At 44.2% G+C, this 144,179-nt stretch overlaps 1 protein-coding gene across 1 annotated transcript; it reads left to right on the top strand.

Moving 5' to 3' along the window:
- Positions 1 to 24,246: 24,246 nt before the first annotated feature.
- On the top strand, positions 24,247 to 119,066 carry RAMP3 (receptor activity modifying protein 3). Its single transcript, XM_084857732.1, has 4 exons — positions 24,247 to 24,480; positions 66,597 to 66,626; positions 69,111 to 69,240; positions 115,778 to 119,066. The coding sequence occupies exons 1-4, from the start codon at positions 24,255 to 24,257 to the stop codon at positions 116,031 to 116,033; spliced, it is 642 nt and encodes a 213-aa protein (XP_084713858.1). The 5' UTR covers positions 24,247 to 24,254; the 3' UTR covers positions 116,034 to 119,066.
- Positions 119,067 to 144,179: the final 25,113 nt, after the last annotated feature.

Raw genomic sequence — 144,179 nt, 5'->3', positions numbered from 1 at the left:
TCTTTGCAAATCTTTGCACAAGAAGTGCTCCTGGGCTGGAGAAGACTGTCTGTAAAGAGACTTGTGCTGCTGCTAGTGCACAGGGTGTTTTTCAAGTAAAAAATGAAAAAAGAAAAAAGATCCTTCAGCCGCCTTCCAAACTTAAAAAGGTATGTAGAAACCCAGTCCCCTTCCCGAAGGTGAAAATTATTCAAAATTCTCCCCCTCCCGGCGAAAGAGCCAGAAAAAACAATGCCTCATTGTTTCCCAGGGAGAGAAAAAAATCTCAAAAATAGGGGGCAGGGTTCAGCATAGCACTAAATTTACCTCACTTTCCACCTGCCTTTACCTCCCCTTTTCAGCATTTCTGTGTTATCTGCTTGGATTGATCTCCACCTACACTGCCTGAGCCTTCTCAGTCAAGCCTGTCAAGAATGGACTTCAAGCTATAAGCCTCTCTGAGTACAGGCAATAATCACTTTCAAGCTGATGCCTCTCTCTGAAGTGCTGCCTCCATCTGCCCAGTCCAACCCCAGTGTTATGGTAATAGCCTCCAATGGTATGTGCCCAGACCATCTGATCTCTGACTCTGGTGCTAGTATAAAACTTCCTTGAATAAAGTTCTGGACCATCAAGTGCATTTCTTTGCTCCATCTGTTTTGGTTGTTTCATTAGTCTCACCCATGGTTTGTTGATCATCTAGCCAATTGACTCCCCAGTCTTGATTTTGGTGTCTAGACCATCCAGCCCAGGTTATCAAATGACCAATTCTCTCTGATGATACCAATTAAAGCTGGGACCATGGGGGCCCAAGGAGTCATGAGGCTGATACCAACAACTGCTGTATTTCGAAAGCTGCATGAGTTCATACACTGTTATTGCAGCAACCTCAGACAGTCTGTACTTTCAGTACCCAACTCCAGCCTTGGTACCTGGGGTTCCTTGATACCAACAATCCTGGTCAAGCCTCAGTACTTAGAGTTCTTCAGTTTAGGTAATCACAATACCCAGCTAAAACCTTAGTATCTGGAGTTCCTTGGTAGCAAAGGTTCTTTTGTATAGGCAGTCTTGGTATCCGGCTCAAGCTTTGGTACAAACACTCTCAGTACATAGAGTTCCTCAGTACCGGCAGTCTCACTATCCAGCTGCAGCCTTGGTCCCTAGAACATTTTGTGGAACTGACAGTCTTGATGCCCAGCTCAAGACTCAGTACCTACAGTTTCTCTGTACTAACAATCTTGGTTCCTGGTTCCAGTATCTAGTATTTCACAGTACTAACAATTTCTCAGCCCAGCTCAGGCGTCAGTATCTAGCATTTTCCTGTATTGGCAGTCTCCATACCTAACTCCACCCTCGGTACCTAGCATTTCTCAATGCTGATAGTTTCCACATTGAGCTCAACCCTTGATAGCTTGTATTCCTTAGTACTGACAGTTTTGATGCCTAGTCCCAGCCTTGGTACTTAGCATCATCTGTACTTTATGGCCTCATACCTAGTACTTTCCTTTGCTAATGGCAGCCTTGGTGCCTATGCCTTGCGATTGAGATTGCAAACTATTGACTGAATGTATGTCAATATGCTGGAACTGCTCCCTGTCTCTCATGCATTAGCAACTTTCCAGCTGGAGCCGAGGAACCATTCCATATGGAATTGTAGAAAATTACAACACTCCCATGTATTGCCTAAGTGGAAACTAGGCATTGGTTATCAGGAACGTATTGCATTTACATACCAACTGCCTGATTGTCTTATTGGTGTATGCCTTGTATATTGTTTGGATAGATGTACTTGCCTATCTGTCTTATCAGTGCCTGTGCATATCATGTGTCTTGCAGAGCAACTCACTGGAATGCAACCAGAAACAGGGCATTCAACTGCAGGCTCAGTTACCTTGGCTTCCAGTATCTTTCCTTGTTACTGATTTTCAACAGGGGATTACTTGCCTCTTGCTCGCATCACCTGTCACAGTTTTTGCTGAAAGATAATTCAAGAATTGCATCTGGTGGAGCATCCATTCTTTCATCGTGGTACAGTGTTAGCATCCTTCCTGCACAGGTTTAGAACAGACCTTACACTTTTAAGCTGTGACAGCACAGGCCACTCTAGTTCTCAGCCATATCAATGCCGTCATGGGGCAATTATCTGCTTCTTCTGCTTTGATCCTTCACCATTGCAATCTGAACCATTTTTGTTCATAAATTTTGTGATCTCCTCCTGAGTCTTAGCCATGGCTCTCTAAATAGATTTCTGTCATTTCCTTTCCTTTTAGCACTTCTCAAGATGTAATTGTTGCAATCCAAGTCTGAAGTTCTCTATTCTACCGCCCAGGCCCCATCTTACTGATCCACACTGGGGCAAGAGTAGTGTTTGCTTCTCCCTTGTCCAGGTTGGCTGTGGCAGCCATAAAAACTCCACCAACTGAATGTGTGATGTTCTTCATTGAACATCTATTTGCTCCATCACCTGCTACTGTTGAACTACCAGCTGTTGCAAGAGTTATTACTATTCCTGGGCCCACTGCTGATTACCTAACTATGTATTTTCTTATTTAATGCATTTCTTAGCTGTCTTTCAAGACAGCAGTCTTCCAAAGGTGGCTTACAATATAAGACATACAATTCTACATCAGTAACAAGTTAATAAAATCATAACTTAGTCTTAAAACCATTTAAAAATGAACCAGTAACAATTCCATTCTGGGTTCAGGCCCAGTTTTGGGACAGAATCAGCCTTAGTTCCTCTGATGGATGACCTTCTTTGGGAGAAGGACATTGTTAGTGCAGCCCTGTCACTTCTTCTTGATCTCTCAGTGTCTTTGGATACCATTGAACATGGTGTCCTCCTGGACCACCTCTGTGAGTTTGGAGTTGGATGCACTGTTCTGCAGTGGTTCAGCTATTACTTGCAGGGTTGGTTCCAGAGAATAGCACTGGGTGACTATGCCTCAGCACCTTGGCAGTAGAACTGCGGGATGTCACAGGGCACTATCTTGTCCCCAATGTTATTTAATATCTATATGAAGCCATTGGGAGTGGTCGTTAGGAAATTTGGGGCAAGGTGTCACTAGTATGCTGATGACACCCAGCTCTATTTCTCTGTAACATCTGTATCAGGAGAGGCTGTGCTTATTCTGAACCAGTGCCTGGATACAGTTATGGCTTGGATGCAGGCTAATAAACTGAAGCTGAATCCTGATAAGACAGAAACCCTATGGGTGGGTGATTCCCAGGTCCAGGAATTGGGCAGTTTGCCTGTTCTAGATGGGGTTGCACTCCTTCTGAAGGAGCAGGTCTGTAGTTTGGGGGTGCTCCTGGATCCATCTTTGTCACTGGAGGCCCAGGTGACCTCAGTGGCCTGGAGAACCCATCACCAGCTTTGGTTGGTGCACCAACTATGCCCATTGGATCGGGACAGCCTAGCCATGGTGATCCATGCACTGATAACCTCACAATTCTAACTGTAATGTGCCTTATGTGGGGCTGCCCTTGTACCTGGTTTGGAAGCTACAGCTGGTGCAGAATGCAGCGACTAGAATGTTCAGTGGGGCACCCAGCTATGTTCCCATAACACCTGTGTTAAAAGAACTGCACTGACTGCCTATTAGCTACCGAGGCATGTTCAAGGTTATGTTGTTGACATACAAAGCTCTAAACAACTTGGGACCAGGATACTTAGCAGACCACCTTCCCCTATATATACCCAGCCAACCTTTAAGATCTTCAGAGGAGGCCTTGCTAGTCATTCTGCGACCAACAGAATGTCACCATAGAGTATCTCAAAGGTGGGCCTTCTCACTAGCTTTGTCTTGCTCTACAACCATCTTCGGACTGGCAGCTAACTAGCATGGCTTTCCTGCTGGCAGAAAGTAGGTTGTGGATCGCTGACTCAGCATTGTTCACCCAGGCCTGCTCTACTACTTCTCCCAGATGACGTAATTTTGCTCAGCTGAGTTTCATTTGTGGGAGTAATATGCGCAAGGCAGGAGCAGCCCACCTGGCTAATGAGGCTGCAGTAGCACTGCCCCAATGGCCATGTTGGAGGCATGAGTCTCTACGATGAAGGGAGTTTGAGGATTGGGGTGACAGAGGATTAGCTCTGACATGAACAGCTTCTTGAGGTGCTGGAATGCCTGCTGAGCTTCAGGGCCCCTCTGAAACCGTAATTAGATTTTAGCAAGTCAGTGAGGGGTGTTACGGTGCGGATGAAATTTGGGATGAAACATCGGCAATAATTTGTGAAGCCCAGGAATTGCTGTACATCCTTCATGGTGTGGGGAGGCTGCCAAGACATCAGGTTTCGATTTTGGCCGGGTCCATCTTGGTGTTACTTGGAGAAATATGATGATCCAGAAGTTCATGGCCTCCAGATCAAAGGCGCACTTCTCCAATTTAGCATACAGGTGATGTTCCCACAATCATTGCAATACAGCCCTCTCATGGCTAGTATGGGACTGTTGGGTGGACAAATAAATCAATATGTCATCCAGATACACAATTATGGAATGGTCTAGGTAATCCTGGAAGATGTTCCTGAACTGCTGAAAGACAGCTGAGCACTGAACAAACCAAATGGTATGACTGTACACTCATAGTGTCCATACCTAGTCTAGAAGGCTGTCTTCCACTTGTCCCCTGCTCATATGTGCACCAGGTTGTATGCCCTGTGTAAGTCCAACTTTCTGTATATGACAGCACTACAGAGTCACTCCACAATTCCAGAATGAGGGGCAGTAGGTATCTATTGTGGATGATGATCTTATACAGCCTCAGTAGTCATTGCAAGGTGCAGTTCACCACATTTCTTGTTGATGAATAACACAGGGGCGGCCGCTGGAAAAGTGGAGGGAAGAAACTTCGCTTTAATTTTGTTTTGAAGAAGGCACTAAGTCAATTGGGCAATTGTAGGGTGTGTGTGGTGGTAGGTGATTGCCTACTTTTTTCTTTTTTAAAAAAATCAAACACGTCCTGGAAATCCCAGTATTTGTCTGGGAGCACCACCTCCAGGGTTGGTGGGGGTAGCTCAACTGTTCCATTAACCCATGTGGGCCAGCAGTGGAGGCAGCAGTACTCTGAAGAGAAGACCACCTCCCCTCTGGTCCAGGTGATGCAGGGATCATGGAGAGAGAGCCAGTCCATACCCAAGACTAGTGAGAATGCAGGATGGAGGTTACATAGAACTGGAGTTGCTGCAGATGCCCCTGGCTGTCCAGGGTTATCGGTGCCCTGGGTCACTGGTTTGGAAAACAAGGGCTGACCATCAGTGGTTTCCATGGTTACAGTGGGTTCCACAGACCCCCACTGGATCTGATTTTGCTGTGCTAACTCCTTGTCCATGAAATTGCTGGAGGCCCCAGCGTCAATCATGGCCTTAGTCGTTATTGTAGTATGATTGGGCTGGTTTAGGGTCACTTCTGGTGTCAGTAGCTGGTGAGGAGGTCGAGCCAGAGTTTGAAATTTGTCACGGCTTTCCCAGCCTAGGCCTAGGACCTTCCTCCAATGTATTATTTCTTGCCCTTTTCTCTTTTTCCTGCTTTACTCACCACCTTCTTACTTCTAGTCTTCACCACTCTCCATCTGGCTTATTAAGACAAGATACATACAATCGAACCAGGCCAGTATTTAGAAAACTGAAGGTCAAATCACTTGAAAGAACATTACAACCAGATATTCCATCTTTCCACATAAGTCTGATGCTGATACTTAGAAAGACTATCTCATCAGTTTAAATTATCTCAACAGATTAACTTAATTGGCTCAACTGTATGAACTATGCTTGTGTGGTTAATTACTGTTTGCTCTCCTTCACTGCCTTGGTAAGAGATCCTAAATTGAAGAGGGCACCTGGAAAAGCTCTACTGGATGCCACCACTGACACGATGTGATTTTATTTTTCCTGTTTTTTCCTGTTATCTTCCCTAGATCTCCTCACATCCAAATATATTTCCCTTAAATACTTAAGTTTATGTCTTACTTTTAGTATCTTATCACTTTATTAATTTGCCTCATTTCTTAAATCTACCTTTTTTTCTTAATAAAGACTGATACTTTCTATAACTTCTCTTTCTGCTCCCAGTAGACAGCCTTGTAGACTTCAGGCGCCACAACGTACTCTTGTTTTCTTTGCAATGTAACAAATGTGGTGTGAAAAGAAATAGAATGCAAAGTTTGACACTGAATACAAGCCTGAACTGTAAACATCCTGAAATGTATTTTGTAACCCAAAACATTTAAGTGTCCATTGAGAACATAATGAAATGTGAAAAGATTAACTTTTAATTGCTCCATGTCATGTGCGTATGAAGTATTCTAGCCCAAGTCAGGAAGGGGAGGTGTGAATGGAGAATGAATGACTTAACTGCAGGAAGGCCAAATGGGGGTGCTCTGGTATGTGCTGAAGATTGCCAAAGTATCAGTTACAGAAGATGGAAATGGGCCAACAAAAGAGGAGGACGGCATGTTACGGCCACAGAAGCAACCTTGAGAAATGTTGGGAAGTCAGAAGATGTCAGTCTATCTTCAACAAATGTCAATCCTGGAAATTGGGAACATGATGTATTATCAACAAAGAACATAATGAACCCCTCTTTGATCTTGTGATGGCCCCAGGCCTGTCACCCAATCACTTGTAGTTTTAGAGGGGCCCAGAGATCCATAATGCTTGGCTTAGGTTCATTGTATGTGCAATTTCCTTGCTAGTGGGCCTCTGAGCATGTGAGATGAGTCAAAGGTCGATAGCATGGCCTCAGTACATTCCATGATAACGAAGGCTAGTATCTTATCAGAGCCTAGGATGTGCTTGAGAAGTGAGGCTATGTTTATGCCGAGTTACAGGTGGCTGTGCTGGGAAAGTTCTGATTGTTTTCCCTCTGAACAAGTACTGTTAGCCTATGCTGGGAAAGTTGCAGATGAACACTAATTAACGCTTCCTGCTGTCATGCTGCCTCACTGCTGACATGTATGGTATAAAACCCATTGTACCCCTTGGCTCTGGGTTCAGAGAAGCTGTCTGATCCAACCATTGGGTACGCCTGTGCGCTGTAAGTACTCAATAAAGCCTCCTTGTAAGTAAACCTGGATCTGGTTTATCATTATCTTGGCACCTCCAAACCTTAGCAGCCCACGGCCGGGGCATACAGACCTCGAGCCCCAATGAAGGAAAAGGGGTATCAAACCCCTGAATCTGTCATTGTTCAGGAGGGGCGTGGTTGCATCTGGATCGTTTGTATGTGTACATACCAACAGTACCCTTGGGGATACGTGGCTCAACCACACTACAAGCGAGAAGGATCTTGGAATTGTTGTCAATCACAAGCTGAATATGAGCCAACAATGTGATGTGGCTGCAAAAAAGGCAAATGCTATTTTGGGCTGCATTAATAGAAGCATAGCTTCCAAATCCCGGGAAGTACTAGTTCCCCTCTACTCAGCACTGGTTAGGCCTCATCTAGAGTACTGTGTCCAGTTCTGGGCACCACACTTTAAGAAGGATGCAGACAAACTGGAGAGGGTTCAGAGGAGGGCAACAAAGATGATCAGAGGACTGTAAACAAAGCCCTATGAAGAGAGACTGAAAGAACTGGGCATGTTTAGCCTTGAGAAGAGAAGACTGAGGGGAGATATGATAGCACTCTTCAAGTACTTGAAAGGTTGTCACAGAGAAGAAGGCCAGGATCTCTTCTTGATCATCCCAGAGTGCAGGACACGGAACAATGGGCTCAAGTTACAGGAAGCCAGATTCCAGCTGAACATCAGGAAAAACTTCCTGACTGTTAGGGCAATACGACAATGGAACCAATTACCTGGGGAGGTGGTGGGCTCTCCCACACTGGAGGCCTTCAAGACGAGGCTGGACAGCCATTTGTCAGGGATGCTCTGACTTGGATTCCTGCATTGAGCAGGGGGTTGGACTCGATGGCCTTGTAGGCCCCTTCCAACCCTACTATTCTATGATTCTACGATTCTGTGATCCACGGGACACGTATTAAGTGCTCTGGTCAAGTACTTGATAGCATGTGGTGAGTATGTGTTGGGTAAAATTCAGGGAAAGGATTTTACTGTCCGGGGCTTAGATAAGGCATAGTTATCTTTGTTCTGACATACTTAACTGTTTGGGTTTGGGATATAAGACAGCAGGCTTAGGCTTGGGCCTGGCTGACAGTGTATCACTGTTGCCTCAGTGAGCCATTTTGTGGCATGGACCGATCTGGAGCTGAGCAACAAACAGGGACTAACTGTATTTAGTCACTTAATGCACCACATTTGGGTAACTAAGTTCCTACCTAAGAGGCACGCAACCTCTTAAGCCTCAGAGAAAGGTGCAACCTCTGGAGGATTGTTAGTTTTGGGCTCTTACCTAAGAGGTGTGCAACCTCTTGAGCTTCAGAGAGCCTGAAACTCTTTGAGATTTTTTTGTAATTAAGTTTGTCCCTGAGAGGCGTGTAATCTCTTCAGCCTCAGAGAGCGTGCAACTCTCTGGGGAGGTTCTACTTATTGCTTATTTCTTTTATTTCAATCCATATTTCATAAGCAATCCATATCTCACACCACAAAGATGCAGTGGGGCTGGAAAAGAAATGCTTCTTTGTCACCGTCAAAGCCAGAGAACCTGTGTTCAGTCAAATTGGTACCAAACGCGCAGTACAGATTGCAAAGCCTGAAAATGTCTTGACACCATTTGGAAAGACAAATGCCCTATCATAAACAGACACTGAAACTGCTATAACTTATCTGTTGAGAGGGTGGACTAGCCTTTCCCAACCTGATGCCCTCCAGATATTTTGGACCACCAGTCTCATCCTCCCTCACCATTGGCCATACTGATGGGAGTTGAAGTCCAAAACATCTGGAGGGCACCATGTTGGGGAAGGGTGGTGTGGACAGTGAACACTTTTAACAAGGTGAGGGTTGATGTATGCAGAAAGTTGAACCCATTTCTTGCTGATCTACCACCAACCTCCAGCTCCATCACAACACACATCCAAACAGTATTCATTGCTATCAAAGAGTCACTCACCCTCTTGGATCATGATGACTACACAACTGCACTACATTTGGGAGGACGTGGGTGGTGTTTTGAAACCACCTACTGTAAGTGCCTTATACCTTTATCAGAAGAATGAATGAGCATGTTGGGTGCAAAACATGCCGCACAAGATGTGCAAATGCAAGAGGTTCTCAGTGATTTGTGGTACCGTATGCAAGTGTAAAAAGCTGTGTCACAATGCATCTTAAATAACAAACCCAACTTCAACAATTTACTTGCATTTATCAATCAACAATGGATGGTATTGTTTGAATTTAGTCTCTGATTCAGTGTTATTAAATAAATATTCACTTACCTCATTTTTATTCCATCCTTTCTCCAAGGAACTTATGGTGGCATATATGTTGCTCCCACTCTTCTTATCCTCACGACAATCCCGTTGGGGTAGGTTAGTCTAAGAGATGGTAACTCGCTGAAGTGCACCCAGTGAGCTTCTAAACAAAGCAAGGATTTGAACTCGGGTCTTCCTGCACCTAGTCCAGCACTCTATCTACTAGACCACACAGGTAGCAACAGTGACTAGTAATAGTTCTTCTACCAATCCTGACTAAAACCCCCTAAATTTTGCCACCAAAATTAGCTTTCTACATGTATTCGTTCAAGAGTTTTGACATATTCCCAAGATGTCAGTCATCTTGGAAAATGGCAGCTACAGAATTTATGCACCAGAACAGGCAAATCTATCCAAGTTAAATGTATTCCTACACAGGCAAGAAACATACAAATTTCAAGTTTCTCTGCGCATATATATATATATATATAGATATATATTTATGGGGGTCTTTGGCAGGTCAAGGATTATGGAGGGCACCAGGCTGGGGAAGGCTGTTGTAGTGTTTGAAAATCTAGATGGAGGACAATGACTAAGAGTGCAGAAAGGACCAGCAATAGGTATACACAGATAGATACTAAAAATCTGTGAACATCTAGTTTATGCCAGACTTTCTCTCAAGCGTGTCTAGATTCCAGACAAAAGGTAGGCAGGACTAACTTCTGCTCCCTGAGAAAATTGGTATTATCCTTAGGGGAAAGTAATGTCTTAAATCTAAGGACCATTCCATGTATGTGGAAAATGTACAGAGATTTTTCAGCAATAAAATACACAAAATCAATTGACTCCAGCAATGAATTAATCATTATCATGGACACTCCACTAGGTGGCACTCTTGGCTTTAAATTCATTGCTAGTTTTGTCTTGTAGTAAATTGTATTGTATTGTATTGTATTGTATTGTATTGTATTGTATTGTATTGTATTGTTTTATTTATTTAGAGAATCTACACTGGAGCCCTTTTCATCTGTAAGGCACTGCTCTGCCAGTATTCTTTTCAAATGCAATTGCATTAATAAATACAGCATAGTATCTGCTGTGTTCATAACAAAATCAAGTGCCACACCAATGCATAGAGTTGTAATTGTGGGGAAAAATAGGAGGTGTTTGAAAGGTCATGTGTGTTCTATCATTTTTGAGCACATGCTGCAAGTCACAGTTTGTGCTGCAATTGCAGGAGAAGTTGGAGGTCATGCTGCTGTTTCAGGTTGCTTTTTAAAAATACATTCAGTAACTGGATGCACACCACAGCTGTGAAGGAATGCAGTTCAAAAATAAATCATGTAGTTATTCACAGCTGTGCAGCTGTGTAGGTGCGCAGTGAAAAATAGCCTCCAAAAATATAGTTTTCCTGCCTGCAAAGCCTATCAAAACCCATGTGAGGAAAGAGCAGGGTAGGGAAGGAAGAGGAGAAAGACTTGGGAAGGACCGGAAAAGGCAGGGGAAAATGATGCAAAACAGGTCCTACAACACTACAGCCAATCCCACTGGTAAGAGTTATAATACCACTAGACTGGAACACACATGACTTGGTAGTGCACAGAAATGGCAATCAGAGAAAAAACTGTCATAAAAGTAGTTTGGGAGGAATGGAATACTGAGAAATAGTGTCAGGGCAATGGGTTGTGGAGTGTATTGTGTGCCATGCAAGCAAGCCAGACGTTACAGTAAAGGGATCAAATGCTAATGGCTTTAGATGAATGCTAATTTAACACCATTTGTGTATTAAAATACAGTGCATCCAGACTAAGTTAGTTGAGCTTAGATCTCACTGAAATTAATGGGACAAGTTAGTCCCTGCCATCATTGAGAGTGAGTGTCTCAGGGAAGGAGTGTATCACCGTGAGGAAGAGGGAAATTATCCATTAGAATGGGCCCATTCCTTGATGAATGAATGTATACCCCTTGCTCTGAGGATATGCCTCTAGGGGCACCTGGTAGTGGGTGTTTCAATTATTACTGATATATGCAGCTGGGTTTGTGACGGGCTTGTAGACCACATGGTGACTTGACTGTCTGGTGGAAAGGTTGTAGATGTCATGCATAATCTGGTATATAGTGTTGAAGTGAAGTCAGCAGCAGTGGTGCACATCAATGCCAATGACGTGGGGAAATATAGTAATGAGGTCCTGGAAGCCAAATTTAGCTTGCATCATAGGAGAAGTTACCATCCCTACTTCATCCAAACAGGTATCTGTGATACATGCCAGGTCCTAGATGATGACCAATGTTTTCCTGTTAACTGACCTGGTGTTCAGCAGCAAGACTTTCAACCCCTGGGGGCTGTTATACTGCTGCTTGGGAGATATGAGTGATCAAGGCAGAATAACCAATGTATGGTCACATTGTCTTCCCCTATGATGGTTGACCATCTCCCACTGCTATATCTCTCTCTGCCCCTATTCTGCTGCTGGCCATGACAGGCTTCCTGAAAAACACACTGCTCTCCGCCCTTCAGCACCATCCCACTCTGACATAGCCTTCCCCGCTGGTCCAGACTTCCACTGCACTTCAATCACCTGGCCACTCCTTGCCCTCAAATGTTCTGCCCCTGCTCCCATCAAGGCCTTCTGGCTTGGGGTTAACAAGAGACTGATGCCCTCACACGACTGTGTCCCTTTGGGAGCTATGGCTGGTGCCTGGGTGATACCCCTTACCACCAGAAATAGCTACTGTTGGTGGCAACTGACATATTTGGTGGTAGGGACTTTCCACCCAGTGGCTGGTCTCTCACATGCTGGCTGCCACATGCTCCTTCCAGTGGCACTTTGACAGATGAGAAGATGGTTCAAAGGTCTCTCCCAGGTCAGCTGGAATAACGAAGCGATAGCTGCAGGCGCTGACTTCCCTTTATTGCTTTGAGTCTCTCAAGTCATGTATAAGATGACTTTGTCAGAGCTATAGTATAATTAAGAAATGGTAAACACCTTTCCAAAAAGTAGTCAGCAAACCTATGTTTTTGTTTTATTAAGTTTATATACTGCCCAACTGGCAGATGCCCTCGGGGCAGTTTACAATCATAATACCCCCACAATAAAATAATAACCTAAACAAAAAAATACAACAATGAACATATCAAAGTATCAAAAATATTAAAGAGCCAGGAATAAAATTAATCATCAGAGCAATAGATTAAAGATTAAATGCCTGCAGGACATGGAAGATCTTCAGTAAGGTTCTGCCACAGAATAAGATCAAAGTTAGATTCTTAACTGTGTTTGCTCATATTCGTAACAAGTCTTCTGTCATTTGCACTCTAATCATCAACCTGTCATTTCACCAGTTCTCCATTTTTGTGTCTGCCCCTTCCTCCATAAGAAAGAAATTCCAATATTTCCAAAGAACACTTTATTAATTATCTCCAGCTCCATTCCCAGTCATAACTGCAGCACCTTCTTCTTCCAACATGCTTCCCTTCTCCTCCATCTATATTGGGTCCCACCCAGGACAAACTTCTCAAAACTCAAACTAATAGTTAACAGAGTACAACATCCAGTATACCAGAGAATTGATATTGCTCTCCAACAGGGCTGAGGATATTTGGGAGCTATCATATCAAGAGCCCAGATTGTCCCACATTCCAAGTGAAGGCCAGGGTCTCAGCAGGATTGCCAACTAAATCAGCAGGAAAATCCCCAAGATTTCTGGCCAGGTTGGCCACAGCATGGAGGGGGGAAAGCGCTGGTAAGGCATGACTTCACACAGCAACCAAAGCAAAGAGTTAATTATAGCTCTTTGTTGTAGCAGTTTTGAGCCCTTTATGCTTGTGACATTGTTGGCTGAGACTACATTATGCGATGGGTACAGTGTCCAAATCAAAACCCATAACTGCACTTTCTCTGAGATAGAATGCAGCCTAAGTTACTTCGGCCTTCTACATTTATCCTTAGCACCACCTAAACATGCACAAGTGTGCTTGCAATGCTTCTAAAATGTCCTATGTATGTGATTAATAATCTGATGAGTAGCTAGTGAGTGGTGTAGCCAAAATACCAACCCCAAAGTGCCAGCAAATATATGGGAGAGGACAGCCATTGCCTATGGCAGCATATGTGGAGAACGACAAAGGGCAGCATGGGGGCACTAAAGACAGACCATCTTTGTGATGAGGATAAGCATCTTAAACATAAGATAAGCATCTTCGTGATGGGGATAAGCACTGCTATTTGTGTTGCTGCTGTTTATTTTTAGGAGACCTACAAGAATAACCACAAATTGCACTTTACGGAGCTCAGATGCAAGTTGGCCACTGTAGGACTGAATTGTCTTGTAGATAATTGTTATTTTGAGACCTCTCCTTTGAAGAGGTGGCTTTCTTTTCTCACTGTTAGAGAAACATTCTCACATTATTCCTCCATTAACTGCAGTGTGTAAATTTCAGAGCTTCCCAAGGAGAAAGGTTTTGATAAAGCTACAGATTACTGTGAAAACCCACTAGTAGGTGTCAGAAAATTGTGTAAGAACTGTACCTAAGAAGTACAGTTACATCACATTTGAAGATTTTGGTCATAATAAACACTTTTCAATTCACTTTTTTTTGCAAGAAACTTTATGTCAGTGATTCCAGATCTATCATGTTAACACATACAATGGGATTGTGCTTCCTTTATATCCTTTGCTTAAGACAAAGAAGGGGTAACGGATCAAACAAATGTTATTTCTTTAGTCCTAGAAAGTATGAGGGACCAAGGCAGGGGTGGTGGGTCTTTAAGGACTGGAGGGGCAAAGACCACCCAGGACTCATGGGGGGGGGGGAAGCAAAGGAAAGGAAGACTCTAGAACTGAAGCACCTCCCTTTATTATTATTTTTTAAAACCTTTGCCGAGTCCCTTCCCTGAGCCACTTCCCTTTGTAGAGGCTGGCTCTTTGTTGTTGTCCTCATTGGCTGCTGCTCCTGCCATGCTGAGACTGAGAGTGTCCTTTCCCAGTGCAGCAACTTCCTTTTTAAAAATGTGCGTGCACATGCACAGAGCCTTGAAAGGCTTAGGAGGGTGCCTGGCTGCTATGGGTGAGCCCATCACCTCAATATTTCAATATTATGACGTTTGCTATCCAACCGGAGAAGACCCCTTCTCTCTGCAAGGGAGGGGGTCTTTTGTGGGATGGGGTTGTTACCCATGAGGGCATTGCTGGCTGGGTCATTGGCTGAGCCAAGCCAGCCAATCATTAACCTAGAAAAGAGGTCGAAAAAGCAGAGAGATGAGAGGGTGAGTGTCCGTGTGCGTGCATGGCCGTGCTTGTGCTGGCTTGCTCTCTATTTCTCTTTATTTTGAGGAGGCAGCCCAGCACAGTCCCAGTATGTAAACTTTTTAAAATAGGGTGAGGGGAGGCAGAGGGGTATATAATAATAACAACAACAACAACAACAACAATAATAATTTATCAATCCCCCACCCCACAACTCGTTGCTTTAATTCTGGACTCTGCCACAAATTGCTTTCTCTGTGGTGCTATATATTCTGAAGAAATCAGTGTGCGTTTGTGTGTAAGGGGAGCAGGGGATAATGGGATATTTAGAGCAATCTTATATGGGTCTACTAAGAAGTAAGTTTCACTGAATCCAATGGGATTTATTCCCATGTAAGTCTGCATAGGACGGAAGCCCTAAGAAAGGGAAGAGATGCAGCTCTCTGCGTAAATGCCCTGTTGTATGAGTGTGTGTGCGTGTGCGCGCGTGTGTAAGGGCATGGGGCTTGTGTGTCTGCTTTTGTGTGGACTGTATTGTCTGGTTCTCCCCCCCAAGCACACTTGGCACTCATTATTTTAAAAACAATTTATTCAGTTTCCTTCTCTGTGTAAAGTGAGTTGTTGGAATGAAAAAATGTGGCTTCAAATAAGTGCTTTTGTGTGGATTATTGTTACTATTGTTGTTACAACATGCAAAATGATGGATTTTTAATGTTCTGAGAACTTGCTGCTGTGTCTGACTACGGGTTATATCAGCAACTGCAAGTAGTCTACAGTTGTTATATATGGGGCAGAGAGTAGTTTATGACATCACTGCAGCGTAGTCGAGAGTTGTGATCTAGACAGCTAGTAGTTTGGATTGTCTATTTGTTTTTAGGGAAATGCAGTGTGCGTGCGTGCGTGCGTGCATGTGTGTGTAGGGGGGGAATTGGACTGTGAAATATTCCATGGAAAGAAAGATAATTGCTTTCATTTTCTTCATTAGATGTCCTTCCGACCTCACTGTTTATCCCCCCCACAAGTACCATATAAAAACCTGAAAATCCCCATAGTTCTCCAAGCCTCTGATGAAATGTGCTGTAGTCCATGAAAGCTTATGGCAGAATAAATGTGTTACTCTTAAAGGTTCCACAAGACTCTTCATTGTTTTTGCTATTAATAAAGTTTCTTTGAGTTGATGTCCCTGCAGAAGATAGAGGCATATGGGTGGCATATGAGAAACAAGAGAGTTTACAGATTTTGAATGTTTAAGTTATAAAAGTTGGTGTCAGTCTTCTGGCTCCCTCCCCAGGGTCTGTATAAGATAAATTTCCAAGTGGGGTACTTGATGCATCTTATCTCTACTGTACAAACATGTCAATGAGTGCACTCAGTAATGCAATGCACAGATGGCCATTTTACATGCTAGGGAGGCATGTAAAATGTAAGACAATTATGTTTTCTAGTATACAATTATTTACTTCATTTTATTATATTAATGTTCTGCCTTCCCTCCCCATTTTTACCCTTACAACAATCCTGTGAGGTAGGTTAGGCTGAGAGGTAGTGACTGGCCCAGATCATCCTTCAGAAATGGGAGATATTTGCTGGTCCTCCTCAGGCGTCAGAATGTCCTGGGCCGGCAGTGGCTATGGATGGATGTGGGTGTCCTCTTTGGCTGTTGCATCTGAAAGGGGCAGTGAGTCAGTGTATGTCTATTTCTTGAGACTGTGTGTGTGTGTGTGTGTGTGTGTGCATCAATGTGTGTTTATGTTTTCTGTGCCTGTATGCTATATGTTGTAAAAGGAGAAGCTTGTGTTCGTATTGAGTTTTCTACCATGGAAAAGATATAAGTCTTTTGCTTCCAGGAAAGCATGGAAGATGGTTTCCACTAAAATATGTAGTGAAAAATTTTTTTGCATTAATATTGTATATTGTTGACTCTGTGTGTGTGCATGTGTGTGCATGTATGTTGTGTGTGAGTTCAGTATTGGGGGCAGAGTAGGCGGCTTACTACAGACAGCCACCCTGGGGCCCATCATGACCTTGAGCTGGCCCTGACTGTGTGGCTCTGAGGATATCATCATTAGCACTGGCAACATCATGATTCTGTGTGGGTGTGTGACACCTCCCCCCCACTGTTCACTCATGATTCTCTGTGGAATGGAAGTTGTTTCTGGAACAAGAAAATGCAGGTCCAGAGGAGTGCTTCTGTGTGGTTGTGATTTCCTCCTTTGCATGTACAGTCTTAAAGTTCATGTGCCTCAGTTCTTCCTTTCTGTGGTATGGCTTGCTGACTGTTGGGGATTCAAAGACTGTTGCACCTCCAGGACCCCTTGGCTCTGCCTCTCATGACCCCTTGGCTCCGCCTCTGCTGACCTGTCCTGTGTCCCCCCACCCAGTCCGATTAACCACCAGTCTCCACTGGGCCAAGGTTAAGAACAGAAAAAACAATACGTTGGTAATGCACAATCTTACTTGTAAAAATGATAACACATAAGAAAAGGATGGAGAGAAAAGACGCTCTTAAAATGCAAGTCTTAACTAATTGAAAATAGCAACTGTGTGGTGGTCATGTGTGTATCTGACCTTGAGGAGTAGCAGATTGATGAACAAACGCAACAATTGATGAACGGACCTACCGAAGCGTCATGTGGGTAGCTATAGGGTATGGGCAGGGCTGTATATAAAGAGTGAGAATTCCTATATGAAAGCTATATTTGGTCAGGGAGGGTCCATTTCTGGCTGCTGTGGTTTAAGAGGTTCAGTCAGGCTAGGACTGCAGCTCCCATTCCCATAGGCTATTTGCAATCTGGTTGCCTAGGAAAGAGATGGGGTTTATAAGTCTGGAGATACTTAGGGGAAGCTTCAGACTCTGGAAGATGAAGCCCCTAGTGTAACGGCAGACAGCTTGTGGACCTCCAGATGTTGGTGGCCTGCAACTCCCATCAGCCCTAGCCAGCATCCCCATGGTGGGGGATGTTGGGAATTGCAGTTCATCAGCATATGGAAGGCCAGACATTCCCCATTCCTGCTGTAGCGCAATGAAGATCTGGAACCTGAGATGTAGTTATCCAAAGCCCATTCAGTGACTGATTTGGTGCTGTAGCCCTGCTGGTGTGCACGTTCTAGGGTTATGAGGCAGGACTGGAGTGGATCTTCATGCTCCTCCCGGAAGTACAAAGGGGTTAATCCTTATGACGTGGCATAGCCATCCTGCCATTGTGTCCACCAGCCCTAGTGTGCAGTCATAGCTCTCAAGTACCACCCTTACCTTTAACACACACAATGTGAGGGAACCGCACATGCTTCTCAGTACACCCTGTACATACCATTTTTGATTGCAAAATGACTGTTCTGTATTAGAAGGTGTAATGTTCAGACACACCTGCTTCATAAACTTCACTACGTTGGGGAGCCTGGCGACCTTGTAAAATATCCCTTCTGGGGTGCTGAGTTTGCTCATCTGCCAATGGGAAAAAATATAAGCCCTCAGCATATGTTACCAGGGCCAGTAGAAAATGTTGGAACAAAAGATATTGAAACTCCCCAGTACCAGTAATTTGAGAGATCGCAACCTCACATCCATCTCCGTCAGCTCAGCCAGAAAGTCTGGTAGGCCGTGCGGTGACTGGTACTAGAAGAATCCCTGTTTGGTTCCCAAGAGAGCCCAATGTAAAGTGCACACGGTTTATACGAATCAAAATTCATATTTTATATGACAAAAAGAGACACTTGGTGAGAGTGACTTGTGACTGTTATGGATCAGGGATGGGGGTGGTTGAGACTTTCTTTACTGGTAAGTCCCTTTTTGTATATTGTTTCTCCAGAAAAAGGATTATGACAGGCTGTCGCCGCAGGCTGATCCTAGCCTGAACACTCTTGGCTATACCACTGCTTGGGGACTTTCTAGATGCTATTGCCAACAGATCCTCCCTTAAGTCCCGCTCTTAGAAATATTAAACAGGAAGGAGCTTTGTATTTACTTTCCCAATGCCCAGAGGACATAAAACTTAACAAAACTGTGTGAAATATCCCAAGAAGACAGGGGTAGCTTAACACCCACACAGACTTAGCAAGCATGGCCATGTCTCCTATTTTACAGAGGGCAGCCCCCTAATTGAAGAGCTGTCAGAGAACAGTCTTCTATTTGAATGCATACGCTGCTTAAAGGGCTTCCAATCCAAGTCTAATTTATGGGACAACACTTAGATGTATATAATTTTTATTGTGCATCACGTTGAGCACTCACTGAGTGGATGGGTGATCAAAAAGTATTCTAAATAAATAAATAAATAAATAAACCCATAAGGAGTGAGGTTGCCCATCAACAGTTAGCCCCACGGACTAAGCAGGCACAGAGGTCACCTGATCACTGGCTTCCTCACTATGGTAGGTGTATTGTATTTCTATGTAAATTGTAGCAATTATGCCTACATTTGAATTTATAAATGAGCATATGCAAATCTGATGCACTTCCTCTTTTGGGGGGGGTGTGATGTGTAAGTGACCACTCTAGTGTGATCACATGGGGAAGATTTTATTAGTGAGAAATTCCAGAGAAATATCCTTCTAAAATAATTCAGCCTAATGTCAATGTTTAGAAAGAGGTTTATTTGAGGAAAGGGGGGAAAGGAAGGGAAAGGAAGGCACAAAATTGCAATACAAACTTGAAATGAACTCTAAAATCCAGTCTAACTTAGCTACTTACATTTTGCATGCTTGGGTTTCAGAGCCTGTTCCTTTCAGAAAAATTTATTTGAAAGACTTTGGACTCCTGATTTAGATCTTTCCCAGGACACACAATACTGAGGTGATGCTTCAGTTATTTATGGGAATCTGAAAGCAGTAAAAGCTGGTCTTTTAATGGGGACAGAGTACTGATTTATCCAATGGTGACAGCGGCTACAGTTCTGATGTAAATGGGCCAGATAGCCAATCAGAAATGTATTTACAGGCTGCTTCTGCCTCATTTACAATTCTGGAATTACATTACAAAGGAGTTAGCTAGTTCCAGCTTGCTGAGGTATTGTTAAAAAAGGATTAACCTCAGGATGTGTATTTGGAAATAAAATAAATGATATTTCCCTATTGATGAGCTCCACAGAGTTTGTCCAGACAGAGATACTGTAGGGGGCACTGTTAGTCTGTTCAGAATATAGGATTTTATTTGTCACTGTGATAAAAACCAGATAGACTTCCTATGATCACCATCTCATTGGCTTGTAACCTGATGCTTATTAACAACATCTACATAGACAATTTGTATGGGTGGTGGGCAATTGATGTTGCATTCAGCAGCCTCTTGGCTGGCTCAGAAAGGAGAATAACTTACCAGTGTCTTGCCCCTTTTCCTCCTGGTATAACCATTCTGTAACAATGCAGTTATTCCTTTGCCTGGATCATCCCTATAGTGACACACTCTCCCCCTCTTTTGGCCCACTGGCCATTGCCTCTGCTAAAAACATTTCAGGGAACCCAGGTCAAAAACAACTAGAACAAACTACATCCACTATGTTGACTATGGATGACCACTAACACTCAATAACGGACTATCCTGCTGACAGGTGCTCCCTTCTCAATGAAGTACAGCAATTCTGCCTCTTACCCAGGATCCACAGGAGAGAGCCCAGAAGTAAATAATTATCCTTAGCTGGTCCTTCTGCCAAGAGCAGTACAATGAGAATTTAGAGTAAAAATAGTATAAAGCATTAAAATCACATTATGAGGTCCCGCATACACAAAACCTCTCATCTTTGTTTTTCCTGAGTGTCCACCCCAAAATAGATGCTATGAAGGGTGAATATAGAGGGCCAACTTACCACACGATTAATGTAGATAATTTTGCCTGCTTCTTAACTGTGTGGGATGGTACAGGAATACAAACTACTGTGGCTTTGCAGTATTCTGTTGTTGCTGTTGTTTCACCTCTAGATACTGACTAGTTCTGTTGCTGTGGAGTGAAGACCTTCATGCACTGCTGTTGTCTTCTATCACTACTTCCTTGTTCTTTCTTTAGGAAAGTAAATGGTTGATCTATTTTCACATTCTTGAGAAGTTTATTCACATTGATAATGGCATTGCTTCAAAGAAGTCAATGACCCCCCCCCCTCTTCCTGGCCCCACCAGTAGTTCCCTTTCTCTTAGGGAAAAATCCTGGCTCTTTAAAAAGAAGATTGTATTGCTTTTAAGCCTGTGAACTCATCTATTGTGTGTAATTTCACACCTAAAATCAAGATTAATTATATACACTCTACCCAGCCCTCTGATCACCCAATGCACACAGATTTGTAAATTCAGAGACACGACTACAGCTTCTCAACAACAACAACTCAAACACACTGTAGTCATCTGTGGTTAAATTCAGAACCTCTTATTATGGTTGACCAACATTCCACCCTTAATTTATTCAGCCAGGACTCGGAGGTCAGTACCTTTAGGATCTGTCTGCTGATTCCATCACTGAAGCCTTGCCCTGGGTTGACCAGAGAAAATTTAGGTCCCATTTCTACCTGAAGATAGGAGGACTGAACATCCCTGTTGCTGAAGGTGTACATTAGGTTGCCAAGAGTCATTGGCATTTGGTAATTATCTGCTGTTGTGGGCTAAGTTGTGGTTGATTATAGCCTTGTGGGCAAAGTGATGTACTAAGAAGCACTTGTGATTACAGGGCACTATAGAATAAAAATGACTGGTATCATTTCCCTTTTGTATCTGGATTTCTGTTCCAGGTTACATGGGCTGGTTAATCTTGACACTGCCCTGGGTCAGCACTTAAGTTATTTTGAAACAGGAGAATTTCAAAAGCAGTTTTGATAGGGAAAAAGGGGAAGATATATCCAACTGAATGCAGAGTTCCAGAGAATAGCAAGGAGAGACAAGAAGGCCTTCTTAAATGAACAATGCAAAGAAATCGAGGAAGACAATAGAATGGGAAAGACTAGAGATCTTTTCAAGAAAATCGGAGATCTCAAGGGAACATTTTGTGCAAAGACGGGCATGATAAAGGGCAAAGAAGGCGGGGACCTAACAGAAGCAGATGAGATTAAGAAGAGGTGGAAAGGATACACAGAAGAACTATACAGGAAAGATCTGAATGTCCCTGATAGCCATGATAGTGCGGTCACTGAAGTTGAGCCGGACATCCTCGAGAGTGAAGTCAAGTGGGCCTTGGGAAGCATTACTAACAACAAAGCTAGCGGAGATGACAGTATTCCAGCTGAGCTATTTAAAATCCTAAAAGATGATGCTGTTGAAGTGCTGCACTCAATATGCCAGCAAATTTGGAACACTCAACAGTGGCCACAAGACTGGAAAAGGTCAATTTACATTCCAGTTCCAAAGAAGGGCAATGCCAAAGAGTGTTCAAACTACCGTACAATTGCACTCATTTCACATGCCAGCAAGGTGATGCTCAAAATCCTACAAGCTAGGCTTCAGCAGCATGTGAACCAAGAACTACCAGAAGTACAAGCGGGGTTTCGAAGAGGCAGAGGAACTAGAGATCAAATCGCCAACATTCGCTGGATCATGGAGAAAGCAAGAGAATTCCAGAAAAACGTCTATTTCTGATTCATTGACTACGCTAAAGCCTTTGATTGTGTGGATAACAACAAACTGTGGCAAATTCTTAAAGAGATGGGAGTACCAGACCACCTTACCTGTCTCCCGAGAAACCTGTACGAGGGTCAAGAAGCAACAGTAAGAACCAGACATGGAACAACCGATTGGTTCAAAATTGGGAAAGAAGTATGACAAGGCTGCATATTGTCGCCCTGCTTATTTAAGTTATATGCAGAGTACATCATGAGAAATGCCGGGTTGGGTGAATCACAGGTCGGAATTAAGATTGCCGGGAGAATTATCAGCAACCTCAGATACGCAGACGATACCACCCTAATGGCAGAAAGTGAAGAGGATCTCAAGAGCCTCTTGTTGAGGGTGAAAGAGGAGAGTGCAAAAGCTGGTTTGAAACTCAACATTAAAAAAACTAATATCATGGCATCTGGCCCCATCACTTCCTGGCATATAGAAGGGGAAGAAATGGAAGCAGTGACAGATTTCATTTTCTTGGGCTCCAAGATCACCGCAGACGGTGAGTGTAGCCATGAAATTAAAAGACGCTTGGTCCTTGGGAGGAAAGCTATGGCAAAGCTAGACTGCATAGTAAGAAGCAATGACATCACCTTGCCGACAAAGATTCGTATAATCAAAGCTATGGTTTTCCCAGTAGCAACGTATGGCTGTGAGAGCTGGACTATAAGGAAGGCTGAGCACCGAATAATTGATGCCTTTGAACTGTGGTGCTGGAGAAGACTCTTACGAGTCCCCTGGACTGCAAGGAGGTCAAATCAGTCCATCCTAAAGGAAATCAACCCTGACTGCTCATTGGAAGGACAGATACTGAAACTGAAGCTCAAATATTTTGGCCACCTAATGCGAAGAGAAAACTCCCTGGAAAAGACCCTGATGCTGGGAAAGATTGAAGGCAAAAGGAGAAGGGGACGGCAGAGGATGAGATGGCTAGATAGCATCACCGATGCAATGAATATGAATTTGAGCACACTCCGGGAAAGAGCGGAAGATAGGAAGGCCTGGCGTGCTATGGTCCATGGGGTCACGAAGAGTCGGACACGACTTAACGACTGAACAACAAATGTATGTGTTCATTTATTCAGTTTAGGAAATGTCCAACAGCCAAAGCTCTCAGGGCAACATACATCATAAACGCCAATACAATAAACCAATGATAAAACCAATGACACAAGACAATTAAGAGAATTCAACAACAACACAGCGTAGCCTTTTAAATGCTCCTTTGTTACTTTGTTTTGATTAAAGATAATGCTGTCGGTATACATTTGAACTGTTTTTTGTTATAAATGGTACATCTTGGTTCCATGCTGCCAACTCATTTACATAAGTGGAGGCTCAAAGGCCCCCATTTTTGGGATCAATCTTGCTGTTGTCGGAAGACTCCTCCCCCCCCCCCCCGCTCAGCCAAGCCCTCTTGGCAAAAGTTGATGTCACACCTGAGCTGACAAAAGTTATCAGAGACCTGCCTTTGGAGGAGGCAAGCTACTGCTCTCTCTCCGATCTCTCACATGCACACACACCCGCAGACAGGCACATAGACCTACATACACATCTTTGAAGACTCTTTGAGGAAAGGCTCGATTCTAATTGCCAATGAGCTCTGCAGAGGGGATGACCTAAGAATCGGATGCACGGAAGGAATCGAACAGTAGGACAACTTGGGCAGACAAAACGCCCACGTCTGGCCAGGCGTGCTCGCAGACTCCGAAGCCTTGAAGGAGAAGAGCTGCAGAACGGTTCCGTCTCCTCCTGCCGCGATCCTTTTGCAGCTCTCTCTCGAGAGCCGCATTCTGCGAGCGGGATCCCCCCCCCCCCAGCCCCAATGCCGCCCCGGTCTCATGGTTGCGTCTGGTCGGCAGCTTCCAGCTGCACTTCTTCCCTTCCCCTGGAGGTTCCTGGAATAGCCGCAACATCCTCATCCTCCTTCTCCAGGCGAAGCGAGCTGGCGGGGCGGGGGTGGGGGAAGGAGAGGCACAAGAGAGGAAATGGCATTCCGGGTTGACTGCTGGCGCTGGCTGTGGGCGCTGCTGCTTACATCCCCGTGCAGGGAGGAGCAGCCAGCCAGCAGCAGCAGAAGGGTGGGATCTTGTGCAAGCGAGCGCGCCCCCCCGCCGACGCCAAGTTCCTGCTCAGGACTTGATGCTGTGGAATGGAGCGCAGGTCCCCTGCTGGAGAGTAGGGCGGTCGAAGCCAGACCTGGGGACGGTTTGGGGCTGCTTCCCAACCAAGTGCCTCTTTCCTCCCCCCCCATGTGCGCTGCTGCTCCCCAAAAAACTCCCGGCTGAGCCGCTTCCTGCTCCCGAAAGATTCAGGATGGAGACGCACGCTTTCTGGCTGGTGCAACTTTTCCTCTTCGTGCTTTGGGGTAAGTGCAAGATGTTGTGCTTCTGGGGTTATTTCGCCCGCCGCATTCTCGGTGATGAAAGGACTGGGAGAGGGATCTTTTGTAACGTTTTAGTACACGGGTGTATTTTACGCTGAAGATACGTTTGTGTTGTTTGTTTGTTTGTTTTACAGTTCGAATGGCATGGTTTAGCAATGCATGGGTTCCTCTAGTGAAGAAAAACCAGAGTTTGCCAAAGAACTCCTATCGCTGCTTTGACATTCCTCTCTAGTCATGTTGATCTTGTTCGGAGAAGCGAGGCAGTTCCATAGAGGTTATTAGGTAAAGGGTTTATTACATGCCTGGAGAATAATAATAACAAGAACAATTATTATAATAAGGTTTTCAGTTAAACCACCCACACTCCGCTCTAGCATCTTGCTTGAATTAATGTATTGGCAATATTTAGAAAAATGCACGCCTGCATTCCCAAAGGACACAATGCTTGTGGGTGTGCAAAAGCAGAGAACGGGATTTTGTAGATGGCTTCTAGGGGGGCTTTCAGATGGAGGGTTCTTCGCACTATCATTGTGCAGCTATTCTGTCATAGCTGTTCTTCCAAAAAGATGGAAGAAGTGGTGGGAAAATACTGGAGGGTTACGAGTTGAGGACATCGTCGTCTGGATCCCCTGTAAAATTGTATGAGCAATAGTACCATAAAAGCCTCATCTGGAAGTGTCCTACAATATGTATAGCTTTTGGATGTAGTTCCTGGCATGACACTATTCCTGGTGTACATTTTAAACTGCCAAGTGTGGTTTACAATACTTATCTCATTTAACCTTACATCAGTCCTGGGAATTAGTGAAGAGGAATTAATAGCAGAAGCTGTGCTTGCGACTTTCCCAAGGCCGCCCAGTAAGGGCCATTTCAAACATTGCGAAGGGACAAGCTTAGGTTTGCCACTGTGTGTGTACACACAACAGAGAACTGAGAGCTGAAGCTCATTACAGCTCCCCTGCAAATGTACCTGTATGATACACGTTTGTTGCATTCACATGTTATTTTTAAGGAGTGCATTTTAATATGTCTTGCTTTGAATGGCTCTGATGGATGGAGCTTGAACCCAGGTTCTGTCTGTTTGGCTCCAGTACTACATCTGTGCTAGTTAGAACATCATGTATCTTATTTTTTTAAGCAAGTTTTTAATAAGAAACTTGTGCAATTGTTTTCATAATTATTTTTGTATTGTTTTTTGTAGGCAAGCTGAATATTACTATGGTTACTTTTCCTTGGTCATTTTGGGTTGGCAGCTTAGATGATGAAGACATCTCATTCTGTAGTAAAGGGGCCCTAATGAAAGCGAGTAAAAATGATTTGCTTTTTTTAAAAAATGTGGGTCATCTGTCTGAGGGCAGGAATTTTCTTACAGCTCTTCCCCCTTCCCCCTTTTCTTGTGAGAGTAAACATCTGTTCCAAGAGCTAGATAAGCATTTCTTGGGAAATGAGACTTTGCACAGTCCTTAGGTTCCTGCCCTCACTCCTTATCTTTTCCCTCCCTCATTACCAATTAGTTGCAGTGTGAGATATTTCTTTCACCTAAAGTCTTGGCAGTAATGTAACAAGCATAGAACAGGCTGCTTTGCCGCACAGCAGTTGGCTATAAATGCAAGTCTGAAACAAAATAAAAAAGAAAGCCAAATTTACCTTACAAATATTGAGAACACGTTCATGGTCGGTCTAGACATGTACATAAGAACTTTAATATTTCCTTCCCTCTTTTAAAAAAATCAGTATATGACATATACATTATTGGTAGCTATGTTTGTCCATAGAGACCCCCCCCCCCGCCAAGCCACAGTAAGCTGCCCAGAATACCATTATTAGGACCAACTAAAATGTCACAGAGCAGTAGAGCTCGGGTAATGAAGCTCTGTTCATTGCTCTGAGGCATAATGAATAACTAGTTTTTTTATCTTTCTCATTTTGGGCCATTTCACACACTAAAACTCTCGGTGGTAAACCTAGAAAATATAACATGTAAATGAGACCAATGTATTTGGAAGTATGTGGATCATATAGGTACACTGGCAAATCCAAGTTTGCCAAGTAATGTGTGGAGAGACATTCTAGCAAAATGACTCCTTAGTTACACCACATAACTCTGTGGGATTCTACATTTTTGTTATCAAGTTCCTGTCCCAAAGTAGGATCTCTGGTATCTCACACAAACCTCCAGCTTGATTAGTTTACAACACTGGTCAGCAACTAGTTTGAGGCGAGAGCTGCTTTGGGCGTGTGCGTGTGGTTGCCCCCCCCCCTTTTGCTCTCCTCGAAATGGACAGCCAACAAGTTCCAGTACTACAGCCACCATTCTCTACGTGCACCTCTTTTGTCTCAGGGTTGGCAAGGGGGGGGGGCGCTGGTACTTCTCAGGAGCTGGATTTGGCCCTGTGGTTTTTACTTGCCGATCCTGACCTATAGAGTCCAGATAGTACATAACCAAAATGGCCATCACTAAAATGAACAGCACCAAATCACCTGCAGAGCAGAGTGAGCTTCAGCGAGTGAGGCATGTAAGAACAACAAACACATAAAATGGACAGGAAACGAAGCGCCTTCCCCAGAAGGTCACTGGCCAATCTGAACTGGACAAGGGTAATTAACACCTGCTTGTTCCCAAGAGTGGTGTTCAGCTAAACCCTGCACAAGAAGCACATGCTATATGGAATCATAGAAGTTCATTGTAGGACACAGTTTTCCTTACCTGTGATGAACTGGGTCACTTCTCTGTAGTGTCCATACTTGAACTGTGAGTTTAATGTTTTGAATCATGGTTTGTTTTGTTAATTTAGAACCAGGGCTTACGTTGTGCTATGGCTCACCAGGATTGGCCTAGACAACGGTTTTCAATGTAAGAATACATGGAAGTGCCCCTTAGCAGATGCAGAGTGCCTTTTCCTCACCACTTGAGCAGCGACGTAGGACCTACGCATCAGGCTTTTAGGCTAAAGGGCTTCCAGATCAGAGGGTGGCGTTTCCGCAGAGGCCTGAGACCCAGGAGTTCTTCCTCCTCCCTGGACATTAAGTACTAGAATATGTAGTTCTTTCACATTTCAGGGGCACATTGTGACTTTGTTTGGTTTTGTAGTTCATAACTGGCTAAATCTTTATGCCTGCAAACAGCTTTCACAAACTAATGTCAGATTAAGCCATTTTAGAAGTTGTGTGTGTGTGTGTGTGTGTGTGTGTGTGTATATATATATATATATATATATGATAAATGCAAAAACATATATATGGTTATTTATTTATTTATAATATTTCTGGGCCGCCTTTCAGGGCAGAAGCCCTCCCAAGGCAGCTTACAACAATAAAATACATAAAAACAGTTAAAATATTAAAAGTGATGAAAACACTAAAAACAACAATAAAAACAACAATTAAAACCAACAATAAAACCAACAATGATGTTAACAGCAGCAACAGCAGCAGTCATATCAAGAGAAGGCCAAGGTAAAATACTATGTTTTCAAGGCCTTCTTAAAAGTCTGCAATGATGGAATATAGCGGACCTCTGATGGCAGCTTGTTCCAAAGATGTGGGGCCACTGCAGAGAAGGCTCTCTCATGTGTGTTCACCCATCTGTCTGCTCTCACCGTGAGGAAAGCCTCTCTTTCTGATCTTAAAGTGCGGGCAGGCCGATATGGGTGAAGGCGGTCCTTCAAGTAATTTGGTCCCAAACCGTTTAAGGCTTTAAAGGTCAAAACCAGCACTTTGAATTGGGCTCAGAAACACACCTGTAACCAGTGCAGCTGGTGCAGTATAGGCGCTATATGATCGAATCGCCTTTCCCCCACCAATACTTGGGCGGCTGCATTCTGCATAAGCTGGAGTTGCTGAACGGTCTTCAAAGGTAGCCCCACGTATAGTGCATTACAGTAGTGCAGCCTGGACATGACTAGTGCGTGGATAACTGAGGCAAGGTCCGTCTTCTCCATTTAGGGCTGCAGTTGGCGTACCAGCCTAAGCTTGTAAAAAGCACTCCTGGACACTGCAGCCGCCTGGGTTCCCCAGTTAGCTCAGAGTCCAGGAGGACTCCCAAACTGTGCACTTGGTCTTTCAGGGGGAGTGCAACCCCATCTAAGACCAGTTGTAAACCTCCATCCAAAGTAGTTGGTTTCCCAACCCACAGTACCTCCGTCTTGTCTGGATTAAGTTTCAGCTTGTTCACCCTCATCCATCCCAAAACAGCCTCCAGACACTGGTTCAAGAATTCCACAACCTCCCTGGGATGTGCAGATGGAAACGAGAGGTAGAGCTGAGTATCATCCGCATACTGATGACATTTCAGCCCAAACCTCCTGGTGACTTCCCCCAGCGGTTTCATGTAGATGTTAAAAAGCATGGGGGACAAGATAGAACTTTGCGGCACCCCACAGGCTAATGGCCATGGGGTGGAACTGAAGTCCCCCAGCAGCACCTTCTGAGACTGCTCCTCAAGAAAGGACCAGAACCACTTTAAAACTGTGCCTCCCAAGCCCAATCCAGATAAACGATCCAGAAGGATACTATGGTCGATGGTATCAAAAGCTGCTGAGAGGTCCAGAAGAACCAACAGGGTAGTACTCCCCCCATCCATTTCCTGGCATAAGTCATCAACCAGGGTGACCAAGGCTGTTTCCGTCCCAAAACCAGGCCTGAAACCTGATTGGAATAGATCTAAATAATCAGTTTAATCCAAAATGGCTTGGAGTTGTGAGGCCACCACATGCTCTAGCACCTTGCCCCAAAATGGCAAATTTGACAAAGGGCGGTAATTATATGGAACCATAGGATCTATATTTGGTTTCTTCAGCAAGGGCCTCACCACAGCTTTTTTCAAAGCTGTGGCGACCTTGCTGTCCCTCAAGGAGGCATTTACCACCTCAGAGGGCCATATATCCAGCCCAGCTCTGGCAGATTTCACAAGCCAGGATGGGCAAGGATCTAAAGGGCAAGTAGTAGGCCTCAGTCCTCCAAGCAGTTTGTCCACATTCCCAGATTGCACAAGCTAAAAGGTATCCATAACATGACTAGATGGTGTGCCAGCCCTGTCCATATCAGACTCTGTCAAAACAATATCTTCCAAGTCAGAGTGAATATGAGCAATTTTATCTGGAAAGTGTCTGGCAAATTGTTCATAGCGGGCCTTTGAGGGTTCGAGTTTTTATGTTACAAGGCCTACACCCAAGAGGCCTTTAACCACACAAAAGAGCTCCGCTGGATGACACTGAGCAGATGCAATGGTGGCGGAGAAGTAGGACTATATTTGATAAACTCAAATATAATGATAAACATTTATTTATTTATTTACATTTATTGATTGATTTATTTCTATACTGCCCAACAGCCGAAGTTCTCTGGGAGGTTCACAGAAATTAAAACCACAAGTTACTGCATAAAGCAATATAAAATATGGAAGCTTAAAACCGCTTGATAACAGTACAACCAGAATAAAACCTAGCAGCAATGTAGAGATTTAAAATACAGATTTAAAACAGCAGAGTTAAAAGACTAGGAAGTTAAAATGCTAAAATCCTTGGAAAATAAAAAGGTCTTCACCTGGTGCCGAAAGGAATACAATGCATGTGCCAGTTGAACCTCTCTAGGGAGCTCATTCCACACCTGGGGTGCCACAGCAGAAAAGGCCCTCTTGTTGAAGAGTCTGCTATGTTGAAGAGTCTGCTATCATTTTAGTTAGGAAATTTTTGGCTTAATTTGCTTTCTGTAAAGAGCGGTTAAATAAGAAGCATACAGAGGCTAACAAGGGCGTCTACAGGAAAACTGTAAATGAATGGAATGGTTTGCCTACATTTCCAGGAAATTGTCAGAAACAGTGAACACATTTTGGCTTTCTTCACATGGAGCTTTTATGCTGCAATTGAGATTGCTCCTTCATGGAGGTTTGTGAGCTCTTGTGAGCTCTTTACATGACGTTGTGACCCTCAGGGCATCTCCTGTACTAAATGCCCTTTGTTCTATTTTTAAATAGATCACAGGTAATGAAAAGCGGCAAGAAGAGGAGTGAGTTCAATGAAAGATAATGAAAGACTCAGATACAGCGGGGGGGGGGGGGAGCAGGTTGCAATCCTGCATTTAAAATGGAAGCAGAAAGCCCTGTTTTAAATGCAGGATTTTAGGCTGGTGTAGAGATGCCCTTAATCTATAATAATAAAAGAGGATTCTGTCTGATGGTCAGTGCCATAGCATGAAGTCCATGAAACCTAGACACTTGAAACTTGCCATGCATACTAAGGGGACCCTAGGGGTGTGCACCGCAGGGTTATTTGGTTTTTAAAAAACATATTACTTAATTTGAATTAATTTAAATGTGTCTCTGTGTTTGAAGCCTGCAGTACCATCTTTAATCACCAGGTGGCAGAACTCTCTGCCCAGCACATAGCTTTGCAGTTGACCCTGTTTGAAGCCAGGGGGGTCCAAGGGATAGAATTCTACAGCTGTGAGGCAGCCCCCCTCACGGGAATGGAGCTCACAACCCTCTCCCTCAGGAGCTATAGGGGTGTACCATGGCAGAGGCTGTGCCTAGGGGTGCCAGCAGGCTTCATTGTATCTAATTAAGGCTATTCCAATCTGTACGAATTTGCTCACAAGTTATTAAAAAAAGAAGTCCTACAAAAACTGCCTCAAAACTCTCTGGTTGGTTGAGTCTGTGGTGGAACATTGAGGAACTGCTTCTAAACCTTGGATTTCTGGGTGATTAATTCAAGTAGAACTCATTCATTAAGGACGGATTATAAACTATGGGGCTTCTTTTGTTACAAAACTGAGTAACAATAAAACCTACTGAGTTCTAAGCATTCCTCAACAAAGTTACTACTTGGCAACAACCCAGAGTTCTTCCCTGGTTGTACGCACTAAGATGTATCAGATGTGTACATTTGTCAAGAGATCCTTGCCAAGTGTCCATTTGGTGAGTAAATGTCACTTTGAATTCTCTGGAGGGGCAGAGTGTAAATGTAATAAACTTAAATTTTAAAAAACTGGGCTTTCTGTTACATACTGGATGGAAAAGTCCTCTGTTAGTAATCAAAGAGCGTCTACGTGGCTAAGTATATTTCCAGACGTACCTGTGAACAGAAATGGATGTGGAATGTGCTCTGCTTAGGGTGGCCACTTACCCATTGCCAATAAATAGGAAAGGCATCACCCCCCCTCAAAAAGGAAAAAGAGGACACAGATTTGCATAAACTTTATGCTAACGTATAGTTGAAAATTTAGAAATAAGTGCCATCATTTGAAGCAGAAATACAATACATTTCACCATAGTGGGAAAGACTGGAACTGGGTGACCTGTGTGCTTGCTCAGTCTGTGGTTCAGTTGCTCACTGTTGGTGGGCAGCTTTAAGGCCCCTGTTCTCCCTTCTTATGGCTGTTTGACTTTAAACTGGACTCGGAATGGACAGCCCTTCAAATAGAGGAAGGCTTCAAATGGAGGGCTGCCCTCTGTAGAGACACTCCTCTTCCCACCGCCCTGCGCTTCAGGCTGCTTCCTTCTTCTTCATGTGCTTGGCATGTTTATTTGATCAAACATTTCTTTGGTGCTTTTAATAACCCCCACCCCACCCTAGGGTTGTTTTTTTTTTTTTTGCACTTTATTGAAGCACTTTAAAAACTGTTCAGGGAGAGGAGGAAGTTGGCTTTGTGATCTACACAAGGGCCAGCCATTCAATGCTGTGCAAATCTGACTTGAGAGGGCTTTATGTGTGCCTCAACAGCAGCAGGCACGCTTCTACAGTGAGCCTAAAAGACTGAAATAATCATTCTTAACCTGAGCAGGGCCAAATGACATTAAGTCCTGCAGAATTACAAGGGCTAGAGGCCCTGGTGTTCTGTTCTTCCAACCCTTGTATAACCCTGAGGGATTTTTCTTTTAGCTTCTATTAAACTTTCCTGATCCTTTCCCCCTGCTATTTCATTATTTGACTTTTTGCAGTGTGCCCTAGGTGCTACTGAGCTCTCACCTCTGTTTGTTCTTTTACCTAGTCTTTAGCTTTGGAAATAATAACATTTCACACAACAAAAGTACATGTAGTTGCTCTTGTTTGGCCATGGGCCAGTTTATACCATTGGAAGAATCAAGTAGTAAAGCTTTTTCCCTTTGCCGCTTGGTTCTGCTGATGTTACACAAGCTGGCCCTGAAGTGGAGCAGAATGAAATGAAAATTGGGGAGAGGGAAGAGAAGGAGCTCAAATCTCTATGTATTAAATCAAGGTGCCACTCAGAGACAAGAAGAGACTGTGTTTTGTTATACAGCTCCTTTAAAACACACACACACACACACGATCGGTCTTCCAAAAATGAGAGGGCCTCATTTTGAAAAGGAACAGATGGATGTAGCCATAAACTAGTCTCTCTGAACAAAGCGCTGGTTTTAGAGGCCTGTGTGTTCTCAGAGCAATTAACTGGCAGTCACCTCCGCCTTTTATCATCATACTGCTCTTGTGAAGCAAAGCAGACAAAGACCAGGGTTCTGTGTTTCCAAGTTATACCCAGTTTGGACGACTGTTCATCCATCCATCTTTTTTTGTCCCCAGTATAATACGTTTTTCAACCATCCACACAGGAGGACTCTTGGCAAAAGAGTTCATCTGAAAATAATGCTGAAATCTGTTGCAATGTACACAGGTGTGCAGATGAGGGCAGCAGAGAGTATTGGATATTGTTAAGATAAAGCACAAGAGAATAGAGAAGGAGCATTCCAGTTGTTTATTAGCAGTGGGAGGGAGGGAGAGACAACAACAGGCAAAGCTAACTAGGGATGAATTTATACACACTTGCAGATGAAAAATAAGGTGCTGATGAAAATTAAAAGGTTACACTAAAAGCTTGACTGTAACATCTCTGAGGCCCCATTACCCCCTCTCACTCCTTAGTGCAGGGGTACAGAACCTTTGGACCAGGGATCAAACATAGACGACTTGAGTTCCCAATATAGCCCTGGATGATCGCGCCCCCTTTCCCTGGCCCCATCCACTTTCCCTTGCCTATTGATTGTTTGCTGGTTTCCTGGTTTTTGTGGGACCGTGTAAAAGCCAGAACGGAGTGGAACAGGCCAGAAGGGCCCCTTCATTTAAAAAAAAAGGTTGACTGTGAAGTCTCTGAGGACTCATCACCCCACCCTCACTCCTTATTGCAGGGGTGTAGAACCTCAGGTTCAGGGGCCAAATCCAGCCCTCCAAGGTTCCCCAGATGGCCACACCCCTTCCATTGACCCCACCCCTTTCCCCCAACCACCAGTCATTTGGTGGTTTCCTGGCTTTTCTGCAATTCCCGCCCCCCTTTCTAAGTGTAGAAATGCCTCTCCTAAGGCTTAGTTACTTTCAATAAGAGCTGGAGGGAGCAATCCTATGGCTGCTAGACAGCGGCTAGATGGCCATAGGATATCTTGTTTTCCGGGAACTGACCTCGGAGCCTGCACTCCAAGGTTGGTTCCCAGAGAACCAACCTCCCCCCATTTCTGCGCTGCTTCCAAGGCAGTGCAGAACAGCCCCATTCTCTGTGCTTGCAAGAGGAGCACAGAGCGGCTGAAAAGGGGCATGTCTGGGGGTGTTCCCGGGTGGGGAGGGCAGAAATGCCTGTACGACACATCCAATGTGTTGTACAGCAGCCTCCTCCCCTGCTCCGTCCTCCCGCAGCTAGACAGCTGCAGTCGGCTGTCTAGATGAAAATGCAGGGGAGGAGAAGGACGGAGGGAACGATCCCCTTTGTGCTTCTCCTGCCCTGCATTGGATAGGTGGTCGCCTCTGTGTTCAGAGGCGGCTGCCTATCTGGATAGGATTGCACCCTTAAGGTCCAATCCTATGCATGTTTAGACAGAAAAAAGTCTTACAATTCTGTATAGAAGTTTCATGGGGCTGATGGGGCTGCATGGGAAGGAGGGGGTGGAGAAGTTCACTTCCAACAGTGCAGCTGATCCAGTGTATATCTGGATCCAACCCCCAGTTTTCCCCGAACTCTCATATCCACAGTGTTCTGAGGAGCTATGATCTAGAAAAAACAGATAAGGATCTTCTAAAATAAGGATCATTTAGTAACCTGTTGTATCTGTTATTCTTAAATGTTATAACACCCTTTCAGCAAGATTAATATTCCATTACTACTTGTAAAATGGGGATAAAATCTATAACTCAATTATGCTAAATATTATACTCAAATGGCATTTTGACACTTACCAGACTGGCAACTTTTATATACTCATATTGTGGGTGATACGTTAGATCTCTGTTGTGGCTCTATAGTAGAGACAGTCTCCTCCAATCATTCAAAGCCATCCTTTAGACTACTAGTCCCTGACTTCCACACTTCCCCCCATCTGTCATACAATTCAATAAGACTTTAATCCTATGGTGCCTGGAGAGTATCCAGGGACCATAGGGTTCTTTGGAGTCCCCACTCCAAGGCTGTAGACATTACTGTGGCCTCAGAACAGGGACTCTGGAATCTGATCCTTCCTCCTGCCCCCTCTGTCAGGAGTGCCCTGGCGGCCTCTTTCAGTATACTCCAATAGCCAACTCAAGGCACAGATGAAAGGATTCTTTTCAGAGCTTTAATCCTTTTTACAACTTAATGACTCTTTCAGATGCTAATCACCAGCGACTATAGCAAGGAGCAGCAGAGTGGCCTAAGCTTCGAATAGGCAGTTGATCCCCGTTTGAAAGAGAGTCACTTGAAGACCAGAACTTATGGGCTAGGGAGAGATCCTCCCTCTCTCCCTTGGGTCCATGGGAGGCGGCCATTGCTTGTGCGCCAAACGGGTGCTACGCCTCCTTTCCATGCCCTCCATTGCTCGTCACTCTCTGCGTCTGTGTCGAGCATCTAGCAAGCCTCATTCCCGCACTTTCTCACTGCTAGGATCACTATCTATCTCAGGAATGCTGGCAGGAGGAATCTCTGCCAGCCGCTGTGCCTGTGAGGGATGAGCGTCCTCCTCTCCCACGGATTGCTGTTCCTCCTCAGACTCAGAACTGCTCTGGGACTCTATGGGCTCAGTTTCTACCCTGGCACCCTCCTCCTTGCAGCTGCAGCGGAAAGAACCATGGGACCTGCATTACAAGGTCACAAAAGTGGCCTTGGAGGATCTCATAAAGGTATGAAAGGGGGCATTCCAGCGGGAGGGGAGGGGAGAGGCTAGGATACAAGAAATCCTATGGTCTCCCTAGCCCTGCCCCTGCCAGCACACCTCCACTAGATGGGCTCAGAGGCCTGTCTAGAGGGAAAAAAACAAAGGAGGATGGAAAGGCAAAAATCGCCTCCGTTGCTCCTCCTATCTTGACGCCAACAGTCCAGCAGGGCATTGGATACTTGGAAGCCTCCAAGATCAGAGACTTCCATCCAATGAGGACACAACCCATAGGACTGCATCTGAAATTGATCGTCACTTGGTTGGGTCAGAAATGTTGTGATCACTCATCCTTCCTCCTATTATTGTTTCAATTGAATTTAAACTAATAAAGGTTATTGAGTTTCTTTCATCTAAAAAATTCTCTTAACTTTAACATCACCGGGGAAGAGGCGTGCTTGCCGCCGCTGGGCCTGCTGCTGCCGCCGCTGGGCCTGCTGCCGCCGCCGCTGCCACCACCACCAGGCCTTCCTTGTGGACTTCTGCCTGGCAGACCGCCAGTCCCTGCAGGACCAGGCCCCCAGGTACCGAGCCAGCTGTGCTGCTCCACCTGCCCCTCCCTGGAGGGGCTACATAAGCTGGCTGGCTGAGGTGGCCTGGGAGAGCCAGGGCCTGCAGGAGAAGCCACCACCACCACCACCACCGGGGAAGAGGCGTGCTTGCCGCCGCTGGGCCTGCTGCCGCCGCCGCTGGGCCTGCTGCCGCCGCCGCTGCCACCACCACCAGGCCTTCCTTGTGGACTTCTGCCTGGCAGACCGCCAGTCCCTGCAGGACCAGGCCCCCAGGTACCGAGCCAGCTGTGCTGCTCCACCTGCCCCTCCCTGGAGGGGCTACATAAGCTGGCTGGCTGAGGTGGCCTGGGAGAGCCAGGGCCTGCAGGAGAAGCCACCACCACCACCACCGGGGAAGAGGCGTGCTTGCAGCCGCTGGGCCTGCTGCCGCCGTCGCCGCTACCACCGCCACCAGGCCTTCCCTGTGGACTCCTGCCTGGCATTTTTAAGGGGATTTTAATTGTTTTGTTTGTTTGTTTTATTTTGTTGGGGGGGATTTTGTTGTGTTTTTAGGGGTGGGTAGCCTGCCTGATAGGCGGGAGTGAGGGGGCATGTGTCCACCTGATGGAGGCAGTGGGGGGAGTGTTGGGGGCCAGAACATACCGAGGCTGGGCGGCAGGCGCTGGCGGAGCGCTAGGGGCAGGCCATGCCAGCTAAGGGGAACAAGGGAGAGATGTGTAGTATCTGTCCCCTGCTCCGGGCCTGTCCAGAGCCAAAGGATGGCTGGGGGAGGCGTGACCCCATCTTCTGGCCTTTGTTTGCTGCTCTGCAATGCCAGGTCTGTTACCCAGAAAACCTCCCTCATCCATGACATGATCCTGGATGAGGGTGCAGACCTGGCATGTATTACGGAGACCTGGCTGGCCGAGGCTGCTGCTCCAACCCTTGCAGCCATGTGTCCAGCTGGATTTTCGTATGCACAGCAGCCGAGGGCTGGGGATCGGGGAGGAGGAGTGGCTGTTATCTACCGAGAGTCCTTGGTCTTCACCAGACCCCCTCTCCAGGAGACCAAGGTTGTTGAGTGCATGTACTGGAGGTTGGGCCCGAAGGGCAGTCTGGGGATTCTGCTCGTGTACCGTCCACCCCGCTGCACGACTGACTCCCTGGCCGAGGTGCTTGAGGTGGTCTCTGATGTGCGTGTACAGTCCCCTAACTTACTGGTGTTGGGGGACTTCAACGTACATTCGGAGGCCATCCTCACAGGAGCACCTCGGGACTTCATGGAGACCATGGCCTCCTGGGAGCTGCACCATATTCTAACTGGGCCCACCCATGTAGCCGGTCATGCACTAGACCTTGTGTTTGTTTCTGGAGAAGCGGGGAGTGATCTGGAAGTCGGGGGTATATCCACCACCCCCTTGTCATGGTCAGATCACTATCTGGTGATGTTGGACTTCTCGGTTCCACAACCCCTCCGCAGGGGTGGAGGACCCATTAAAATGGTCCGCCCCAGGCGTCTTATGGATCCAAATGGATTCCTGAACGCGCTTGGGGATTCTCTGGGGCATGCCAACGGCCACTCGGTCGAGACCCTGGTGGGTGGCTGGAATGCCGCAATCACTGGGGCATTAGATCGGGTGGCTCCGAAACGCCCTCTCCCCCTGAACAGAGCTCGGACTGCACCATGGTTCAATCCGCGGTTACGAGCTCTGAAACAGGAGGTGAGACGGCTAGAGCGCCGGTAGCAGAAGTCTCGCTCCAAAGACGATCAGACACGGGCTAGAGCTATATCTTCAGCCTATCACGTGGTGGTGAAGGCAGCAAAAAAGGAATATTATGCTGCCTCCATCGCGTCTGCAGAGTGCTGCCCCAGGAGGCTGTTCCAAGTGGTCCGGAGCCTGGTCGGTCCTGTGGCTCCGGAACCACTGGAGCATTCTAAGGCCTCCTGTGAGGCTTTGGCAAGGCACTTTGCAGATAAAATTGATCAGATTAGGTGTGTTACTCTGCACACTGTGGATACAGTTAGTGAGCAAGAGGCGGCCTGTGGCAAACCGGTTTTGTGGGATCGGTTCCAGCTTCTTCCTCCTGATGAAGTGGACAAGGTGCTTTCATCTGTAAGGCCAACCACCTGCTTACTTGATCCTTGCCCATCTTGGCTCATTATGAGCTGCAGAGAGAGACTGGGTGAGGGGATCAAGGCGGTGGTGAACGCCTCCCTTGAGGAGGGAGTGATGCCATCAGCCCTCAAGGAGGCAGTGATAAGACCGCTCTTAAAGAAGCCCTCCTTGGATCCTCAAGTTCTGAACAACTTTCGCCCAGTCTCAAATCTGCCATTTTTGGGCAAGGTGATTGAGCGGGTGGTGGCGGTGCAGTTGAAGGCACACTTGGAAGAAACTGATTATCTAGACCCATTTCAGTCGGGCTTCAGGCCTGGGCATGGGACAGAAACGGCCTTGGTCGCCTTGGTGGATGATATGAGGAGGGCTCTGGATAGGGGTGAATGCTCCTTCCTTGTTCTCCTCGACCTCTCAGCGGCTTTTGATACCGTTGACCACGGTATCCTCCTGGACCGCCTGGAGGGGTTGGGCATTGGAAACACTGTATTGCGGTGGTTCCAGTCCTTCCTCTCTGGCAGGTACCAGAGGGTAGCACTGGGAGAGGAGGTTTCGGACCCGTGGCCACTTACTTGTGGGGTGCCACAGGGTTCCATCCTCTCCCCGATGCTATTTAACATCTATGTGAAGCCACTGGGGGCTATCATCAGGAGGTTTGGGGTGCAGTGTCATCAATATGCGGATGACAGTCAGCTCTACCTCTCATTCAAATCTTCACCAAGGTTGGCTGTAGAATCCCTGTCCAAATGTCTGGAGACGGTGAGTGGCTGGATGGGGAGGAATAAGCTGAAGCTCAACCCTGACAAGACCGAGGTACTTTTGGTGGGAGACAAGAGGAGGCTGGGGGATGTTGACCTGGTGTTGAATGGGGTACAGCTACCCTTGAAAGACCAGGTCCGCAGCCTGGGGGTCATTTTGGACTCCTAGCTGTCCATGGAGGCTCAGGTGTCAGCTGTGAGCCGGACAGCGCTGTATCAACTCCATCTGATACGGCGGCTGCACCCCTACCTTCCCGACCATCTGCTCCCATCGGTAGTACATGCCCTGGTCTCCTCTCGTTTAGACTACTGTAATGTGCTCTACGTGGGGTTACCCTTGAAGACGGTTCGGAAACTGCAGCTGGTACAGAACGCGGCGGCTCGCCTGATTAAAGGCAGCCGCCGGCGAGATCACATCACTCCAGTGCTGAAGGAGTTGCACTGGTTACCAGTTGTTTTCCGGGCCAAATTCAAGGTGTTGGTTTTGACCTTTAAAACCCTATATGGTTCCGGCCCAGCCTATCTTAAGGAGCGCCTCCAGCAACACCAGACAGGCCGCTTAACAAGATCAGCCTCGGATGGCCTTCTCTCTGTCCCATCAGCCAGGACAGCTAGACTGGTGGGGACGAGGGAGAGGGCCTTCTCTGTGGTGGCCCCCACTCTGTGGAACTCCCTCCCTAGGGAACTCCGTCATGCCCCCTCTTTAATGAGCTTCCGTCGTGCATTAAAAACGTGGTTGTTCAGGCAGGCATTTGGGGTGGGTTAGGGTATTTTTTTTTTTTTAATTTTATGGTAAAATTTTATTGTTTTAAATTGTTTATGGTGGGTTGTACATCGCCCAGAGTGGCTGGGTGACCAGTCAGATGGGCGATTAATAAATTTAATAAATAAATAAATAAAAATCACATCTAGAATCACCTCAGTGGTCACATATAATATTCAGTATTTATTCTGTTTAATGACATACATGTCCAATTCCTAGAAAGGAGATGCGTTGCACAATCCCAGGTAGTTCTTTGGTTTTGCCGAGACACGAATCCTATCTATATGTTTTATTGTTATCACCAATATTATTATTACTATTAGAGGTGTGCTTCAGATTTGGCTGAATCCTGTACTGAATTGGTCTGCAGAAGGAAAGTGGTGGCATTGCTCTCCAGGCTGGTCGGCTTGACGTCTTGCTCTGATGGGCAACCCCACATAGAGTGAAACGTTGGGCAGGCGGACACTCTGGAGAGCTTCACTGGCCACAGCTGATGCAACCCTCCAGAGCAGCTGCCTGCCTCATGTCTTGGATCCCCAGAGTGAGGTTTCTGGCAGCTGGGTGGGCTTTGCTGGTTCAGACCAAGCAGTTCTGTTTCCAACAGCCAATCAAATGCCACTGGGAAGCTTGCAAACTGGGTATAAAGATGATGGCCATCCACTGCTTGTTTCTACTCAAATGATATTTCTTCTGTATACCTGGAGGTTCCACTGAGATTAATTGCCATTAATTGCTGTCAAGTACCATTAATAGACTGCTCCTCCACACATTTGTCTAATCCCTTTTTAAAACAAGCTTAGAGTTGGCATTTCCAGGTATGGCTGGGAAAGACTCCAGAGTAGACAGTGCTGAGCTAGATGGACCGATGCTCTGACTAGGTTTTATGTATTTCCATGAGCAGTGGCCCTCATTGCACCTTGTGTTAATGAATTCCATAAGTTAATTATGCAAGTTGTATCTTCTAAATTAATAGAATATATACTGTATATATTCCAGTGCGGGAGGTCTTTGGAATCCTCTATACCAGGGTGGGCAGAAAGTAGGACTCTGTGCAAGTACTGGACCAGTGCCTGCACTCAGTAACGGGCTGGATGCGGGCCAATAAACTGAAACTGAATCCTGGCAAGATGGAAGCCTCGTTGGTGAGTGGTTCCTGAGTCCAAGAGGTAGGCTCATTGCCTGTTCGGGATGGGGTTGAACTCCCTCTGAAAGATCAGGTCCGTAGTTTGGGGGTACTCCTAGATCCATCAGTGTTGCTTGAAGCCAAAGTGGCCATGGTGGCTTGGAGTGCCTTTTACCAGCTTCAGCTGGTTCACCAACAATGGCCTCTCCTGGACAGGGATAGTTTGGCCACAGTGGTACAGGCGCTAGTATCCTCAAGACTGGATTACTGCAATGCGCTCTATGTGGGGCCGCCCTTCAGGCTGCTCTGGAAGCTGGAAGTAGCACAGAACGCAGCAGCTCGGCTGTTGTTGGGAGCTGCCCCTTTCCTGCATGTAACTCCTCTGCTGAGGGAACTGCACTGGCTGCCTATTCGCTACCGGGCCAGGTGTAAGGTTTTAGTACTAGTGTACAAAGCCCTAAACAACTTGGGACTAGGATACCTGAGAGAGTGCCTTCTCCCTTACCAACCTGCCCAGTCACTAAAGTCATTGCAGGGCATGCTCCTAGTGGTCCCACATGGACTTGTGGCCTGACTGGAGTCCACCAGGAGAAGAGCCTTCAGTCTGGTGGCCTCCTTTCTTTAGAATTCCCTGCCCCTGGTGGTCAGGCAGGCACCAACACTGTGCTGTTTCTGGTGCCTCCTGAAAACGGCACTGTTCCAGGAGGCATTCCTTAATTGACCAGTCGTGGTGTCTATTGGCGTTGTGTTTTTAAGATAGTATAATTTTAATCTGTTGTTTAATCTTTTTATCCTTTTACTGTTTTATCTCTTGTGTTCACCACTATGAAATCTGTTCTAGATATGGAGCGGTATACAAATATTGTAACTAAATAAACAAATAAACTAAACTCCAGATGTTTTGAATGTCATCTCCCAGCATTCTTGGCCATTGGCCATGCTGGCAGGGGCTTCTGGGAGTTGAAGTCCAAAACATCTGGAAATCCACCTTCTGCTCATCCCTGGTTTATACCCACTCTTTGTTTTTTGTGTGTGTCTTCCCCCACCCCTGCTGTGATTTCTAGCATGCGCTTAAATATTTTCCTTTCTTTTCCACCATTCCTACTGTGAATGGAGCTTAATGCAGTTCTCTTATATCAGGGCCGAGGCTTTTTAGTTCATAGATTCCTTTTATGCCCTTCCTCAAATTTTATTTCTCTATCCGATTTCCATTGCCTTTATAAAAGTCAGAGAACACTGATAAAAAGTTGAGATGAAAATAAAACTGACTGTAGCTCAGTGAGCCACAATCAAAAGATGAAACACAGAGCACATCTTCCTATAATAGCTCCTTGAGTATTAAAAGATTTTCTGTGGAGCACCTAACTAAATTATCCTGTTTTTATTTTATTTTTTCAGAACATATAATAAGGTCTGAATTGAATTTTTGGTGCATGGACATAAAAGCTGATACAGAACAGAAAGGGTAATGCCTTGTTCAATCACCCACAGTCCTTTATCTTTCTAGGATCCTTTTCATTGTATCTTTTCTAATGAACTGAAATTAATATAGCACATGGCACTTATGGAATAATTTGGTTCAACCACAGATGACTCTTGTTCCGGATGGTGTTGTGCAGTGATCTTCGGTTGATGGGCCAGGAGAACCCACAAGTGTGGGTTTTTATTTTTACTTATTTGGTTTGTACCCCACCTTTCCACCAAAGAATGGCACTCAAGATGGCTTTTAAGTGGCAGAAAAGGACTATTTGGATTCTCCCTGGCATTTCAACAGAGGTGTTGATCCTTTTCATCATGCCACACCCAAAGGTCAACCTGGAAAAGCTGACACTCAGATGACATCTCCACTTTGGAAAAATAGGACCATATATTGGGGTGCTCCAGGAAAACCAGTCTGGGCAAGCATAGACTCTTTTGTTCCACCCAGGTGGAGCCCTTTTACTGAATGCGATCAACAACAGGGGGGTACATGCTAGGCTGTAGGTCAGCCTCTCCCAATCTGGTGTCCTTCAGATGTTTTGGACTACAACTCCCAACTCTCTTGACCACTGGCCATAAGCAACACTAGACTAGATGGGCAAGTCTGACCTGGTATAAGGCAGCTTTCTGTGTTCCAGGGAAATCTTCAGAATATGTCAGGAAAGATAGCCATAAGGCACAAAGCTCGTGTTTAGTTCTTTTTCATTAAGAGCATGATCCTATGCGTGTTTAGACAGAAAAAACCCCCCTACAAATCTCCCCAGCTGGGACTTGTAGGAGTTTTTTCTGTCTAAACATCTATAGGATTGCACCCTAAGACAATGTCCAGGATGTTGGGAAAGTACTGTGCAAAGGAGGGGTTGCACTTCCATATAGTAACTGTGCTGGTGGCCACTAGGAAATTTGTCCACTTTGTTTGGACAACATTGATTGTCTGGATGAATTTGATTTTTAACAACAGTGCTCTCTAATTCTAGAGGAGCACCAGTAAAGTGTCTGATGGTCTTGAGGGTTTCAGCCCAAGCATTCTGGACCAGGAAGCCAACCATCTAGCCACATAAAGGGGCTTGGAATCTTGTGATGAACTTATGGTATTAGCTGGAATTGACTTGATTAACAAACAAGAAGATTGGAGACATCCACCAATGACTCATGGAAAGCTGGGAAAAATACACTCAAATGAACTTCAAATGCTAAATGCTCCTGATGAAATATTGTAACTGAATCTATTAACTCTATAACATCTAATCCACCGTGAATATTGTTGTTGTTTGTGGCGTGGGGGTTAGTTTATGATATTGTTACTCTTTTGTTTTGTGGAATAGTTTTACTCATAAAATTAATAAACATCACTGGGGAAAGTCTGGTAAGGACCACAAATACTTGCTTCAATGCATCTTGAGATGGTTACCTGGCTATATAATCGACACCATCCAGGAATGCCTGGCATTGAGGAGCCAACACGCTCTTGAGCATCTTCCTTAAAAAGGGGATTTTAGTAACTGGCTGAAAGTTAGCAAAGCCTTTCTTTAATCCTGGCCTTGCAGCCGCCTCCTTCAATGCAGCCAGAACCATCCTCTCTCTCAAGGGGGAAGTAACTACTACGGGACCCAACCAGTCATACTCCTTTTGTCTAGATGTTAAAAGCCAAGACAGACAAGAATCGAGTGCACAGGTAGTAGACTGTGTCAAACCCTATGTCAGCATCCTCGGGCTTTAATAACTGAAACCAATTCAGTCACCTGTGACAAATCATGACAAAGTAACATCCTGTCTTTGCGTTGCTTCCAGCCTGAAGTTCAGGTTGGAATGGACAAGAGCAATTCTGTCCACAAAATGCTAAGCAAACAAGTCTCTACTGGCTCCTGAAGGTTCTGGAAGAGTTTTCTTTATCCCATATAGTGCTCATTTCTTGAATCTGATAATAAATGAAACAGCTATATTATCTAAGAATGCAGTGTGGCTTCTCTCTATGACCCCCACCCCCATCCAAACGTACATTTGTATCATATTTGAGGGGTCACCCCATGAAGCTGATTGGTGGGAGATTCAGGACAGATAAGAGGAAGTACTTCTTCCCACAGCAGGTAGTTAAACGATGGAATTTGCTACCACAGGATGTAGTGATGGCCACCAATTTGGATGGCTTTAGAAGTGGGTTAAACACATTCCTGGAGGAAAAGGCTAGCTGTGGCTACTAGTCTTGATGGCATCATGCTCCCTCCAGTACCAGGGGCAGTGAGCCTATGTACACTAGTTGTTGGGGAACATGGGTGGGAGGGTGCTGTTGCGCTCGTGTCCTGCTTGTGGGTTCCTGGTCAACAGCTGGTTGGCCACTGTGTGAACAGAATGCTGGACTAGATGGACCCTTGGTCTGATCCAGGAAGGCTCTTCTTAAGTTCTTATGGGGGGTGTGTGTCTGGATCAAGAGATGTTTTGAAGCACATCTGACTGTGGTACATTGATCTGAAACCAGATGGTAAATGGCCATGGTATCTCAGAATGATGGGAATTGCCATACAACACATCTAGGGGGGCACCAGGTTGGGGATGGCTGGTCAAGAAAGACTAATGCTGTTTATCCATTGAGGTATCAGATTGGGGAAATGTATGATGCTCTCACGTGTTGTTGTGATGCTGGCTATGATCATATGACAAAACATGACACCGAAGCCTTGGCAAAAGAGCTGAAGAGCTTTACATTCTTTTGCGCCAGTGTAATTTGGTTCAACACAGAGAGAATTAATGTTGTCAACAAACCATTTCGGTTTGTCAAGCTGTAACTGCTAGATGCCATTAATGTTCTAGGAAGCCCCCAAAGGCTTTTGGAAGAATGTTGCTCTGTTGTGGGTTCCATTTTGGAAAGCTGTGGCTGAAACAAGAGAGCTGGCATCATTAATGGAAATGGATCCAGAGTTCCTCTGTACAACTCCAGTGTGTGTTAGGAAATAAAGGAGACTGTTCAGCTGCAGTGAAGATGAAGAACCTGTTAGAGACTTAGAAAACAACTCCAGATGGATTTCTTTAATGTTCTATTGAATGTAGCAACTCAGCCCGTCCCTCCTAGGTTAATGCAGATCTAATATCACAGTACAGATTATTTCCATGGCACAACTTCACATCTTTAAGTGTGGTTCTTATATATGATAACAGAGACTACACAGCTGAAAGTAAAATGACTTGGCTTTTCGACTGCTGGTATTATTTAATTGCTGCTTTCTTTTTGTAATATTTTTATGCAATTGTGTGCTTTTTTATCTGTGGTCTGAGGTTTCTGCATGATTGCTTAGGTGTTTTTATATCTTGTTAAACTACCTTAAATGTAATTTATGGCAGAAATACAGCATACATCTTTAAAAAATAAATAGGTATCAATCAGACATTTTTTCCTGCACCCCTGACTGTTTGCGTTTCATGTTTCAGCTGTTGTCATAATCGTGACTTCTCATATCAAGAGGCATGTCCACCTTCGTTAGTTCTCCAAAAATTGGTTTTGTTAGCTCTGTACCAGTGAAATTATGAATTGGGATAAATCCTAGAAACCTTTCTTCAACAGTAGCTTTCTTCATGCTTAATTCTTCATATAAGCTGAATGATGATCGAAATTGGTCCTTTGTGACTGGTATCAGGGGCACAGTCAAATATGACAGAGTATTATTTTGCATTCTGCTGCCACTCCAAAATACATATAATAATTTTCTGTGACAGCAGACTTATGAGTTAATCTTGAATCACCTTCCCAAGTAATCGCCATGCAGTTTGGTGCGTTTTTATTTTTTGCACATCCTTTGCCATGACTTGATCAATTTTTGCTAGCATTCATTCATCAGAGTCTCTAAATGCTCAAGCCCTGCTGACTAAGTTATCGAACTGAAGCTACAAGTTGTTCAAGAATGTCTTGCCACTCTTTGTCTTTTTGCGGACAACAGATTCTGATGGGCCACATCTATTATTGTCTGGTGTTTTTTCTGCTTCCAAATGGTGCTTAGTCCCCTCCCCCCATTCAGTTAAATGTTTCTCCAGTCACTGTGGGCCTATTCAGATGTCATGCTAAGCCGTGGTGGTTAGAGAATTATAGCCCTGTCTAGTGGAGGAAAATGGATTCTTTGGTTGGTTCACCCTTGGACTCAGACAAAACAGTGACTTTATAGAGGCTCATATTCTTCGATTATATTTAAAACCTTAACTAAAAGCAAATATATTTAAGACAATGATAGAAATAGGATGGTACCATGATACTTGTTACCAAAGTTTAAAACAGGAAGAGAAAACAAGACAAAACATGGTGCATATTACCTATACAGCTTTGTGCTAGCACAGGTAGCTCCCTGCTTGGAGTGTCCACAGCCAGTATCTTCTCTTTTCTTTGATAGTTTTGCTCTTGAACATGATGTGATGTGACTGGTTATCGCACTCCGGTTACTGTATAGTTTTCTGCCACCTCTTTACATCTATGCATACTCCCCTTCACTTGCTACCCCTTTCTCTTAGTGACCTTTGTCTCCTGAAAAACACCAAGAAAATTGCACTCTGTTCATGTACCCTACAGGATGACACATCTTGGTACTGTTTGCATCCTGCCAAATGTCAGTGGCCTGGCGGCAGCAGGCACAATGATTCTGGGTATGCAGAAAAGGACAGGGGGGCACATATGTTGCACACCCCTGCACTATGTTATACTACCTAGGATGATTAATGGCAGTACGGTTTCTGTTGCTTTATTGAGCACAAGGAAACCTGTTCAGTTTTGTAAGGCAGTGTAGCATAGTCTTATGAATATTTTATCTTGGTACTAGGTTGTTTGCACTGGATTTTACTGAACGTACAATGTGTATTTGTTTTAGAGAACGAGAAGCCACCGTTGGTTTTTGGAACTAGAAAAAAAATCCTTTGGGAACCAGAGCTCAGGAAATCATGATGGAATATCATGGGCTACACTAGAAGGGAACCAAGGTACATTGACAAAGCTGTGCACGGGGAAGCCTATAGCTATAACAAAATGGCAGAGTTCAAACTTCAAGTTCACTAGCTGAAAATAGAAGAGCTCTAGGCATCCAGCAGCCCCCATGTGGACCATAAAATTATGGAACATTCCCCCCTCTCTCCCTCAAACTATTGACAGCAAGTGGTTCGTAAAAGGATATTGGAAAAATAAACTCTGAAGACTTTGAAAATCTATGTGGACTGCCTTTCTTCTTGGAGTGCACATTCACTGTCACTTTCCATGCATGATGCGAAAGAAATGACAGGGTCCAGCAGGGGCCAAACTTGTAATTCTTAGGTCTGTGGGATTTCTGGAGAAGTAGATATGTCTACAGCGCTTCCATCATGACAACATATAATATGCCACATCTATAGGACCATTTCTCCCCATATAAACCTGCCTGGACCCTAAGATCCACTTCAATGGTCCTTCTCCAGGAGCCCCCACCAAATGAAGTGAGGTGGCTGGCTACCAAGAAGAGGGCCTTTTCTGTTGTGGCACCCTGGTTGTGGAATGAGCAATCCAGAGAGGCTGGCCTGGTGCCTACATTGCAGTCTTTTCAGCACCAGGTGAAGACCCTCTTATTTTTCCAGGCATTTTAGTCTTTAAGGGTGCAGTCTTATTCAGATAGGTGGCCGTCTCTGAACTCGGAGGCAACCACCTATCCAATGCAGGGTAGGAGAAGCATAGAGGGGATCGATCCCTCCACACTTCTGCCCTGCATTTTCGGTTAGACAGTAGCCATGGGAGGGCAGAGCTTGGGAGGATGCTGCTGTATGACACATCGGTTGTGTCGTATAGGCATTTCCTCCTTCCCTGCTTTGGAACACCCCCGCGGGAATGCCCCTTTTCTGCCGCTCTGCGCTCCTCTTGTGAGCACGGAGCATGGAGCTGTTCTGCGCCGCCTCAGAGGCAGCGTGGAAATGTGGGGAGCTCAGTTCCTGGAAAACCAGACATCATATGGCTGTCTAGTGGCTGTAGGATTGCTCCCTTAGTTTCTGTTGCTTTAAATCTGTTATTGTATTTTAAATCTTTGCACTGCTGCTAGGAGTTATTTTGTTTTTTATTGTTATTTTATACTGTAGTTTTAAACTTCTGTATTATATTTTATCATGTTGAATTGTTGCGAACTGCCCAGAGAGCCTCAGCTGTTGGGCAGCAATGAAATGTAACAAATAAATAAAGTATTACACCTATTGTAATGCAACAGCTACTGTTCTTCTACTGTTCCAAATGAAGTACGTTGTGGGTGTTCGGTGCATTCCACTCGCTCAGGGTACCAACCCCATATTGATCACTTTTAGACACGACCAGATTAGCAGGATCAGCATGGTCAGTAAAACAACCATTGGTCTAAGACAGCCTTCCCCTACACATCTGGAAGCAACTACGTGTGCAGAGGCTGCACTAAAGCATTGACAACAGTTCTGAAGCAGGCGACTTATTTTTTGGACTGTAACTCCCATTATCCTTTACCATTGGCTATGCTGGGTAGGGGTGATGGGCCATATGTTGCCCACCTCTGTTCTAACACCTTGCAATAGACGCATCTCTTTTTTGGAGAGAACTCGTGAGTCCCAGTCAAAGCAGTTAAAAATTACTCCATAGAAATTAAGGCAGATCTATGCAATGGCAAACCACCCCGCTACAGTCTGCCATGAAAACGCCAGCATAAGCAGCGTCCCTCTAGGGGTCAGAAATGACCCGGTGCTTGCACAGGAGGAACCTTTCCTTTTTTATAAAGTGGAGGAAAGTGACAATACAAAGCTGACAATACAATTATGAAACAGCAGGTTTAAAAAAAAGGTGTCTGGTAATTTGCTGTCACGTATTGCACTTAAAAACAATAAATGGAATGAAGAATATGAGAGGTATGCTATTGACATATGGTCTTCATATAATTCTATTATGGCATGCAGTCAAATTGAAGATAGGCACTTAAACTTCCTTGGTTTCAGTGAAGACAATTTAAGAACATGTTTAACTCTTTTAATGAAATCACCTAAAATGCTTAACTTGGCTGGAGTGTGCCTGGAGTTATTTAAGGGATGTCCTGCTTCTGAGATTCCTATGTCCCATTGGGCTGAAGCTGGCAGGGTGGGAGGAGCGGTGGAGGCGGTATTTGCCTCCCTGTCCTCTGTTCTTTGCGTTTTCAGTGGACTGGCTTTTTAGCCCATCTAGCGAGGGTGCTTCAGACAGGGAGGGAAGGAGGCTGGAGGAGGCTCAGGATAAATCGTATCCTGGCCTTTCCAGTCTTCTCTGCTCCCCACCCACTGGAATGCCCCCTTTTCCCCCTCTCCAAGGTTGAGTTTCCAACCTTTGAGAGGCAAGCATGGTTCTCTCTGTGCCAGCTACAAGGTGCTGGAGGTGGGGGATTGGATCTCTGACTCCCGCTTCTAAGGTGGGAGCACTGTCTCTGATCCTGGAGGGGGGAAATCTGAACTATCCTATGGTCTCTGGGATGGTTGCCATCCCAGAGACCATAGAAACTGTCAGATTAGATCAGTAGAAGGTTTAAAGAGACGGGAGAAAGAGTTGTAACTTGTTAAACATGAAATTACTATAATGTAGATATAATTGTATAAAACAGTGAATGTCTGTCTCTTTGTAACATATACATATACATATATGGAGAGAGAGAGTGAGTTTGGTGTAAAGTGGCACCACAGCAAAGCAACAAGGAGGCTCTGGATCCACTGTGTATGCCATCAGTCTTAAGATAAAATGTATAAGAAGATAGAAAGACTAACAACAGAGTATTCAAAAAATATATTTTAAGCTAAACGTTTCAGCTTCCGCCCTGATCAGTAGCTGTGTTGTTAAATGGGTATCAGGAGTGGCAGTTTGGAATGCCTGGAGATGAAAGTTCTTTAGGAGAAAACACACACACAGAGGTATGAGTGGTATAATGCCTACGAATTGTCCTCCAGATTAAGGCCATTGGGACTAAGAGTTCTCAGTGTATAGATCCAGATGTCTGTCTGTCTGTCTGTCTGTCTGTCTGTCTATCTATCTAATTTCCAGTTTGTATATATGATGACATCTTTTTAATTTTGGCATTTGTTCTGGGGAGGGAGGGTTATGGCATCACACATTGGGTTAGTTTGTAATTAGGATAATGTGATGTTGACCTTTTTCATTCTTCTGTGTAGCCCTATGTCCTACAGCTAATTTGCATACTGCTTTTCACAGAATTTTGTCTAATGAGCAACTAGCTTTGTTGCATTAAAAGTCTAAAAATGCACTCCCTGTGGCAATAATAGTACATTATATGAAGCCTAATTGCCTTGTACTGTCCTAGATTCGTATGATCGGTTCTCTTTGCAAGCAGCAGAGATGGATAGATGGCTTTTGGACAAGTACCTTGGCAAAAACGCTCCTCACTTTTAGATGCACTTTTATTCTAACATTCAAGTAGTGTGTGTGCGCATGTGTTAGTCTTTGAAAGTGTCAAGCCTTGGGGCCCAATTAGAGGCAATGTGAGTGGGAAATTTCCTGCTTTTTCTTTTTCACTTCAAAGCCGCTAAATGGGTACCTGTCATCTCTCCTCACTCCCGCTAGGCTAATATCAGCTCATGGGGTGATTTATTCAGGGCAATGGCAGGAGAGAAAGATTTATCTTGCTTCCCCAATCAAATTTGCAGCGATATATGGCTATTAAACCCACCTCCTCATCACAAGCAACCATGTGAAAGATCCAGTCACAGATCTCACACATCATGCCTGGTCTGGCTGTTCGTATCTGTTTTTTTCTGAAGGTCTCATTGAACAGGAAGACATGCTTAATTTCTTCTATCTTTGTCAGGTTAAAGATGACTTGCTGAATGGCTATCATTCACAGGATCGCCACAGCCACCAAAATACAACTTTTGTTCTTATAAATGTTTATTAAACTTTTACAGAGGATTGCACTACAATTACATGAAGAGCCGGCACAGAACAGAAACATTAGAAGAGACCCATACTTCCCAACCACACAGTTACCCAACCTTATCGTATCCTCTATAAAAACAAAACAAAACACTGGGAGCCATCTTGGTTCATTACAAAAAAATCAAACTCCACCATTGGGCAGCACCACGTGAAACACCAGAAAACAGTGAGCAAGCTTTTGAGTTCTCCAGAACTCTTCATCGGATTGGATGTAAATTTAAATGGAGTGGGAGTGGAGGATGGTGGGGTAGAAAAATAACTGGCTCTATGTAAATGCTAGTAGAGCTGAATCCAATTTAGTCTGCAATTTCCTCCTACGTTCCATTTTGAGACTATGACTAGATGTAGACTGTGATTTCAACAACAAGCCGCCACCTAGATCTCCAAGCTCAAATATGGGTCCAGGACCACCTCCAGTCTTCAAGAAGAGTACAGCCTTATCCAGGACAGGTTGAACCCCTGTACCCTAACCTGCTGTTCTACTGACCTGGAACTCCTCTGTTTTGTTTGGGTTAAAAAGCCAGCATGTGCCAGCAATGTTCTGTCATTTATGTTGGCAAAACTGACTGTCCCCATGCAAGAGTTTCAATGGATACAAACCAGATGTTACAAATGGTAACATATGGCGGGGGCAGTGTTAGACGACCTGCTCCCACATTGAAAAAATGGGGGTGGGCACAGATGCTAGCTCTGCTGCCAGTGTACCTGGCAGCTGTATCATCCATACATTTGGAGCACATTAGAACGGGCTCTATTCATGCCTCAGTGTATATGCATGGAGCTCCTCCACATCGGGGGACCATGACTGGGGCATATAATTGGTACATCTGTAGCATCCTTCCTGACATACTCCAAATGCACAGATGGTGCGGCTGCCAAGCATATCAGCATCAGGGATGTATGAGCCATCCAAACCCCCCTCTGGAGACCATTTCAGGAGCATTTCAGTCTCCCTGGATATTCAGTACCAGACTTGAAAGTTGCCATATGCCAGCAAAACAGTTTCAAAGGGAGACTCCAATGTGACGCAGCAGAGTTGGAATTTTTATGTAGATTTCATACTATCAGACTTGCACTGAAAAGAGACTGGGAATGGTTAGCTCATTACTAAAAGTAATTGTCCCTCGTTAGGCGTTCATGTTCTCTAATCATCTTGCTTTGCCAATTCATCACCACCTGGGAGCGGAGTCACCCCAACGTTGATTGGATCTGTTACTGTTTTCACTGGACCATGTTTGCATTTGACTTTCCATAAGGACATCTAAGTCTTGCAGGGGTCCCCAACATTTTTGGGCCCATGGGTAGGCTGACCATATTTCCTTGAGACAAAAATGGGATATTGGGATGACAAAAACAGGATGGGGTTATGTAATATTCCGTATTCATGAAAAAGTAAGACATGAACATATTGAGCTAACAATTATTCTTCAGTGACAGAACTCATACAAAAATTTAGGTAGACGTACAGGGGGACTGTATTTCACCATGATCATACCATGAATATTTCTCTGATGAAGTAATCTTACGCAGCAAATTTCGGTCTTTCAACACCTTATCATAAAACTTCTCACACTCCATGACACGGTTTTGTTTTACAACTAACATAGCCCTCATTGTTTCAACACCTATCGGCGGAATGATGGTAGAAATAGCAGTAAGACTCACCCTCCTGGCTCCCACACGCTGAATGGGGCTTAGCGACCACCTCTTGAATTCCCCGCCGCTGCAGACAAGCAAGGGGGCGGCGTCTGATCGTTGCTAGCTCAAGAAGCCTGGCCCTGGCTGGATGAAGTAAATGGGACTTCCTCTTTTGTCACACTCGTAGTTTGTCACACTCGTAGTTTTACTGCACACATTGATCAGCATAGAGCCTTATGATAAACGCGTTCAGTTTTTTACAAAAAATTTAAAATGGGACAAAATTGGCATTTATATTAAAACGACGGGACAGTCGGGAAATATGAAAAAAATGGTACTGTCCTGTTTAAAACGGTATGTATGGTCAGCCTACCCATGGGCATATTTGGAAATCTGAGAAACCGTTGTGGCACCACAAAATGGCTGCCATGGAGGACCCACCTAGTTACAAAATGGCTGCCGTGGTGGCCTACACATATACAACCACATGCAAAACATCCCCTCCCCCAAAACACCACAAAACACACACCCATCACACATAAACTAGGAAAAAAACCCTCTGGTCACTTCCCGCTACCTCCCCAGCCCACCCTGGTCTCTTCCTGCTGCTTCCCCAGTCTCTCTAGGCAGCAGTGGGCACCCTTTTTCTTGTATTTTTTCCTTCAAATACAGTTTTAATTGGCTGGCTGGGTGCACTGGGTGTGTTGGAAATCAAAATTCTGGCCTCCAGCTACCCTGCCCTTTTCCTTTCTTTTCCTAAGAATGCCTCAGGAGGGGCCCAGATACAGTCTGGGAAAGAAAATGAAGAGGGAGGGGCAGCTGGAAGCTGGTGCTTTGCTTTCTGGCACTGCAAAGCCAAGAAGAAGAAGAAGAAGAAGTTAAAACCGAACAGGAGAGGCAGGGAGGCTCAGCAAGTGCCAATTGAGGAGTCTGGGACACAGTGGCAGCCGTGACTGCCGTGTTGGGGACTCCAGATACAGATCTCTTGTATTGGCAGGTCTCCGGGCCTCATTTCGTAATAACACCCCCTTGTCTTACATCTGACAACTAAGAATAACAAGAAGAGGGCTGTGGCCTATAAAACTACATGTCACAATAAGTGCATTAGTTAGCTGCCTTAGCACTTTGTCATTTTCCCAACCACAAGGACTAGAAACTTGGTTTAAAAAAACAAAAGCTAAGTTTCCTGAAATGGGTAAATTTGTAGCTAGTGTACCACCTTCCTGCCCACCCATGGAATTGCAGTACACACATAATCCTACTTGTATGTGTCTCCAGTGGTTTACTTCACCATATTTGCTTTTTCCCTCACAGTTGCATTTATTTTCTCTCATTTCCCCCCCTTGAATGACTGTTTCCTCCCGTTAGCTATTCTGATTTGTGCCGGTCATATTTTTCATTGCAGTATATTTATGAAGGCTTCCGTTTATACCCTGCATCCTTGCTTTGTACCATGTTCATTATCCAGTCTGTGAATTTCACTTGCCTCATTTCCTTTGGCCTTTTCATACCACGTTATGATTGTTCTCCCTCTTTTCCCACCACAGGTTTCTTGGCTCATGAAAGTCAAATAACATAATGGGCAATTAGTAACAGAACACAAGAGAATCGTCCAAACAAGACACAACTATGTGGTTTGCTTAAAGAAATGGGCAGTCTCTTTTATGTTAAAATATTTATTTCAGTTTGTGTGCCTCTAAAAGAGGAAGGGGTTTGGTATCTGTTTTCTTTTTCATCTTGCCTGAAAGAGAGTAGGCTGTTTCCAACACACAAAAGGAACATATTTTCTGAGGTGTGTAGTAATAGGGAATTTCTTCTTTTCAAAAATGAGGAATGTGTGGTTATGCAGGTCAACTTTGGCACTCTTTTTTGTTTCATGTGCAAAAGACTGATATATGGTGAATGCAGTTCAGTTCAGTGCTTCAATTCCTTCATCGTGTTCCTCTGACACCAAGGAGAGCTAATGCAGTGGCTAGCAGCAGGGCTGGCCCTATCATTAGGCAGAGTGCGGCAGTTGCCTCAGATCCTGGGAGGCAGCAGCAAGGTGGTGGAGGAGAGAATGTGGGCCACACAGCTTGCTCTGTGCCTGGTAAGCTAGCCTGTTGCTTTCAGGTGTGGTGGAGGATGCCGCCCCATTGCCAGTGTCAAAGAACAATTCAACTTCCGGTCCAGTCAGCTTTTGTACATGGAATGGGAGGCACAATCTTGCCCTTTGCCTCAGGCAGCAAAATGTCTTGGGCTAGTCCTGGCTAGGAGTGTGAGCAGGGAAGATGCCCCAGCCAAACGTTCACTCGGCGGTTGTAGGTAGGCCACTGTTCACCTCACCCACCACACACACTCTATGAGAATAATATTGACCACCTAACTTATAGGGTTCTTATAAGGATTATTTAGATGATGGATAAAGTGCTTTGAATGCTCAAAGTGCTATAAAAAAATTAAGTGCTATGCTGAAATGACATGTTACCTGGACACCTCACATACTGAAATACCATTCAGCATTTTTGCTCTGAAATCCCACACCTCTGTCCGATGATGCCTTGCAGAGGAGAAGCTGTGCTTTGGTTTCAGTATGCAAAGTGGCTGGGTAACAAGTTGTTCTGGCCTTATTTCCCATCTAGCCTCTAGCTCAGGGGTAGGGAACATTTTCTGGTCCATCGGCACATTCCCTTGTGGCTAACCTTCCAGGGGCTGCATGCCGGCAGAGGGCTGGGCCTCTGCAAAAAGTGGGTGGGGTTGAAGCAAAAAGTGGGTGGGGCCATATTTTTTCTCTTTCTCTTGTATACATCCACATGCATTTATACACATCCCCACGTCACTCACTCACACACACACACACATACACACACACACACACACACACACACACAGAGGCATTCATTTACTTTCTGTCTCTGTGTCTGTCTCTCTCTCTCACACACACAGAGTTGAGGAGCGCCTGAAAGTGGCACATTTTTTTTTAAAGTTAAAAGGAAGGCCTTTAGTCTTGAAAGTAAACATGGTGCTGGTTTCAGGTGCTCCCCAAGCAGCCTCCCTGGAAAGGTGAGTGGCGAGAGAAGCCCCCGGAAACCGCTGCTTTAAGGCACTCCAGGGACTTGAAGTGGCAGCTCCTGAAGGAGCCACCATCTCTTTTTCCTTGCCTTTCCTGAGGGGCAGGTCAGATGGGGAGCTGGATGGCAGGCCACATCCGGCCCACAGACTGGAGGTTCCCCACAGCTACTCTAGCTCAAGTAGTGTGTGTGTGTGTGTGTGTGTGTGTGAGCTGATACTAAATTCCTATTCCTGTTTCTGTGCATAGAATCATAGGGATGGAAGGGGTCTTGGAGGTCACCTAGTCGAACCCTCTGCTCAGTACAGGATCTGCAATGCAGGATGCAGCTATAGCATCCATGTGAGAGGGACAAACAGTCTCTGCTTAAATAGCTCCAGTGAAGGAGAGCCTGTCACCTCCTGAGGCAGTCTGTTCCACTGTCAAAAAGCTCATTCCGTTTGAAGGCCTTGCCTAGAGTTTAGCTGAAATCTGCTTCCCTGCAATCTCCACCCATTGGTGCTAGTTCTGCACTGTGGAACAACAGAGAAGACATCTTCTTCATCTCCTGCCCATCATCTCCAGGCCTTAGAATCATAGAATCATAGGGTTGGAAGGGGCCTACAAGACCATCGAGTCCAACCCCCTGCTCAATGCAGGAAGCCTGATTCTCCCATCCAACTACTACCCGGGGTTGACCCTGCTTAGCTTCCGAGATCAGATGAGATCAGGCACATCCAGCCCTTTGCTCAGGCGTTCAAAGAACACCTTCCACATGTGTAACCAATGTGTGGAGCTGGTAGCTGGATCACGCCTGCCACCTCTGCCTCCAGTATCATGCACTCCACCTCCAACATCACTCTCCTTGATCTTTGAGCTGGTTTGTACATTAATGTGTGGTGGTGTAGTGATCCCCACTTGAGAATCCTTCCTCATTATTTCCAGCCTCATCTTGCTTCTCCTCATTTCGACCTCCCTCTCCCGGGCCATGCTCCGTTCTCTGTCTGCCTGTTAAATTTCTCTTCTTGGGATTTCCTTGCAATGGGTCTTTGTTTTACTTTGCTTTTTAAAATCAAGCCAAATACTATTTTAGGTTAAAAAGAGATCACAGTAGTTGATAAGGAAGCAATGCTTTGCCTACTAAAAGGGTGACCTATTAAAAAAAAAAGGGTAGGGAATCTGTCCCTTTAAATCAGGGGTGTAGAACTTCATGCTCATGGGCCTAACCTAGTTTGTGGGGCACTGCAGTGTGGGCCGTCGAACCTCATTGGGTTCTTCCAAATGGTGGGGTTAGGCACCAAGCCCAGCCCCCTGGAGGGATCCCCTTGGAGGGCATCTTCCACTGTTCTCTCCAATCTCTGCTGCATATGACAGCAGCAGAACCTCCACTGCTATCTCTGACCTAAGATTAAAGATATCGGTGGGGATGTAAGGCAGTGGCAGCTGCTCTTCCCAACACAGGCCAGTCTTGCAGCAGCCCCCCCCCCCCAATTCCCGCTGCTGTCTCTGACCTGAGATGAGAGATAACAGTGGGGATGTGGGGCAGCCTGAAAAAAAGGTGAGGTGACATCAGGGCGTGGAGACATGCCCCCTGACATCATCCGGCCTGCAGTGGCCCTGGTGGGGGGCAATCTGGACTCCCAACCGAAAACAGTTCTGCACCCCTGCTTTAAATGCTCTGTATGTACATCCCCCCCCCAATTGTTGCCACAACCACAGGGAGAAGCGGTATCTGTGGCACTTCTGCCTTTTTCTTAAGGGCAGCCATCAATGTCATCCCTCCTGTAATTTGGTTGCTCTCCAAAATGCAGCATGAACCAAATAAAAACCATATTTCCACGTGGGAGTTCTGGTGATAGAATCAGTCATGAGAATGAGTCAAAGTAGTTGATGCAGCAGAGGCTGGAGATGTAATTATTTCATGCTCAGAATTACAGGGCAGAAATCCTAAATTTATGTTCTGGCAAATTCTGATTTTGGTGAGAATTAAACTCTCACTGACATCAGTAAATAATTTTGTTTATGTGCAATCAAGATGGCAATGTTGTTTGCCGTAGAAAGACAGTGGTAGTGATTTATTGAGTGACAGCATTTTTGTCCTAAGTGTGTATGAATTTTAAATGATAAGACAGTTGCAGCTCTGTAGACAGTATCATTTTGTACTGTATCTTATTCTTTTAGCAACCTGTATTGTACTATATTCGTTTAACTATTTGTATTGTATTTATTTTCTTTAAACTGTGTGTAATCCACCCAAAGAATACTTGTTATGCACAATGTGCAATGCAAGCCACATGTCTCTCACCCTTAGTCCTTGATCATCTGTGAAATGAACGTTGCAGCAGAAAATATGGGGGCAACGGAGTCGTTTGGCATTTGTGGGCTTGGATCCCACATATCAATTTGTCGTCTCCATTTTATCTAGCACTCTGCCTCCAACAGCAGCCGGCCAAATACCTCTGGGAAGTGGAGGAATACTGGCAATGATATTCCATTCTTGTTATGTAATAATTTAAAAGCATGTCTTCTCTTGTCTTTGCTTGCTTCATCCTGCCTTTCCTCCACTCTGCTAAGTATCCCTACCTGCTGGTTGTTGCTGTTTTTCTTCTCACCTGTACTGTTGCTGCTGTGGACTTCCCTTCCTTGTTTCCAATGGTTCTGCCCCTTTGGCTTCAGCTTTCCAGAATGCTTGCTAATGTCTACCGTACGTTTCTCCGTTTATCTATGGAGAAGGATATGCTAAATCCTCCTATGGAGCACTGTTGATAAAATTAAGCAGACAGCTGGCATGTTAATTCAAATGCTATTTAAAAAAAAAAAAGAATTAGCACTTTTAATTAAGAAACTTGAGCTTCTGCATTTATGATCATTCAGCAAGTAGATTGCTACTGAAGCCTTCAGCCCCATAACCTCTAACTATACTTAATTTAGTTGAATTTAATAAAATCAATCCATTACTGGGTTTTCGTATTGGAATATTAGAATGAACTGCCTGGTCCATCATATTCAAGGCTGAGTGAAGAGCTTTGCTTTCCCTTTTAGCCTTCTGGTTAAATCTTCATTGCAAATTGAATTTATGATGGTGTCACAAGCTCCAAATAGAACAGATTGGAAGGTCTTGGGACCAACCATTACCTCTTTTTAAAAATTGAGAACAGGTCCAGAATGGTTTCCATTGAGACACTTTGAGTTCTACATCGAGGCTGTCCAGCCAGAAATTCTTTGCCGGGGGCTTGAACTTGTGCCAGATCAATTTGCAAGACCTGCCTCCATGTGGCTTTCCATCACAACATTACAGAAAAATGTCTCTGGCTGGTGAAAGTGCCTTTCCATTATGAGAAGGGTCACAGCTCAGTGGTAGAGCACAGGATTTGCATGCAGATGGTCCCAGGTTCAATCCCTGGCACCTGATGTTCCCAGGTCCAATCCCTGGCACCTTTAGTTAGAGGTAGGAAAGACTCATGCCTGAGGACCTGAACAGCCACTGCCAGTCAGTGTAGATGACGGTCTAACTCAGTATCAGGCAGCTTCTGCAATGATACACTGATAATACACAAAGTTTATATTAATCATATTGTATCTGTAAGGCAGGGGCTAGGACGTAACCCTAAGTTCCAGGCCTGATATTGCAGGGGTGCAGAACCTCAGGCCTGGGGGGCCATTTCTATCCTACCTGGGATCCTACTGTGGTGCTCCTAGGTACCCTGGATGGCCATGCCCCCTTCCCCTGGCCCCACCCACATTCCTCCAACCTCAGCGATTTGGTGGTTTCCTGGCTCCCTGCCCCATTCTTAAAGGTTGAAATTACTCTCCTGAGGCTTAATTAGTGGCAGTAGGAGCGTAAAGCTAAAATATGCTGGTATTTTTTGATATTTTGGCCTTCCCCCTTTGCCATTGGCTCTGCCACTTTTGCAGAGTGCCCCACCCACCACTGGAATACAGCCCTTCTCCTTGAGAGCCTCTCTGAAATGGAATTCAGCCCTTGGGCTGAAAGAGGTTCAACGCTTCTGCCATGTTGTATTCAAAATCTTTTCCTGTGTTTATATTTCAGGAATTACACCACTGAGGCCCTCTTGACTTGAGTGATTTACCTTAATAAAACATTGTGCTATTAATGCTTTCTTAGAAGATGACTCGTATTTACACATTTAAGAAAACTACAAAAACTGCAGTAGCATAACTACTCAAAAAGTAATGACAAAGGAAAGAAAGTCAATTTATTCTGTCTACAAATGATACAAACATGAAAACCCATCAGGATAAATAACTAGTGCTGTGCCAAAAATTCCTCCCACATTTTTTTTGACCATTCTCATTCAATTTGATAGAAAAAAATTGCTTTTGAAAAGAAATTCAATGGTGAAGAAATTTTGGAGAAATTCTCATGGGTTGGGTTTGAGGTTCTAGTGCCTACCTTACTTAGGGAGTGGCCCAGGAGTGAGCATAAGAGTCCTGTTTTTCATTTTATGATCATCTGTCTGGTGGCCTGTAGCCTTCTCAGCTTCCTACACTTCAATTAAAACCCAGGGGAAGGAATCATGAAGTAATTCCTCACATAGGGTCTTTTTGCTCTGGAAGTGCAGGCAGCCTGGGAGGCTAACAATGATTAGGTAAGCCCCAAAACACCACAAAAATCAATTATAAAACATCCTGAGAGCGAGGCAGAACAATAGAAGCCTCTTTCATGGGGGAAGAAAACTTTAAGGAGCTAGACACAACACTGCTCCCCTCATATCTGCATTGTGGAGTATACAAAATGGGGACTGGCCTACCAACACAGTTGATGTCCTTTGAGCACCATGTGCACTGAAAAACCATACTCTCTTTCATCCTCAATATACCTGTTGGAGAGGCTTACTTCTGATGCTTTATTTATTTGATTTGTACCCCACCCTTCTGTCACGAATAATGGCACTCAGTTTACAATCATAAATAAAACTTAATTAAAACAGTAATAAAACAAATGCATTAAAACACAGTTAAAAATAGGGCTGTGCACCACTTCGGTCCAAATCCCGAATAATGAGTTGAAGCAGGCTGCTTAGGAGCTGCCTCCATGTGATATGAGGAGGAGCAGAATAGCAACGAGGCACCCCGAAGTGAAGTGGCTTGTATACGAAGCGCCTTGTCCGACTTGGTGATTTGTACTGAGCAACCCAGACAGCCTGGCGCCAAAGTATCAACTTGAGAAAGTTCTGTGAGCCGTTGTGGAAGAGGGAGGGGGGAAGGGAGGAGGAGGAGGGAGGGAGCTTTGGTGAATGGAAACTCTAGTTGCCAAATCAGAGCTGAATGTAACCCAGCAATCTCCAACCAGTGATAGTGGCAGAGGAGGGGGGAAGACTGAATAACTGGAGAAAAACAGCTGTGTTTCAGAGACAGAGATCATTCTCGTGGAGTTACTTAGGGATGTGAGAACTCACCCCGTCCGTGTTCTCTGGAAGCTCCCCCCAGCCCCTGCTCCACTCGCTGGTCCCTCTGCCACGATTGCCATGTTTTTGAAATATGTGCACATAGACTTATATGCAAAGAGCGCCATGAATCTTGAGTATATGGGCAATTCACAGCACTTTTTGTGTGTGAGTCTACGTGTGCAGATAGACTTATACGCAAAAAGCACTGTGAATTGCCCAGGCAGGAGGAGGAGGAGGAGGCGCAGTGCACACCCCTGCCACTCACTAGCTGTCTCCTCTTCGCGAGCAGGAGATGGCTAGCAGTCCTTGACAGCTGAGCAGGCAGGTGGAGGTGGCAGCATGGGGCTGAGAGGTATAGCTCTTTGCTTTGAGAGTTTTTGTGGCAAAAAATAAAATTTCAGTTGCACCTAGCACAAAAAGTACTGGGCCAAACTATCTGATATTTGGCAGGTGGGATCCCCATCATGTTGGCAGAGAGGCCCCCATTTTTCATGTATGTATCATGGAAACCGAAAATGTTATGGCCATTTGTGTTTTCCCACGCAAGTCAATGGGAAAATGCCCAAACCCAGTGATCTGGATATCCAAATCTCACTTCGGATCTGGAACCGAGTCAAATCCACGGGGGTGTGAATCGGTCTAAGCAGGGCTGATTTGGAGGGTCCGAAGAGGCATCTGAAGTGAAGGGGAGGTCCGTTCACAGCCCTAGTTAAAACCCCAACAATAAGAGAATAAAAACAGCATCCAACCCAACAGACCTGCTTACACTCCAAAGCTCTGCTTTCATTCTCTGCTGTTGACTGGAGAGACAGTGCCTATGGGTGAAGAAGGCAGGGCTTGGGGTTGAGGGAGACAGTGGTTATCAACTAGGCAGACAAAGTCCAAGACATGTTCAAAATCCCCAGAAGGAAGGGTGATGGATGGTTCAGGTCATACACAGGCAGCCAGAAGATAGCCAGGGTCAAGATGATCCTGGGAAACAGAGCTAGTTGATATAGGTCTTCCAGGTCACTGGAAGACGACTAGTTTTTCCAAAAGAGCCAATTGAGCCTTATATGCCTTCTCTGCCTCTGACTTCTCTGAGGCATCACTGCCTTGCTGACAAGTGAAGAAGAGCCATTGTTAAAAGGGCACACCTCAGGCCTGGGATCAAGAACTCAATTGCCTCTTCATCAATTCCTGCCTAGTGCGTTGCTTGTGCCAGCGAGTCGGCAATGAAGAGCGTGAGGCTCCTGGTGTGGAAGGCATCAGTCCTCAGGGGAATTTGTCTCAGGAGACACTATTGAGTCAGGGCCAGCCCTACCATTAGGCAGAATGAGGCAGTCACCTCAGGCAGCAGATGCTGGGTGGTGTGGAGGGGGAAGTGGTGGCAGCCCCCTAGCCATAGCTCTCTGCTGGAGGACAGGGTTGTGTGTGCCATGTGGCCTGCCCTCAGGTGCAATGGAAGATGCGGTCTCATCACCAGTGTTGTCGTAAGATTCAACTGCAAGTCTGCTGAGCTTCTGTAGGTGGAATGGGGGGAGGTGACACCTTGCTCGGCAAAAATGTTTTGGGCTGCCCCTGAGGGTTCCAGTGTGAGGCTCTCAGGCTCGAAGGGCTCTTGACTGTCAGGCTAAAGCTTGTCATTGGGACCAGGTCCATTCCCTCCACAGCTGACACTGGCCCTCCTGGCCTGGCTGGCTTCTCCACTTCCATAGCCGGATTTTGGCTACTGCTCAAAGCCAGGGTCGTGGCATCTGCCTGGTTTTCAAAGGGGGTTACTAGGTCCACCATGACAGTCTTCCTTTATGCAAGGAATAACCAGAAAAACCCAGTGAGCAGAATGCAAGATCCAACCAAAAGCTGAAAAATGTTGGCCCCACACCAGACCCTTGTGACCCTGGCTGATCTCTGCGATCACCGGAGGGAGCACTTCTGAGGGTGCCAAATGCTCCTGGGGTTTGTCTCAGGAGCAGTTGCAGCAGAGCATTTAGGGTCAGAGCACCCGCCCTCTGGAACCCTTTATCAACTGCCATTAGACAGGCCCCCACAGTTCTGATGTTTAGATGTCTTCTCAAGACCCATCTCTTCACAGGCTTTCCCTGCAGTGTGACCCAGCCAACTGTGGTCCGTATCTCACAGTAGTTGTGTAGTTTTACCACTGAATAGCATTTTTATTATTTTATTGTTTTACTTTATTGTTGTTTTGATGATATATTTTATGATCACTGCTTTGATACTTCTGTCGAATGCGGTATATACATTTGAGTAATAAAATACATACATACATACACAGTTAACAAATACCACATTTTATTTCAATAAAATCAGTTCATCAGCTGATCGCTGCCTATTCTCTCAGTGCAATTCATGAAAATTACAACGCAACAGTTCATTCAATACTATTCCAAATCCAATTACATATAAGATTGCTAAACATGTTTCAACTGACATCTTTTTCAGCAGCTGCTGTTAAAAGGTCACAAAGTGGAAAATTACATATTTTGGCAATATTCTGAGCAAAACACATCTATGAGATATTATACATCAGTATGTATCTGTAAAAAAGACCCCCCCCACACACACATACCTTAACTGAAAAGAGTCCTTCATATTTTTCTTTAGCTTGAATGAGAAAATTGGTTTATGTCTATATACTGGAACCAAGATTTCAAGCTGACCGGTGCCCTTTTCACATGGTTGGTATTCAGGGATGATAGGATTTCATTTGTATAGAATTGCACTGCTAGTATTCTGTAATTGTGAGAAGGTAATAGAAAGAAGTAGAAATCCATCACCATGAAAATCCATGCAAGTTTCAACATTGACTTGATGGATTGTTCCCATCTTCAGTGTTTACCCTGACTTCAATATTTATTGACATCTGACAGTGCATTACATAAGCTTCCTGTCTTGTAATAGTTTTGGGGGATTTATATTTTTATATCTCTGCATAAGCTATAGTAAACTAGATAATTTTATAAGTTTTTGTTAGAAAATAATGTTTCTATTATATTCTGACAATTGGCTTTTCACAAGGTCTCCAACAGGGCTTACAACAGAAATGAGAATATGAAATGCAAAATTGCATAATTATGCTATAAAATTAGGAAAATAACATCAATAAAACATTTAGGGCACAATCCTATGCATGTTTAGACAGAAAAAAAGTCTTACATGGCTGGCTGGGGCATGCTGGGTGTTGTAGGACTTTTTTTCTGGCTAAACATGTATAGGATTGCACCTTTACACACCAATCCATCTAAACTGATGTTGGTGTTGATTTGCTCTTGTCCCGCCACTTCTTCCTTATCCATTAAAGGGATTTACCCCACTTATGGACGTAGAATGCTGCCCCTTATTGGATCACACCATTGGTCCATCTATTCCAGTATTGCAGGGGTGCAGAACCTGGCGGCCAAATTCAGCCCTCTTGCGGTCCCAATCCATCCCTCCAGGGTTCCTCAGATGGCCACTCCTCTTGCCCTGGCTCCACCTCCTTTCTCTGGCTCCTTTCTTGTTTCCTGGCTTTTGTGCAGTTCCTCCTTGGCCCCATTCTCAAAGGTTGAAATGCCCCCCTGTATTGGCCCCAGGACCATAGCCAAGTCATTTGTAGTGTCAGAGGGGCCTAGAGATCCATAATGCTTGCTTAAGTTCATTATTGGTGCAATTCCCATGCTAGTAAGCCTCTGAGCATGTGCAGATGAGTCAAAAGGCTGATAACAGCCTTCTCAGAACATTTCTTGCTAATGAGGAGAATGTCTTATCACTGATGTGCCTGAGAAGCAGAGTTTGTTTGCCTTAAAGCTACAGGTGGCTGGGCTGAGAACCTAGTTCTGTTAGTCCTTGCTGGGAATGCACGCTAGGGGGCGCTTGTTGCTGTTATGCTGCTTTTTGCTATCATGTATTGTATAAAACCCATTGTACCCCATGGCTCTTGGTTCAGAGAAGCTGTCTGATCCAACCATTAGGTACGCCTGTGTGCTGTAAGTTACCCAATAAAGTCTCGTTGTAAGTAAACCTTTGAATTGATTTATCACTATCTTGGCACCTCTAACCTAAGAGTTCAACGCCCATGGCCGCCCCCCCCCCCCACAAAGGCTTAGGTACTGGCAGAGTGCTATGCTAAAATGTGCTGGTATTTTTGTGCTGCCCCTTTTGCCTTTGGTCTCATCCACCACTGGAATGCGGCCCTCAAGAGCTTCTGTGAAATGGAAGTCAACCAAGAGGTTCAACACCCCTGCAGTATTGCCTTCTCTGAGTGGCAGCAGCTCTTGGAGTTCTCTTCTCAACCTTGCAGCTTGAGATTCTTTTAAACTGGAGGTGCCGGGGATTGAAACTGGGCCTTTGTGCATGTCTATCCTCCTGAACAGGACTTGTTTGAAATTTGAACCTTGGAGCTCTCAAACTTTTAACAGGAATAATTATCACCTTGTAGTTCCATAACTCTAATGCACATGGGTGAACATCAACTGCTTTGCTGCTTAAATGTTATTTTACAGACCAACTAATCAAACATCCTTCTTTACATGCTGAAGCAACTGGCATTAAAAGCTGTACTCTTTAGAGTCATAGGAAGATTATTATTCCTTAGCAAATATGAACCTTCACCCTTTGAATAATATTAAACAGAATAAATATCGGACAGGATTCAAGTTAGAGGGGAACATGGGGTGGTTTGCCAAGTTGCTATAGCCCTCTGAAATTGTTTGGTGCCCATGAGTACAAAATGTGTGAAGGGGCTTCTTAGAATGGGCCAGCTAGCCCTTCTACTTAGATGCTGACAGATGTGTCAGCTGTGCCCCCAGCTGAGCTGACGTGTGATTGGTGTCAGTCTGAAGGTCCCCCTATTCCCATATGGATGCACACAATGATGGTCCTTCCATGGAGATGGGAACCCTGATTGACCAGAGTTCTTATCTCCATGAGTGGAGGCCTGCAGGTACATCCGTACATGCATGGGTCCCCCTTCAGGATGACACTAATTGTCCATTGGCTGGGGCATGTTGACAACCTGTGTGTAGGTATCTTAGGGCAGGGCTCGCTAACACATTCTTGGAAGCCCCTTCACATGTTTGGTATGAAGGCCTGAAGAGGACTTATGGGGAGGATCCAAAATTATTGCACTCAGGTCCCATTGAAATCAATTGGACATACGTGCAACATAACCGTACTTGATTAACTTAGCTTATGCATTACATTTATCATTAGTGCAGTATACTTTTAATTGTTTTGGAATAATGGCTCTCTAACGGCTACCTTCTTTTCTTTGTAGTTAATGGCCTAATGACAATTGGATTAGTAGGTAAGAAGCTTAATATTTTCTGTTTCCATTGTTTTTGTTCATGAGGCCTCTTTAAAAATGGCAGCTTTTAAAAAATGGGTTTGTTTGTGTTTAATGATCTGCTAGTGTAGCAAGGGTGGGGAACATGGTCCTCCAGATGTTGTTGGATCTCAGTTCCCATCGCCCCAGCCAGCACAGCTTCTTTCTTTCCAGTCTCTCCACATTATGGATAATTCTATACATTTCTATCATGTCCCTCCTTACTCACCATTTTTCTAAGCCAGAAAGCCGCAAACGTTGTAACCTTTCTTCTTAGGTGACTTGCTCCAGCCCCCTCATTGTTTTGACTGCCCTTTTCTGCACCTTTTCCAGCTCTGCAGTAACCTTTCTGAGGTGCGGTGATCAAAACTGTACATAGTATTTCAAGTGTGGTCACATTATAGATTGATAAAGGCATTACAATATTGGCAGTTTTATTTCCGACCACTTTCCTAATGATCCCTAATGGGGAATTTGCCTTTTTTAAGAGTTGCCACACCCTGGCCTGTTCACGTGTAATGACAACCCATTGGTTTAAAAACTGATGGCTTGTCATGCATGAGCTGCTTTACATCACAACCCACAATCGGCTCCTTCATAGGTTGTACAGTGTGATGTGTGAACCCAGACTGCTGGGTTGTTTAGGCCCTAAATAACCCAGTGGTCTGGGTTTGCAAGTCACAGTGCACAAACTAGGAAGGAGCTGATCATGGGTTGTGTGGTAAAGTGCATCTGTCTGTTCCTGACAACCCATTGTTTTTTAAACGGATGGGTTGTTGTTATGTACAAACCAAATCATGGGTCGACATTTTCACTGAGCTCTTCACCACAATCCCAAGATCTTTTTCCTGATCAGTCACAACCAGGTCAGACCCCATCAGTGTATATGTCAAGTTAGAATTTTTTTTGCCCCAGTGTGTATCAGCTTACATCTGTTTGTTTGTTTGTTTGAACTGCATTTGCCATCTTAATGTTTATTCACTCAGTCTGAAGAGATTCAAACTCATAGTTCTTTAATAAAGCACAACAGAGAATGGGCTAGGATTTCTCCCTGAAATGTTAGTGTGTGCGTGTGTGTGTGCACATGTGTGAGATTATTTATATTTTTGCAATTGCAGTCAACAGCATTTTCTTCACCTACAGTCTGAAGTGGTAGAATTTTGGAAGAATTCTGCCGTATGATTTTGCCAAATGAGTTAGTTAGAGAGCAAACCTATAGTTCCTGGGAGACAGTCCCAGGGACCATAGGATTGCTTGGAAAACACCTTTGAGGTCAGACACAGCGCTCTGACCTCAAAAGGGTGAGTTGGTCATCCACCCCAGATCCCACCCCACCCCCTTGCAGCTAGTGTGGAGAGAACCCTGCTGGCTACCTCTCCAGTGACCTTGGAGGAGGGGAAAGGGGGCATTCTGATGGGTAGGGAGGGGAAGTGACTGCAAAGGCCAGGCTATGAATTATCCTGACCCTCTTCCAGCCTCCTTCCCTCCCCCTCCGAAGCTCTCCAACCCACCAAACACAGAGGACAAGGAGGTGAAGATCACCTTCACTGCTCTTCGATCCTGATGGCTTCAGCTCAGCAGGGCATAAGAATCTCGGATTCCTCCAAGTTTGGAGGCTTCTGAGCAGTGAGGGCCCTTAACCTCTATAGAAAGGGCTATGTGTGGTAGCAGTTCCCCATGCTGAACTACTGAAATAACCAAATCACTACAAAGATTCCCTCCCACCCCTAGTATGCTTTCACATTCTGTGCCTGCAAAGCATCCACCTGGGGTTGGATCCAGATTTACACCATGCTGTTGGAAATAGGCTTCCTCACCCACTTCTTCCCACCCAGCCCCTCCAGCTCCTTGAAAATGCTACTTAAAAGAGTCAGGAGACTCTGCTGAATAGTCTGATCTGTGGTGTGGTGGAGAGGGGATTCCCCCCGAATTGGGTGGGGAGGGACCTTCCTCAAGCAGAGCCCTTCCTCTTGAGGAAGTTCCCTCGTCGCAAGGAAGGCAGGTCTTGGATCCAACTCATCTGGGACGGATGCCAATATTTCATGCATATGAGGTGGCTCATGGTCTCAGAACCTTTTAAATGTGGAACTGGGCCCTCCAAACTCTTAGTTATACTGGGTAAGAGCCTTGTCTCTGCCTAGCCTAGTATTGCTCACTTTGACTAGCCCCAGCTCTCCCTGCTACTCAAGAGCCTTTAATTGGGGATCAGACCTGGGACTTCTGCATGCAAACCCTGTGCTCTACCACTGTGCTAGGATTTATTTCAGAGGAAAGAGCTTTTCAACAGTATTGATGTGCAACCATTGTTATGTCTGAGTCAGCCCTGAGATGTAAAGTAGGCTAAACGATTCTTTTCTTGAAGAGGGTTTTCAAAATGTTGATTCTCTTACTGCTCTTCAGAAAGATCGTGATTTTTTTCTCCCCCCCCCCTTCGTTGATTTGAAAGATCTTTTCTTTCTCGTCTAGGTGCACAACAAGGAATTGTCTGCAATGAATCTCTCATGTTACAAAACTTGCCGGTGTGTGGGAAGTCCTTTGAAGAGATGATGCAAAAGGTGGACTCTAAAAAATGGTGCAACCTGACAGAATTTATCCTGTAAGCATCATGTTTTCGTTGTTAAAAATATTAAGTATATTAACTATTAAGAATGGCTAATATTAATGATTAAGAATGGCTATAATAATCCTTTTAAAGCATAGGTGCCACAACATACACAGGAAAATGTGGCACTGCTGGATAGGAGTAGGAGGCTGAGGGCCTGGCTATGACATCGTCCAGACTTCCCCAAACTGGTGCCTTCCAGATGCTTTAGACTACAGCTCCCAGCATTCCTGACTAGTTGTCATGCTGGCTGAGGCTGATGGGAGATGACAACGTCAGATCAGCCCTTCTCTGCAGTGCTTTTCCCTGTTTCCTGTTTCAGAAGGCTAAAAGCAAAAGCACCCCAAAGCATGATGAATGGCATATGTATGGTACTGTGTGCTAGAGTGGCTATCTTATATTTTGGACTTGTGGCAGGCTTGCCAAAAAATGGACACCGGTACATTAAAGCTAGGGATGTCGAAGGAATCCACCTGGAGGTTGGAGCTCGCCAAGCTTTCATCAGCTCGGTCCCCTGGACTTCGGCTCGCTTCCCTGCAAGCTGGCCTGACTCAATCTGCTTGTGGATTTTCAGGGTGTCCCCCCGCCCCTGGAAGTAGAAATCGTGCAAATTGCAGCTGTAATTTGTGTAATTTGTACAAATTCTGACTGAAATTTACTTAATTTGTGCAAATTACAGCCGCAGTTTGTGCAAATTGCAGCAGCAATTTGTGCAACTTCCTATTCATGAAAAAAAAAACCAACCTGAAAAAGTTCCTGGATTTTGGGAAAAGGACATGGCTCGGCTCATGAATGCAAGCCGAGCCAGGTAGGCAGTGGGAATCTGTCAGGCCCCAAAAGGGCTGGATTTGCAAACAACAGACATCCCTAGTTAAAGCAGGGATGGGCAACCTGCAGTCCTAGGCTGCATGTGGCTCCCAGTCTAATTTCAAAAGTACTCTGCATGTTATCTGTTCAGTCCTCTGATAAGAGTGATCTCTTCCTTTGCTGCCAGCCCACTGGGTGGGAGGAAAGAGGGAGGGAGAAAAAAGGGGGTTGCACAAAGAAAGAGGAAAGAGAGTGGCAGAAAGTGGAAAGTGGTGAGCCACCCATTTTGGGCTTGGATCCTGCTCACCGCTGAGTTCAGCCCTGCTCACCATTGACATGCAGTCCCTGCAAGATTACCCATGAGTGACTGTGGACCTAGACAGAAAAAAGGTTGCCCACCTCTGCTTTAAAGAGTAATACTAAATGTCAAAATCCCCCAGACTAAGCATAGCTTATGTAAACAGTTGGATGCTTCTTGCTTAACGATCTTACAAAGGCATATGTTTGTGAGAGGCTTTACTTTTCAGTTAAGGCTGCAATCCTATGCACACTTACCTGGGAGTAAGTCCCATTGAACTCAGAGGGACTTACTTCTGAGTAGAAATGCATAGGCTTGTGCTGTAAGTCTTTTCAGGGTCCATGTATAAGTATAAAGTGGACCACAAATTGTCATTAAGCAGTCTTTTGGGCATTGCTGATCTGTTTTTCTTCTGTTACAACCTGTCTCATACAGGTCTAAGTACAAGCACCTGCATCCCTTCAAGGCAAGCAAAGCTCTCAAAATTTAAAACATACTCCCAGCTCTGATTCACTGGGCTCATTAGAAATGGCTGGTGTTTATTTAAGGTGTGATAATGATCTATTACTGAAACTTAAGAGTTTGCTATGTGTAAGGAACTGAGTACCCAAAGCTTAAGATATTTCTTTCTTGAGGGATACTGCTCTGTAGTGAAAAAAATAATTCCTCCTTCATGTCATTCAGCTGTTAGTACACCCGTATCCAGGCTTCTGAATGATGGTTTCACAAAACCAGTTTTAGACTGAATCCATCACATTCAAATTGTTTCAGCTTGCTTTAAAAGCTTAAGACCACCTGTCCAACCCCCCCTCCCCCGTTCTTCACATACAAGGGATTATGAAGTTATGACAAAGTATCATTCTGTTCTTTGAGCTGTCAGCTTCTTATCTTTTTCCCTGCTTAGGAGTCACAGGAGAGGGATGAAAAATGTATTTAAAGATGTGCTAAAAGATTTGGTTTTTAGGAAACCATTAGAACTCATTTAATTGGGTAGCTTAATTTTATTTAAGGGTGTGTGTTTATGGGGGGGGGGGTTTCTGTCTAGAGTACACATGTTCATGTCATGATAAGCCTGATTTTTAAAAAAATGTTCTAATCATCCTGCATACCTCCGTGAAATCCACCGGCATTTCTAGTGGTTCAGCATCTATGAAGTTTACTCCCAAGGGAGCCAGTTTAAATAAGAACATCTTAACTTGGGTTTAAGTATTAAATCTTCCATTCGCTTTGCATTTTTTTCCTCCTGCATTTGCTTTTGTGGTAGAACTTTCCATCTTGGATAGAATTATTTACTTATTTATTATTAACATTTATATACTGCCTAATCTGCTAAATAACCATCAAGGCAGTGTACAACAATTTAAAACAATAACACCTTAACTGCTTTCTGGCAATTGACTCCTCTGTTTCCAGCATTATCCCATTTTATCCTGATGACAGTCCTGTAGGCTGGTTCATAAGGTATCCTGTGAACGCCCCTCCATATGTTCAGAAGCCTCCAAGTGTCTGTAGCAGCTATTGATCCGGGTGCTGTTCCCCTCCAGTTCTTTCAGCTCAGCACCTCTGCTTCTCATCATCACCTCTCCTGTCAGCAGAGAGGAATGAAGTCTCTACAACTTCTCTTTGTTGTGACTTTTGTGTTCCTCCATGCTGCCAGAAGAAGCCAGACACTGCTGGATGGTGAGTGAGGCTGGAAACGGGTTTGTCAGAGGCACCAGGAACGGCAGCTGAAAAAGCTGCTATTGGTTACCTGGAGGCTTCTGAACATGTAGAGGTTTGTTGACAAGCTACTATGAAAAACAGCCCTGGATGTGGTACGTTAGGCTGAGAGTAAGGGACCTGCCCAAGGTCACCCATTGTCTCTCAGCCTAAATCGAACCATTTTTATCTACCAAGCCACAGTGTGTGTGTTTTTTGTTCGGCTGACTATAGGTGCTGCTTGTTTCAGCTGAGTGTACTTGTGTTTGCAAGAAGACGACTGGAAGCGACTGCTTTTCAAGGAGTTCATTAGCCAAGCTCTCTCTTTGAGTCAATGCATCACTATGGCTTTCTTCTTGGTGGTTAAACAGTAAACATCCTTACAGAAAGGTTTCAAGGTTTTTGCCACATTCAGTTGATTGCCTCTTTCATCCTGCCATCCTCTGTTAACAGACCTCTGGATATGTTGTGATAGCTCACAGGTCTCTCTTTCTCAGCTCTAAATGTGGACATTTTGACAACAAGGAGAAAGTGTCTTATATGTGCCTAAGCTAAAGATGACCCTTTAAGTTGTCACAGGATAACACAGTTGGGCAGCTGCGCGGCACTTTCTGATCATTTGATAAGTCTGGGGAAAAGAAAGAGAAGATTTTTCCACTTGGCTGGCCTGGATCCTTAAAAGTACTGAAATACCATTTAGTCCAGGGAAATAACAAACCTGCTGATGTGAAACAGGAAAGTATTTTATTGCTCAAACATGGAGGGAGCAAATATTTGGCCATTTAAATTCAGTTCTCTCTCCACTAAAGGGGAAAAATGGCCAGTCTTTCAAAACATCCCACTAGACAGAGTCGATATGAATGGCCATTGGTGTTTGGCAAATCAAATTCCTTTATTTTGCTGAAGGCTAAAATGACAGATTAACTTTTATTAGGTCATATTTTAGAAATGTGCACGTACACACAAAAAATCCAGGACAAGATATAGCAAGGTCAGAGTACAAGACAACATAAAACACTCCAGCTCTGGAACTCTCTCCTCAGGGAAGTTTGATTGGCACCTGAGTTTGCTGTCTTTTTCGCACCAGGCAAAAATCATTTTTTTTTTCCTTCAAGGCCTTTTAGATCTATGATTTTTACTCTGGTTTTATTGGTTGTGCTGTCGCTGTGTTTCAAAATTTGTTGTTGGTTTGTGATTTTATTGTTATGTTTTTAATCTAGAAATGTTTGTACTGAATGGTAGGATACCAGGAGTTGGACCCAGGACCTGCCTTGCATTGACAGAAGGGCTCCACTCATGGAAGGTGCCTCTTCTTGATTTTGGGGGATTCCCCCGTTTCCTGCACACCACAGCTCATTACATTCAGCAGGGTCCCCTGACCTTCTGTGTAGCATTTTCAAGATGCTGGAAGGGCTGTTGTGGGGAGGAGGGGGCAGAGAAGTCTGCATCCACCAGCCCCTTTGCATGTGCCTAAATATGGATCTGACCCCAAATGGGAATCAGGCTTCCTGCACTGAGCAGGCAGTTGGACTTGATGGTCTTGTAGGCCCCTTCCAACCCTATGATTCTATGATATGATTCTATGTCTAAACATTCCCCATGCTGGCAGGGGAATGCTGGGAGTTGTAGGACTTTTTTCTGTCTAAACATGCATAGGCTCGCCTAAATACATAATTGTTGTGCATTACTGGTGCTCCAAAATGATGTACTTTGGCCACAATTCTGTGCTCATTCACCTAGGAGTAAACTCAGCTAAACACAGTGGATCTTTGTTCAGAGTAACAATATATAGGATTGCTCTTCAAGGTAGTTATGTAAATGAATATTTTTGTTTATTTGTATTTCAAAGATGATTGTTTATCTTCAAAGGAGAACTTTGTGTGATGGATCTATTGCCAAATATTTGCCTTCTCAGTAAATTCTGGGTTCAAGCTTTAGTCAAGTTGCTTGCATTCAGATATGGCTAGCCACCGCATAAGAAATGAAACTTTAGGATGAGTGTGGAATTACCGAAGTGATTAAAAATGGGTTCTCAGTGATGACAGCGTGTGCATTTTGAACAGCAGTGGGGCTTTATTATTTCATACTACAAGTTCTTGCAAAAAAGAAAAGAAAAAGTTCCAAAGAGTAAATGAATCTGTTTCCTTGACATGTTAAGAATTGCCCCCCCCCCCATATCACAGTATAGTCAAGGACTCAAGGTTAAATGTGGTTGCTCGTAATGTGTGTGGAGTGAGAGATCTGTGGGAACTAGAGAGAGAGCTAATTTATGGGAGGAGCACTGATCTATGTGCAGGATTGCCAGTGAATTTCCATTATGTTTGGGATTCAAATTAGGCAGAGAAAAAGAGAAAGTGTCAAGCATAAATTTTGTTTGAATAATTTGGCTTTCAGTGTAATGAATATAAGGGGATGACTCTGGTGTTTTTTACTTGTTCCTGAGCAACTGGCTAGGTTAATTCAATCCACATCACAATAGGAGGGGGAAAATCTATTATTTGTAAATGCTGACGGTTAGAATGTGAGAGAGAGGATTTTGTTTGAAAAACCTCTAAGAAATAATGTCAAGGTGTGGAAGACCTTAAATTATTTAATGGCTAAAAGATTTATTGGCAATTCAAGATGTTATGCTCTTATTATTTTTACAACACTGAGGGGGGGCGGGGAATCCCTGCAGCTTCAGTAGTTTGTCTTGCATTGTATGGATTTGCCGGATGATATGATTTCATTTCATGGGGAAAAGGAGAAAGCAGCTAAAAGTGATAGATTACATTCCATTTCTTCTCATTAGGTAGAAGCCTTTGGTAATAGAGAAGCTATGCTACTTGTGTCGTTTGGAATGAAATAACTTTGTTCTTATGTAGGCTAAGCTTGAAGAGAAAAAAGGTTTTTGGTGATGATTGACTATTGTGCTGATAAATAGTGTAATTCTAAAATATTGATTTGGGCCTAATTCTGTTCTCTATTAGACTGCAAGAAGTTCATTTAAAACAAAAAAACAAACAAAACTTTCTCTCCCCCTGCACCGCCCCCCCCCCCCCGGCCTACACATACAGCTCTTTGCCTGCTTTTTCTCAGAGTGAGTTATCTTCAGTGCCCAAGCATTTCTCTGGGTCCAGTACAAACTTGTAACATGGTTCCCCCGCACATGATCCCTTGTCCATTTCGAAAAACTGGAGAACTGATTTTGTTTTCTTGAGCTTTTTAAATTTCCCTTTGTTTAAGCTCCCTACATTTCTGGCTGCATGGGTTGTATTTATAGCCAGACACTGCAATATGGCGTGTATGTATGCTAATAATGCGTAAGTGACAAATATCCTTTAACAATACATAGGTGACAAACTGTTCTCTGTCCGTGGTGTCTAGGGTCAGTTTTTCTGTGCCTTCTAGGGACTGGAGGCCTAACTCATGTATTCCCCTTGTTCTGGCTGCTGCTGTTGCTGGGACCTAAGTGATCCTTATTGTGGTGCTTGTCTCTTCCACCTCTTACCAGTCAGCTTCTCCTGTCTAGGCAGGAAATGCCTAGGAACTCTGGGACTTACCGTTCTGGAGAGGCACATAGGCACGTTCCGTTCTTGATTTCAAAGTGCAAGTCCTACAGTTTCCTTTACAAGTGTGCACTTATTCTCTCTGGGCCTAAGCACACATTCCTTTAGAGATGGAACAAGCCACTACATCCTTTTTCATTTTTATTCTAGTAAATGCAGGGGGCCTAATCCAGATTGGGACCCTAGTGGAGGGGGTAGAGGGGTTTCCCTCCTCTTGCTCTAGTTCTGATCTGGATCAGAGGCCCTGCACCTGCAGTTTATAATGTCAAATAGGGATACGTTTGCTTTAACACAGGAGTAGCAACTCTGTGGGGTCTGGGGCCCAATTTCCATCCCCCAGAACCCACTGGGGCCACACCATCCCCTACCGCTAATATTGCCACTGCCAAATTGCCCCAGGGAAGTGTGATTTTGTTTTAAAACAAGGCATGCACTCCCCACACACCTTGTTTTAAAGTGAAAATTGCCTTTTTGTCTTGCTGCCACCACATGCCACCAAAATTCAGCAGCAATCCAGGAGCACAGCGGTGGCCATTTGAGGGCAGGGGAGCCACAAAAACAGATGGGGGGGGGACTCCATGCAAGCTGCAGTCCACGTGTTGCCCACTCCTGCTTTAATGAATTGCTATTTGGCAATGTGACTTATAGGTGCAAGGATCCCAGTCTGGATTAAGACTGTAGCATATGTTGGTGGGTGGGGGGTAGTGGAGAGTTAAAGCCCCCTAATTTCCACACTAGGGTCTCAGTCTGGATCATGCCCTCTGCACTTTAGAGTAAAAATGAAAAAAAGTCATGTGTGCTTTGGGTCTCTCTCTGTTTTAAGGAAGAGTCTGGGCATGAAGCCGCTGACTGTTCAGGATGTTGCTTGTTCACTTGTAATACTGCTTCAGATTGGCTCCATGTTTTGCACTAGCAATGGTTCTTTTTGGATATTCAGAGCCAATAAGTACATCAACGGGTGAAGGAAAGAGATTTATTAACAGAAAGCAGATTAACAGAATTATTAAAAGACAAGGAAGCAAAGCACATTATTTTGAAGCAAATCTACTCAATGCCAGATACAGCATACATCCTTTCAGCTACTGGGAACTGCGACATCCTGTCAAGGTAAGATCAGTGACAAATGCACTCTGATGGCCTGGCCCACAGCACCTGTTTGGCTCGGCCTGTGATGAAGTTCTGTCCCTTGGTATGGCCCAGGGAATCATACAGTATCCCCTTGACCTCTCCCATTCTGGGCACAGTCCAATCACTTTGAGAGTGTTTCATACATACTTGTAGACTGGAAAACAACCAGCCAGCCAGCCCAGATAACTCCCATCTCAGCTATCGGCTAACCTTGAGATTCTGCCAAAGGCATATCTACCAGCTTCTAGCTGTACCACATCAACAGCATTCACCCTGGGAATAGGCATAATTGACTAGCTCCATAAACAGGCCCACACAGCACTCTAGACATGGGCAGGGGAATTCTGTACACCACTGATTCCACGAGATTCAATGGTCTGCCGTGTTTCTACTGCACTCTAGTAAATCTCAGAAGATCTAACAAGATCTGGATGCCTTATATATTTACAGGAAAAATATGTTCGCATAAACATCATCTGGCATGATCTACAATTTAGCCTAGTGCTGTTACCTGATTTGCAGAACTGGGTTGCTTTGGCGACTTGGTGTGTGTGTGTGATTTTCAGGGTGGAAGGGGATGGCTGCACATATTTAAAGAACAGTAATTCTTTACTATTACTATTTACTATCACTATTTACTAAATTCGGTGTAATTACTATTCTTTAAATAGAAATATAATGCATCTCACCAAAGTGGGGAAGACAACAACCTATGTGCCTGCTCAGTCTGCTGTCTTGGTCGATGAGCAATTTTAAGACCCCTGCCTGACCTTCTTAATATGGTTCTTTAGCTTTAAACCAGACCTGGACTGGACAGGTCTTCAAATAAAGAACTGTCCTCTGTAAAGTAGGACACATGGTCACTCTACCAGCCCCACCCTGGACAGCTGAGCCTGGGGGAAAGTATCCCTCTTCCTCCATGCCTGAGCTCTGGTAGTGTATGCTCTAGTGAAGAATTAGCTGCTGGATGCTACCAGGGGAGGTGTGGAAGGATATTGCTTAATTTGAATTATCTGCCCATGCTGGAACACTCTTGGGACAGCAGCTGCAGGAGGTGAGGGTTATTATGGAGGTCTCATGCTGCTCTGCACCTTGCTTTGCACGTGTTTTGAGGGTACAGGATTGCAGCCTTCAGAAGAGACTTTCTACATGTATCAATTGATAAACTGGAAGAAACTGAAGTAGTTGGTGACTTTCCCCCTGGGTTTTGAGTTTAATGATTTCTTATTCATTCAGGTAGAAATTGAAGTGGATAATGAGATAGCCAAGGTCTTATAGATGCTGAATAATGGTGATTGTAGATTACTGTTGGAATGGTTTTTGCTTATCATGATGGTAATGATGGTCTCTCTTGGTTTAAATAAACAATGTGACAGATATAGTTGAGCTATGATTTGGTACTGGACATATGAGTTAATTGCTGTTTGGTTTCGACTGTTCTGGCTTTGGGTATTATGATACACACACACACACGTATGTATATACACACACTCTGTTATCTTGTCAAATGGTTGCTTTGCCATATGATGGAAGATAAAGCAATAGCTGGCCTCAAGACTGAAAGCTCCTTCAGTTGCACTTGAGTGTGTCTCCTCACCTGTCCCCTAAAATGTCACACTGCAAACAGCTTTTCAAGTTCCCTTGTGTCTAAAAGTAGATTGCCGTTCAAGCAAGGGGCACTGCTGCTTTCAACGTGCCTGGAACGCACATAGTATGTTAGCTGTTAGCCTTTTTCATCACATGGGACCAAAACGTTTGGCTTACCTTAAAAAACATTCAACTTCAGCATTCCTGCTCTGGCAAGCATATTAGGCCCAATTTAAATGTGATGTCAGGCAAGTAAGGGGGAGACATACACCTGTGTAGCATTCCACACACCTGCATCTCACTTAAAGTAGTTGTCATGTTCCTTCTGAAGGACTCTTTTTTGAAAGATGACTTGGAGCAGTCCTGCTCCCTTGCCACCAAACTTCATGGAGGAGCTGCCTATGAGCTTTTCTGCACGAGGCTATTAATTTGCTTTATCTACTTTCGGTTTTGGCAGAGAATTGAGATTGGAGCACTACACAAGGAGTGTTTCCTTTCCTGTTTTTCCATTACATAACCTCTAGGTGGCACTGTCGTATAGTGGAATAATGCAAATACACAAGAGGAAATTGCACTTTCTTTTGCTTTCACAATTCAATGTTTCATTTTCCCTTTTGTAAAAAAAACTCACTGAAAGTGCTGGTTAGGACAGAAGTGAAACTGGAAGGTCACAATGTCATCTAAAGAACCTGTAAACAACTGTGAGTAGGGAGTGAAGAGTGTACAATAAAGGCTTCATGTAGAAAAGTCCTGTGTCTAGGGACCTTGCAATATGTTGGGGATCCTGGGCCATAGGGGAAGATGGCTCTTGACCCTACCTCTCATGACAGAGGTAACCCCCTCTCGGATTCAAAGGCAGGCGTCGAGTAGCCACCTAGCTCCAGGGAGCACAGATATCTAAAGGTTCAGGCTCAGCCAGCTGCAAGACTCAGAAGTGGCCATCTGAGGAATAAGGACTCCTTGTGAGTAAAGGTATACTCATGAGCAAGGTTCTGACAATTCCTCAGGTGATATTGATGGCCTGCAGCTGTGCTTTGGGTGGGGCTCTGAAGGCTCAGGTGTAAAAACCTTCAGTTCTAGACCCAGGCTGCTGGAACAACATCTGTACACTAGCTCCTAGAGTCCTGTCTTGTACATCCCCAGCTCTTTTCTGGAATTCCCTGTGTTTGGAGTGTCTACTGACTAATTCCCTGGAGCTCTGTCCCTGCACCTCTGCAAGCAGGACACTAGTTGTCTCATCTGCACATGCAGCATTGGCAGCACAGCGGCATAGCACCCACCAACCCACACCATGGCTCTCTGGTGTGCTAACGTTGTCTGTGTAGCAGCTGAGGACCTGGTTTAAAAGTGCTAGGAGCGCCACATATGCATGTTTTCCTGTTCATTTGGCATCATACTTAAAGCTGGCCTACGCACATCTGATAACTTGTAAACCATGTTAACAAAGGCAGATTCGCCTACATGCCCACTGATGTAACTGCTACAGACAGAGATGCATAAATTCCTAATGTTGGGACCCTGGCTACTGCCTTGGTCCTCATTCTGGTGGTTAGGTTGGCTTTTGCTTTAGACCAGTGCTTCCTTCTTTTTTTTTAAATATATTTTTATTTATTTTATTTTTATAAATGAAATAAACAGTACCAAAATTACCAACAACCTAATCAGTACTTCATTTTCCCAACAGTACAATATTCTGATGAGGACACCACAATAACAAAGAGAGAAGAAAAAAGAGAGGGAAAAAAAGAGAGAAAAGGGGTAAAAAGGAGGAGGAAAGGAAGTGAAGAAAAAAAGAAGAAAATTTCCCTCCCCTCCCCCTCTTCCTCACCCTTAAAAAATTAAGTTTAAACTCCGACACCCCCCAGCCTCCAATGCCATTCTATTTTAAAAACTATATCTATAACCTTAACAATCTTACAGTTTAATAAACGACCTTACATTTCTATATCATATCATCAATCTTATATCAAGGAAAAAGGTCTAGAATTCATTCCTAAAAGCCTATATTATTATTATTATTATTATTATTATTATTAATGAAATATATATATATATAGTATTATATAATAATAAAACTTAATATAAACCTTCAACCATCAGTAATAAACTTTATACTAGATATATTATCATTTAAAATAAAAAAATATAAAGAAAAGCAAAAAAAAAAGATAAAAGAGAATAAACCAATATAAATATAATCATTTATCTTCTGAATTAGCCTGAATTATATAGACTAAACACAAACAGTTAACTAAGCTTGTTTAAAGATTCCAGTTCATGGGGTTGTAACAGAATTCTCACGCATTTTTACATTAAGCCAAGCCTCTGCCATTTCATGATTTAGGAACTTCTTCATCTGACCTTCAGACACAATACAAAGTGTAGCAGGATATTTTAAGTAATATTGTAAGTTCATTTGTTTTGCCATATTCTTTGCATTGATAAATTGCCTTCTTTTATTTGCCACCTCTTTGATGTAGTCTGGGAATAACATAACTTTATCTTGTTTCCAGGAAAGGCTTCCAGCCTCCCTTGCCAAGAGCAGGATATACTTCTTTGTGGAGACTTTTGCAAATTGAACTATGATGGTGTAATCAGTCCCTTTAGCATTTGGCACATGAAATGCCTGCTCAATATTAAGTAAATAATCAGATGAAATAGGGAGTATCTCATGCAAAAGTTTATCCACAAAAATAGTCAATTTTACATCATTAGGCATATTTTTAATCCCAATAATCTGTACATTGGATCTTTTCGTGGAGGCCTCCAGCTGAGAGATTCTATCAGAGATATTTTTAAACAAATTTGTGACATAGTTTCATTTCATTTTCATTTCATTTCATTAATGAGGTTTTCAAGCTCATTAATTTTCATCTCCATTTTTTGCCGTGACGCATTAATTAAATCTACAGCTCCTTGCAGGGCAGTGATGGAATTTTGGATTAAATCCAGCCTTTTGACTTGCTCCGTAAATTGTGAAGATAAAGTCTTTATCAGCATAAATAATTCCCCTATATCTTCTGTCTTTGACACTTTTGACACAGAGGATGCGGGTGGAGTAGATGCCAGCTCCTTTCTTCTCCTCGGCGCAGACATGTTTCTCTCAAACAGTTCTTACAAATCCTCAGATGTTCTCAAATATTGTTAAATGTTTCTTAAATCATGCCTCAGAGGTTGTTGATATTTCTGAAAGCATATATTATTATGGAACACGTCAGCCCTGTTTTCTCCTATAAAATAGGAGTCTCAGCACAGCTTTTTGCATTGGAAAAGCTCTGGGGAGATAATCCTGGAATCCAGCTCCCCCACTATCACGTGGGAGTTACCTTTCTCCAAGATGTTGTCCAGAGCTGTTGCCTTGCCCCCCCTTTCCATTCCAGGGGAGAGAGGAAAAGTTTTTTCAACTTTTAAAAAAGCTGTTTGAGAAAGCTCCCACGGAGACCCGTGGGAAGCTATCAGAGTGACATTGGTCCCAACCGGAAGTCTCGACCAGTGCTTCCTTCTGACGTCCAACAGTTTTTTTTTCTGGGCTAGTTGGCTCCTATGCAAGCACCTTGGGAGTTCCCCAAGGCCACCCTTGCGTTCACAGGTGTGCAGTGCGGATGTAGAGGTGCCAACTGTGAGAAGGATTTGAAGAGGTGCTGAGCTTTGAGCGGTAACGGCAGCCCTCTCTCATGATGGCACAGTTTCATGCATTCAAAGTATTTCACAGAATTATCTTAGCAATCCTCACAAGCACCAGTGGGCTTATTAGAATCGTTATAATTTTCATATTGCTTTATTGCCTTGAAAGTCTTTGTAATAAATCATAAGGCCAAAGTGTATGATTCCAAATGTTTCCGGGGAGATGGTAATTTGCCGATCTTTATTCCAGCTGCATAGAAATATTGGAGTACTGGATTTAGTATTATCTTTTGTCTCTTGATTCAGTAATGTATTTTTAGTCCAAGTGTAAGGTGTAATTCTCTCTGAGTTAGCTCCACGCTGTGCTGTTATTGAGAGTGACATCCTGAAAATCTGAGAAAGACACTCCAATTGCCCAAACGAGCTCTCAGCTTAATCATTCTAGGTACTCCAGCCAAGACTAACAATACAGCCCCCATTTCTAGTGGTATTGGGGGCCTGATAAAGTGGGATACATGCTGGAAATGAAAACGCTTCCCTCAGTTTTAACGATTTTCTTTGGACCACAGCATTTCCCTCATGCTTTTCTTGAGCTCATCATTCATTTCAATCATGCTGGACCGTTTTGATAGTGTTTTCTTTGATTGCTGGCAGCTGCAAGGCCTTAGGGTACCATAACATTGAATGAGTGTACAAGGCTCACAGCATAAAAATGGGTCTGAGCAAAATATCTCAAATATGGGGGCCATTTCAGAAAAGCTGTCCTAATGTAATGAATGTAAAGTTCTCAAATATACAGAAAGCCTATAATCTCCCATGTCCTGCTTGTGGGCTTCCCATAGGCACCTGGTTGGCCACTGTGGGAACAGAATGCTGGATGAGACAGGTCTTTGGTCTGATCCAACAGAGCTCTTCTTCCTTTCTCATATTTTTATACCGCCTTTCCGCAGAAGTCATCAAGGTGATGTACAACAAATGGAAATAACTCAAAAATACCATAAAACCCACAAAAATCAGCAAGGAAACCATGCTAAAACATTAAGACAACATTAAAACCACTAAGCAAATTAGGGCGCAATCCTATGAGGATAGTTGGCTGCCTCCGAATTCGGAGGTGACTGACTATCCAATGCAGGGTGGGAAGAGTGCAGAGGGGATCTTCTCCTCCACGCTCCAGCTGCCCTGCATTTGTGACTAGATGGCCAATGTCGGCTGTCTAGCTGGGGCGGCTTGGAGTGGGGGGAGGCTGGACAGTGCATAGGAAGTGTCATCCCTGCGCTTCTGCCATCCCCTCCCCATCCCCAGGAACGCCTCCTTTCCCCCCACTCCATGCTGCTCTTCTGAGCATGGAACCGGGGATGATCCATGCCACCTCTGAGGTGGTGGGGGAGGGGGCGGAGAGGTGGTTTTCTTGGAACTGACCTTGGAGCGCTGGCTCTGAGGTCGGTTCCCCAAAACCAAAAAATCCTATGGCTGTCTAGCCATAGGATTGTGCCTTTAAAAGGCCAGATTGAAAAGATGTGTCTTAACACCTTTTCAAAAAGCTGAGAGAGTAGGGCCCAATCATAACTCTGCAGTTAGAGCATTCCACAGTTTGGGAGCAACACAGGAGAAGGCCCTTTCATGTGTGCCTGATAAATAGTACTCTGCAAGCAATGGGGCCCTCAAAAGGGCCTCTACTGCCAATCTTGGTAAGTAGACAAGTGCATAACAAGACAAATGGGCCCTTAGGTAGCCAGACTTTAAGCCATATAAGGCTTTAAAGGTTAACCCTTGAATGGAGCCTAGAAAACAATTAGCAACCAGTGCAAATTCTTCAATATTGGGGTAATATGATCTTGATACTGTACTCAAGTTAGCAGTTTAGCTGCTGGAGTCTGCTCCAGTTGAAGCTTCTCAGTGCTTTTCTGGATGTCGGGTAACCCCACACAGAGCACACTGCCATAGTCTAAACATGATGTGACCAAGGCATGGATAACTGTTGTCAAATCAGACCGATTCAGGAAAGGTCACAGCTGCTGCACTAAACATAATTGTGCAAGCAGTAGGGATGTCTGTCACTGGGAAGTCTGGTTCTTTTTTGGCTTAACAGGTTTCTGTAACGTGTAAGACTCACTTTGCACCTGTGAGCTGAGCTGCGGGCTGTTCCCCGAACTCTGGGAACTTTTTGGTGCATTTTTGAAAAGTTCTGGAATTTGCAAAAATTCTGAGTAATTTGTGCAAATTATAGCCAAATTTGCACAAATTATACAAAGTCAGCCATAATTTGTGTAATTTGTGCAAATTTGACTGTAATCGGCATACATTCAGCTGTAATTTGTGCAGCTTGCTCAGAATCTGTGCCATCTGCAGAACATTAAAAAAGGGGAGGGGGGGTTCCTGGAAAATCTGCAAACTGGCCCATTTCACTGCAGATCAAGTCGGGCACTGCAGCAGGAACTGAAATGAAGTCCGGGGGCGGGGGGCAAGCCTGGGAAAACCCATTGAACTCCACCCCCCAAATGGATTTTTCTGACATCCCTAGCAAACACACTGTTGTGTTGTAATAGTTGTATACACTTCCTTGTTTTGAGTTATTAAGAAGTTTGTCCCTAGACAAGGGAGAAAGGGGAGGAAGGAGGGTGTGAGGGAAAAAAGGACAGATAGAAATTTAGGGTTTAGAAATAAAATGAAATTCTGTTTACATCCAAACCTTGTTTCTGGATCCTCCTCACTGAGAAGAAAATACAAAACACACCCTCCTCACTGAGAAGAAAATACAAAACACACCCATTACTGCCACCTGAAAATCTAGGGACAGCACAGGATCAAGGAGCACTCCCAAACTATGAACATGATCTTTCAGGGGAGCTTACTGGGACTTACAGTGCAGTCCTGTGTATTTACATGTTGAGTCCAAGGGGCTTCTTGTTGTTTATTCGGTCAGTCACTTCCGATTCTTCGTGACTTCATGGACCAGCCCACACCAGAGCTTCCTGTCGGCCATCGCCACCCCCAGCTCCCCCAAGGTCGAGTCTGTCACCTCCAGATTATCATCCATCCAAGGGGCTTACTCTGAGGTAAATCAGTATAGGATTGTAGCCTTAGGTGTGGTTCGTATGTAACGACAACCCAGAGTATGGGTTGAGTATGTCTTGTTGTTGAATCATGGGCTGTTGCTGAATTATGGATTGTCATTACATGAAAACCCTGCATTATGGTTTAACTATGGTTTGTTACCCATGAACAACCCAAGAAGAGAATCCATGGTTTGTTGTTGGGTTGTGAACTCTGGGTTGTTCATGGTTAACAACCCATAGTTAAACCAAAGTTCAGGGTTCACACATAACAACAATCGACGATTCAACGACGACCCATGCTTAACCCATACTCTGGGTTGTCGTTATGTGTGAACCAAGTCTCAAGTCTTAGCCTCAACTATAGCTGGAAGTGGGTCATTTAAAAATTGTAATTTTAGGGATAATAAAGACTTGTTCATTTACTTGTTGCATTACTTATTGAATGCCACTATAAGTGTTCACAGCAACATACAAACGTTGTGTGGACGATTCAGCAGATGCTTTGATCTCTGAAGCTTGCTGACCATTCTGGCTTGCAATGTAAAGATTTGTGTACAGCCATTCACAAAGTGGATTTGTGAATTATGTGTGTGAATCTGCTTTTGAAATTTGAACATAAAGCAAAACAGTTTAAGATTTCAGTTACGGGGAGCTGCTGGAATAAAAACTCTCAGAAAATCTCCAGTTTGCATTCTCCCATTGATTGTGGATATGAAGCCAGTGGCTGGTTGTGGGAACCACTGCCTGGTGCATGAAGGCACCCTTTTTACTACCACTCTTGATGTGTGATTCAAAAAATCAGGGGCACAAGCACAAATGGCTCCTTCTAGAATGTGGGATGCCTCACAGTTCCCACAACATCAGTGCATTTTATCATCTCATCTTTCACTTTTTGCATTCTCCCAGTCATTCCCTTTTCACTACAAATGCTAACATCTTATTTTAAAATGGCCAAGAAGTTGCCATGATGGTTATGACAGAAATGACTTTAAAAAAGTGGGTGGCACCAATACCTTCTATTTTGAACTTTGTATTTGAAAAGCAATTCATGAAATAACAGAGAAAAGTAATTTAATAGTCAGGAGCTGACAAAATACAATAGAAATAACTTCAGTTCTGTCATTCTAGGCTCATTTGGGCCTACACTGCAACTGAAATTTATTGCAATTGCAATCCTATGTGATAGTGTTCACAGAACACAATTTTACAATGTGAAAATACTGGAATATAAAACATAGCAAATATTTCTTTCAAATTATTAATCTCATTACATCGACTCCTGAAGCACATACTGACTTACCTTTCTTCTTTTTTGAGACCTAAGACACAATCCAACCAAAGTCAAGCACTTTTAAGTCCTATTCATTTCAACTGCAGAGAGTTAAGCATGTAAAAATACTAACAAACAGGAACACCCCAAAGGTGTGTCACTCCATTTTTAATTCAAAATATCCTCCATTTTGTGCTAAAAGCAGCCACGTGGAGATTCAGTCTGGATTGCGAGTGCAGTGCATGGGGAGGAGGGGGTTGACTCTTTTCTTCTTCATGCTGCTTTCCTGCCACCACCTGGCTGCAACTTGCCCCCAAAGATGCTGTTTACTGCACACACCTTTGGGGGCAAATAGGAGCTCCAGCAACCAGGCTGCCAATCTCTTGCTGGCTGTGCCACAGGAACTCCACTTCTTACTTTCCTGTGGCACAGCCAGAGAATGCCCCCCTCCTGGCACTCTGTCTGTTTCTTGCTCCTTAGCCAAGCGCAGGCCTTCCTCTGCTGGATGCCCCCATAGGTTTGGGATGTGTGTATGTGCGTGTGTGCGCACTCACAGAAGTACTCTCCGCTTCCATACACTTTCTCCTAACTTTCAAAATGGTGCAGCCAGTTTGGTAGGGTTCAGATGGGTATCATAATGCAGATGAGAATGTGCACTGACAATGCCCATGCAGGGCTACGTATGTGCACAGAACTCTCTTGTTGGATCAGGATGAATGGGACTTAAATAAGCTGGGCTGGTGGATTGTAGACAAACTCTATCGCTTGTAGGTTACTTGTTCTGCAAATTCGGAGGAGGTAGAGAGCAGGTCATGAAGTACAGCCTGAAGGCATGTGTTATAACTTCCTTGCTAAAGCTAAGCAGGTTTATTTATTTATTTCATTTGTATACCGCCCAGTAGCTGAAGCTTTCTGGGCAGTTCACAAAATTAAAACCACAAAAATACAACAGAAAATACAATATAGAGCCTGGATGGGAAACCACCTGGGAATCCCATGTTTACCACTTTAGGTTCCATGACAGAAGAAAGGTAACAAAATAAATAGTAAAGGCATGTGTTCCCTTTTCATTTTAGAAGCATGTTAAGGCAGCCCCTCCATCAATACTCAGGGTTAACTGCTGACTGTATGCTCTTTTGACATTTGTAAAATCTTTGCATTGGTTTGACGTTTTACTGAACCTCTAAGGTTACTTATTTTTGTCTTATTTTACCACTTGATTTTCTTCAGTGATTGATTTTTATTGTCCATGTGTTTGGCATCTGATGCAGTAAAAATGAAAATATAATAAAAGCTTTTGGTTACACCTGCCCAGTTACACTGGCATCAACTAATACATCTTCAAAGCATTGTCCTCTCATAGTTACATCAAAAATGACACCCTTGGTCAAATCGGTGATCCATGTTGGAGGGAACAAGAAAGTGGACAATTTAGGGACTGAGTGACTAGCCTGGTCTTAAACTGCTTAGAACCTTCAGTAGCTACAGAAAAGCAGCCACATCTGTTCAGGACAGATCTATGCCATTAACTGCTTTCAGCATTAGGCAGCAATTTAGATTCTCACCAAGCAAATGCTAATGCTGAAAACCTAAATCTTATGGTGGAGGTATTGATAATGCAGCACACTTAAAATTTACTGATATTGCAAAGTAGACATGTGCCCTTCTGGTGAACTCTAAATAGCCCTTAAAGAAACGTCATAACTTTAGCTCATGTTTTTTGTGTTCTTTCTGAGTTGTGCACTATTGTGAATGCTATTACTAATAGAAGAGGGATTAAATTGCGTAAAGGCTTAGCCTTAGACGTTCTTTCCTGAGCCAGGGTGCCATAAAGAACTGTTCACTTGTGTAAATAATTAACCTGTTTTGAATGCAACTTCTCCCCCCCACCCCCAGCAGATGGTTTGATTCCAAAAGTTGCTTTGGTCCATTTAGTCCATGCACTGAAGAACTAAGCGGGACATTTCAGAGTCCAGGAGCAAGCTTCTATCAGTACCAGACCTCTAATACTGTTCATAGTTGCAGCTTTGGCAATAGAACATGAGGGCGGCTTCCACCCCCCCCCCACTCCAACTTCCCATGGCTAGATAGCTGAAATCAGCTGTCTAGCTGCAAATGCAGTGCGAATGACACATGGAGGGGAAGATCCCCTCCGTGCTGCTCCTGCCCTGCATTGGATAGGCAGTCACCTCTGAGTTCAGAGGCAGCAGCCTATCCCTATAGGATTGTACCCTAAATTGCTTTGGCTTCTAGAGTACAGTTTGTGATTCAGTAAATTTTGACTACAGATCCATGCTTCTCTTTGGCACAGACAGTATGTTGGTTTGGGCAGAAATGAACTGCAGCAAGCCTCAGGCTTGTGCACTCCTCTCTCATGTGGCCACAAAGAGGAGATGAGAAGCCTTCACTTCCATTTGGATTAACACAGTTTATTGTTTTATTTACAACGTTTGCATACCACTCCACATCTAAACAGATTCCAGAGTGATAAACAATAAAGATAAAAGGAATAAAACACAATATTAACAGGTTTTTTTTAAAAACAGAGTACTAATGAAAACTGTGGCTGGTCAATCAGGGAAGACTTGTTGAAATAAAAATGTCTTCGGGAGGCACCAGAAACAAAACAATGTTGGTGCCTGCCTGACATCCAGAGGCAGGCTCTTCCACAGAGAGGGGGTCACCACAGTGAGGGCTCTACTCTGGGTGGATTCCAACCAGGCCATAGCATGTGGAACTACTACTGCAAACCTGACAAACTGTGGTTAACCTTTACTAGGGTTTATTTGAAACAAGCCAACTTCAAGCCATGAGTTATGAAGCTGACTTCTTTTAACAAGCCATGGTTAAGACCAACCACAGTTTATCGTCAGAACGTACTACGACACTGTGGTTAATAAAAAAAATAGAAGTGAAGGCTTCTGATCTCCTTCTTCTGGCTGTACCAGAGGAAGAGAGGGGGTGTATGCCAACCTGAGGTTCAGTCCAGCTTGTTTCCATCACAATAAACCAAATTATTATTGTCACGATTACTGTGACAACTGAACTGGTCCAGTAAGATAAGTGGTTATGTTACAGATTCAATTTAATCTCAACTTAACTTTTATTTAATACATACATTTCTTTTTTAGATCTATAAATCACCCTTCATCCACAGGATCCCAGGATAGTATACACAACATTGAAAACAAATAACAAATCCAATATAAAAACCACATGATTACACATTAAAAAGCAAACAATAACTTAAATTTTAAATTTTAAAATCAAATGTTAAAATGCCTGGGCAAAAAGAAACATTTAACTTGGCGCCGAAAAGAAAACAAAGTTGGTGTCAATTGTATCTCCATTGGACGGGCATTCCAAAGGCAGGGCACCACCACAGAGAAGGCCTTTCCCCTTGTTAATGCATAGTGTACATCTCCCACTGATAGTATTCAGAGAAGGGCCTCCTCTGAAGATCTTAGTGCATAGGCAAGATAGTATGGGAAGAGGTCCTTCAAGTATTTGGGTCCCAAACCAGTTAGGGCTTTAAAAGGTGATAACCAGCACCTTGAATTGGGCTCAGTAGTGAATAGGGAGCCAGTGTAATTCCTTAAGAATTGATGTAATATGGCTCCATTGTAATGAGCCAGTCAGAATTCTGGCTGCTAAACTTCACAGCCACCATGTTTGGCGGATGAAGAAGTCTAATACAAAATGAATTCCACTTGTTGGCCAACTGCAAATGTTGAATTTTACCAATGAGAGTTCTTAGCATGGAGTCCCTTGAGCATTAGACCTATTTGGAAGTATAAACACGTTCCTCTATATTACTGGTGCACAGTAAGTGCAAAAGTGAGTTTTTGTTAAGAAAAAAACACCTTGACAGAGTCCATCACGGAGGGAGCATCAAAACTTTTCTGTGAGTGAACAAATAAAACAAAAAAGTGAAAAGTGCAGTTAACCCAGAATTCGACTTTGTCTAACTGGTCTCTGGCATCAGATGAAGTATTCAACATGCATTCACCTATGCAGTCTGTTAGGGATTTTTCTACAGCTGCTGATCCTTGCTTGGTTTCTCGCTTATTTTTTACTGACAAATCTCTACAGCATCATTCCATAAACGGTGAGTTCTTGGCATGGGTCAAGCCTGATTAGTTCCCAGCAAAAAGGCACTTTAATGTCTCTCTTGAAAAATGGGCTCTGAATGTACATTTGTGGTTGGCAGTCCAAATGTCGAGATTCGAGAGCTCTTCTGAGTTAATCATCGACTCTCATCTCCTCAGCTGTTCCCTCTGTGACTTTGAATTGATGATTAATTCCAGGTGTCTTTAGTGTTGCTGCTTTTCATTTCCAGCTGTATTATTCTGGCCTGGATCTGAGCCAAACTCAATTTGCTTGACTGCAAACTCTCTGCCGATTTATACACAGAGGGAACACGTTTAGGCCCTTTGTGCAGATATGGGAAGCATCACAACAGACTGACTCACAAGTAGGGATGCTGGAAAAATTCAAGACGGACTAAAATGAGCTGGATTTCTAAGAATCCGACCTGTGGAATCCAGTGTGGAGCGACCCCCTCAGGCCACATGGAATCTATGGACTTTCGGATGATTTTTTTTTTCTTTTCCAAAATTTATGCATATAAATTCGTAGGAAAATACGTATGTTTCTGCTGAGGAAACACTGAATGGAATGGGGGGGACAATATGTTAAATGTTACGTACTAAGGTAAATTATGTAAATACTTACGTAAATACTTACGTAATTGTTTATGTATTTTTCCGCACACACACACACAAATTTGCATCTGCATGTGGGTGGACGACAGAACAAAAGGCGCCTGACAATCCGAGAAACACAGATGGAGCGAATTTTACACAGTATTACCCAAATACTCACAAGTGGCCATTTAAGGGTGGGGATCTCGTTTCCCTTCCAGTTATAGCTCCCCCCACCCCAACCACCATCTGTTCTAAAGCTCTATTGAAGAGCACGGGGATTGAAATTATTTTATTTTGTTGTTAAAGATGAATTCATGTCTCATGAATCTTTCTGAGGAACAACAGCATTGATATTACTATGGAGAGTTGCATTTGAATTACGTATTCTGAAGGGTTTTAATGGCGGGGCTGGCCTTGCGTATGTGGGCATTCTGGATAGGGAAAAACACAGAGCTGAGCCTATGTATTCTCCCCAGTACTGCCGCATATCTTATATCAGGGGTAGGAACCTTTTTTGTCCCGAGGGCCACAGATAACTCATGGGTAATGTTCTGGGGGCTGCATACTAGCAGTGTGTGGGTGGGGGGAAGTCCACACACTTTCCCCAGTCATGTACTCATACACACATACAAACACAGAAACATGTACACTTACACATTCTTTTCCAAGCTTAATTGCAGGACAGGGGCAACTGAGGGGGTTTGCAGCATGTTGGGAGAGGAGGGTTAACCCTTACCTCCCAGCTGTGACGCCCCCCCTCCAGAATACCCCCTGTGCTTTTTGGTTTTCCAGTTTCCGCATAGTTTTCCCTCGATCGAAAAGGTTGAAATGCCTCTCCTAAGGCTTAATTAGTGGCAATAAGAGCTTTAGCCTTAAATAGGCTATTTGGGGTATTTCAGCATTACACCTTTGCCTTCGGGCCCACTCCCTTTGACCTTCCACCCTGCCCACCACTGGAATGCAGCCCTCAAGAGTTTCTCCAAAATAGGATTTGGTCATCGGGCGGACTGAGGGTCAATGTCCCTGGTACATGTTCTGTTTGTCTCTGCCATTCCACAAAAGCCCAATTGTTTAAGTGGCAAGGGTCCATGGTAAAGTCTGACTACTAAATGTTTTTTTTTAAAACAGGGTAAAGTATTGGAATGAAGGATTGAAACCCAGCAGACGATCTTTCAGATAGAACGTTTTCCTTCTACACAGAATATTTACAATCCTTGCAGGTGCCAGACAGGAAGGAAAGCAAATATATATTGGGACAATAAAACATCAACATGGGGTCTTTCTCATATATTGTTCAGGATCCTTTAAGACTCCGTTTACCCTAAGCCTGTTGACAGAATCATCCTCAGTGGACTGAGAAATCCTTCTTCCTTCTGCTATAAATTTTCTTCTGCTTGCAGCTGTGTTTGTTTGCAAGGAGTAATGAATAGAGCAGATGTGTTTGTGACAATGAAGACTAACAATAATTAGCTTTATGTTGCAAAAACATCCTTTGGCTTTCCGTGACATTGCTCTAAATGTATTTGGGATGATGTGAGATCTTTTGGAGCTGGAGTTCTAATATTAACTCCAGAATGAAAATGTGTGCTTTTTTTCAAGTAACAATGGTTTGTAATAAGTAAAGGCCTAGGTTAATACTGATACATTAAACTTTATGTTGAGTAGCTGTAGCGCAGAGCCAGAAACTGAGTTAAGGTGTATGGTAGTTTCCATGCAGGAAGTGAGCCTAACATGATAGCTCAGGTGACTAGCTGGGAGATTCTGGGAGTTGTAGTCCCACACATATGGCGGGCACCGGGTTTGGGAAGGCAGTGGTAGCTGTTCCCTAATACAATGAAGCAGCTTCTTATTTCAACTCAACCGGACATTTAACGTACTAATATGCAAGGTCTCTCTACTGTTACACTTCAGAGATGGAACTTACTGGACAATGAAAGAGAGGTTACTTCTGTGTGCTTGGAGTTGGGATGGACAGCTTGATAAAAACATTGACCCAGCATGCAGCTGCTGTGAAAAAGCTGGGGATCATGCTGGGAATTCTTAGGAAAGGAATTGAAAATAAAATGGTCAATATTATAATTATACAAATCTGTTATTTGTATATACAAAGCCTTCATTCAAAGCTGTTGTACAGCTGTATCTGGAATATATGGCCTGAAGGCCATGAAGCTAAGCAGGTCTGGATCTGTTCATTTCCTGGATGGGAGACCACATGAGAACCCCATCTATGTCACCATGAGTTCCATGACGGGATATAAATGTAATACTTATGGTTGCTTACTAATTATTTTTAGAAGGATTTGTATCCTGAAAAAGGTGGGATATAAAAAATAGTAATCATCATCATCAGAACATATTATTATTGTTATTGTTATTATTCATCTCACCTCAAAAAGGATACTGTGGGGCTGGAAAAGGTGCAGAAAACGGCAACCAAAATGATCAAGGGGCTGGAGCCACCCCCTATGAGGAAAGATTACAAAGTTTGCGACTCCTTAGCTTAGAAGAAAGCTAAGTAAGAGGAGGACATGATTGCAGTGTATATAATTATGCTTGGTGTGGAGAAAGTGAATGGAACTGGGGGTTCATGGAGTGCACGAATCCTCCCCCAGATAACCCACTGCCAGCACCTACTGATGTACAGAGAGCAGTAGGACACTATTTTTAATATACTCAAAGCCAGCATATGGAGTGAGTTATACCAACCTTAGAATCCACCGGGACCAGAAAACAGGTAGTTAAAACATTAAATGCATATTTTAACATCCAGAACAAATAGTCAGTTGAGAAGGAATAATAAAGAATGGTTCTAACTAATAATCTAACTGAACGTCACTGACTCACCTCTTTAACATCCACCCTTAATCACCAGGCCTTTACTTACATTCCTTTCTCTCTGAACACACTCATTCAACTATGGGTCTTCTCCGTAACTGCCCTAACTCGCTCTGGGTTGTAATCCCTGTCACTGTCTCCCTCCTTCCTAACTCAGTGAAATCTCCCTGTCCTGACCCAGCTGATTCTTCCTGGCGCCTCCCTAACTGGCTCTGATCCTACTCACTCACTGACTTCCCAACTGACATTAACTCCACCCAGCATTCCGTTATGGCCTCTGCTGTCATTCCTCCAATCATTCCTCTGTAACCCTGGCCTTGGGCAAATCCCTGTCTCTCAGCATAATCTGCCTTACAGGAAAAAGAATAATCATGGGGTAAACACATGTAAATGTAAGCCTCTTCGAGAACAGTGGGCCACAAATGTAATATTTTTTTCAAAGTGGTATGCTGGCTTGGGATGATGGGGGTTGTAGTCAAACCCACCTGGAGGAAACCAGGTTGGGGAAAGCTGATCTAAGGGGCATTTTGACTCTAGCAACTCACATGAGCAAAGAGCACACTTGAGAGTATTATTATCCTTCCCACACAGTTTTTATGGACTTTGCTGATTTTACAAGCAAGGGATATTCAAAATTCAAACATTATCTGAAAACACTTGTGATATTCTTTGACATTGCTCTTATTGTTGATCCTTATGTTATTTTATCTGATAAAATTTAATTACAATATTTTTTAAAACATTACACTAAGGCTCGATCAGGGGCAAGGGTCTCTGGACATTTTCACATATGAGGCATTTATGTGGACTTCTGATTGTAGTTAAGGCAAAAGAGAAAGTGGAAGAGCAGAAATGCTATTGCAATGGAAATTAGGATTCTGGCCAATTTAGGGTTTTCTATTCAGATTTCAAGCTTGTCAAATCAACCAGCATGTTCATAACCTTGTCTTTTTAAATGTGTGTTTTATTACTCGTGGCGCAGAGTGGTAGGCGGCAGTATTGCAACCGAAACTCTCCCCACGACCTGAGTTCGATCCCAGCGGAAGCTGGGTTTCGGGTAGCCAGCTCAGGTCGACTCAGCCCTCTATCCTTCCGAGGTCGGTAAAATGAGTACCCAGCTTGCTGGGGGAAAGGTAGTCACGATTGGGGAAGGCAATGGCAAACCACCCCGCTACAGTCTGCCATGAAAACGCCAGCACAAGCAGCGTCCCTCTAGGGGTCAGCAATGACCCGGAGCTTGCACAGGAGGAACCTTTTCCTTTCCTTTCCTTTCCTTTCCTTTCCTTTATTACAGTGCTTATGAAATTTCCCCTCCAAATATCTGAGCATTCAGAAAGATCAACATTAAGTTCAGTGAGGAAATGCATCCTCAGCAAGAAAAAAAGTGGATAAGAAAGGGGGGAGGGAGGAAGAAAAATTATAATATGGTCTATTACAGGAATAGTGTATCATAACTACTCTCAGCCTAACCAGCATCACAGGCTTGTTGTGAGGATAAAATGGAAGAGGACCATGTAAGCTACCTTGGGTTCCTTGCAAGATGAAAAACGGTGGGATATATATGTAAAATAACAATAATAACAATCCTCCTCCTCCTCCAGTTAGTGAGGCATAGAAATCAACTGTTCCATTTCCAGAGAGGTATTGTACATAGGGATGTACGAAAGTCACTTAGCTTTTCGAAGGGTGACATTCGCGGTGGGGGTGGAGGCGCTCCGCCCCTCCCCCCGAAATTCTCTCCGGCCGGCTCCGCTCCGCAGAGACACCAGCCAGGGCCACCCGCAGCCAGACACCTGGCCGCTGGGCAGCCTGCAGGAACTTAAATGGCGGCTGCCGTAGCTGCTGCCATTTGTGTCCCTGTATTTTGCTGTGATAGGCTACGCAAATATTTACGTAGCCTATCATGGCAAAGCAAACAGCAAATGCAAATGGCGGCGGCTATGGCCGCCGCCATTTGCATTCCCTTTTTTTTTTCCGTGATAGCCTACGTAAGTATTTACATAGCCTATTATGGCAAAAAAGAAGAAGAAAAGGAACGCAAATGGCGGCCACTACGTCATTTGCGCCCCTCTCTTTTGCCATAATAGCCTACGTAAATATTTATGTAGGCTATCAAGGCCCCCCAAAAAAGGGAATGCAATGGCGGCTGCCGTAGCCGCCGCCGTTTGCGTTCCTTTTTTTTTGCCGTGATAGGCTACATAAATACTTTTGCAGCCTATCACGGCTTCTGCAGAGACGCAAACGACGTCCCTGTATTAGCCGTGATAGGCTATGTAAGTATTTATGTAGCCTATCACGGCTATAGTGATGAAGCGCGCAAGTCAGCGCGAATGGCAGCAGGTAAGTGTCCCATTTCGCGCGCCTTTCACGGGGCGGGGGGGCTTCGTTCCACCACGGATTTTGGGGGCAGTGCCAGTGCATTCGGCCTCACTGAGATCCGTGGCGGAATTGTCTGACATCCCTAATTGTACATAGGTATCCATATAATATGTTTTTATAAACCTACTCTTAATGTTGTCTTCTGTACATAATAATATACAGAGAGGGTGGACAGGTCTTTCTCCACTGGATAACGGAAAGGGATATCCTGTCCTTCCAATTCTGCAGAATTACCCTCTTGTTTAAGCCTCATGTGTGAAAGTTTCCCAGTCTGGAGAGAGTGGCCTAACACTACTCACTTCCTTGGAGTTGGACTGCGTTGGCTGCTGTAGAATTAGGTTCATCCACAGTCAGAGAACTATTACTGAGATGCATGTTTCTTGGCTAATGCACACTAGGTCTCTTTCAAAAACCATTCATAGGCTTGAAAGCTGGAATGATTTAAGTGCACTTAAAAACAAATGGTTTCCACAAGGGCTTTTACTTCTCCTCTGGGAGTTCCTCTTTAAAAATCCAGCATCCACTACTTAGCACCATGACATTACTTTTGGCTGAGATATTAGAAGCATAGCTGATGAACAGTGTCATTTTATGTGGTTGCCATGGTCAAACTATTGAAACAGATGATACAGTACTTCTATTAGAAAATTACGTTGAGTTCCTGTTCCAGTATTCTTACCACCTTGATAAAAAAAGGGCAGAAGTTTGTTTCTTTTAATCCACTTCATGCCTGAGGTTTCTAGGTGCTTCGAAATAAAAGAAAAACAATAATAAAAACATGAGACCAGGTCTTACTAAATTGTGGTATTGTCAACTAATCAGAAAATAGCCTTCATTTATATAGGGCCAGTTGCCACCTCCCAGCCATATTCAAAGCTGTACACCTTAGAGCAGAGCTTTCCAAACTGTGTGCATTAGTGTGTCGGCAGCATTAGTGTGTGGGCGGCAGTGTGTAGGTGTGTTGCGTGAAATGCAGAAAATTGTGTGGAAGGGCACTGCGGAGCTCCCTTACTTGCATTTGCTTCCCTTAGCCCCTCTCCTGGAACTTCCTAAAGCAGCTAATGGTAAAGCAGCTAAGGCTTAGCTGCTTTAACATTAGCTGCTTTAGGATCATGTGGCGTCTTGACGTAGGACGCACGTGATTGGCGGTGTTGGAGCAGTATGGTGAGGTAGAAGCGTGGGGTGAAGAGAGGGGAGGGGAGGCGCCGCCCTGGGAGCAGAGCTTGGCTGACGCCGGCGCAGAGAAGTGGCAGCAGCCACCAGCGCTGTGGGATTTCGAGTGCGCCCTTCGCGGACTTCTGCACCGCGCTCCTGCGCGGCCGGGCCAGAGTAGCGCGCGGGTGGAAACGCCGCCTGGGACTGCACCAAGCAGGCCGTCCGCCATCTTGGCCAGTCAGAACGGAGCTCAGTGGAGGCGAGAAGCCTCAGAATCAGTGTGCTCCCAATCACCCGGGCGAGCGCGGCTGCAGGCTGTCACCCAGTCAACCCACCTGCTGCTGGCTGAAGGGAGGCCACCCTCCCAAACCCAATGTGGCAAACAGCAAGCCACCCACCAAGTGGCACTTATAATTTGATTTCTGCCATTTATTTTTATTTTTACTCTGCTGTAATTGTGGATTAACCACCCACCGGCAGTGTACCGCTGGAGACTGCTGAAACTGGACTCTGGACATAGGCATTGCAAATATTTACAGCAATATAGCCTTGTAGTGAGACATATATATTTACACCATTTTTGTTGGACTTTTGCTTCTCTACTTCATGTGTTTTTGCAGCTGAGTTCCTACCTGGGCCTATGTGTCCTAATATGTATTGTAAATACTTTAGTTAATTTTGTTTATTTTTCACATTTTCTTGCACATATTTACATACTGTTACTCATAAATGACAACAATGTATGTTATTATCTTACAAATCATATATTTTTTAAAATATAAATGAAAGGTTTTCATGAGATATGTTCTATCCCCATACATTTCGTTATTACAATTTATGTATGTGTCCGTATCTCTTACAATGGGTTAGTTTAACCTCCGGTTTGCTAGTAAAACTGAATTACCGTGTCATGAAATGATGCATGTCTAAAAAGTGTGTCACCAACATGAAAAGTTTGGAAAGCTCTGCCATAGAGGAATAGATTGCTCTTGTAATGTGCTAGGTCCCAAGACAGGCTATCATCTCCATGTCATGAAGAACCATTCCAGGGTTCTTAGTCATGTGGAGTGCCTCCATGGATAAATGCGATGATGCAGAGTGGTGGGGCTGGAGTGCTCCTTCCTTCACAAATCCATACAATATGGTAAGTAGATTGCCTGGAGAGGGCTATAAGGATACACACATGGAAGGCAGTTTCATGCTCTTGGCTCTGCCTCCCAATGCCACCTCTGGACCTGCTTTGCCCCCAAGTCCAGCTCCAGATACCAGAATTTATTCCCAAAGTTAGCAACCCTACTACATTTGGAGTGGCCCTGTCCTGCTTTACAGAGGACTGTCCTCTATCTGAAGGTGTCTGTATTGTGAGTAATGGAACTAAGTAGAGAGACTCAGGATCTATTTCTTTCTTATTTATTACATTTCTATACAGCCCAATAGCCAGAGTTCTCCGGGTGGTTCACAAAACAAAACATAAAACCATAAAATGCAATAGCATTGTAAAACATAATATTAAAACGTTAAAAAGTTTAGAACAAAATAAAACTAGAGTAAAAAACCAAAAAAATCTTCCACACTATGATGAGATATACTTTATTTCTAGTATAATATTTGTTTCCAAATTTCCAGCTATACATATAAATCAGTATATGCAATTTTTATGCAAATAGATGTCCTCTTTTGTCTTCTATTTTGATGATGCTTTTTTTTTTTTTGCAACTTCAAGGCTCAGCTCTTCCTTCTGATGGTTCATTATCTTTAAACTGGACTTGGACTCAACAGCCCTTCAAACAGAGGACACTTTCGAAATAGAGGACAGTCCAAAAAGAGGAAACATGGCCACCCTACCATGTTAAATCCCTTACTAATAAGCCATTTCTTCACATTTGTTGTTCTAATGAACATATGAAAATAAATTGTATGGAGAGGGGAACATTTGGTCTGAAAATGAAGCTAAAGATAAACTACTTTGAAGCCATGCGCTACAGACACTGGGCACTTTGGGAAAATAAAGACATGGAAACTATTTTCCATATCATTATTTCCAGCTTTTGGCTCAGGGTAACAACACACAAAACATACCCATGAGGATCCCAGGGGGTCAACAGTCACTCATTTGATGTCTGAGAAACTATTTATGTATTTATTTGCTTTATTTTACTTAAACCATGTTTATCTTGCTCTTCAGCTGGCAAGGCTAAATCATTAAAACAGTTAAAAATTGTATCTGGTATTTAAATGGCCTTAGAGGTGGCAACGATGATAGTTTTCCTCACTGTCATCATCTTGTCTTACTCACTGGGCAGTTAGTTATAATGACCTCTATGAGGGGAAGGAGGTCCCAGCAAAGAAGCAGCCAGTGGTGGTGGTGTTGACAACTGTTTGCCTCACTGGCCTCTTCTCCTGCTCACAGGGGTGTGTGTGTGTGTGTGTGTGTGTGTGTGTGATTAAAATGCTGCATCACATTCCAACATTCATTATTTATGCTTTAGATTCATGTTCTGTACAGTTAGGCTAAGCAATAATTTATCAAAATATGCATAAAATGCAGTGTGGGTTATTTTTTTTTTCATGATATTTGATTTGGAGAGAGGCAAAAATATTGTGCTTTCTACAGACTCAAATATTTGGTTGAATTATTTGAAAATGATACGTAATTCTCAAAATCTTTTAATAATACTTAGCAGATATCCTTCCCTGATAGAGACCCATACAGCTGCTAAGATCATCAGAACAGGCCCTGCTGGTTGTACTGTGACCAGCAGATTGCTATCTGGTGCTCCATGATGGCGCCCACTGTGTGGAATGCCCTCCCTCCTGCTTTTTGGGAGATGCCAACTGTGGTGTGCTTTAGGAGCCTCTGAAAGACCTATTTCTTCATCCAGGCTTTCCCCGAGTGACCTTATCTAGAAATTAACCTCTTCTAGATATCCTTCCAGGTATGGTAAGCAATCTATAAATTGATTAAATACAATAATAAATACATAAGTAATCTGAACAATTACTTTTCATACCAGTTCAATACAGCAGTATCATCGAAAGTGTTCAGACCCTTACATTTGTTCAGTATAATTATTCCCATTTTACAGAAGGGCCAGTGGCAGGGGATGGGCAGTGCTACCAACGGCTCCAATCCAGTAGAGAGTTCGTGGAGCAGCTGGCGCTATATGCATGTAGCCCTTTTGGAAAATCAGAAATCCTGCCAGTCATTTCAATCTCCTGCTTTCCCTTCTGAACAGCTGCTGGGCAGATGTGAAGGTCTGAGGCCTAGAGAGGCAAAGAAAAGAAAAAGGTTGGGGTCTAGAGGCCTGGAGTTTTTTTGTTGGGAGGGGATATCCCTGAGAGGAGAAGTTTCAATTTCCTGGTTAAGTTTCAGTTTCATTTCCCCAATTAAGTTTAAGTTCTGTGGGTTTCTTCAGTACTTTCGGTTTTAAGGGAGGAGGGTGAGAGAGCGTGAGAGAGCCAGTAGAGGCAGAGTTGGGGAGACCAGAGCCTGAAGAAAGAGCCTGGAGAAGTCTAAGTACAGCTAGGATAAAGGAACTTGTGTTTTGCAACTTGTGTTTTTCTCTTAAGGGCTTTTGTATTACTCCACTCTGTTGTGTAAATACCTTTCGTTGTGATTTGCTTGCTTTAATTTACCAGTAAACTGTTGTGGTTAAACCTGTGTCTAGAGTGTCAGTCAGCCCACACCTACAGCCTACACTCCATGTTACTGGAAAGGGGAAGGCAAAAGAAGGAAGATGGGACTCTGAAGGAGGCAAGAGATCCTTAAGGAGTTGCTCAGGGGGTCTAGGTCATAAGGGGAACCCTGACAGCAGGATTTCAATTTTTGTGAAAGGGCTATGCCTGTGCAATTTCCACATCTGTTGGATCAGGTTGGGAAATTGCACATGTTACATGTACGATTCCCCATCCAGATAGGGATATTTCCATGAAAGCCTGCTTCCAAGTATGTAGTCCCCTAGGTGGAGTGGGACAAGTGAGTTCATAGCTGAGGCAACTTTCCATTGCACACTATTAGCCACCATGGTAGCTCTCATATACAGTGTGTCACAGGCACATCTTGTTCACACAATTACTTTTTACCTGTTGGGAAAAGCAAATTACGTCTCATCAGTGATTGGTGTTTATTTACTAAAGGCAAGAGAGTCTACCATGTCTTTAAAGTAATAATAGAAAAGCAACTGCAATTAATTTGTTTTGTGGAGGGGAATTAATTCCATTGTAATGTAGGCACACACTTTCTCTATTGCCCAGACAATTTCCAAGACACATTTAATTGCTAATGATTCGTTGTATATTTCACTTTCTGTCCGAAATCGAAAAGTCATGTGATGGTACAATTAAAACTTGTAAATTAAAGGTAAAAGAATAGAAACATACAGTGCTAATTCAAAGTCATTCCCAATAACAATCCAGACACCCAGCCCTCTCAACAAGGTCCTCGATCTGTTATATATGGGTAGGAACACTACCACCCACCTATATTTACATCTGTTTCATATTGGCTGGAGGTTGTAGAGGGCTCCTACTATATCCTTCCAATTCCTGCTTAACCCAGACAATACCCTCATATTTTGCCATCCTCAATGGAACAGTAAAGATCCCTAGACTCAATTTTCTTACACAAATTTTCATTTAAATGGTGCCTTAGGGCTTAGGCACTTACCCTTTGACAGCCACCAGAGTAATGCTCATTTCTCTGAGCCAGTGTGGGTGGTGTAGTGGCTAGAGCCTTGGACTGGGAGTTGGGAGATCCGGATTCTAGTCCCCCCTCGGCCACGGAAGCTCGCTGGGTGACTTTGGGCCAATCACAGACTCTCAGCCCAACCTACCTCACAGGGTTGTTGCTGTGAGGATAAAATGGAGGAGGAGGATCGTATATGCTGCCTTGGTTTCCTTAAGGAGGAAAAAAGGCAGGATATAAATGCAATAAATAAATAAACCAATTTCAGCGGCAGGGGGTGGGGAATACCATTCTCCAAAGTGAGACTAATCTTGGCAGGAATTTTTTTTCAGTGATATTCATTGAGGAGATGATGCTTGCAGACTGTAAAAGTGACTATAATTATTCTCAGACATGAAACTTTGCCTTGAGGCATATTTTTGCAGATTGAGGAAGATTGATTATGACTAGGTCATCCCTGTATTACATTGTCCTAAAGCAAAGGAAATATTTGTAATTAGGAAATAAAGCTCCTGCCAATGATATAACATTCGCTTAAGGAAATGCCATAGTCTAGTCTGATGGCAAATGACACTATATTGATTATTTAATTTGCATTGGTCCTTTCTGTTGTATTTTGCTGGGGCTTATTATTTTAATAAAAACTGTCCATTTCTTAACAACGGCAGATGGTGGAACCAGTTCCTCCTGTATATTTACATCTTTCAGTTATTTACCTGGGAATCTGAGGCTAGCTTGCTACCGTAGATTCTGTACACTATAATTTCATACTGTTGCTTAATAATATAGGATTATTAAACTACTTTCCAATTAAGTAGAAAGCTGCTGAAATATTTACAACTCTTGATTTCTGCAAACATTTCAAAAGAAAATGAAATGTATCAACTCCCAAGTCTATAAATCTGTCAAAGGGTCATTAAAAAAAAAAAAAGTGATTGGAGCAGTAGCAGTAAACTGCTACGTTATGCTTGCTTCATTGATGCAGCTGTTTTTCACTTTGGTACTCACTTGCTTTAATACTCTTTGGAAGTTATTTTCAGGGCCATGTGAATTCTGTGCAACCCCCCCCCCAAAAAAAAAAACCCCTACATGTACTACATACAAAGGTGATGTGGAGAATGGTGACAGTTGGTGCAATCTACATATATTTGGTTACTTTTCATAATTTATTTGCACCCATATTCAGATTTTCACATATTTTAGAATTTGTTTTTAAAAAAGAAAAGAAAAAGAATGACAAAACAGAATGGAAAGAAGGAAAGATCAGGAAAATTGGTTTTAATGACTAATAGATTCAGATAATGGAGACTCATTTCCATCAGAGAGAGGACAAAGAGCCTTTCTACATGAGGCATTTATTGTGTGCTCGTCATTCCTCACTCTTGGCAGTTTGTGCGTGTTTTACACAATGTCATAATCCTCCAGGACCACTCCTGTGCTTTGCAATCATTATACCATTTTTTTTCCTAAGGAGAAAAGTCTGGCATTTCTGTGAATGGCGGCATGAAACCCTGGTATATTTGTGCAATTCTGCTATACCACAGCACCACCTAGTGGTTGTGTAATGGAACATATAGAAAGGCAGAAAAAGACCCCCCCCTCCCCAAAAAAGATGTGTAAAGGAGCAGATCGTGATTCCACAAAGAATCCAGAAGCAGAAGCCTTGTTAAAGTGGCAGGTTAAAAGCCTCATGTAGAAAAGCCCGAAGTGTTGTACTAAAGCCTCATCCCCTGACTACTGGAAGCCCTACCCAGACTCCCCCAAGTTTCTGCCTCACCAGACTACCCATTTCCAAGCTTCTCTCAACCACAACAAGGGCTCAAAACGTGCATTTGAAAATAATAAATCTAGGATTATGGAAGCCAGATTCCTCACAGTATTCCATACTTACATAGCAAGTCTACAGTTGCACAAAATATATGAGTACTGGAAATTATAACAGATACTTTCTGTGTCTCCCTGCCTCTTCCTCCTCCTGAATTACTTTGCTTGCCAGGGCAGAAAGCTAAGAGAGGGGGGAAGAGAGAGAGAGAGAGACTTTGCTTGGAGAAACTTGTGCCTTGAGAGACAGCTAACCAAATGCCCCTTGCCTCTGGGAAGTGCATTGGAGACTATAATTGCTTTCCCTTGCTTTAGGAAGCCAGAAATGTATCTGTGAAATCAGCAGCCATTACACCAGTTCCCATCCTCATCTCAGACCTAGTTCCATGTGTAGCAGCCAATGAATATAAGGAAAGAGACAGCGGCCGATGTGTTTAATAGACTTGGAAGCAAAGGGTAAAGAATGGAAGGTGAGAAACAGTACAGATGCTTTCCAGAAACATTAACTGAGTAATAATGCAGGACACTGGGAAGCAGGGACAGAAGTGAGAGTCGAAAGGGATGGAGAAAAGGAGGAAGCAGAGACCAAATAAAAGAATGATGGGGCAAAGCCAGCTGCAAAGAAATATTGGGGCTGACACTTACCCACCTGTCAGGTACAACCTGTCTTTATGGCAATGATTTTCATTCCCATTCCCATCATTTGGTGGGCATCTCAGTAGTTTAGTAATATTATTTATTGCATCCTGTAGATCAGCCTTCCCCAACCTGGTGCCCTCCAGATGGGTTGGACTGCAACTTTCATCATTCCCAGCCAGCACATCTGGAGCACCAGGTTGGAGAGGGTTGCTTTAGATCAGGGGTGGGCAGAAGTTGGATCTCCACATGTTAGGCACTTCAACTCCCAGATGACCCTGCCAGTGCGGCCAATAGTCAGAGTGCCAGGAGCTGAAGTCCAAAACATCCGAAGATATACTTTCTGCCCATCCCTGCTTTAGATGTTAGATTCAGCAGAAAATCCAGGTCTATAAACAGTGATAGGTCCATGTATCCAAAGCCTACTCATATAATTGTAGGACATGCTAGTTATTTTTTAATTTCTGCTATTTAAACCATAGCTATTGGCCTGCGGAATTAGTGTTATCGCATATGTATTGCATTTTATGTTCATTATAAATCCATAGAATCTTAATTACTCATGTAACTATTCATATAAACACTTTTAAGAGAAAAATACACAAGTGTTTCAAGTCTTGTTAATGAACGTTTTGTTTTACTGTATACATTGGATAACACTGAGTAAGGTTTTTTGGGAGAAAAGAAATGCGAAGTGTTGTTTTACCAGCCAGATCCCCATATAAATGTTTAGGTTTGGGAATATTGCTTTCAGATGCATAGCTGTAAGTTTAGTTTCTTTAATTCCTGAAGATATGTTTTAGAATCCCATCATATTGCTGGTGACACACACGGTGTAAGCGCAAGGCTCAACAAGCATCAAGATAACATTTCTAAAGCATGACAGTCAGGCATGCGCTCTCAAGTACACTATATAATCCTACCTAGCAATATTAAATGCTTTAGTAGAATTGGGCAGCTCTTCAGTTAAGAACGTAAGGAAATTATTAGAGTGCAAATGGGAAAAAGAAAGAAGCAGATCATTTTCAAATCAGCCAGCAGACTGTCCTTTGCAATTTGCAAACTGAACAGAAACATTAATTCTTAAGTATGGCACTCTGTCTTCTGTTGAGCTCTAAAGCAGAAACGACAGCTCTCAGCCTTGCTAGCATAATCTCTATAGCACTAATTTTAAATCCCCTACATCTTCTTGGGTTATATTCTGTGTATTCACACATACATTGTAACTGAACCAGATGTCAGGAACTAAATGCTATAGTATTTGATCGCTGGCTCAAACACTTTATGATATTTCCTGTCTCCTAGCTGAGCAGAGCAGAGGAAGCTGCTCCAGCTGGTCTAGGGGCTATACAAGGAAGCAAGCTCCCAGAGTGCGAGCGAACAGGGAGAGCAAACAGGAGTTTGCCAGGGGAGTTTGGCAGGGGAGGTCAAGGGGGAGGCCCCTAACATCCCCTCCATTTCCCCATTTTTTTAATTTCTTTTTCTTGTAACATACACTTCCATACCAGTGGGACTGTGCTTTTAACCTCCAGTGAATAGAGGTCAAAGCACAGGCTATTCCAGTACAATCAGAAAGCTAGAAACATAAAGGGAATAGAGACTATGGAAGGAAAAGACTCTCCAGTCGTGGTGATCTGCAAGGTGTATACAATGTTTGTTTTCTTGCCTGAGATCAACACGGCCTACACGTGCAACAAGTGCAAGTTGATCATGCTGTTGGAAGAAAAAGTAAGAGGACTGGAGCGACGAGTGTCAATCCTCCGGGGAATAAGAGAACATGAAGAGTTCTTGGACAGAACGATGGAACTACAGCAGCAAGGTGAAGAACGGAAGCTAGAAGAGCAACAGCAAGCTGAGGCAGAAGAGGAAAATGCTGAAGTGAGGAAGAATGAAGTAGAGGATACTGCTTGGAAAAGGGTGACAGTTAGGAGCAGAAGAACTAGAAGCCACTCTACACCAGTGGAAGCATTGGAACCTTTTCCAGGTACTTGAGTATGAGACTGGAGGGCAGCCTGCAGAGGAAGAATTACAGGGGAACCTGCATGAGAGCAAGCAAGAGGCTGAAGGTCAGTCAAGAAGAGGCGATGAAACCAAGGCCTACAACAAGAAGAGAAGAGTAATAGTACTGGGAGACTCCTTGCTGCATGGGATCGAAACCCAAGTATGTCACGAAGACCCATGGACTTGCCAGGTATCCGTCCCAGGAGGATGGATTAGAGATGTGACTGAAGGGTTGCCTACACTCCAAAAGCCCACTGAGAGGTATCCCTTTCTTCTCATCCATGTGGGAACAAATGATACCGACAAGCAGAGCTACGAAGAAATCACATCAGACTTTGAAGCTTTGGGAAGGAAACTCAAGAACTTTGGGGCCCAGATAGTTTTCTCATCCATCCTTCTGGTAGTTAGAAGAGGGACAGAAAGGGAAAGAAAAATACTCCGGGTGAATGACTGGCTATGAAAGTGGTGCTGGTGTGAGAGATTTGGATTCTGGGACCACAGGCTATACCTCCTGGAAGGTGGACTGTTGGCAAGGGATGGGTTGCACCTCACAAAGGCTGGGAAGAATGTGTTTGGCCACAGCATGAAGAACTTCATCAGGAGGGCTTTAAACTGAATCCTATGGGGGAGGGAGACGTAAAATTGGGGGTAACAATGGATGAAGGCTCATGCATCACAACGGAGAGTACAGCTCTAATAGCACCCAATAATAGTCTTCAGAAACATGTAGGAAGAAAGCCAGACTATAAAGCACATGGTCTTCGATGACTATATACTAATGCCCAGAGTATGGGAAACAAACAGAATGAACTTGAACTCTTAATACAGGAGGGAAATTATGACTTGATAAGTGTAACTGAAACTTGGAGGGATGAATCCCATGACTGGAATACAGCAATTGAAGGATATAACTTGTTCAAAAGGAACAGGAGGAACAGAAAAGGAGGTGGGGGTTGCACTATATGTTAAAAATACATATCTCTGCACAGAAATACAGGAGGATGAGCTTGGTAGCCCCATCGAGAGCATCTGGTTTAAAATAAATGGAGCAAAGAATAAAAGGAACATGGTGGTTAGAGTCTACTACTGGCCACCTGGTCAAGGAGAAGACGAGGATGAAACTTTTGAAAAGCAAATTGCCAATGTTTCAAGGAAGCATGATGTAGTAGTAATGCGGGGGCTTCAATTTCTCCAATATTTGTTGGGAGACAAATTCTGCAAACGTGACCCCTCCAAGACATTCCTGACTTGAGTTGCTGATAACTTCCTCCTACAGAAAGTAGAGGATCGGCTATCCTTGACTTGATCCTAACCAACAAAGATGACTTAGTGGATAAAGTAGCAGTTACAGGAACTCTGGGGGAAAGTGACCATGTTATAATAAGGTCTATGACCCTCATGGTCTATGAAATAAGGTCTATGACCCTCATGGCAAAGGTGAAGTACAGGCTGAAGGGGCAGGATTGCAGCTTGAGATTGGTAGGCATATGGTCAAGGAACACTTAATTACTTTGAATGCATTCAAATCTCCAGGGCCAGATGAACTGCATCCTAGAATAATAAAGGAACTGGCAGAAGAACTCTCAGAACCGCTGTCTATTCTCTCTGAGAAATCATGGAGGCCAGGTGAAGTGCCAGATGATTGGCGGAGGGCTAATGTTGTCCCTATCTTCAAAAAGGAACCTGGGACCTACAGACCAGTAAGTCTGACATCAATCCCTGGGAAAATTCTGGAGCATATAAAGCAATCAATCTGTAAGCACCTTGAAAACAATGCAGTGATGACTCGAAGCTAACGTGGATTTGTCAAGAATAAATCCTGCCAGACGAATCTGATCTCATTTTTTGATCAGGTAACCTTCCTTGTAGACTGTGGGAATGTTGTGGACATAATATATCTCGAATTCAGCAAAGCTTTCGACAAAGTGCCCTGTGGTATCCAGATTAGCAAACTAGCTCAAAGTGGGCTAGATGAAACAACGATCAGGTGGATCCGCAGTTGGCTACAGAACTGGACTCAAAGAGTGCTTATCAATGGGATCTTCTCAAACTGGGGAGAGGTAATGAGCAGGGTACCACAGGGCTCAATCCTGGGCCCAATGCTCTTCAACATTTTTATTAATGACTTGGAGGAGGAAGTGCAGGGAATGCTGATCAAATTTGCAGATAACACAAAATTGGGTGGGATAGCTAATAACCTGGAAGACAGAAACAGAATTCAAAGTGATCTTGATAGGTTGGAGTGCTGGGCAGAAAACAACAGAATGACATTTAATAGGGACAAATGCCAAGTTCTTCACCTAGGAAAAAGAAACCAAATGCACAGTTATAAGATGGGGGAGACTTGGCTCAACAATACTACAAGCAAGAAGGATCTTGGAATTGTTGTAGATCACAAGCTGAATCTGAGCCAACCATGTGATGTGGCTGCAAAAAAAAGGAAAATGCTCTTTTGGGCTGAATTAATAGGAGTATAGCTTCCAAATCACGTGAAGTACTAGTTTATTTATTTATTTATTTATTAAATTTATTAATCGCCCATCTGGCTGGTCACCCAGCCACTCTGGGCGATGTACAGCATATAATAAAACAGTTTAAAACAATAAAATTCTACAATAAAAACATTTTCTAAAATACCCTAACCCACCCCAAATGCCTGCCTGAACAACCACGTTTTTAATGCACGGCGGAAGCTCATTAAAGAGGGGGCATGACAGAGTTCCCTAGGGAGGGAGTTCCACAGAGTGGGGGCCACCACAGAAAAGGCCCTCTCCCTCGTCCCCACCAGTCTAGCTGTCCTGGCTGATGGGACAGAGAAGGCCATCTGAGGCTGATCTTGTTAAGCGGCCTTTCTGGTGTTGCTGGAGGCGCTCCTTAAGATAGGCTGGGCCGGAACCATATAGGGTTTTAAAGGTCAAAACCAACACTTTGAATTTGGCCTGGAAAACAACTGGTAGCCAGTGCAAATCCTTCAGCACTGGAGTGATGTGATCTTGCTGGCGGCTGCCTTTAATCAAGCGAGCCACCGCGTTCTGTACCAGCTGCAGCTTCCGAACCGTCTTCAAGGATCACCCCACATAGAGCGCATTACAGGTAGCCTAAATGAGAGGAGACCAGGGCATGTACTACCGATGGGAGCAGATGGTCGGGAAGGAAGGGGCGCAGCCACCGTATCAGATGGAGTTGATTCAGCGCTGTCCAGCTCACAGATGAAACCTGAGCCTCCATGGACAGCTGGGAGTCCTAAATCACCCCCAGGCTGTGGACCTGGTCTTTCAAGGGTAGCCGTTCCCCATTCAACACCAGGTCAACATCCCCCAGCCTCCTCTTGTCTCCCACCAAAAGTACTTCGGTCTTGTCAGGGTTCAGCTTCAGCTTATTCCTCCCCATCCAGCCACTCACCGTCTCCAGACATTTGGACAGGGATTCTACGGCCAACCTTGGTGAAGATTTAAACGAGAGGTAGTGCTGCATGTCATCCGCATACTGATGACACCGCACGCCAAACCTCCTGATGATAGCCCTCAGCGGCTTCACATAGATGTTAAATAGCATCGGGGAGAGGATGGAACCCTGTGGCGCCCCACAAGTGAGTGGCCACGGGTCCGAAACCTCCTCTCCCAGTGCTACTCTCTGGTACCTGCCGGAGAGGAAGGACCGGAACCACCGCAATGCAGTGTCTCCAATGCCCAACCCCTCCAGGCGGTCCAGGAGGATACTGTGGTCAATGGTATCAAAAGCTGCTGAAAGGTCGAGGAGAACAAGGAAGGAGCATTCACCCCTATCCAGAGCCCTCCTCATATCATCCACCAAGGCAACCAAGGCTGTTTCTGTCCCATGCCCAAGCCTGAAGCCTGACTGAAATGGGTCTAAATAATCAGAAATAATAAATTTCTTCCAAGTGTGCCTTCAACTGCATCGCCACCTCCCGCTCAATCACCTTTCCCCAAAATGGCAGATTTGAGACTGGGCGAAAGTTGTTCAGAACTTGGGGATCCAAGGAGGGCTTTTTTACGAGAGGTCTTATCACTGCCTCCTTGAGGGCTGATTGCATCACTCAAGGGAGGCTTCACCACCGCCCTGATCCCCTCACCCAGTCTCTCTCTGCAGCCCATAATGAGCCAAGATGGGCAAGGATCAAGTAAGCAGGTGGTTGGCCTTACAGATGAAAGCACCTTGTCCACTTCATCAGAAGGAAGAAGCTGGAACCGATCCCACAAAACCGGTTTGCCACAGGCTGCCTCTTGCTCACTAACTGTATCCAAAGCATGCAGAGTAACACTCCTAATCTGATCAATTTGATCTGCAAAGTGCCTTGCCAAGGCCTCACAGGAGGCCTTAGAATGCTCCAGTGGTTCCGGAGCCACAGGACTGACCAGGCTCCGGACCACTTGGGACAGCACTCTGCAGACGCGATAGAGGCAGCATAATATTCCTTTTTTGCTGCCTTCACTGCCACGTGATAGGCTGAAGATACAGCTCTAGCCCGTGTCTGATCGTCTTTGGAGTGAGACTTCCACCACCGGCACTCTAGCTGTCTTACCTCCCATTTCAGAGCTCGTAACTGCGGATTGAACCATGGTGCAGTCTGAGCCCTGTTCAGGGGGAGAGGGCGTTTCGGAGCCACCCGATCTAATGCCCCAGTGATTGCGGCATTCCAGCCACCCACCAGGGTCTCGACTGAGTGGCTGTTGGTGTGCTCCAGAGAATCCCCAAGCCCGTTCAGGAATCCATTCGAATCCATAAGATGCCTGGGGCGGACCATTTTAATGGGTCCTCCACCCCTGCAGAGGGGTTGGGGAACCAAGAAGTCTAACGTCACCACATAGTGATCTGACCATGATAAGGGGGTGGTGGATATACCCCTGACTTCCAGATCACTCCCCGCTTCTCCAGAAACAAACACAAGGTCTAGTGCATGACCGGCTACATGGGTGGGCCCAGTTAGAATATGGTGCAGCTCCCAGGAAGCCATGGTCTCCATGAAGTCCTGAGGTGCTCCTGTGAGGATGGCCTCTGAATGTACGTTGAAGTCCCTCAACACCAATAAATTAGGGGACTGCAGCCCTCTACTCAGCTCTGGTTAGGCCTCATTTTGAGTACTGTGTCCAGTTCTGGGTGCCACAATTTAAGAACGAGGCAGACAAACTGGAGAGGGTTCAGAGGAGGGCAACGAAGATGATCAGGGGACTGGAAACAAAGCCCTATAAGGAGAGACTGAAAGCACTGGACATGTTTACCTTTGAGAAGAGAAGACTGAGGGGAGATATGATAGCGCTCTTCAAGTACTTGAAAGGTTGTCAGAGAGAGGAAGGCCAGGATTTCTTCTCGATCATCCCAGAATGCAGGACCTGGAATAATGGGCTCAAGTTACCAGAAGCCAGATTCCAGCTGAACATCAGGAAAAACTTCCTGACTGTTAGAGCAATACAACAGTGGAACCAATTCCCTAGGGAGGTAGTGGGCTCTCCCACACTGGAGGCATTCGAGATGAAGCTGGACAGCCACCTGTCAGGGATGCTTTGACCTGGATTTCTGCACTGAGCAGGGGGTTGGACTCGATGGCCTTGTAGGCCCCTTTCAACCCTACTATTCTATGATTCTGTGATTCTATGTCAGTCCTACTTGTAGTGCAGAAGGGCATTTCTAAAATGTTGAACATGTTAGGAGAAAATATGCCTCACCCTCAAGATACTATCAGAAGTGGACCATTAGGGAACTGAGGATGAAAAACAATTGCTCTTGACTAGCTGGAACAGCCTATTGCCAAGAAGATTTGAACATACAATACCAAGGCTCTTGTTCAGTTTTGCCCCACTTCTTGGCCTGTTTTTGCCCAACTATAGTTGTTTCCTCAGTTTCCAACTTTTCATTCCACTGCCTATTATATCTTTCATATAAACCTTTAAGCCTGTTGACAAGTCTCCTTCCTGTTTGTACAGCACTCTTGTTTCTTCCTCTTGCCCTTTCCTCCCAACAATATCCCGCTTCCTTAGAATCATTGTGAGCTTTTTCTACATCCTCATTTCATTTCTGTATTCCCTGCCCATATTTTATGCTATTCTCTTTCTCCTTCCTCTACACTTTCTCAGCTTGCTGTTTTCTTGGTCCACTGTATACTGTCTCTAAACTCTGCAGCTTCACCCCTCCCATGTCCTTGCATCTCAGCTTCCTACTCTTTGGCTTATCTTTCTCCTGGGATATTTTCCACATCAGCCTTCTAATAATCAGTATTATACAATATACTGACATAGCTCCACCAGTCCATGTGTGACCTGTGTGAGGTTTTAGCCCTAGCCAAGTGCTTTCCACTTCCTTCAAACAAACTGGAGCATTTGTAAATATTGCATGGTTCAATTCCATCTCCTCAGCAGTAGGAGTTTGTGAAGATTCCATTCCAGTCACTGCAGGAGGGTTGGATCCAGACTTAGTCATGTGGACCCATTAAAATCACTGGGACTTAAGTTTGTCATGACTTAAGTTCCTCTGATTTCAGTGGGTCTACTCATAGTATAACTAAGTATAACTAAGTCTGGATCTAACCCAGAGGCCTCACCAACACAAAGTGTCTTAGCACAGTCCAGTTTTCATCATAGCCTGTGTTGGAAAATACTCTGCTTTTATTTTGTTCAATTGTTCTGGGTGCCTTTCAGCACATTTTACTATGTATTCAGTTTGCTAGTTGCCAAAATACATTTGTATATAGGGTGGATCCAGAATAATCCTCAGACTACATCCATTGAAATCAATGGGACTTATATTAGTTATGATGCCAATGGGTCCACTCTAAGTATGACCAAATCTGGATCCAACACATAATATTGATGTTCTCTTTACATCACAGCAGAGCATCAGGGGCTACCTTTTTTTTCCCAGCAAAAAAAGAAAAAGGGAAAAAAAGCCATGATCTCATGCTGTGGCTGCTCATTTATTTCAGCCAATGATGCAATGTATATGAATAATGCATAACTTACACACAAGTTCATGCTTTCCTCAATATACAGTTTTTATGGGTACTACAAACAGTTCTGTTAAGAAAACTATCTTTGTGCTGTACATGAATTGAAGCAACAATCTAGTATTTTGCCAGAGAACTATCTGGAAGAGGTGGGAATGTTGAATTACAGCATTGGTTCCCATATTATGTATAGGTGTATCACAAACTACGAATAAGTGTTGGACTCTCCATGCATTCACAAAGGTATTTGTGCTGTGAAGGCATTGTGTCCACAACCTTGCTTCTAGATCCTTCATTATGAAATGAAATGATATAAAATGTTAATGCACAGCAAGGCATATTTAATGAGTATTTGTAGAGCTCAGCAGGAGGCAAAACAGATAAAAAGTGTCATTGGCACAATCTGAATGGGATTACTACACAGTGGGGACTCAGAGTTACAAATATTCTGGGAACTATGGTTCTTTGTGATTTCTTGATGTTCCCAACTCTGAAAGCTCTTGTCAGACTTTGTTCTTGCCATTTCTCTGCCATGCTGCTGCCTTCCAGTTATAGCAACTTGAGATCACACCTACAAATCTTGTGATCCACCAAGCCAAATAGAACCCACTAGTTATACTAGAACTAGTTATATAGTTATAGTGTGGTTTGCCAGGTGGTTGACCATTATTCTGACAGACCCCCTTGTGGGCTGTCATATGTGGCTAGTGAGGTACATTGGCATGGTTCACATGATTGCCACAGTCCACTGTGGCTTATTTAAGCCACAATGGGTTGCAGTATGTGCCGGCGGCCATTGTGAATATTCAAGCTGCAGTGGGCAGTTGGCATGGCTTATTGTGATGTACAAACCCAGCAAGGGTGGGTTGTTGTGGTTAACAAACCACCCACAAAACATGGGCTGTTTTTATGTTGTGGGTGGCTTGCTAACCAAAGCAATAACCCACCCTACACCAGGTTCGCACGTCATGATAAGCCATGGCACCCGCCCACCATGGCTTGAATATTCACAATGGCCACCGGCACATACTGCAACCCACCTGTGGTGATCATTCAAACTGGCCCTGTGGCTAGGTGGAGGGCTGTAGCTCAGTGGCAGCACGCATGTTTTGCACGCAAAAGTTTCAGTCCCCAGCATCTCAAGGTAGGGCTAGAAAAGAATCCTCCCTGAAATCCTGGAAAGCCGCTGCCAGTCAGTGTTGACTGACTGGCACCGGATGGACCAATAGTGGGGTGGATGGACCAATAGTCTAGCTCAATATAAGGCAGGTTCCGAAGTTCCACATGTATTTTGTGATTGTTTTTTACATTGTATTATTTGTATTTAATGCTGCAGTTTGATGTGCTTTTCTGCTCTTATTTTTGTGAGTCACTTTGGGTCCATCTTTGACAGGGAACAGTAGGATATAAATGATTAAAAAAAATTTTAAGTTGTGCAGGCCTGGCCAAGTTTTTCCAAACAATCATCTTCTCAGTCACCTGCCATTCCCCTTACCATCTTTCACTGCTTCTCCTTTGAAAGGCTTGAACTAGATGACTGAGAAATTATCTCCTTCATTTAAGATCCAGCATGTAGACTAGAATCTACATACTGTGGGTTGAAGGACCGAAGCCTTTGGTTCATGCCCCCCTCCTCAACCTGCCACATGGTGCATATTTTATGTGGACTGATGCCACACATGTACATGAGTATGCTTTGCTCATGCAATTTCTCCACTCTTTTCATGTTGCACTGCAGATGAACTGCATGGACAGAGCATACTCACATACGAATGTATGTGCATAAGTGGCCATTCACACAAAGTGTTCTTCATGTAACGGGGATTCATGAGCCCTAGCTTTGGTCCCACATTACATCACAGGTAGTGCGCGCACACCAGTGTGCAATGTGAGCCAGCCAGTAGTCTGCTTTTTCCACTGAACAGATGTGTGGACCTCTGAGAAGGTTTGGTTGACCTCTGATTATGCTGCTAGAATTTATCTCTCAGGGCTGCTTTCTGTGTTATTAATTTTGCGTACGCATCTGCCAAGTTTTGGATATTAGCACAAAGAAATAAAAGCGATCGGAATAACTGGGTCTGACTTGAGGGCAGACAGTAGTAGAAGTCCTTCTATCGTGGTTATATTTGTCATAGGACCAAGGACTTGGTTCACTTCAGTAGCAAAAGTATGGCTGGAAAGTGCCCCAAGGAACTCTACCATATTTGAGAAACTGACACTTTTTTATTATGTCTGGTAAGAATTAAGAATATGTTGGACTGGGATGAAAGGAGGAACAGAGTTATCAGCAGCTTTTTAAAAGTATGTGTTTGTCATATTCATATTCTTTCTTTTCAGGTATTACAACAACTTTACCCTGTGTACAGAGCACAAGGCTGCAACAGCAAAGTGCTTTTGGCCTAACCCGCTTGCTGAGGGCTTCATCACTGGAATCCATAGACAATTCTTTTCAAACTGTACTTCAGAAAAAGTGCATTGGGAAGATCCACCGGATAAAATTCTGATCACCCTGATTTTTGTACCAGTTCTCCTGACGGTTGCCATGATCGGACTAGTTGTATGGTGCAGTAAGAGAAGTGACATTTTGGTGTAACTCGGGCCTTCATTGCCATTCTTTATTCTATTGCTTTATTCTCTTTATTTTCTTTCCTTTGTTGAGACCGACTCACAGGAAAGAATGATACATTTTATACATGTTAATGTTCTAAGCTGTGTCAAGCAATAAAGGGGAATAATATTTCTGTAGCTGCACAAGCCTACTACCTACAACCATTGCCGTGCCAACAATACAGATATTGTTTGGAAGTCGACACAATGGCTGATGATCATATTTCTGTAATGGAAGCCATATGGAGGGGAACTGAAAATATCATCTGAATCGGCTATCTACAACTGCAGTTCGTTTTTCAAACTTAGTATTAATCTGAGCTGTCGAACTAGTTTTTTCAAACTTAACATATGCATTGCTGATCAGATGTGAATATGTGCGTACACACACTGAACAATTATATTTACCATAGGGGTTGTTTTGGAATTAAATGTGAACAGTAGAGGCTTGTAAATATGAACCTTTGTGACTTAAACAGACGTTCTTCACCAAAGAGACATCACTTGAATCTTGCTGAAGAACATATTTTTCTTGTCCTTCTGTTTCCCAAAGTTGCATAAACATGTGCAAAGGGAGATTAGAAATGTTAGGAGCAACAGATGATGAGTGAATCAACGCACATTTTGTTGGCTCTACTTCATATAAAGAAATGTCCTTAAAGGATTAAAAATTGCCTTAAAGGATAGTCTCTTGGAACTAGAAGCCTATAGAATGATCTCCAGGAAGGATATGGGTTTCTTTTTGTAAAGCTGGAAAAAGAATGAGAGGAAATTGGTTGACTATGAATTTGTTAAAGTGGCAATGGAATGGTTATATCTCCCCTGCTCTTTAAAGTACCATTTTTATTGTTAATTATAGGACCATTTTGTCCCTGTGTGTTCCAAAGTCTTTTGTGCTTGCGATATGCTTTAAATAGACAAATCTAATAATAAGGAAATACTGTAACTATTTTAGTACAGGTGCCTTTCACAGTTTGTGTACTGGGAGATGCTTTTCATGTCAAGCACTGGGAAATGAACATTCCAGACAGACTTGCATGTTTAGGATGGGAAACGAATTTCCATCAACGAAAGTCTTTTACTACATGGGAAGTTGCATCTTCATTTCAATGTGACATGGCCCTAAAAAACAACGACTTCTATTCTTACAGTTAACATCAAGTTTGCCACATTTGAGGTATCCTCCAAGTGAAACAATCCATTCTGAGCACTAAGCTCTATTCAGTCATAAACATTTTTGTTTTCATACCTCACCCAATTAAATAAAGCTAGTATTGCTTACCAGCTGTCTGTTGTACATACAGAAAATCTGATGGTTATCTAAGATTTCCATCTGGCGCTCATGATATAACATCATGTTGGGTATTGTACAAGAGATGTGTGTCTCAGTCTATGTTAATATGAAAATGCTCTTTATGTTACTGCTGTTTTTGTACAAAGCGATATGGGGTACAATTCACCAAGTGCTACTTTTACAGCTTGACCTCCATTCAGTTCAGCACTGCTTACCTATGGTTTCCAAAAACTGTAACTCCAGCAAATTTCCTTGCACATTAGGGGGTTGCTTCTTGTATGAGGGCTGAGAAACCGAGGAAGAAAAGCTGATCAAATTGCTACCTCTTTTCTAGAGCACCTAAGAAGGCCAGAGATGTAACTTCATGGCATTATTTCCAAGTGCCAACTTAGAATCAAGGTTTCTGGTTTAATGAGGGAGAACAGAAAATAAGGTTATATATTTTGCAATTGTTGTATGTACTATGTACTTCCCTAAAATCACATTGTCTTGCCTACTATGCTAAAATGGGGAAAGCCTGAACAAATCCATATGAAAGTATCTACTATAAATGTTTTTATTACAATGTTGATAATGCAGCTTTGCATTTTTTTAAAAAACAACAACAAATGAATTTACTCTCAAAACTGAATGTACTTCGCCCAATGAATAGTTGAACTATAGAACTTGCTATTACAAGATGTGGTGATGGCCACCAACTTATATGGGTTTAAAGGGGGATTAGACAAGTACATGGAGGATAAGGTTGTAAGTGGCTACTAGTCATGGCTGTATGCTACCTCCAGTTTCATAGAATCATAGAATAGTAGGGTTGGAAGGGGTCTATAAGACCATAAGCAGTATGCCTCTGAATAGCAGCTGTTGGGGAACATGGGCGGGAGGGTGCTAGTGCACTCATGTCCTGCTTGTGGGCTTCTCATAGGCATCTGGTTTGCCATTGTGGGAAACAGACTGTTGGACTAAGTAGGCTTTTGGTCTGATCCTGCAGGGCTCTTCTTAAATTCTTAATGCCTTAAAAAGGTACTGAATGCCCTTTGTCATCTCTTTTTTCTGTGACCAATACAGAAAGTACTATCTACAGTCACAGGCATTAGGGCAGCAGGGGGAATTTGTGGCCCTCCAGATGTTTTGGCCTACAACTCTCATCAGCTACGCGCCAATAGTGATGGATGATGGGACTCATCCAGAGGGCATCAAGTTGCCCATTTCTGAATCAGGGGCAATTCATCTGCCCATACTGGAGTATGTGTTGAGCGATACTGTTTTAAAGGGGCAAGGAGAGGAAGCACAACTCTCTTACATTCTTGCTTTCCATACATGTATTTGTTTATAATGTTGGAAGCTAAGAGCTCATATTTATGCATATTCTGCAGGACAATGTACTCTTATCCTTTTGCTCCCATGAAGCTCGGCTTTGGCCAATTTAAATGACCATGGGGAGATAAAGTGCAAGTAACTTGTCCTTCATTCCTCCTTGCTTGTTTAGAATGGCTGAAGAATTCATGCAGAATTTGGTACTTTTAAAAGCAGTTTTGTGATTGCTTCACATGCTCACCTTGTAACTCAACCTGCAACTACTATGGTACTGTAGAGCTGTTTAATGTGGGTTCAGGGTTTGTGTGTGTGTGTGTGTGTGGTGATAAATGTTAATGGAGTTGGGAGCTGTGTGTGTAATGATCGTATGATCTCTTTTGCGTAGGCTGAACCTTTAAAGATCTATTGGCCAACATTCGCAGCACATCAATTTCTTCCTGTGAACTGGCCCTGAACAAAGAGAAATATCAGGGTTAAATTTGAGGTATGCAGTTCTTGCATTCCCTTTTTAACATGAATGGAAATGCCCTTGCAATGTAAAAATAGTAAAATTAGCATCAATCAACTGGCAAGGCCTTGGGGCGCCGTTTTACCCCCCCCCCCACTCTAGCTCACACAATCCTTCTGACATCTTTATCCGCAGGTTGCAGTTCATTAATTTCAAAGCAATTTTTGGAAGACAGCGTCAGGAACATTAAAGCTGTGAAACAACCATGTACTGGAATCTGCTACTCTAACAAATGCCTTCATTTGTATGGTGACACATAGTGTTCTCAGTGGAGGTAGGCAGTATAAATAAATACACTGCTAATGAGGGGAAATAGTTTTTTTCCTCCCTGGGGATGTTGAGTTTTACAAGATATTTAATGAGTGGTAAGACTTTGTTTGCACCTTCTAACTATTGAACTAAAGGGAGCACTAGGCTTTAAAGAAAAATAATCCTTGCAATCTTTCATGGGTATAAGTAGTGAAGGGCTCCGCACTATAATGTTTTGCCTGTCCTGCCTCCCTTGATACCTTTGACTGATCTGCTCAGACTGTTCTGGTACAGCTGTTCTAGCTGCCATTGGTTAAGCTGCTTTGATGTCATAGAAGTGGTTACAAGCCTAGAGCTAGCGAAGTGCTTGTGAGACTTCAGATAACTAAGATTCTGAACTCCTATATCCATGAACAGCCTGCGTTAAAGTAAGCTGCCTCCATCAAGATCAGCAGGTCATGAGGATGGCTGATATATATATATATATATATATACACACACACACACACACACACACACATACATGAGAGAGAGAGAGAGACCTTCTTAATGCAGAATGGATAGTCTTGGAGCCTTTTGCCTAGAATGAACAGATGATGACTGGTTATGTATATACGATGAAGGAAGAAGGTTGGCCACTGTGCGAACAGAATGCTGGACTAGATGGACCCTTGGTCTGATCCAGCAGGGCTCTTCCTATGTAAGAAAAGACAATGAAGCAGAGTGATCCATGAGGCATGCAGAAGGGATGCTGATTACTCCCTTTCAGGATGGGTTGCTCTGCTCAGTGCAAGTGCAGGATAATGCATCTTTCCAGCTGGTCTGCAGCATCACATGTTCATAGGTGATCATACTAGAAGACTTCTGTACACTTCCAGCTAGGACTGAGCAGTACTTGCAGTGTTAGGAAGTGTAGTGTTTTTGCCAGATCTCAAGTACAGCATACACAATATACAATGAGGAAACTGTTTCTGTCCAATGGGGTGGGTCCAGACTTATTTAGAGTAACCCCATGGAAACTCATCAGACTTAAGTACATGTACTACATGTTGCCTGGCCAGTAGAGATGTCACGATTTTCAGTAGTAATTTAGATCCAGTAGTCGTCCAAGCTAAAGAACACTCGTAGACTTGCAACTTGCAGTCTGTATAACCTCAATTATAATAATCAGGGGTTACATATGTTGTGGCAAATATCAGAAACTTGGGCCCGGTCTACATGGAAACAGTTTCAGAAATGTTTTCTGGTTATATCTGGATTTTCATGAAATCGCTTTGATCTGACAGCAGCTGTGCACCGCTTCAGCCTGCAGCCTGAGTTCTGAACCAAAGCGGGCCACTTCAGGCCACTTCTGAGGTGAGGTGGAGAGGGCACGAAGCAGCACAAAGCAGGTCAGGTCACTCTGAAGTGCTTCAGTGGTGCTTTGGAAGCAAACTGGATACCCTGCTGCTGCCCAGCCACCAGTTCCTTACCAGGGTCTGACGATATGTGCCAGCAGCCTTCTTCCTGTTCCAGGGAGTCACCATTTTTAAAATGGCAACTCCCCGTATTTCTGGAATAGATCCTGCATAAATGGCTCCCTGGAACAGGAAGAAGGCTGCAGGCGAGCGTCCCAAGGGCCCAGGAGCTGGTAGTGGTGGCGGTGATGGTGGCAACTCCCTGTAACAGGAAGATGGCTGTCAGTGAACATCCTGTCCTTCTGGGCTGTGATGTGTGAACTGGGTAAATTCTGGTCAAAACCAAACTGAAACAAATTTCTCATACGTTTCTAACAATGATGTTATTTGGTGGCGCACAAATGAAAGACTGTCCTCTAGTGGCTTTGCAACTCTTTCTGCTGTGCATGTGCTGAGCTCATACACAATCAGATTCAACATCACCTCCAGTTCCAATAGGGTCTCTCTCTCCAGCACCTGCTAGCTCGTCACTGGGACCAAACCCTCATTTCCCGTTGCAGGGAGGACACACTGTGGCCCACACACTGTGGGACACACACAACTCTTGCAACAGTTCCACTGGGACATGGATACAGTGACAGTCACTGCCTTAACTTGAAGGCATTTGCAGATAACATCACGATATCTCCGGTCTGAATTCAGCCTCATCGTTACCAACTGTGCGCAGCTGTACTTCACTTCTCATGAGTCCATCCTCCTCCAGAGCATCAGGTGACACCCACGTGGTGGCCATCTTTAAAACTGAGTCGATTCAGCATCACTAGGAGCCATGCCTGTGGGATTGGAAGGATCCATTAGTGCTCTGGAAATGTCTGTGGAAAGAACCACGTGCAATGCTACTGTGTGAAGAAACACCCTATATTCCAGGACTGGGGAACCTTTTTCAGTCCAAAGGCTGAATTCAGTTTTGGAGAAGCTCGAGGGAGGGGGCATTCCACTGGTGGGTGGAACCAAAGGAAAAGGGTGTGTGGCCAAGATACAAAAAATACCAGCCTATTTTAGCTTAATGCCAGTAACTAAGCCTTAGGAGAGACATTTCCACCTTGTAGAATGGAGAAAAGCTGCACAGAAGCCAGGAAAACAACAAATGACCAGTGGTCGGGGGAAAGGGGGTGAGGTTAGGGGAAGGTGCTGGGGCCTGGAGGGCTGGATTGGGATTGCAGGAGGGCTGGATCTGGCCCCCAGACCTGAGGTTTCTCACCCCTGCTATATTTCCCACAAATGTAATCTGAATCACATGGGATCCAGTCATCTGGAAAGAGATTCCACAACACTCCAGTAACAAACGAATTGCTCCATGAACTGTGTGGACCATTTTCTCAAAGCTCATATTAGTTTTGTATATCACATTGCAATGGGATAGCATATGACTAGGTTGTCATGCTGTTCAGTATCCCATGGCAGCAATTTGTAGCGCAAGGGAAAGTTTGAGATGATTAAACATTGCTAACTCACTCCACAGGGACTATGTACAATATTTCTCAGAAGAACCATTACTGCTGGTGGCATGAGAATAAAAAGTCTGTGCACGCGCGCGCGCGCACACACACACACACACACACACACACTCATAATATAGTAAAATTCTTTCAGGACATGGCGACGGACTGAAGTGATTGTTCCAGGACACTTTGAGAGCCTCCTAGGTGGCATCTCAAAAGGCGTGACTTTACTCAGACCTTGCAAAACAGTGCAGCAAGCAGCAAAGTGTGCTGTTCTCTGACACTGGGATGATGGATAGCTACCCAATTACGCACAGCCACTGACGTCAATGACAGAACCTGCATCCATGGAGCAATCCTATTTCATCTGCAGCATTAAATTCAGCTTTATGCCATTAAAAAAGGTGGGGGAATCTTTAAGGAAAGATGCTGCTTCTTGCATATATTCTTCAGACACTATCAATATGAACAACAACAAAAGGTTTTTAAGCAGTCTTACTACATGTTGCCTGGCCAGTAGAGATGTCACGATTTTCAGTAGTAATTTAGATTCATTAGTCTTCCAAGCTAAAGAACACTCGTAGACTTGCAACTTGCAGTCTGTATAACCTCAATTATAATAATCAGGGGTTACATATGTTGTGGCAAATATCAGAAACTTGGGCCCGGTCTACATGGAAACGGTTTCAGAAGTATTTTCTGGTTATAGCTGGATTTTCATGAAATCGCTTTGATCTGACAGCAGCACACGAAGCAAGAAAAGCGGAATATACACTACCTAAAAAATACGGTTGTGCACCGCTTCAGCCTGCAGCCTGAGTTCTGAGCCAAAGCGGGCACTTCAGGCCACTTCTGAGGTGAGGTGGAGAGGGCACAAAGCAGCACGAAGCAGGTCAGGTTGCTCTGAAGCACTTCAGTGGTGCGTTGGAAGCAAACTGGATGCCCAGCCGCCGCTGCTGCCCAGCCCCCAGTTCCTTACCAGGGCTGATGGTACGTGCCGGCAGCCTTCTTCCTGTTCCAGGGACTCGCCATTTTTAAAATGGCAACTCCCTGTATTTCTGGAATAGATCCTGCACAAATGGCTCCCTGGAACAGGAGGAAGGCTTCAGGCACGCGTCCCAAGAACCCAAGTAAGGAGCTAGGGGCTCACGTGGCATGTTAGGGGGTGAAGTGAGATTTGTTCATCCAAATCCTGCTTCAGCTCCGGAGGTGGAAGTGAGTTGGGAGGACCCCCTGAAGCAGCCTGAAGCAAATTAGGGCTGCCTCGGAACCCCCAAAGCAGCCTCCAAGACAAATCGGGGGGTCCCTGCACGCCCCTACTGAAAACCTGCTTTCATGGGTCAAACAGCACTTGAAGTTGTCATACTTCAGGTTTGGGTGGGAGGAGTCCAGCAAGTATAACTGATCATCATCAACCACCTAGGTGCTGCTCAGCGAATGAGAGAGGCTTGCTCCCCATCCCTTTCAATGCTCCCCTCCTCAGGGAAATTTCATGGAAGAGATGAATTACGTCCTGTAGTTTACCCCATACCTCTCCCCTCGCATCCACTGTGAAGCAGTAGTATTGAAGCCCTTCTTCCCGCATTAGTTACTATAGTGCCACAATTGCACAATTATAGGACTGTGAAGTAGCAATATTGAAGCCCTGCTCCCTGTGTGAGTTACTACCCCAGTACAATTCCATTCTGACTATCACACTAATGCGACCTTGCACAATTACGCGATTACAGGACTGTGAAGTAGCAATGTCGTAGTGCAAAGTAAAAATGACCAGGAAAGGCCAGCAGCCAAATAGTGCTACTACATAATAGTGTCAAGCGGAAAGAGAAGCCTGTGTCCCAAGTGGCTACTGCCAATGGGAGGGGGGGGGAAAGGGATGGGAATAAAAGGGATGGCCCCACACTTTGCCCAGGTCAGACACATCCCTAGGCATGCCCAGTATGTAGGATTTAATTCAGAGGAAGGGGACACTGCAGCGGAACTTCATGGGAGACACATTTAAGGAAAAAAGATGCATTAAAAGGACATAGCAAAAATACTAAGAGGGAAGCTGCACAGTTGCTGCAGGGTGGCAACAATGCCATGTGTCACTAATGACCCTGATGTGCTCTCGCCCCACACTAAATCACCTGTGTAGATTGGGCCTTGGGGAACACTGACGTGTATTGGTAATCCTTGAAAACGGAGGCGGTTCAGCAGGAAATGTCAGAAATGTTTTTGTCGTGGCATGGGAAAAGGCATTTACCAATAAGTGATGGAAATGAAAATAGTATTTAGACTAAGTTGGCTTTGATATTTACTGGTAAAAACTAAAACTTTCTGTCATTCCCCTCTGAGTTTATTAAAATCTGAAGAATTATTAGTAAATGTCAATAGTTGCCAATTTTCTGATATTTACTATGATAGACATTGCACTCAAAACAAAACAAAAAGCAAAATTATGCCCCAGGGTAACTGAATTCTATGCCAAGAAAAGCCAGATCCTGTGATCTGTATACTCGCAGTGCTGGGTTGCTGGTATTGGGCACATTCCCTGTGCAGTGTGTAGGTGTCAGGTATGCTGATTCCATTTGGACATGCCCTTAGAAAGGTAATTATTCATTCCCTCCTGTCTCATCTAGAAGCTTTTATTGTGACACAAACAGTGCATTTTCTTCAGCCAGGTATGAACAAGTTCGTCTTATTTTCTTTTATTAAATAAATTGGTCAGCAGTTTATCAAAGCCTCACTTACGTTTAACAATCTCTTAGGTATCCTCTTACTTAAGAGCACTCTTAGGACTGACAGTCAAAGAAGGAAGCATTTGTCCTTGCTCAATCGTCCTAGCAGGCTGGAGACAGACAGTACCTTTAAAAAGAGTTGGAGGAGGTATATACTAAGTACAACTAAGCCAACATTTCTCAGACTACGTTTTTCTGAGAACATTTTTGAGATTTCGCTTTTTCTTAATGCCCCCTGTCCTCCCCCACCCAAAGAAAGCCACTTTGTAGAATTTTCTCCAGATACTTTTTTGTGTGGTGGCTGTCAATTCCCCCCGCAGTGCCCTGGAACAATGCTAGGCCCAGGGCATTGTGGAGGATGCAAAATGGTGACCAGTCTGCTGACACATTTGCTGCTGCTGCTGTCACTTGCAGGAAAAAAAACCTTCATGAAAAAAGAAAAAAAGCTGTGCCATTGCCACAGCTAATCGGGAACCCCACCCATGAGAAACAGTTAGAGAATGTCTTCTCCTCTGAGAAATTCAGTGAAACGGTCCTCCCAATTTTCCTGCCTGCAGAGAGGGTGGAGAATTTCAAGAGGCCATTTGCACATAAATTGGGATAATGGCCGTGCTTCCTATGGTCTATGCGCTCCTTTCATCTCACCATTGCTTTGGATCCAAAATTCCATTTCTGTGCGTGGAGAAGAGTTCTGTCCACAGAGCAGAATGTTCCTTCCTCCACCTTCTCACTGCAGCCACCTGAAAATGTGCTCTTGAGGGTTAGAGAGGACCTGTGGGAGTGTAATGAGAAATGGTTGCAGGGAGCTGCAGGTGGAGGTGGGGACTGGTGGAAATTGCTCCCCCTTGTAACAGAAGAGTAACTTAGGGTCCAAGGCATTGTCTCTGGTCACACAGATTTGGCAAGTTTTTGAAGCACACCAAGTTGCAGTGATGATACCACTATGTCACTAACACTTACAAAAGAGATCATCTGCTTCCAACCTTGGAAATAGAAACCCGTGAAAGTAACATGCTGACGTTTCCCCCCGACCCTCATATTCCCTGTCATTTCTTGGTCCTCTTACCTTTTGCTGCCTCAGCAGCCATTTCTGTCTTCTGTGCACTAGCTCCACTGGAGGGGCTGTAGTGAACTAAGCCTGAGATAAGAGAAAAGTAAAAAGCTGATGAGGTAAAGGCCTGCCATGTGGTTGTAACCTTCTTTTATTCATTTTGTTAAGAAAGATATAGGAACTGTCAAGCTGTTCCTGGATGCCTAGAATATCCTCAGACGGCTGATTCATACATTCATACATACGGCTGACTCAAACAACTCATGCAGGCCAATGCGTTCCCAATGGCTGCATTCCATGTTGCTTGGTAATGTATGAACTTAGGAGATTTGTGGGTGAGGGGAGACCATATGGGAAGTTCCTATGACAATGCAGTTGGTGCTGATGGGGTGGGGGCACTGATATAGGAAACGTTACTGATGATTCATGCTTTTTGTGTGATTTCCTTATTTGGCATGTTACTAAAACGGGCTGCTCCTAGAGCGGGGGTAGGCAGACTTTTGGGCATGTGGGCACATTTGGAAATTTGAGAAACTGTCCTGGGCACAACCATAAAATGGCTGCCATTGGTGGACATGGCTAGTCACAAAGGACAAGAAACCTGCCAAGAGGCATTCATGGGAAATTAAGATGGCAGCAGCTAGAGAAAGAAAATATAAACATACTTTAAAACAGAAATTGGGAGGAGTCGGGTGTCTTAGTGGGCTCCAAGGAAGGTGTCTGGTGGCACCATGTTGCCTAGTCCTGTCCTAGAGCTACCAATCAACCCATCTTTCTCTCAATTACTTTTTGTGGTAAGAAAAAAGATGGTAGAAGCAGTGGAAAAACATGGATAGGTAGGTTACAAAGGGGAGACTACATCATCTGGACCTGCCATAAAATTCTGTATTTGAGGCAGGACAATTGCAGAATAAAAGCATCATCTGGAAGCATCCTGTGTGGCATGGAGCCACTGGGAAGCATCACCCATAGCACTTAAGGAAAATGATTTTGTAAACATGTCTTTGTTTTAGGGATGTATGAAACACTTACCTGGTTTCGTCCAGGGACGTCCACGGTGGGGGGGAGGTGCTTCGTCCCTCCCCCTGAAATTCTCCCTGGCCGGCTCCGCTCCGTGGCGACTCTGCGGAGCCGCTGGCCGGGGCTGCCCACAGCTGGACATCCAGCCACTGGGCTGCACAGGGACGCAAATGGTGGCCGCCGTAGCTGCCACCATTTGCATCCCTGTCTTTTGCTGTGATAGGCTACGTATAAATTTACGTAGCCTATCACGGCAAAACAAAAACAAAAAAAGGGAACGCAAATGGCAGCGGCTACGGCAGCCGACATTTACATTCCCTTTTTTGCCGTGATAGGCTACGTAAATATTTACATAGCCTATCACAGCCTCCACAGGGACGTAAATGGCATCCCTGCATTAGCCGTGATAGGCTATGTAAGTATATACGTAGCCTATTATGGCAATAAAGAAGAAGCGAATGGCGGCTGCAGATGCGGCCACTATTTGCAAAGCAGCGTGAATGGCACCAGGTAAGTGCTCCATTTCGCGCGTCTTTCGTGGGGTGGTGGGGTGGGCAGCTTCGTTCTGCCACGGATTTCTGGGGGCCGAATGCACTGGCATTTGGCCTCACTGAGATCCATGGCGGAATTCTCCAACATCTCTACTTTGTTTATGCTCTGTCTCCCTCCATTTTTTATAGGCTGGTGCTTGAGGGTGGACAACAGAGCCATGATTCCTGTTGGCTAAGCAGCTGGAATTCCTGCCATACCCTATCTGCCTGGGTGGTGACAGAAAGAAACAGTGTGGTAGCTTTGAATTTGGGCAGGGAAAGAAAAACAGAAGGTTTTCAATCTGAGTATTAAGGGCTTCTTCACACGGAGCTTCTTTCCTGCTATTGCAGGTCCTTTAGATGACGTCTAAAAGACTTGCAGACTTAACCTCCAGGGTGTCTCCTGCACTAAATGACCTTTATTCAATTTTTTAAAAGATCAGAGATAATGAGCTATCAAATTACAGCGACTGAGTTCCGTTTGAGTTTCCTCCATGGAAAAGGAAAAGCCTTAATAAGAGGAGCAGGACCACAGCACCATCTAGTGGCTGTATAATGAAACATTTGGAAGACTCAGTTAAGGGAGAAAAAAAGGTGGGAAAAGTGGAAGGGAGGAAGCGCGCGTAAAGGGAGTCTGTTGTGATCCTGCATTTAAAATGGAAGCAGAAAGCCCTGTTTTAAATGCAGGATTTTTTACTGTTGTAGAGATGGTCTAAGAAGCAGCCTTGGTGAGCTGACAGCATGAGCTTTTGCTTGCAAGGGATACTTCTTGAACGATTAAGAACGGTTCACCAGGCAAGTGCTTCAATTTGTGTACTGGAAATGAGACATCAGAGCTGTATGTGTGACAGGTACTCCACATAGACAGAGGCCACTGTGCAAGCACCAGATTTGTATGACATTCCTCCCCTCTTTGAAAGAGAACAGTCCTCTGAATCTGGCAATTAATCCCTTTGGCACACATGGCATTATGTATATGATGGGGGGCGGGGAGTCTGTCACTCCTGCACCACATGGATTAAGTGACGGCCTCATGAATGTAAGAACCAGGCCTGCCACTGCCTGAATAAACAGCTGATTACAAAAGGTGCAGTAAATCTTTAGTGCTCTCTCCTCACAAGGAAACAGACCCCTGTAAAAGGCTGCCCTGGAACTTTCTACAGCTGAAGGGAAATGGGGGTTGTGAACCAGCATGAATGGAATTTGAAGCAGTGGCATTTTAAAACTCTTCTAACATAAGAGTGACTTGTGAGGGCATTCTTGCATTCTCCATATGTATTTATTTTATTTTATTTTATTTATTATATTTATATCCTGCCTTTTTTCCTCCAAGGAACTTGAGGCGGCGTACATAATCCTCCCCCTCCATTTTATCCTCACAACAACAACCCTGTGAGGTGGGTTGGGCTGAGAGTCTGTGACTGACCCAAAGTCACCCAGTGAGCTGCCATGGCTGAGTGGGGACTAGAACCCAGATCTCCCGACTCCCAGTCCAGCACTCTAGACACTACACCACACTGGCTCTCCCATATGTAACATGGGAACTGCACTTTAAACAGCAGTGTACTTTTGAAGGCCAGGATAGCGGAAACTAATATAATCTTTCAGAATTCAGTGGCCTCTCCACACATTATGCTTTTGGGTGTATACATCTAAGAGGTTTTAAATTCACTTGAAGCCCCTCACACATCCTTTCCGTGTGTGAGGGGGTTGTGGGGTCATATTGGCAGAGGGCCCTGCATAGGGGAGCCCTATACATACACATCTGTCTGCATAGACAGCCCCTTCACATGACTGCTTGATGCAGGGGTGCAGAACCTTAGGTCTGGGGCCAAAATCCAGCCCTCCTGGGGTCCCAATCAGGCCCTCTGGGGTTTCTCAGTTGTCCACACCTCCTTCCCCTGGCCACGCCCCTTTTCAAGTAGACCTCCATTCCTAATCGAGTGTTTGCAGTTACGTAATGCATGAAACAGGCCTCAAAAAGACCCTGAACTCTAAGGACTGCCCAAATCAAATGTGCCTTCAGCAATATGACTTAGGGTGAAGTTAACAGATGTAACTGTTAGTATTTTAATATCACTGGATCTTGTTCATTAAAATTCCAGCAGGGGCAATTAGTAAAACATTATAGTTAATTCCCAGGGTCACTGATTGCTCTTCAGGGGGAAAATCTGGCTTGAAAAAAGAAATATTTTCAGCATTGTTATAGATACTTTTATAGTGATGCAGCTGCTCAGTGACATTCTCAGCTGTGGCAGTGTCCCCTGGATGCAGTTTTTTAAAACCTGTTTCCCATGTGCTATTGTTAATTGTGCTTCTGTTTGCCTTTCTAGGTTGTTGACTGACGTATTGATGACGATTTGTTTATGTATATTAACCTCTATAATATTAGTCTATTGCAGCAAAAATAACAGTCTTTTGGCACCTTACAGACTAACAAATTTATTCTGGCATAAACTTTCAAGGATTATAGGCTACAAAAGCTTATTCCAGAATAACATTATTAGTCTTTATATTGCCACAAGAATCTTAGGGCGCAATCCTATGGGGATAGTCGGCTGCCTCCAAACTCGGAGGCAGCCAACTATCCAATGCAGGATGTGCAGAGCATGGAGGGGATCCTCTCGTCCATGCTCTGGCCGCCCTGCGTTTGTGGCTAGACAGCCGATTTCAGCTGTCTAGGTGGGGTGCGTTGGAGTGGGTGGGAGGGGAGGCCGGACAGCGCATAGGAAGCATCGTAATGATGCTTCTGCAGTCTCCTCCCCTCCCTGCCCCCCAGGAACGCCCCCTTTTCACCCGCTCCACGCTGGTCTTACAAGCGCAGAGACGGGGACGAACTGCACTGCCTATGAGGCGGCAGGGGAGGGGGTGGGGAGTGAGATTTCTGGGAACCGAAAAATGCAATGGCCATCTAGACACTGTCTAGCGGCTATAGGATTGTGCCCTTAGGCTGCAATCCTATGCACACTTACCTGAGAGTAAATTCTATTGAACTTAATGGGGCTTATTTCAGAGTAGACATGCATAGGATTGCACATTTAATTGTCTTTGGAAAGATGTGTGTATGTGCCATGTTTGTGCCATTTTTGGTAGAAAGGCATGGTACTAATGTATACACATGTACAAAATTCCCCAAAATGACGCTGTAAGAACAAGCCTTAAAAAGAATGAATAATGAACAGAAAATTATTCTCCTGCTATCACCAAATGTTCAACAAGCTGGTTTTTCTGAAGCTGCTCTCACTAGGATCCAAGTCACACAAAGATGGCACAAAAGGGTCATCTTATGAGCAATTAAATAAACACATCATTAGGTCCAAAATGGTGGACATCCAAGCTCTTCAGATGCAGGAACCCCTCTTTAATTCCAATCTGCAATATGGACCCATTTTTAATATCTATATGTCCTTTCTCCTTCTCTCTTGCGTCTATGGTGCCCAGATGCAAAGGAGGGCAGGACTCTGTGAAATGCCCAGAGAACTTCAGCTGTTGGGCAGCATAGAAGTGTAATAAAATAAATACATAAATAATAAACTTAGGGAACAATCCTATGTCCCCTAGACAGCATCTGGAGGACATACTTTTTTTGGTTTCTGGGCTCTAGAGTTGTAACCAGGGCTCCAACCTCAGAGCCCAGACACCGTGCTCCCCACCCCCTCCCCTGCCGCCTTGTAGGCAGCGCGGTTTGTCCCAGTCTCCATGCTCGTAAGAGCAGCACAGAGTGGGTGAAAAGGGGGCATTCCTGGGGATTTATGCAGCTTCCTATGCACCATGCGGCCTCCACCTTCCCACTCCAAAACTCCCCGGTTAGACAGGCAAAATCACCTGTCTAGCCAAAAATGCAGGGTGGCCAGAGGACAGAGGTGAGGATTGCTTCTGTGCTCCAGCCGCCCTGCATTGCATAGTTGTCAGCCTCCAAGGGGGAGTCTACATGGAAACGGAATGAGAAGCGCTTCCGGTATTATCTGGCTTTTCATGAAATTGCTTTTGGTCCGTCCCAGGCACACAAAGCAAAAAATGTGGAGTAAACGCAACCTTCAAACCCGCTTTTCACAGGTCAAACTGCACTTTAATCCACCTTACTTTGTGGTTGGATGGGCGGAGTCCCGCTAGCAGAAGTGAAGTCATCGACCCCATAGATGCTGCTCAGCCCGAGAGAGAGGCTTGCTCCCGCCCCTCTCCATGCTCCACTGCTCAGGCAGGTTTAATGGAAGAGAGGAGTCATGTCGGATCATTTACCCTACACATCTCCCCTTCGTCTCCACTGACTGTGAACCAGCAGTGAACCAGCCCAGGGACAGAGTGACTGGTGGGCAGTGATGGGGTGCCTCGGTCCTGCATGGAGGGAAAGGGCTGGAATTGCCTCCCTCTGCTAGCGCTCTGGAGTCAGCGGTGGTGCCTACTGCTGCTGTCTCTGCTTCCCCGACCTGAACTAATCCTCTTCCCCACAAACACATGGGAAAAATCTCACACACAGGGGCCTATTCTGAAGGGGAGACATGAATGAATGGAAAAGGCAAACTGCTGTGTTACTCTGAAGAGGTGGCCCAGCATGATTCCATGGTTGGGGAGGTTTATTCCCAGCCCTGTCCATGGTGCTTTACTGTACTGGCTGCCCTCCCTCCTTCCCTTCTAAGTATTCCTTAATTGTAGGTGTATCGCACCACTGTAAAGCTGCAGGTGTCTTGCAACTGTGGAATACCAAGGCTTCCCACCCTCTCTCCTTCCCTTCTGGGTATTCCTTAGTTGTAGGTGTATTGTACCACTGTGAAGTTGTTGGTGTAGCACAGCAACACGACTGCGAAATACCGTGGCTGCAGGCTCCTGCTACTGGCTGCCCTTTCTCCTTCAGCTCTGCGCACTCCTTATTGTGCGCAACATATAAATGGGCTACTCCACTATTGTGAATGAAATAGTGCTACTGCTATTATGAATGGGAAAAGGCTACTTATTGTGAAAACAGCCCAACTGCAAATGGGGAAAAAGAAGGAATGGGGGGAAAGGGCAGCCCCACGTCTTGACCACGTCACTTGCAGGTCACAGTCAGGTCACAGAGGCACGCCTAGGATTTAATGCAGGGGGACAGGGCACACTGCCATGGAACTGCTCTGCAGAAACATTTAAGAATAACAATGGAGTAAAAGGACTTCCCAAAAATGCGCATTTTGGGACGGATGCTGCGGGATGGCAGTGGGTTGGCGACAGTATCATCTGTTGCAAATGACCCCAATGCACTCTACTACTGCATTAAATCAGCCATGTAGATTGGCCCTGAGTTCAGAGGCTGATGACCATCTCCATAGGATTGCGCCCTTAATGGTTGAAAAGATGAGTGAATTTTGTCAGGTGCAGCTTCTCATGTGGGGCATGAAAGCCTAGTGAAATCCACTGTTTTATACAAATATTAAAGGTAAAAAGGACAAGTCTTTATCATAGTTAGGAAGAGTAAGAACTCTACTGAATTCTGTGCTAGTCCTAACTACACTCTGTCCTCCTACATATTTAGCAATATGTATGTGATATTGGTGAGAGACTGGACCAGTGGACCTGTGCCACTAGAATTTAGTGCTTCCAAGAACATGTAGGTGCTGGTAAGATTTCAGGGTGAAAGGAAGACTTCACATAACTTGGCTACTGCTTTAGAAATTGAAAAAGATGTGTCTAACCAGCTTTTCTTTTCCTGCTTTTCCACCACATAACCTCTAGGTGGCACTATGCTATAGAAGAATGTCACAGTTACACAAGTAGGAAAATATTTTTTCTTTCACTTTGAGAAATAATACTCCATTTTCTCCACTCTAAAAAACCCGGGAAAGTGCTCTTAAAAAACAGATGCGGAACTGGAGGATCACGACATCGTCTAAAGAACTGCTAAACAAGTGTGAGTAAGGAATCACAAGCGCACAATAAATGCCTCATGTAGAAAAGCTCCAGGACTCTTCATGGGTATTGACAGGTATTAAAGGACCCATTGTGATCTGGGTTGCAATATGACATAAAATGGTAAGTCTGTGTTACTGAACCCTCTAAGAATGTTTTCGAGTTAGAATAGGGACTGAACGGAAGCATAGATTTGCTAATTAGCAACAGTATAGGACCTCCCTCGAAACAAGCATACACTTGGATGCTTGGCAGGATGAACCATGGGTCACGTCTGAAGAGAAGGAAGCTCACATTCAACTATATGCACATCTACATTATTAGCTTTTGTTACAGAAAGGTATAGGTTAAACCTATTTTTGTTCATCTTCCTGAAGTTTCAGTAACTGAAGAATACACACATATATAAAGCCATTTGGTCCTGCCATAAATATTTATGGCTGAGTTAGAAATCTCTGGAGATTTTCTGAAAGAGGCACTGAAAGACTCCTAGCTGTAGCATAGCTATAGGACATTGTGCAAATAAATGTTCTAATGGCATCCATTATATATATATATATATATATATATATATATGAGTCTTTTGAAAAAAGAAAAAAATGACATCAAAATTTGAGACATCAATAAAGATTAATGTTCTCAGTACTTTTGGAGGGTTTCAGGTATAAAGCCTAAATTCTCATTATTTAAATTCCCAATAAAAAGGAGATTTAAGCTTCAGTCATGTTCTGATAACAGAGCAATAAACATACGCCAATCCAAATTTGCATCCTGAGCCAGTTACTGGATTGGATCCAGGATCTGCCTCCTGTTGATAGAAGGGCTCTGACTGAGGAAGGTGCCTTTGCCTTATTTTCAGTGACCCCTTCTTCCCCACCATACTACAGTTTAACCCCTTCAACAGGGTCCCCTGATCCTCAGTGCTACATTTTCAGGGGTCCAGAGGGGCTGTTGTGGGGAGGAGTGGGTGGGGAAGTCCACTTCTCCCAGGCCAGTTGCACACATCTTAGTCTGGACCCAACCTGCTATCTCTTAGCTTAATCTGCCTCACAGGGAGGAAAAACACCATGCAAGCTACTCCAAGGACCTTAGAGGAAAGGTATAGTACAAAGTTACAGTGCTTCTGTTTTTTATTAAGATATCCATTTCCCTCAAGCTATACTTGATGTGGTGTGGTGTGGTGTAGTGGTGAGAGTGTTGGGCTGGAGCTGGGAGATCTGGGTTCTAGTCCCAACTTGGTCATGGAAGCTCACTGCGTGACTTTGGGCCAATCACAGACAGGGTTGTTATGGTTAGGATAAAATGGAGAGGAGGAGGATAATGCAAGCTGCCTTGGGTTCCTTGCAAGAGGAAAAAAGGCAGGATAAAAATGTAACAAATAAATAAAAATAAAATACTATCATTCATCCCAAATCATTCTTAAACTATGGAATTCACTTCCATAGAAAGTGGTAATGGCCGCCAACCTAGATGGCTTTAAAAGGAAATTAGATGCACGGAGGATAAAGCTATCAATGGCCATGATGGCTATATGTTACTTTCAGTATGCCTTTGAATACCAGTTGCTGGGGATCACGAGTGGAGTGGGAGGTGCTATTGCACTCATATTCTGCTTGTGGGCTTGGCCGCTGTTGGAAACAGGATGCTACTAGATAGGTTTTTGGTCTGGTTCAGCATGGCTCTTCTGAGATCCTTATCCTTGGATCAGCCCCGGGTGGGTCCAAACCAAGCCCAGTGTTGTACCATGTGCTTTCTTGACAATCTGTGGTTAATTGACCTTAAGACAGCAAGCTGGTTGAAGGATTGAATTTCTTGACAAAATGTTGCATGCTGGATGCTCCTTACCAGGAAAGGAAAGGAAAGGAAAGGAAAGGAAAGGAAAGGAAAGGAAAGGAAAGGAAAGGAAAGGTTCCTCCTGTGCAAGCACTGACCCCTAGAGGGACGCTGCTTGCGCTGGCATTTTCATGGCAGACTATAGCGAGGTGGTTTGCCATTGCCTTCCCCAGTCGTGACTACCTTTCCCCCAGCAAGCTGGGTACTCATTTTACCGACCTCGGAAGGATGGAGGGCTGAGTCGACCTGAGCCGGCTACCCGAGACCCAGCTTCTGCTGGGATCGAACTCAGGTTGTGGGGAGAGTTTTGGTTGCAAGACTGCCACCTACCACTCTGCGCCACATGAGGCCCCTTACCAACTGGATGGCTACTGTTAGTCATAGCTGTCTTGTGTTTGGGAAGTGCAGAACACATCTCAGTTCCATATCAGCTCTGTGCTGGACTGATATCAGCTATGGAGAAATACTCAAGACATCCTATTTTTAGTCCCTTTTGCCATGTGCCTTGATCCAGAATCCCACGGACAATGCAGGGCACACACAGAGCTCCCAGTCATGTAGACGTCATCATTCACTTCAATGGAAGGGGGCACTCAACTTGTGCCTTTGTTTGTGCAGTGCACACGACCCCTTATATTGAACTGAATAGTGTCATCCATGAGTCACTGACCTGTAGTCAGAATTTATGTGGTGAAGGTGGATAAGCCTAACAGATATTCTGATCTGTTTAATGCTGAGTTTATTGAGTCACTTTAATAACACATGAATTTCAGTATTTTTTTTAAATGCCAAAGATCAGTCATCCCATTTACACTGAGTGGTGCCAGGCCTCTGCAGTATCTCCTTGCAGAGACCATGGTCTTGTATGAGTGGGGGAAGCCATGACTACATAAGGAAATACTATTCTAGCGTGATGGCATTTTGAGATAACCAATTCAGCACTTGATATATTTTCAGAATTTGCTGTATTGCAAGTGGGAGGTAAACTTCCTTGTATTCTTAAGGATGATGTAAGCAATCTTGGATCCAATTTACATTGCTTTTGTTCTCTGTTCTACACACACACTCTGTTCCGGTATAGATGCTAACCTATTGTTTACCAGAACAAGTGAGTCTAATGTCACAAATTTACCATACTGATGTTACTTTCCAAAGAAATGTGTCAAAAATGTCCTAATATCTCTCCTTGATGTGTTTCAAAACTTGAGAAACCAAATAAATGGCTTCCAATATTTATGCACACTTATTTAGTTAAATTAAGTTTCCTGCAGATGTTTTAAATCAAAACAATACGATGCAGCTGTATTCTCTGAGGTGGTTACATTATTATTTATTTTTAGACCAACCTCATAAACAGATGGAGGACAGAGAAAAAAAATGATTAGATTAAAGAAGACATTTGCATCATGCTTTATGCCCATCAGACTTGGGAAATAATCTGATCACAAGAAAATGTAAAAATCTGAAGAAAATCTGACTGGAAAACTGGGAAGGATGCAGACAAACTGGAGAGGGTTCAGAGGAGGGCAACGAAGATGATCAGAGGACTGGAAACAAAGCCCTATGAAGAGAGACTGAAAGAACTGGGCAAGTTTAGCCTTGAGAAGACTGAGGGGAGATATGATAGCACTCTTCAAGTACTTGAAAGGTTGTCACAGAGAAGAAGGCCAGGATCTCTTCTTGATCATCCCAGAGTGCAGGACACGGAATAATGGGCTCAAGTTACAGGAAGCCAGATTCCGGCTGAACATCAGGAAAAACTTCCTGACTGTTAGAGCAATACGACAATGGAACCAATTACCTAGGGAGGTGATGGGCTCTCTCACACTGGAAGCATTCAAGACGAGGCTGGACAGCCATCTCTCTGTCAGGGATGTTCTGACTTGGATTCCTGCATGAGCAGGGGGTTGGACTCAGTGGCCTTGTAGGCCCCTTCCAGCCCTACGATTCTACGATTCTAGGTCATGAAAATAGACTCAGGGCTGGCTCCCACATCTTGTGGGCTTTTAGATAACAGGTAATTATTGGGTAGTGTCCAAAAAGAGGAAATGCATCACCAAAAGAAAGGGCAAACGATGGCACGGATTTGCATAAAAGTTGCATAACCTAATTCATATTTAAGCATGCAAATGTAGAAATAATTGCTGTCATTTAAATAGAAATGCAATACATCTCACCATAGTGGGGAAGACTGTGACCAGGTGACCTGTGTGCCTGCTCAGTCTGCTGTCCAGGTGCTGTGGATGGGCAGCTTCAAGGCTTCTGCTCTCCCTTCTCATGCATTTTAAAATCTAAGTTGGACTTAGATTGGGCAGCCTTTCAAATAGAGGATGCCTTCAATAGAGGACTGTCCTCTGTAAAGTAGTACACATAGCCACCCTACTTGCTGCCCTCTCCCTGCTTTGCAGCAGCACCTCTCAGCTATAAAGGAGGGGATCGTAGAGGTTAAAATTATCCAGGGCTGTTAGTCATGATAGCTTTATATTACTTCCGTATGCCAGTGGCTGCATTCATATTACTTCTGTATGCAAGTTGCTGCATTCACTTCCTGTTGTGGGTGTCCTGTAAGCATCTGGTTGGCCACTGCATGAACAGATATTGGACTAGATGGGCCTTCATCAGATCCAGCATGGATCTTCTTATGTTCTTATGCTAGCAAGGGAAAAGAAGAGGGGTGATTAATATGGAAGACGCTGTAGCTCCAGAATCAAAGGTTTTGCTCCCTTGTCACTTCTGATGGGCCCCTCTTCCTTCTTTGGGCCTAGGACTTAAGTCCAGCTGGCCCACTTTCCATCCTCGCCCTCTGTCACTGGCTATGAATATATTTAAGGTCATTAAAAAGCCTATATTGAAGCAAACACACACTGTCCCCACGAACTAGTTTTCCTAAATCTCAATTGCTTTGCAAAATGAAACCAAAAACAGCACACATCTGCATACAAGAATGGATATTATAGAGGCCTATTCAAAAGTTTATGGGAGTGAATTCAATTACCGTCTCTGATGAAGAATGTTTCCTCTACACAACTGTTCTTGGTGGCTTTTAGCAAATCAGGCAGTATATAGATGTTAATAATAAATATGAGAGCAGCCTAATGGTTCTTTTGGGAAATACTGGCTGGAAAAAGCCCCATGGCCTCCTACGAGTGGCTGATGTCAATAGTTTGGGGACTGCTATATACTTCATGGACGTGGACCAAAAATGGTTAGTGACATGCCAGAGTTTTGCACTTGAACATTGCCAAGGTGAATAACAAGCTTCAGAAGGATGTGAAAACGGCTCAAGCTTTCCTCTCCTTAACTGGTGTTTTGCATTTTTTTCATGCCCCTTTGCGACCCCAGTATGCCACTGCTTCAGTGTCATTTGTAGGGCTTTTTTCTTCAGTGCAAAATCCATTCCTGTAGCAGATTGGGAACATGTATGAAATGTGATGACAGCATGGTATCGTGTTGTCAATTGAATTGAGCTACATGATGATGTCGCTGAGGGCTAAGAGTGCACTGCATTTTGATTGAAGAGGAAGTGGAAATGCATCTGTCTTGTCAAGGCAAGTGGGTTACTGGCCCCTGTCTTGCAGTCCTGGCAGTTTCATTGCCTGCCAGTGCTGCATGTCTTTTCATTTCAATCCAGCTTTAGTTAATGCATGGCCAGCTGCAGCAAAATGCAGCAAATTCTGTTGCAACTAGTAAATGATGCATGAGTGGATTGTGGTGAGGGAGTGTAGGCCTGGTTGCCCTAGCAACAGAGGCATACTCCTTCTTTCCCTAGCACTTGTATGATGATGATGATCTCATGTATGCATCGCTTCTTGCTACAAAAAAGCACTCTCAAAGCAATTTACATTCACAAATACAGAACTCCATAATTAATATAACAGAAAAACCCTAAATCAAAATAAACCCTGATCAGCAGTGTAATACAAATAAAAATAATCACCATAAAAACATAATCTCCAAATAATACAGTATGAAAAGTGTACATCCACAATACACAAAATCTCCCTCCCTCCACTCTTGCACAACCTAGAATGAACACCAGAAAAGCAACCCATACAACAACTGGGCCATATCTAATCTCCAAATGTCTGGGAAAAATAATACGTTCTGCGTGGTGCTAAAAAGATGACCCCCTTCATGGATCACTGCCTTGTTGTGGCGAAGGGGCTTGCGTAACTCAGTGAAGGCATAAGCTAAGCTGTGCAGGGCCACCCAAGACGGACGGGTCATGGCGGAGAGTTCTGACAAAATGTGGTCCACTGGAGAAGGAAATGGCAACCCACTCCAGTATTCTTGCCAAGAAAACCCCATGGAACGTATCACAAGGCTAAAAGATATGACGCCGGAAGATGAGCCCCACAGGTCGGAAGGTGTCCAATATACTACTGGGGAAGAGCAGAGGGTATTTCCAAGTAGCACCAGAAAGAGTGAAGTGGCTGGGCCAAAGCCAAAAGGACACTCAGCTGTGGATATGTCTGGTGGTGAAAAGAAAATCCGATGCTGCAAAGAACAATATTGTTTAGGAACTTGGAATGTAAGATCAGTGAATCAAGGTAAGCTGGAGGTGGTCAAACATGAGATGGCAAGACTGAACATCGACATCTTGGGAATCAGCGAACTAAAATGGACAAGCATGGGCGAATTTAATTCAGGTGACCATCATATCTACTACTGTGGGCAAGAATCCCTTAGAAGAAATGCAGTAGCACTCATAGTCAACAAAAGGGTGGGAAAAGCAGTACTGGGGTACAATCTCAAAAACAACAGAATGATCTCAGTACGAATCCAAGGCAAACCATTCCACATCACAGTAATTCAAGTCTGTGCCCCAACCACTGAGGCCGAACAAGCTGAGGTTGATCAGTTCTATGAAGACCTACAACACCTTCTAGAACTAACACCAAAAAGGATGTCCTTTTCATCATAGGGGATTGGAATGCTAAAGTAGGAAGTCAAGAAATCACCGGGATAACAGGCAAGCATGGCCTTGGTGTACAAAATGAAGCAGGACAAAGGCTAATAGAGTTTTGCCAAGAGAACACGCTGATCATAGCAAACACTCTTTTCCAACAGCACAAGAGGCGACTCTGCACATGGACATCACCAGATGGTCAATATTGAAATCAGATTGATTATGTCCTTTGCAGCCAAAGATGGAGAAGCTCCATACAGTCAGTCAAAACAAGACCTGGAGCTGACTGTGGCTCAGATCATGAGCTGCTTCTTGCAAAATTTTGGCTTAAATTGAAGAACGTAGGGAAAACCACTAAACCATTCAGGTATGTCCTAAATCATATCCCTTATGAATATACAGTGGAGGTGAGGAATAGATTTCAGGGATTAGACCTGATAGACAGAGTGCCTGAGCAACTATGGACGGAGGTCCGTAACATTGTTCAGGAGGCAGCAACTCAATCCATCCCAAAGAAAAAGAAATGCAAGAAAGCCAAGTGGCTGTCTGATGAGGCTTTACAAGTAGCTGAGGAAATGAGGGAAGCGAAAAGCAAGGGAGAAAGGGGAAGATATATCCAACTGAATGCAGATTTCCAGAGAATAGCAAGGAGAGACAAGAAGGCCTTCTTAAATGAACAATGCAAAGAAATCGAGGAAGACAATAGAATGGGAAAGACTAGAGATCTTTTCAAGAAAATCAGAGATCTCAAGGGAACGTTTTGTGCAAAGACGGGCATGATAAAGGACAAAGAAGGCAGGGACCTAACAGAAGCAGATGAGATTAAGAAGAGGTGGAAAGAATACACAGAAGAACTATACAGGAAAGATCTTAATGTCCCTGATAGCCATGATAGTGCAGTCACTGAACTTGAGCTGGACATCCTAGAGAGTGAAATCAAGTGGGCCTTAGGAAGCATTACTAACAACAAAGCTAGCGGAGATGACAGTCTTCCAGCTGAGCTATTTAAAATCCTAAAAGATGATGCTGTTAAAGTGCTGCACTCAATATGCCAACAAATTTGGAACACTCAACAGTGGCCACAAGACTGGAAAAGGTCAGTTTACATTCCAATTCCAAAGAAGGGCAATGCCGAAGAGTGTTCAAACTACCGTACAATTGCACTCATTTCACATGCCAGCAAGGTGATGCTCAAAATCCTACAAGCTAGGCTTCAGCAGCATGTGAACCGAGAACTACCGGAAGTACAAGCGGGGTTTCGAAGAGGCAGAGGAACTAGAGATCAAGTCGCCAACATTCACTGGATCATGGAGAAAGCAAGAGATTTCCAGATAAACGTATATTTCTGCTTCATTGACTATGCTAAAGCCTTTGATTGTGTGGATCACAACAAACTCTGGCAAATTCTTAAAGAGATGGGAGTACCAGAGCACCTTACCTGTCTCCTGAGAAACCTGTACGAGTGTCAAGAAGCAACAGTAAGAACCGGACATGGAACAACTGAGTGGTTCAAAATTGGGAAAGGAGTACGACAAGGCTGTATATTGTCGCCCTGCTTATTTAATTTATATGCAGAGTACATCATGAGAAACGCTGGGTTGGATGATTCACAGGTCGGAATTAAGATTGCCAGGGGAATTATCAACAACCTCAGATACGCAGACGATACCACCCTCATGGCAGAAAGCGAAGAGGATCTAAAGAGCCTCTTGTTGAGGGTGAAAGTGGAGAGTGCAAAAGCTGGTTTGAAACTCAACATTACAAAAACTAAGATCATGACATCTGGCCCCATCACTTCCTGGCATATAGAAGGGGAAGAAATGGAAGCAGTGACAGATTTTACTTTCTTGGGCTCCAAGATCACTGCAGATGGCAACTGTAGCCATGAAATTAAAAGACGCTTGCTCCTTGGGAGGAAAGCTATGGCAAACCTAGACAGCATAGTAAGAAGCAGAGACATCACCTTGCTGACAAAGATTCGTATAATCAAAGCTATGGTTTTCCCAGTAGCAATGTATGGCTGTGAGAGCTGGACTATAAGGAAGGCTGAGCGCCGAAGAATTGGTGCCTTCAAACTGTGGTGCTGGAGAAGACTCTTACGAGTCCCCTGGACTGCAAGGAGGTCAAATCAGTCCATCCTAAAGGAAATCAACCCTGACTGCTCATTGGAAGGACAGATACTGAAACTGAAGCTCAAATATTTTGGCCACCTAATGCGAAGAGAAAACTCCCTGGAAAAAACCCTGACGCTGGGAAAGATTGAAGGCAAAAGGAGAAGGGGATGGCAGAGGATGAGCTGGCTAGATAGCATCACCGATGCAATGAATATGAATTTGAGCACACTCCGGGAGAGAGCGGAGGACAGGAAGGCCTGGCGTGCTGTGGTCTATGGGGTCACAAACACCACCCAACGACTGAACAACAACAAAAAGATGACAGTGTCGATGCTGGGAGAGCATTCCATCAATGGGGGCTATCACTGAAAACGCCCATTCCCAAACTGCCACTCTCTGGGCAGTTTAGGAAGAAGAACACCCAGAAGGGCCACTGACGCTGACATCAGGGAACTGCAGTCCAATGCATCTGGAGGGCACCTGGTTGGGGATGGTTGATTTAAGTAGTTTGCACCCCTGTACCTCAATGCAGGAGCTAGAATTTGAACTGAGGTTTGACAAGATAGGCGAGGGGGTAAAGAGTCTGAGCCAACTGACACTAAGCAGAATGGTTTGTTCCTTTAAGGTGCCATCCAAATTGGGCATAAGAACTGCTGGAAAAGCATTTGTGCTGGGGATGGGGAAAGAGGCTGGATTTCTGTTGTGCAGGGAGGGCTACACAGCTTGTGATCCATGAAGGTGAGCACATACCATGAGCCACATACTGTGGTTTGTGGCCTTCCAGATGCTTGACCTCTCCAGCGCACCCTATTTTTGCAGTTCCTAGGAAGGCAGCCCAAACAAGAAGTTGATCACATCCTTGGTGCGTCACCATTTGGGTGGGCCGCGCTTGGATTGATGGGGCACAAGTGGTGTAAGCCTGGTGTGTGGTCAGCCTTGTATTGCCTCCATTAAAGATTGGCCTCTGGCCAGGAAAGAATAAACATTATTTCCTCCCTTACATTTACTAAGGCTAAACCTGAAATCTTGTTGTTGGAGCCTTTCCTTTGCAATGCAATCAGCAAATGTTATTTTCTTTCCCATTTGATTTCAGGGATGGCTGAGATCTCCTTCTCGTCTGATAGTAAAAAGAAAAGAACACATAACCTTTCAATTCAGTTTCAAGATTTGCTGCCAGAAGCATTGTGATGTATGAGAATCAGTTAATCCATGGCTAAAGAGATCACAGGAGACAATCTGACTGTTTTGCTCCGAACTGCTAGAATATTATCGTTGTTGATTTCTATCGGGTAAGAATGCCACTGTGCACACAGTTAGTACATTTTAATGACACTAACACCAGTGGGGTTTAAATAGTCCAACTGTATGCCAGGTTGCATCCTATGTTTGACTTTTAGGTATAAGAAATGCTACACAAGATGTCTTCTTTTTTAAAAAAATAGAGATTAGGCACCTCAAGTTTTCTCGATGCATTTCCACTGACTATAGAGAAAGTTTTTATTTATTATTTATTATCCTTCCAAAGAGGAAATCAAGGCAGCTGAAAGTCTTAGCCAAAGCCTTGCCTGAAAGACCTCCAGTGTGAAGGCTCCTCATACCTCACCCATCACCACCATCAGTCATCCCAGCAGGCAGTTTAGATGAGAGGGAAGGAAGAGCCATTTCACCAGCGAGATGACTTAATTTTCTGCTTCCCTTCCCATCCCTTTTCCCCTGTGTCTTTTTGGATTGTAATCCTGCTGGCAGGCACTGTATCGTTTTACTGATTGCATATATGCTGCTCTAGGAGCTTTTTCTCTGGCTGAGGAGCA

Source organism: Heloderma suspectum, chromosome 5 (assembly GCF_057233095.1).
Source record: "Heloderma suspectum isolate Gila_16-S chromosome 5, 16-S_ref, whole genome shotgun sequence".
In the NCBI taxonomy this organism is placed as follows: domain Eukaryota; kingdom Metazoa; phylum Chordata; class Lepidosauria; order Squamata; family Helodermatidae; genus Heloderma; species Heloderma suspectum.
Note: the sequence above shows the minus strand (reverse complement) of the source record. Positions and strands in the feature narration are given on the sequence as shown.

What these genes read in the sequence shown, in the direction of transcription:
- RAMP3 (XM_084857732.1), top strand. Translation starts at nt 24,255, where the DNA reads ATGCTGTGGAATGGAGCGCAGGTCCCCTGCTGGAGAGTAGGGCGGTCG. An exon ending in TTTCCTCTTCGTGCTTTGGG is followed by an intron (nt 24,481 to 66,596) that starts GTAAGTGCAAGA and finishes TTTTCTTTGTAG; the next exon opens with TTAATGGCCTAATGACAATT. An exon ending in AACCTGACAGAATTTATCCT is followed by an intron (nt 69,241 to 115,777) that starts GTAAGCATCATG and finishes CTTTCTTTTCAG; the next exon opens with GTATTACAACAACTTTACCC.